Below are 144,179 nucleotides of genomic sequence, written 5' to 3'. Positions count from 1 at the left end.
GGCATTAGGGGGTAAGGGTTGGGAGAGGGGGATGGGACACTTTGCGGCCATCACCGATTGGATTCCTGGGAAGACAGACTTTGAGATTTGAGTGTAGGAAGTCCATTGGGAAGGGGTCTTAGGATCAACACCTGTGGGGGTGTGATGGGGCAGGAAGCAGGATTAGGAGGGGGTGGACTGTGATTGCAGATGCGGCAAAGGCCTCAGCCTACCCACTGGGGGACTCACGGTTGACTCAAGGTAGGAACTTTCATATCTTTTTTTTTTTTAAGTTTATTTATTTTTAACAGACACAGAGAGAGAGAGAGTGAGTGTGAGCCTGGGAGGGGCAGAGAGAGAGGGAGACACAGAATCCGAAGCAGGCTCCAGGCCAAGCTGTGAGCATGGAGCCCGACGCGGGGCTCGAACTCACGAACCGTGAGATCGTGCCCTGAGCCGAAGTCGGACATTCAACCGACTGAGCCACCCCAGGGGCCCCCGAAACTTTCATTACTTTACATCCTTGTAAATGGGTTGTCTGGGAAGGGGCACGACATTGGCCTAGGTGGCTCTCTCTCCCACCAAGGAAGAGATATTGGTAGTCACCAACTGGTCCAGCAGCTGAGAGGACAGATCCAAATCCTGCAGTGGGGACCCAGGGAGTGTATCACGGCATCCGCTACAGCAGCTAACCCTCTTGTCTTAATGAGTGAAGACCAGAGAGGAAACAGATGATGAGTCCTCGTGGGGCGTGTAGCTCGCAGGCTAAGAGACTGACAGCTGGTGCTCCCAAGAAAGTCAGCCTGACTTCCAATCTGGGCTCTGCTTCTTCGTGTCCAGTGATTTGGAGACGTTACTTAACCTCGCGGTGTCTCAGCTCCCTCATGTCTCAGTTGAGGGTCATGCTATCGATCCCTGAGAATTGTCGCAAGGATTGAATGGAGAGTAAATGCAGAATTCTTAGCACATCTGATGGGTCCCCTACCTGTTAGATGTTGTGGTGAATACTATTCTCACGATCTCATCCCTACATCATCCCTTTGACACAAACCCAAAGGTGTAAGGCGTGAGCTGGAAAAGAGAGGGAAGAATCCTATAATAATACTCATCACGACTTAACATACATGTCAGGAAAGCCAGCGTGGGGCAGGGATTGAGGGGGTAGAGGGTAGGAGGAGGGGCGTTAAAGGCAGACACCTGCAGGGTTGCTGCTTAAGCGAGCAGCACTAAACCAGCTGTTTGACGTTGCAGGGCCATTGTGAGAACTAAAAGACAGAGTGTCAGGAAGCTGCTGGCCACCATAGGCATGTTATGCTTTTGCGATTCTCATCCTTAAACTGTCATGTCCACAGAGGCAACACTGAGGGAAGAAGCCGTTGATTCAGACCTTACAGGTTTCCCAGGATGTGTAAAACACCGGGGAACGTACAAGTTGAATTCCTAAAGTTGGCTGCACACTGTTTCAACTGTTAGGAGGTTAGCCGTATACTAGCCTGGATTCCCAGGATTAAGCGTTGCATCATTTACAGTTGTAACAGGATGGTCAGAGGGGCTGGTGGTGTTTTCTTTGGTCTGAGGTGGGATTGGCTGGAGAAAAGAGCTTTGGGACCAAGGACTCCGGAGATCGGCTAAAGGAAGTGGTGTTCTTTGAGAATCGTGGGCCTCCCTGCAAGGTAACACAAGGTATCGTAAGGTAGGCTGCACTCTTTATGCATTTACAACCTTTTCTTCGTTCTTTCTTTCACCGGAGAAGTTAAAAACTTGAATTTCAAACATCTCAACCCTAATAAATCTGCCATGTTCTCTTGCATCAGATACTCCCCAATTTTTTTTTTTAATTTCTTTAAGTTTATTTATTTTTGAGAGAGAGAGAGAGCATGAGCATGAGTGGGGTAGGGGGAGGGGCAGAGAGAACGGGAGATACAGCATCCCAAACAGGCTCCCCACTGTCAGCACAGAGCCCAGTGCGGGGCTCGAACTCATGAACTGTGAGATTATGACCTGAGCCAAAATCAAGAGTTGGACGCTTCACAGACTGAGCCACCCAAGCCTCCCAGACACTCCCCCGTTTTCCTTCTCCCCAGCTGACACTTGTGCTGGGAGGGGTTGCAGACGATGGGAATGGTCAGGATGAAGTGGGGTTTGGAGGCAGAGAGACTGGGTTTACGAGAACATTCCCCACGCCGAGGGCCTGGGCTCCAGGCTCCAAGCCATCCTCCCCTTCCTCGTATCAAGTTGGAAAAAAAAAAAACACCAGATATTTACTTTGATTTATCTTTCAGTTGTGATTGATTTTCAAGCCCACCTTGCTGGGAATACCGGGCCAGGCTGGCTTGACTGAGTTCTTACCACATGGAGTAAAAAAATAAGCCGTGGGAATCCCAAGTCCCAGAGTAAGCCAGTCTGATGGACTTACTTAAACTTTCTCCAAGGCGAATTCCCCATTCCTTTTGTTTGGTTAAGAGTCACAGTGAAGTTTCTTCTGCAATTATGGTGTCAGATATTTTTTAAACAAGTAAGCAATAAAACAAACACATAAAATATCTTGAGAAGAGAGATAATCAGGCTGTTTGTATCTTTCAGAATCCCAAGAACTCCTAATGACCCAAGTTTTTGGCTTCAAGGGAGATATTTAGACAGGATCATGCCCTTGATTTTTATCTTTGTGGACTTAAAGGCGGGGCAACTCAGTTCACAGAGATGTCATTGCTAGGCCAGAATGGACCATCCGTTTCCTGCACTAGCTTTTCATATCAGAAAGCATAGTTGACTTTAAGCTTTTTTTATTTCTCGGAAGAAAATAAGAACAGGCCAACAGAGAGAGTCTTGGGACTTAAGGGGAGCCCCCTTAAACCAAATGTATCTGAAATCTGTGTCCTTCTGTGTCCAATGACACTATCTTAGGGCACTCAACCATTATCTCTAACAGAGACTGCTACTTACAATGGCCTCCTAATTGATCTCCCTGTGTCAGTGTTTACCCAACTTCTGTGAGTTTTTTGCGCACACAATGGCCATGGCGATTTTCAAAAAGTGTAAATCAGATCATGTCACTCCCCCAGCCAAAACTGTAGAGTAATTTCCCTTGCACTTAGAGTAAACTCGAAGTTCTTATTGAAGATACATGGCCTTGCTTTTTCCTCCAGGTTCAACCCCCTATCTGCTAGCCTCACTAGACTTCAGTTCTTTGAGTAAGCTCTTTCAAGCCGCAGGACCTTTGCACATGCCGTTTTCGCTATTTAGAAATCTTCACCCTACCCTCTCCTTTCAAGTGACTTTCTCTTCTCATTCTTCAGACCTCACCTTAAATGTTACTTCCTCAGGCAGAACTTCCCTGACTGTCTTCTCTAAACAAGGCTTCTCACTCTGGTCATTGGTCTCTATTTTATCATAGCCTTTATCACGATTTGTCATTATTTTTACTTATTATTACTAATTATTTTTCTTTTTTCCGATTTATTTACTGCTTCTGACACTTGACCATAGATGGCTAAAGCCATGTTTCTCTCATTCACCATTGCACCCTTTCTGTCCAGCAAGGCACTTGGCACAAAGTAGGGACCCCACAGACACCTGTTGAATGAAGAGATACTTTATACTGATAGGGGGTTTTAAACCTGGCTGCATTTTCCATGCAGTAGTTTGCTTTTAGAGTTTTAATCTTATTGAACTCTATATGATGTGCTAAAGTCTCTGATAAAATCACCTAATTCTAAATCCCACTGCGACTGTCTCCGTCATTCCATTTCTCACGTTTCATTGTCTTGTCCTTTATGAGTCCCACGAAGATGAATGTATGCTAGAATGTAAGCTTCCTTTTGTCTGTTTTGTTCACTGCTTGTATGGTCAACAGTGTTTGGCACGTAGTAGGCATTATATATGTACAGCTGTTACTTAAGAGCCATCCAGGCTGCAATCTATAAGCTGATTTAGCATTAAGACCATAAATCCACAGAGCAATGGTTCTTGTAATAGAGAATTTGCAAAGTGGCAATATATTAGCTAGAGGTGTCTTAGAGAAGCATATTCTTTGACTCAGATAGTATTTTAAATTCTTTTAAGCCAGTTGCCTATGTTTTGAAACTGGGATTTCATGTCAACATCCCAACGTCAACTTTTCTGGAAAAACCAGACGATCTAGCCACACAGGGGCTTTTTTGCCACATGGCATAGTGGGCAGAAGCTGCATAGCAGCTGCCTCTTATGGAGGTGCACATCCCCTCTGCCTGCTTTTTCTACCAGTTTGTGTTGATGCAAGGGTCCTGCCCCATTACCATTACCCTGAAAATAATAGTGGGGGGTTTTCAAAGTAGGTAAATACAGGGTTTCATCAGAAAGCCCACCGGAAACAAAGCCCCGACTTAGGGAATATTTGTGCAAGATCGCGATGGAGTTAGGCCTGATTAGTCCTTCAGAGATTTGTTCAAAGCTCTCTGTAAGTGGGGTAGTAGGTAGTGGCTGGCATAGAAATGATTTGCCCTTGAGATCTTCTATGTTGTTAAATTCTGGGCATGGAGTAAGAAGCTAAACTGGTTTCTTTATCTTAGGACCCAGCTAACTCAGTTCATAGAAATTATTCAAGGACGTCATGCCTCCAACCTGCATAGAAAGGAGGAAATGACTATAGGCATTATTTAAATCTGTTACTGGGCCACAGGCGTTGAAAACTGGCCAGCAGCTGGTGCCTGGAGAAGATAAGTCAAAGTGCATATTTTATCAATTGATGATGAGTTAGCAGCAGCAGAGTACTGACATCATCAGATCCTCACCAATGAAACCTGAGCGTTTATCTGGGCATTTGGAAACAAGCAAAGCCCCCATACAATACGAGCAACTGTTTGAACTCGCTATAAAGAGGCTCAAGTTACATTTCATCAGGAAACACTCAGGCTGTGCTGGCAATAAGGGTCAAAACAGCAAATGATTTTTGAGACCTAGGAAGGAGCAATTGGCTGAAGTCAATCTGGGCTGATTTTCCAAGTGATAATTAAGTTAATTATAAGCATTTTGTCTTTGGAATTTAATTTTTTGCCTCTATTCCCTTATCGTTTTGGTCACTCTGGGGGGAAAAAAAAAATAGGCCTGATGAGGGCAAAAACATCCAAGTACCATGGAGTTTGATTTAGTCTAGCAATTAGATAGATTTTTACAAGTGCTACTAATTGTCCCTTAAAATAAACTGGAATGCTATGAAAATGGATGTTGCAGTCTAAAATTACTCATCTATTTTGAAATCTAATTCACAGCTTCCACTCAAATGTTTACAGATTATGGTTTAAAAAAAAAAGAACTATTAAAATTATAAAATGTGTACGTATAATTTATGAGGAATCTATCATTTATGATTTAATTAAGTAGTTCATCACAGCTGTTCAGGTTCACGCTGGATTAAAAATATCTTGCATCCAGAAGTACTATTGAAAACCGAAAGTTTTACCACACCGAACTAGCTTTTCTTTTTCTTCCTAAAAGTGTGAGACACAAGAATCTAGGAAATTGGAAAAGAACGCTTTTTAAAACATGCAAGAGGGGTGCCTGGGTGGCTCAGTTGGTTAAGCATTTGACTTCGGCTCAGGTCATGATCTCACAGATCATGAGTTCGCGCCCCGCGTCGGGCTCTGTGCTGACAGCTCGGAGCCTGGAGGCTGCTTCTGATTCTGTGTCTCCCTCTTTCTCTGCCCCTCCCCCGCTCGTGCTCTGTCTCTGTCTTTCTCAAAAATAAATAAACGTTAAAACATGCAAGAAATGAGTGTGTAGTCATTCATTGAAAGAGTCACGCGGCTCAAGGGCTACAGGCTTGGAATGGGATTAATCTGGAATTCCTGGTCTGGTTCACAGTTGACTCCCCTCCTAGTGTGGCCAAGCTTTAGACTCCTGGAAAATCACCAATGGAGCTTAGTAAAGATATGCACGTCCCCAGAGCTTCTGATCACTCAGTTCTAGGAACCTGCAAATCTATCATTCTGAAGATTGATTCCCTGGGTCTATCTGATGGTCGGCCACATTAGGGAAGGGCTGGTCTAGTTCCAGAGGATTTGAGAGACAATAGAGGGGCCTGAAATCGATCAGTCATCCTGTTGTCTTTCAAACTGAGTGAATTCTGAGCCATGTTCTGAACCAGGCAAGAACCCTCCAGGCTGATTTGATCCTTACACTGCAATTGTCTCAGATTGAAGTGACTGATCAGAGGTGAATGATGTAGGGGGATTGACAATCAGAGGGCTGGGGTTCTAGTCATCCTTTCGCTCCCAACCAGCCGCGTGAAATTTCTCTCTCTTGTAGCATTACCGTCCGTAAAATGAGGGAGGTGGGCTCAATGGTCTCTCAGACGAGGATTGCCATCCGGGGGCCACAGGCCACATCTAGCCTGCAGACTGATTTTACTCTGACCTACGTGATGTTTGAAAATAAATTTCAGTTAGTTTCCCAATAGGGAGATTTCCCTCCAAATCTAGATTTTCAGCTTCTCTTGGAAAATTGGAAAATCTGGGCATCAAGGGGTCCCTTCATTCTTACCCAGCAGCTGTCACTGGGAAAAGTAGGGTTTGTTCCTTAAAATTTTTTTTTTCCATTTATTTTTTCAGAGACAGAGAGAGCACAAGTGGGGAGGGGCAGAGAGAAAAGGAGACAGAATCCCAAGCAGGCTCCAGGCTCTGAGCAGTCAGCACAGAGCCCAACGCGGGGCGTGAGCTCACAAACTGTGAGATCGTGACCTGAGCCGAAGTCGGACGCTTAAGCTTAACCGACTGAGCCACCCAGACGCCCCACGGTTTGTTCCTTTTAAAAGGGCCACCAGCTCTTGTATTCCTACAGTAGCCATGTTTCCTACTGACCAGCCTGCTCCTATATCGATGTTTCTGCCTGACACCCAGTGATGGTCTCACAGGTGGCTCTTGCAAAGGTCATTTGCATTACCTTTCATTACCTTTCATTACCATCCTTCGATTCTCTAGGTTACGTCGTAGGGGTGGATCCTTTATCCAGGCCTGTGCCTGCCTGACACCTCAGCAGCCGCTCACTCCCCCCTAATTTTTGAGTCAGGAAAGCAATTTCTGCTATTCCAGTTTTGGGGCACAGGGAGTCTTTAAGGAAGGAGCCAGGGAGTAGGAGCCTTGAAGGAATGTGGTGACTGCTTCTCCAGAAAGGATCCGGAGAGCTAAAATTTCTGTGTTTACAAATTCCTAAGTACAATATACCCAAGTGGGCCTTAATTTAGGCCAAATGTTTGTATCACTGGTTATGTGCAGTTCCAGCAAGAGTAAAGACATTGCTAAATTGCCAGGTTTTTGCAAATTGTAATGAAAATTGTATGGCACTGAGTCCAAAATCCTTGTATCGATATAATAATTACTGGAAAACTGGAATTACTGAAAGGAAGTGGCTTTTCTGGGAAAACACAAGTGGGAAAAATTCTTTTAGGTTTCACAGAAGCATCTTCAGCCTAAAGGTGGGCAGCTGGGATTGGGGGGGGTCTCAGCAGAGGCCTTTGAACGGAAATAAACGTGATTATGGATTACTCAGATCTCACGGTTATGGGAGGGACTGCCCTATTTGCTATGTGGTTTTCCCACCGCTTCTACCTAAATCCTTTCAAAATACACCAAATGTGAACAACGGCCAGTGTAGGGGCGCCTGGGTGGCTCAGGTAAGCATCTGGCTCTTGGTTTCCGTTCAGGTCAACATCTCATGGTTGGTGAGTTCAAGCCCCTGTGCTGACACAGCCTGCTTGGGATCCTTCCTGTTTCTCCCTCTCTGCCCTTCCCTCACTCGTTTTCTCTCTCTCTCTCTCTCTCAATAAATAAATACCCTTTTAAGAAAAAGAAAAAAAAAAAAGAGTGGCCGGTGTAGATCTCATTCTCAGCTTGCCAAGGCAAATTAGTGCCAAAAGCATACTGCCTATGGTCACTTGACTCAATTCACATTATGCACATGATTCTAGGTTACAAGGGATGCATCTCACTTAAACCGGGAAGCCGTTGTATGTTACAGGTAGCTGTGCAAGTGAGAAAAATTCCTGTTGGCTGTTTTAGAGGACTCTATTGCTGGGAAAAGAGCAACAGGGAGGAGGGCGGCATTTAGGTTCCGCCTCAGAGGATGGGTTGAGTTGGGTGGTGAAGGGACAAGGAACATTTAGGCAAAGGGCCTGTCAATAGGAACACGTGTCTGGGGAACCCCGGGGGGTCTGCTACGACCTACCTGAATGATGAGATAAAAAGACATGAGAACTGGCCGGAAATAAGGCTAGAAAGCTATAAGGCAGTCAGATCGAGAAGGGCATGCTGAAGCCTTGGATCATGATTTTTAGGTAATGGTGAAATGGTGAAAGCTTTCTGAGATGGGCATGGGAGGGATCATATGATCCCTTTTATTTTAGAAAAAAATAACTCTCTCTGCAGTGTGCAGCATGGATTGGAGGGGTTGGGGTTTGGGCCAGGGAGAGTCACAGTTATTTCGAGGGTGCTGAGTTGGGCTTGTTTCTATCTTCTGCCTTCAATCTAAAAGAGAAAACACGTATTAATTTACACTTGTTCAGTGCTGTGGCTTAATGTCAATTGAACGTTGTATTTGCATGAAAGCCCTAGCGAACTGAATTATTTTGTTCTAGGATACACGCATTATTTTGTTCCACTACACTCTTTCATGAAAAAGTAGTGTACGTGGAAAACAGAACTACAGTTCAGTTATTGAGAGTTATCCCTTCTTCTTCATGACTTTTCTAGGGTCTTTACCGCTTCCTCCTCTTTCCCCCCTCGCTGTGTTCTACTCAGTTTTGTGGTTTCTCTGGGGTAGTACAGCAAAGCCTGGGCACTGAAGCAGGGAGGGTCATGTTTCACATACAGTTTGGGTGTCTGAATGGCCCTCAGTGTCCCTGTTCTCGTTCGCCACAGAGAGGGGAGAGCATCATAAGGTGTATGGGATGGAAACTATCAAATCAAACGAGGTAGTGAGCCAATAAATAAGAAGTCAGATTATGACAAGAAGGAGGAATGAAAAAAAGGCATAGCCTGCTGAGAAGGGGAAAAACATAACACACATACTAATATTTCTAATACGTTTTATATTGGTCTATTATGTATGGAACCTGTTTCGGCCGCATGGAAAATGGATGATTTTCGGTGGAGTCCACCAAGGACAGGCCTTTGGGGGTTTTGAAGAGAAAAGGGAGCCCTCCCGTATAAAATACAATTACAACCGTGTGAAATACCTTATTGCTGGGTCTGGTATTATTACCCTGCACTAGTAGAGACATACTTTAATGTTCAATTCTCGTAAAATATGGAAAATGACAGCTGATAAGGACTATAAGGCCGTTTCATGAATTTCACATAACTTGGGACACATTCTGCCCACTGATATGCATGGCTGAAGAAAAATCCCATGGAATGAGGAAAGGCTGAATTTAATATTTCCGGGTTTTTTTTTTAAGTTTATTTATTTATTTTGAGAGAGCGAGAGAGCACATGGGAGGGGCAGAGAGAGAGAGAGAGAGAGGGAGAGAGAGAATCCCAAGCAGGCTCTGCACTGTCAGCACAGAGCCCTACATGGGGGCTCAAACCCACAAACTGTGAGATCACGACCTGAGCTGAAATCAAGCATCAGATGCTCAACCGACTGAGCACCCCCCCGCCCCCTGGCACCCTTGAATTTAATATTTCATTATTTTGCCAGCCCTTCCATTATTTTAGAGAACTATTCGCTTTCTTAATGTTTTTATTAACTAGCGTTATTACTAACGATAACTCATTATCTTAATAAAAAATAATACAATGTCAGAATGTTTCAGTCGAAAGATGGTAAAGAGAGTAAGTACACTCATAGAGTTCACATTTTGGGCCAAGAGAAGAGTTGGAGCTTCGGTGTTCCTAAGGAGCGTCAGTGATGGATCTGTTATGCAATCGTAAAATCCACAGCGAATCCGACATTTTCTGCTCCTTTCCCACCAATATACAGTGCCAAGGTGAGGTCCTCCAGAGTCGGACAGGCTTGGGCTGAACAGTCGCCCTGCTGCTTACAGAGCTGCGTGGCTAGAAAGAGCTACCTAACCTGTCCGTGCCTCAGTTTCCCCATCTGTAAAATGGAGACTGTACTGTCCTAGGGCCGTTTTTGAATGTTACATGAGATAACTCATCTAAAGCAGTTTATGAACAGTTTATTAACCTTAGCCCTATTGATATTTTGAGCTGGATAACGCTTTGTCATGGGAAGGTAGTCCTGTGCAGCGCGAGATGTTTAGCAGCATTCCTGACCTCCATCCACCAACTGCCGATATCACATCTCTTGCCCCCCCCTCCCTCGGTTGTGACAGTGAATATCTCCAGGCATTGCCAAATGTTCCCTGTTGGGCAGAACCACCCTCACCCCTCAACCAGTGATCTTGGTAAAGTACTTGACGCATGGCAAGGGCTCAAAAGACATTCTCTATTATTATTATTATCATTTTGTATTGCTTTTAAGGAGCAGCAACTTCGGCTTACAACATCTCTTTGTTTGTTTCTTTGGGCTCCGTGACAATGTGCAGAAAAACGGTCAAATGCAAGGAGTCGGAAAGGATGGGCTACAAACTATATAATCAGCTCCTGACAGTTTTGTTAAATGCAGTGATTTTCTTTTTTTTCTTTTTCTTTTTCTTTTCTTTTTTTTTTTTTTTTTCTGCCACTAAGGAGAAGAAGGTGACGGAACCCTCGGATCCTCCCTGATATTTTCCAGATTTTATCAGATGCTTGAGTAAAGAGAACGCTGTCACTTTACTAAGGCCTGCCGTATGAGAAAAGGGAAAAAGATAATATGGTTAAGTCACTAGCATGCTATTATATGAGTTGAGCTCTGGTGCTGTCCCCGAAAGTAATTTCCATATATTTCTTCACCTCTCGCCTTCCAGCGTCGCTATTACTTAACCCACTGACCCAGATAGCTGCTTATTAACATTTAATACATGTTGAAGTGTTAGTGGGCTTTGAACAAAACATGAAGAAGTTTCTGACTTGCTTTTAGCTCTTTGCCCTTGAACCGTTACATGAGTAATTCTTTAAAGCTCTGCTCTGCCATTGCTATAACGGTGGCATGGATTTTCTTTGAGATACAAATGAACAATTTATGAAAGTTTATCCCCCGGATGCATGCAAGCTTTCATCCGTTCAACGAATGTTGACGAGCCCCCCATGTGCCGACCACTGTGCGCGAGGGAGGGAGGGCTCACGAGCAGATGTGGTGGTTGTGTTCTTGTTCTTTATGGTGGTGAAGGCAGGGAGCGGAATGCTGGGAGACACAGGCAGGTATTCACAGAGAGTGAGAAGTGTGGGGACACAGACGTGTCACCGATGAAAGCACGTGTTGGGGCCCCGAACTTACTCTTCAGGGGTTAGAAATGTGGCCTCCATTTAAAAACATATGAAAAGGGGTGCCTGGGTGGTTCCGTCGGTTAAGTGTCCGACTTTGGCTCGGGTCATGATCTTGTGGTTCACGGGTTTGAGCCCCGCGTCGGGCTCTGTGCTGACAGCTCAGAGCCTGGAGCCTGCTTCCGATTCTGTCTCTCCCTCTCTCTCTGACCCTCCCCCCATTCATGCTCTGTCTCTCTCTGTCTCAAAAATAAAATAAACGTTAAAAACATATGAAAAGAAAATTATCCCCACTATCCTTTCCTCCTAAATGAAGTCACACCAGTGAGAAAAAGACAAAATTCAGTCAAGGCGGGAAAACTGGAAGTTTGTGACATCTGAAGGGTGCAGCCCTGATCTATGCAAAATCCAAAAATATTTGAGAATAGGAATGTTTACCGACATAATAAATATTTATGAATTCATAAATTCGTTCCAGAAGTTACTTGACGTAGCTAAATGTGGCCAAAAAACCCCCACCTTCTTTCATTTTTATTTTTTTTTAAATTTCATTTTATTTTTTTATGTTTATTTTTGAGAGAGAGAGAGAGAGAGAGAGCATGGGCAGGGAAGGGGCAGAGCAAGAGGGGGACAGAGGATCTGAAGTGAGCTCTGTGCGAACAGCCACAAGCCCGTGGTGGGTCTGGAACTCACCAACCGTGAGCTCATGACCTGAGCCAAAGTCACATGCTTAACGGACTGAGCCACGCAGGTGCCCCTTGTTTCATGTTTAACTTATAAAAGTAATACATGAGCATACTTGGAGAAAAGTCCCAGCGGCACGGAAACAAAAGGGAGGAGGGAGTGAACTCGCCCACTTACCCTCTCTCTTTCCCAAATCCACCCCCCCTTGCCAAAGACACTTGATGGTTTGGTGTGCATCCTTGAAGAGATAACAGTTATACGTATTATAAACCACGTGAAACCGCTGGTTTTACGGGTCACAATGGTCAAATGTGCACCACCTTTGTATGTTTCCACCTAATATTTGATGTGCTTTGAGGATCCCACACACATCATTCCGCGACTCCCTCTTTAACCCCAGATCTTTCCTCTCCACGTGCGCACGTGGAGATCGCTTTTACTTTTTTGGCACCTAACCTTTCTAAAAGCGTTAAGAAAATAATCTCGAGAAGATAAATTAAGGCCCCAGAGAAGTGGAGAGCTGCTGGAAAAATTACTCATCCTATGCTGTCGTTTGGAAAAGAAACTGGTCACTTCAGGTCAGCCTGCCCAGAAGGCTCGATTCTTTCCAAGGGGGGGTGTGTACATGGTGGCAAACAGAAGCTCCCTCGAGACCCCCCCCCCCAGCCCCCCGGGGTCCATTCACTGTGCTGCCTGACTCCTGCTGCTTCAATTTACCTCTCAGCCACCCAGCCTCTCCGACGGTCCTGTGCCGGGCTCCAGGCTGTCTGGGAGAAGCCGCTGGCTGGCTCCAAGACCCAGAGGCCGCGGGCTGCAACTCACACTAAGTTTCTGTGTTAACAATAAATGTTAACTTAGTTTCTGATGACTGCTGGAGTCTTCGGGTAGTACCTGATCCGCCCAGATTGTTGTTTAGTATAATTTTTCATAATTGCTATTTTTCATAATAATGGCCTCGGAGGGCAATTTGAAAAGCGGGGGAGCGGCGTTGGATTTACGGTCAGAAAACTTGCCTTTGTAAATGTCTGCTCCGTTGTTTATGAAAACCGAGGCGCTGACTAAATCACTTCTCCTCACTGGACCACAATTCGTTTTAATAGCTATAAAATTAAAATAATAAAGAATATCTTACCGTTTGTTGGGTGCTTACTATGTCCTGGGCACTGCTTTTAGCATTTTCCATATATTAACTCATGCAATTGTCATCGCAGCCCTAGGGGGTGACCCCATTCTTACCCCATTTTATAGGCGAGGAAACTGAGACGTTAAATGACTTCCCCAAAGTCACCCAGCTAGGGAGGAAGATGAATGGAAGCAAGAGGCACCATGCTTGAAGGTTAAAGAGGAATGAATGGTTTGGGCATCTCTGTGTGGCCACCAGGGCAAGAAGTTGGTGACTTTTTTTCCTTCCACTATTGCCTCCGAATCAGAGAATCTGTAAACATTTTGGAGCTGGAGCGGGACCTCAGAAATTGTCGAGGGCATGGGGCGCCTGGGTGGCTCAGTCAGTTAAGCGTCCGACTCTTGATTTTGGCTCAAGTCACGATCTCACAGTTCATGAGTTCGAGCCCCCGTGTCAGGCTCTGCATTGACAGCATGTAGCCTGCTTGGGATTCTCTCTCCCTCTCTCTCTGTCCCTACCCTGCTCACGCTTTCTCTCCCTCTCAAAATAAAGAAATAAAAACTTAAAAAAAAAATTTTTTTTTAATTGTCAAGGGCAAACTTTTCCTTTCAAGAGGGGAAGACATAGGCCCAGAGCATTTAAGGGAGTTGGGCAAAGTTCGAGCTAATGAGCACGAGGGGGCATAGATTTTGCCTACTGTCCTCAGTCATTCCCATGGTTTTCCCATTGGGTTAAATATTGCAAGCAAGTTTTAAAAACCATTTGCTGTGGATAAGGTTATACGTCAACAATAATGGAGGGGAACTCCTTGTCCCACATTCCAGCTTCAACAACAATCAACCACTCGGCCGATCTAGCTTTTTCTATATTCCTGCCCACTCCTTGCTTTCCAACCTCCTCTGGATAATTTTGAAGGGACTTAGAGGTATCATACTCAGTATAAATCTAAACTGTAAGGGCTCTCTTTTTAATATCAGCACGATACTATCGTCACATCTCAAAAATAACAATATTGCTTAATATCATCAAATAGCTTGGCAGTGTTTAAATTGCTCCCTTTACCACACACTTTGTTTTTATAGTTGGTCTGCAGCAAGCAAGCTTTGAACTTTTTTTCTTTTAAAGTTTATTTATTTTGAGAGAGAGAGAGCAGGGTAGGGGCGGAGAGAGAGGGAGAGAGAGGAATCCCAGGCAGGCTCTGTGCTGTCCAAGTAGGGCTCGAACTCACGAACCAGGAGACCATGACCTGAGCCAAAATGAAGAGGCAGATGCTCAACCTGACTGAGCCACCCAGGCACCCCAACCTTTGAACTTGTTAGCAAGTGCGAGACACTGTAGGGGACACAGGGATGGTTTAAAAAATGCCCACCCTTGGGGTCTGAATAGTCAGGAATGAATCTGAAAACCTACTAAGGGGGAACCAATGTGCACTGGGGTGTCAGAGAAAGCAGTACAGTATCGGCTGCCTGGGCCTAAGCCCACCTTCACCACCACTTCACCAGGTAAGGCACATGGCCTATCGATGCCCACCTCGCCTTACCTGTTAGATGGGGCTGATAATAGACCGACCTCAAAGCGCTGTTTGGAGAAGAAACGCAACTGTACAGGCAAATACTTACGTCAGCACATAAGACATCATAATTATGCACTAAACACTAGATATTATTATGATATCCCACCATGGTTATGATGCACTAGGTCTTAAAGGCACTTTGTAGTAGCAGCGTGGATAGTTTGGCAATTATGCCATGAATAATAATATGTAACAATAATTATTGTGGATGATGATGATGATGATGATGGTGATGATGATGATGATGGTGATGATGATGATTTTGGCCAGGATTTATTTTTTTAATGTGCAAGTCAATTAAAATTAATTGACTTTAACTGTCAATTACAAGTAATGTTCGAGTGTTTTTGCACTCATACTCCCTCTCTTTCTCTCGCTCTCTCTCTGTTCACACCTTCCTCCAAGTTGAGGTCGTAAGGTCCATCCCCGAAGCCCCATCTCCAAGGCATTTCTTCCCTAAAGGGCCTAAGGTATACAAAAGATCTGATTCCTAACTGGAATGGGGTAGCAGCAAAGAGGTTGCCATAATCCCTGTGGTCAGGATAACCATTCATCCTGGATTGCTTGGTTTGTGCCTGTTGTCCCCTTGCAGTCCCCAAACCGGCTCAGTTTGGATGATAAATTATACGATCACCCCACCTATACCTAAAGCAGAACATCAGGCGTGTTTTACAGAACATATGGTTTGAAGTCAACCTTCTCCTATTCACCTCCTTGCTCTCCGCCCCCGCCCCTGCCCAGTGCACCTGCCATCCCCACCCTGCCCTGCGTGTGTGCCCTGGTCTCCGCCGTCACCTTAACCCCTGGAGGCCTGTGGACAAGCTATGACCAGAGCAACTTTGTCCTATCACTGGGAATGGTTTGTGCTACAGTTTGGGGCCATGCTTCTGTTGCTATCCTTTCAATTATGGAAATAGTTTCTATCAACCAAGAATGAGGGGTGGGTCCCTATGAGGTCATTTAGTTGCAAATTTTAGGAGTCGCAAGCAGATTGAGAAAATTCTGTTTCCCCCCCCTTACCAATCAAGAGAATTGATTCAGATGTACTGTGTGTCAAGCACTTTTTTTACTCCTTGTATTTACTAAACCATTTAATGCTTTTAATCTTCATTTACTTTTATTTTTTATTTTCTTATTTATTTATTTATTTTTTTGAGAGAGGGAGAGAGAGCGCGAGCACCGGAGGGGCAGAGAGGGAGGGAGAGAAAGAATCCCAAGCAGGTGCTGTCAGCACAGAGCCCAAGCCGGGGCTCAAATTCAGAAACGCGTGAGATCATGACCTGAGCTGAAATCAAGAGTCTGATGCTTAACTGACTGAGCAATGCAGGCGCCCCTAATACTTTTAATCTTTCTCTTTAAAACACAATTTTTTAAATGTTTATTTATCCTGATACTTTTAATCTTAAAGCAAGTTTTTCTTACTCTGCAACTGGACTTCTTTATCAGATCCTTTGGAAAATGTAGAAAAGGTGAAAAGGTCATGGTACTCAGTATGAAGGTAAGGCACATTTGGATTTCCACATTTATGACAATAATAAGGTGTTTTTTTAGGGGCGCCTGGGTGGCGCAGTCGGTTAAGCGTCCGACTTCAGCCAGGTCACGATCTCGCGGTCCGTGAGTTCGAGCCCCGCGTCAGGTTCTGGGCTGATGGCTCCGAGCCTGGAGCCTGTTTCCGATTCTGTGTCTGCCCCTCCCCCGTTCATGCTCTGTCTCTCTCTGTCCCAAAAATAAATAAACGTTGAAAAAAAAAACTAAAAAAAAAAAAGGTGTTTTTTAAAGTTGAATTTCTTGGAACCAGAACAAATCCCGATAAAATAAAAATCATAGGAAAAAGCACCCAGGTGCATAATTTGTCAGTAATTCCATTTTGTAGACATGCAGTGTCTACTGTGTGCACCGTGGTTTTGCGTGGGGCAAGCCCTTCGGCGAGCTCCACAGTGGAATTGTCGCACGGTTCCTTAAAGAATGTGTTATCGAGTGGAGAGGCTGTGGCAGGGTTACAAATGATCCTGTTACAAAGCGATGAAAGATATATGACTTAAGAGTTGTCTGAACCGTGGGCTGGGGGGATTTATGGAATACAGACAGGACTCTGAAGTTTAGAAATACTCCTAATTCTGGGAAGTAGCATGGATTTAGATAAGAGGTCCTACCGTGTTGTTTTTCTGTTTCTTTATTTTTGTACAGTGGCCCAGGCCTAGGAAGTTCTCAGCAGTGGTTGTTGATAATTACAGTAAAGTAATCTTGTGGTGTCGTATTTTAAGTACTATATGTAGAGTCATATAAGTTATACCATACGTGTAATACATGTACATATAATATATATTATACATTCTGTATATGCATATATATATATACCTGTATATATAGTACATATAAGGTATTAGGTGCTATATAAATATACATACAGAAAACCTTGGATTGTGAGTAACTTGTTCTGTGAGCATTCTGCAAGACTGGCAAACATTTCTAGTATTAATTTTAACTTGATAAACGAGTGATGTCTTGAAATACCAGTAGTACAAGATGCTGAACGTCACATGATCATAACTGAGCCTATGGTTCTTCTTCCTCTCCTTCTCCCTCCCTCCCTCTCTCTCTCTGTGGGATTGTGGGTGATCATCTCCTATGCACGGATGCTCGGTGTTCGGCAGAAATCAGTGATGTTTCAGAACATTGGAAGGTGACTGCGACTGGCACTAGTGTATTTTTTGTCACTTCAGAGCACCTATGGACAGTCCTTTACTTTTCCATACAAGAGTAAGCTCAGGAATGTTCTACTTCCTTCTGGGTCATTGGATAGGTTCCTTGTTAAAGTTGCGCGAAAAGAAAAAGATTCCATTGAGCCAACAGATAGCAGTGATTCCGTTAGTGATAGTGGAAGTCGTCCTACCCAATAACCCTCCTCTCTCTTGTCTCCCTCACATCAGCCACCAAAGGTTTCAAAGGTAAGTGCAGGTTAATTTATTTTTCTTTATATTTAGTATTTTCTTGATTATTTTATATTATATTATAGCATTGTAATCATTTTTATATGAATATGTTTGGGTTGGGGAACGAATCATCTGAGTTTCCATGATTTCTTATGGGGAAATTCGCTTTGATATATAAGTGCTTTGTATTACAAGCATGTTTCCGGAACGAATTATGCTCGCAAACCAAGGTTTCACTGTGTGTGTGTGTGTGTGTGTGTGTGTGTGTGTATATATATATACACACACACCTATATATGTACATATATATATATATATATATACACACACACACACACACATACACACACCTCCTTGGCTTTAAATTGTTTCCACTTCTCTTTTCTTTTTTTTTTTTTAAATTTTTTTTCTTTTTTTTAAATTTTTTTTTTCAACGTTTATTTATTTTTGGCACAGAGAGAGACAGAGCATGAATGGGGGAGGGGCAGAGAGAGAGGGAGACACAGAATCGGAAACAGGCTCCAGGCTCTGAGCCATCAGCCCAGAGCCTGACGCGGGGCTCGAACTCACGGACCGCGAGATCGTGACCTGGCTGAAGTCGGATGCTTAACCGACTGTGCCACCCAGGCGCCCCTCCACTTCCCCTTTCTAATCATCCTCCCCTGCCAGCTGAATCTTCAATATCTTTCCCTTCTGGTGCTTTCGTCTCAGCCTAGGAACAGCTCCAGGCCCCCAGTCTCCCCTCAGTCTCTCACCCCATCCCCTCCTTTCTTATACCATTTCATTTCTATTGTTTTAGGTTAACTTATGTTGAGAGAGAGCACGCAGGCTTGCACTCACTCGTGGGGGTAAGAGAGGGAGAGAATCCCAAGCAGGCTCCCTGCTGTCAGTGCAAAGCCGGATGGGGGCTCAAAGTCAGGAACCTTGAGATCATGACCTGAGCCCAAACCAAGAGTCGTATGCTTAACCAACCGAGATACCCAAGCACCCCACCATTACATCCGCTTCTTTATTTCTATTTATTTATTTATTTATTTTTTTTTTTTAATTTTTTTTTTAACATTTATTAATTTTTGAGACAGAGACAGAGCATGAGTGGGGAAGGTCAGAGAGAGAGGGAGACACAGAATCCGAAGCAGGCCCCAGGCTCTGAGCCATCAGCCCAGAGCCCGACACGGGGCTCGAACTCACGGACCGCGAGATCATGACCTGAGCCGAAGTCGGACGTCCAACCGACTGAGCCACCCAGGCGCCCCGATGTTTATTTATTTTTGAGAGGGAAAGACAGAGACTGTGAGCAGGGGAGGGGCAGAGAAAGAGGGAGACACAGGATCCCAGGCAGGCTCCAGGCCCTGAGCTGTCAGCACAGAGCCTGACATGGGGCTTGAACTCACGATCCTCAGGGTTGATGTGGGGCTGAGCTCACAACCTGGAGATCGTGACCTGACCCAAAGTCGGATGCTCACCACTGAGCCACCCAGGCGCCCCTGCACCTCTTTACTTTAAATGAATTGCTCCATTCACTGCAGCCTGGATTCTGGCCCCACAAACTCCGTGTGTCTGTGAGTGCATGTGTGAGTGAGTGTGAGAGTATGTATTTAGTCACCAAAGACCTCTAGGTTAACCAGAAAAGTGAGTTATCACAGTGATTAAGCACAGGGACTATGGACTCAGCCAACCACGGGTTCAAATCCTGGTGCAAGTTATCTAACTTCCTTGTGCCTTGGTTTCCTCAACTGTATAGTGGGAAGGTCTTGTCTGGTAGAGTTACTGGGAAGATTAAGTGATTTAGTGTATACAAAGAATTCAGAACTGGCTAGGCATTGTCAGTTCCTATTATGGTTACAAACGCCACTGGAGACTTTTCTGTCCTTATCTTATTTGACCTCCCGAAGGGACAGATTACCACGGAATGCTCCTACTTTCCTGAAAATCTCCTTTTGCCACTGCCCTCTCTGTTCTGGCCTTTCCGACCCCTGCTTATCAGGTTCCTTTGTGGAATCCTTTTTCTGCCTGTCTCTTAAATGTGGGTGGTTCCCCAGGGGCTGACCTCAGCCCTCCGCTTTCCTGGTGGGGTGCACCGTCTAGGGGGGCTTCATCTAGTCCTTGGCTGCAGCCACCTCCCTACAGCCTGGTCCCGTCTGAGCTCCAGGCCTGCATCTCTAGCTTTCAGGAAGTCCGCAAGCACCTTGAACCCCACGGGCTCAACCACCAGACCTTCACCTGCCATTCAAACCTGCTTCCAGGAAGCACACTAGAGTTGTTGACACGGGAAACTGCACTCACTTTCCTTAGCACTCTGATGGGGTCTCTTACTTTCCTTCTCCCTTGTCCGTGTCCCCTCTCACATTCTCCCTTCCACAAATTTGATTCAGCTCACTTTATCGCGACTCTTCATAGTTCAGAGGATGAAGTTCACGTTTCTCGTTTCTCGTTTCTCGGCATGGATGGGTCTTTATCTCTTAAACAAGCTGTGCTGGGCTGCGTGACTTGGGGTTCTTCAGATTCCGGGTGCTCTTTCACACCTCCAGCCCCTTTCACACCTGTGCTTTCTACTGTTGGAAACTTCTCCCCTCTCTGCTTTGTCTTCCTCTCCTTCTGATGCCTCAGAATCCAAGTGCTACCTGGGCGCGTGGGTGGCTCAGTTGGTTCAGCCACGGACTCTTGATTTCAGGTCATGATCTCACGGCTGATGGCTTCAAGCCCCACATCGGGTTCTGCGTTGACGTGCGGAGCCTGCTTGGGATTCTCTGTCTTCCTCTGTCTCTGCCCCTCCCCCACTCATGTGCGCGTGCCCTCTCTCCGTCTCAAAAATGAATAAACATTTAAACATTAAAAAAAAAAAGGATCTAAGAGCTACCTCCTTGGGGGAGCCTCCCTCTACGACATGAGGTAGATGCTCATCTGTGTTCAAACATCACTCTGTGCATACCTCCCTTAGAGTACGAATAACGGTTAATCTTTGACCCCTTTACAGTGCATGTCCCTCCTTTCTCTCCAAGTCCCATGAGGGCCACATCCTGTGTCTTCTCTAACTTTGCATTCCTAGTGCCTCTGTAGCACATCTTGCATCCTGAGGGTGTTCAATAAATACTCAATGAAAGCTGAGCCAACAACATATATTATTTTCTTTAGGTTTCATAAACTACGGGGTGGTTACTGTTAGAATAGAGTTGGCCAAGGAGGATCGTATGTTCATTTCTTCCACTTTATGGACAAAAGACTTCTAAATAGTTACTGGAAAAGCAAGGGCTATTAAGTAGCAACCTCAAAAAGGATTATACCCCGTGGGTAGCAATTCCACATCTAGGAGTCCCTCCGAAATAGTCAGAGGCAGAAAAGCTTTATTTACCAAGATGCTCATCGCCAAGTAATCTATTTGTGACAGAAACAAAAAAATGGAAAAAAGAGACATAATGAAACACCCAGAATTGTGGTGGATAATACAATTAAAATTATACTGCCATTATACACTTTCCAAAGAATTTTTAATCATCTGGGACAGTGCTTATGTTATGATTAGTAAAAAAGATGGACAGAAAACTAACAAACATTGTAAAATCTTAAATTGCATAAAGGAAAAAAAAATTTATAAAGAACAGAGAAAAAAGACTTAAAGGAAACATACCAAAATGAACTCTTCAGTAATTATATATCAGGTGATTTTTGTTTTTTATGGTCTTTTGTATTTCCTAAATTTTCTTTTTAAAAAAAATTTTTTTAACTAATTTTTTTTAATGTTTATTTATTTTTGAGACAGAGAGAGACAGAGCATGAATGGGGGAGGGTCAGAGAGAGAGGGAGACACAGAATCCGAAGCAGGCTCCAGGCTCTGAGCTGTCAGCACAGAGCCTGACATGGGGCTCGAACCCACGGACCGTGAGATCATGACCTGAGTCGAAGTCTGACGCTTAACTGACTGAGCCACCCGGGTGCCCCTTAAAAAATTTTTTTTAATGTTTACTTATTTTTGAGAGACAGAGCATGAGAAGGGGAGGGGCAGAGAGAGAGAGAAGGAGACGCAGAATCTACAGCAGGCTCCAGGCTCTGAGCCGTCAGCTCAGAGCCCGACGCAGGGCTCGAACCCACAAACCATGAGATCATGACCTGAGCCGGATGCTCAACCGACTAAGCCACTCAGGCACCACTGGTATTTCCTAAATTTTCTAGGATAGACATCTTTACTTTTACAATCAGAAATATAAAAATTTTCAAGTTAGAGATTTTGACTGTGTGACTATAATAAACATCTTTTGTTCTATTTGTGCAGTGTTAGTACTTTTTCCCGTGAGACTAGCTCAGTTTTTCTTTGGGGACACATCCTTCTTCATTCTTAGACCTCATAATGTGGATGAAATCCACTTCCAACCCCTGGCTCCAGGGATGGGCATGTGATCCAGACCTGGCCAGTCATCATATTCTATTGGTCAGGCCTCAGCAACTGGTTCCAGATCGGCATGTGACTTAAATCGGGGCAGACCTTTCATAGGAGGGTTTCATGGGGGCAGAGAAGCTCTGCTCACAATGGAAATAATAAGCTGTAGGCCTGAGTGCACGGAAAGTACTGCTGAAGGATGGATACGGAGGAAAATGCATGTGTATGCACACACACGCACATACTCCACACCACTTTCAAGTTGATGACTCTGAATTCTTGACTCCAGCAAAGTCTAAGAAGCTATTGTCACTGGACTTTGCAGTTATAAGAACCATTAAGGTTTAGGTTTCTTTGTTTTTTTGCTTAGGTCAGTTTGAGTTGGGTTTCTACAAGTTGCAACCCAGAGTCCTCACTAATACAGTTATGAAAACAATAAAATATGTAAAGTATAATTTATAAGAGGCTCCAGGGCTGTCACAAAAAAAGAGTACAGAATTGGTCCTATGTATCCTACCTGACAAGGTTAAGCGTTTCCATTGCTGTGTTTCTACTGGACATGATCTAAGAAATACAGTTTATTCCCATTGCACATCACTTAGAGCACCTTCTACGTGCCTCCTTTTAGTAGGTAGCTAGCATGAGGTATCACTAAAAATAGGTAGTAACCCTGGAGGCACAGGGACTGGAGGCTCTTTACTATGCCCGACATTAAGCCTTTAGTTGCTGGATCTGAGGAGATTTGGGGGTATCTCAAGAAAGGAACTGGAGTGAAGGGGCACTTAGGTGTTTAGGGGAGTGGCTTTTTTTCCAATCAGTACAGAAGGATTTCAATATTCTATCAACCAGCATGGCCAACTTGACGTGTATTGGTTGAACACAAATCCTGTTAGTAAATATTAGAGTATCTTTTTGGGTATCTGCTTACCCTCTCAGACTGTGAATCCGCCTAGGCAAGGACTTCGTCTTTATGATTTTTGTAGGTCTTGTGCCTACCAAGGTGCTCAGCAGATATTTATTTGTTGGATCGTAAACATGACTGACAGTCCAGCATTATGGAATTCTCTATTCTGCCTTTTTTTTTTTTTAAGAAGTTTCCTGCCTAGAAAAATTGCAATATGGTCTCTTTTCACCCACTCTCCTGAAGACTTGTTATCCTCTCCAATATCAGTTGATTGAAGAAGAAAATTGTAAATTTTCTCCCAGGCATAATGTTGATATTTTAACTCACAGTGATTTTTTTTTCTTACTACAAAATGGATTTTAGAAATAAATCAAGATCCTAGAAACTTATGATTGCTCTGAGTGGTAGCTTTTATCTCTGTCATCCTAAGAAAAAGACATGGTCTGATGGCCCAGAGCACAGAGACCTTTGAATTTCAGTTTTCCCACAGCTATATGACTTGACACATTTCCTAGGACATTTGGGTGGGGGTTCCCACTTGACCATAAGGATTGTGGCAGGGCCCATATCTGTCTATTAGCAATGGTACTCCCAGTCCCTAGAGTAGATACTTAAATGCTTGTTGAATGAATACATAAATTTAAGGACAGTCAATCATACGTATTGATCTAAGTGACCGGCTTTAAAAATAATTTAAAAAACTAACTTAGGTCCTAATAGGTCAATATTAAACAGGGGAGCTTTCAATATTAAATAAAGCGGAGTGTCGGAGCTGATTAATTATAAATTTTGAATGCAATTTTAGAGAAGAGTCGAGGTGTATCTATATTATTCCACTGCTTTTTCTGATGGGCTCCTATTTATTTTCCACTCTTAAGCTCTCTGGTAAGGTGTTTTAGTGGTTTATTAGAATGCATAGGGAAAGGTCATCGTACCTGGAGTCAGTCTTAAAATGACTGGCTCTCCCCTCTATTTGCTGTGCTATCTTGGGCCACTTTTAAAACTCAAATAATACACATTAGGCTCTACCTACCGCACAAAGCTGCTGTTGTGAGCATGAAATAATATTCAGAGTAAGGAATAACTATAAAACCCTATACAGATACTGTTGTTACCTTGGATAAAGCACTTCCCAGGGAGTGGAACCTGGTTTAAGAGAATAATTTTCCTATTATTTTGCTCCTGGTACAGGCTAGGGCAGCTAAGAGGACGGCCGAGACCCTACAGCCTCCCGCCTCCCCCCCCGCCCCGCCCCCCCCCCCCCCCCCCCCCCCCGTAACTGTTCCCTGATACAGGGGAAGAGAAACCTTACAGGGGGTGGGGGCGGGTACGTTCCCAGAGGGCTTAGCACAACGATTCCGGCGCAAATGGGTTTTTTAAAAAACTCGAGCTCCCAGAGCAAACTTCACTAGGCTCTCTTCCCCACTCGAATGCCAAGCCCGGTTCTCCAGGAAAGTCTCAGCAGGAGCTTCTTTGGCGGAGACCACGCCGACCAATAGAAACCAATTGTGTTAAGAGCAGGTGGAGAAACTGAGCATAAAGAATTACCTACAGTCCGGCTCAGCATTTTACCATGGTGCCAGGCGCCTCTCTTGGGCCACTCTGATTAACAAAAATGGAGAATGTGGGGGCCTAATTTGTAATCCCCGCGCCCCAATTCCGGTGGGTTTCCGCACCACCTCCGCCACCAGCGGCGTCCCCTCTCTTCCCTCGGGAGCGTGCTCGAGGGCCTTGCGTTGGACCTTTATTGTCTGGGGAGCACCTGCCAGGTGGCGGGCTCGTGCCCTAATGTGCACTGGGTGCCGGGCTTCACAAAGCGCGCGGGCAGCACCTCCCTCGTCCGGGAACCGCCTCTGATCGCCAGACCACATCACAGGGGAGCAGGAGAGGTGGAGAGATGAAGGGGCTCCGGGGTCAGGAACTGGCGGCGAGGGCCAGCGTGCCCTCCTCCTCCCCGCCGGCTCAGCCCCCGGGGATTAGCACGTCGAAAGAGCAGAAGCCAGACGCCGCCAGGAGGGAGCGAGACCCAGGAGGGAGGGAAGGAGGGGAGGCAAGGAGGGGCGCGGAGAAGGGGCGTGGCCGGCGCGCAGGGGGAGGGCGCTGGGAGGAGGGGCCGCTGCTCCGCGCTCGCGGCTCCGGGGGCTCGGCTTTGCCGCGCTCCGTGCACTTGGGCGAGAGCAGGAACGTGGAAAGGACCTCCGATCCCAGCGCAGCCACCGCGATGAGAGGCGCTCGCGGCGCCTGGGATTTTCTCTGCGTCCTGCTCCTCCTGCTCCGCGTCCAGACAGGTGGGAGAGCGCCGCGGACAGTGGGGCCGCGCCCCCCCCACCCCCCGCCCCGGAGCAGCCTGTGCCCCCCAGGGCTCGAACCCGCAGGGGTTCGTCGGCAGAGGTGGCTGACGGCCCTCCGGTGCCCTTGCTTTTCAGCCTCCGGGAAGATTCGAGGCGTCCCCGGGACTCTCCTGCGCCCTGCCTCGCTCACCTGTGCAAGGAGCCCCTGCCGCTGGTGGCGGGGGCGCTGAGCTGGGGGTCTTCCGGGAAGGAGGACAGCTAGGGGGCTCAAGAGTGGGTGAGGTGCGGCCGCAGGCTGCGTTCGAGTTCGGGTTGCTTTTGTGCCGGGGGTGCGCGGGGGCACAGGCGGGCGGGTCCCGGGTCCGCACCCAGCGCGTTACCTCCGCGGTGCGAGGCGCGGCCACTGCTTCCTTTTGTTAAAAGTTGCGCGTGTGTGACCGGTGCACTGGAGGAGCAGCCCGCAGGTTCTCTGCCGCGCCGAGGGCAAAGTTGGAGAGCCTTTTCTTTGCTCTGTGGCTGCGGCTTTCCAAACCGCGGGCGCTCTTTGTGCCCCAGAGCTGGGGACCGACCCGCTGCCGCCTCTGCTCGCTGTGTCCTCGGGCCCTCCCGTTAGGCATTTTGCCTGGGAAACGCGCTGTGTGCGGCTCTGGAGCCGGACCCCGCGAACCTAGAGGTGGCGGCTACAGGGACAACTTGGGCTGGGCGTGTGGAAAGCAGCCGCTAGGTTGCAGACTTTTTGCTTTTGTAAATCCCATGCCAAAGGCTCGCCCCTTTCCGCCGCGGTGCCGTTTCTTTCCTGCCACGCGCCTCCGAGCGGCTGGTGGCCGCGTTTGCCGCCTGCACCGAGAGGAGGCAGGGACCGTGCGCTGGAACGCTCAGGTCTTCGACCTGGTCTCCTCCCGGGTCTGGCCAGAATGCCCAGACAGGCTGGCCGGCCTCTGCAAGCCGTTGGAATAGGTGTCTGCGACCCGTAATTGCGGGTCCCCGTTTTCTTTGGGAATTTTGAGATCTGCAACACCCCTTCCCACGTGATAGCTACACTACTTAAGGGCCGCCTGGGGCGGGGGTGGGAGATGGAGTGGAACTTTCTGCAAAATCTTACTTGGATCCCAAAGCTGTAGTGAAAATCCGGTTTTATCTGCGCGGGAACTTAGGTCTGAAGGTGGAGGAGGAGGATTTGCAGGCTCCTGAAAGCCCTCCGATTCCTGCCCCTTCTTCCCTTTTTTTTTTTTTTTCCTGGGTGTCGCTAGTGCGCGAGCGAGTGCAGATCGCCCAGGTAACCCCTGAAACCCTGCTCTCTCCCAGGTCATTTTTTAAAGACCTTCAAGGCTTACCTCGCTGATGCAGTGGGCAGAAAGTGAGTCTGAACTGGGATTCACGGGCTACAAAAGGAAGCATCGCTTTGTACTATTGTGGTACTATATTAACTACCGGTCAGTTTCCCATAAAGTCTCAAGGTGTAGCCTCTTCATTCACGGGCTTGAAAGGCTTTGTGAGGGCTTTCCGGTGGAGGAAGAGAAGGCTTGCATCTGGACCGGTGGGGGGGGGGGGCGGGAGAGAGATTATAAGTGAGTGCCCAGATTCCGTGGCGGATTTGACCGCTCTAAGCTCAAATGACACATTTGGTCCTTACGTCTTTGTGCCTTGGCATTTTTAATTTCAGTTATGCGTGTGGACCCGAATAGGGCACTAGAAAGACAAGGGCAGAATAGTTTCCCCGTTTTTAAAATTAAAAGAATCAGTTGCTTCCTTCCTCCTCCTAATTATCCGGCTTCCTCGAACAGATTTTTGGCAAAGGGAATTTAAAGGTCTGGCTCCTGGGGGGCAGTATGGTATAGTGACAAAACCTAGTGCTGCCCTTCTGGTTCTCCTTTTCCAGCCATTTATTAGCTGTGTGCCCTTGGCAGGTCGTTTCAATTCTGGAGATCCCAATTTCCTCAAGAGGACAGTGAAGCATCTGCATCAGGAACGACCCTTTGGGTCCCACATTCTCCTCTTCCAGTGTTCTGAGTGTAGACTACAATTTTTCTGAATTCCTTCCCCGATTCCTTTCTGTCTCCCTGAAATTCCTCTGCCTTTTCTGGTCACAGGGACCACGGGGGTAGCCTCCTGGTCCCCTGCCCCCGCTGAAGCTGGGAGGTGCGGTTTATCCTGAGTCTTCTTCAATCCACATGTGTGCCTGGTTTCCCTTTGAATTCAATCAAGGAGGTGCGGGCTCTGTAGGACCCCCCATCACTGCTCCCCTCAGTGTTTACAACACCTGTGCCCAGCAAGATAAGCCTGTAAGGAATAGTGAATCATACTTTCCCCTCGTTCCTGCAGGTGTGAGGCCAGAGTCAGAGCCAGAAGCTGGACACGGGACATTTTGGATGTGATCCTGTTGGGAATAACATGATGGTCTTGGAAAGGGATCCCAGAAAAGTCACATCCCCATTCTCGTCTTTCCCACTCATCCACACATTTTTTTCTTATGACTTGATAAATTATGTATGCTGTGTTATTACAACACATTTTTCTGACATGCCTTAACTTTCCCTTTATGTGTCTGTTGTACATAGTTGTTCTTTATTCAAAACTGGGCCAGGCCCATGCTGGGGCCTTTACATGGTGTTTCTGGTCCTCTCAACAAGCCCTAGAGGTAGTGCTGTTACCATTCCTACCATTTCATAGCCGGAGAAACTGGCTGAGGATGAGTCAGTTACCCAAATAGTCAGTGGTAAAGCCTGAGATTAGCCCCATATGCCCAACTGTATACCATTCACATGCCTTAACAGAATCAGTTGTGAGATTCATTGGAAACTATTTGATGAGCACATATTATATGCCAGTTATCGTTGGAGATTCTGGGAATACAGGATGGTCAGGGTCATTACCTAGAATTGCCTTTCTTAGGATGTGTGGGTGAAAGTGTTCTCAATTTGAGGGAAGTATTCACCGGGAAGGGGAGTCATTAAATGTAGCTTGTCTGGGGGGTATGCTGGCACTCGACCCTGGGCATGAGGGCTGTATGTGTTAGATGTGCCATTCCAGAAGCCCTCAGAAATGAAGATAAACTGTCTCTAAAATGATGGTGGAAAAGTCAGTTGAGATATTTTGCCATCCACCTTTCCAAAAAATAAAAATGGCCTTCGCATCATATACTTGGGGCATGCTTTGTGAAAGCGAAAACTCCCAGGAGTGAGTTAACGCCACTGGTCATTCACCCCGGATGGGCACCATGAGATAGAAGGGCAGTTTACCCCTTAGAGATTTACCACCCAGACAGATCGTCCTAAATGGGCCAAGTGTTTTTGTGGGCTCCCTTGTAGAGCATTTGCGTACAGGTGTTGTTTTGATGATGGATTTTGCTGCTGTTGTTGACAGCTACTAGAAGCTGCTCTTAGGATTTTGACTCATTTCCTCAAGTCTCCCCCAGCTGATTAAAGAAGGACACCAGGAAATGAGCTGCGGTGCCCTGAGCGGAATTCTTGGAACTGGCCTTGCAGGATGGGAACCCCTGAAAGGCTGTGGTCAAGGCTACAGCAGCATGATCCAGAATGAATTTAGGTTAACAGTTGACAGACTGGGACGTGGGAAGTGCTTTATTTTGCTGCATTCCTGTGTGTTAGCTTTCAAAACAAGGGATTGAAAGACATTTGAAGGGACCTTAAAGACACAAAATTTCATATGCAGTTTCTGTAACCTGAATAGAGAGCTTCAGGGGCTGCAAATCCAGAGTGAGGAAGGCCTACTGGGGAGTTAGCAGAGGTACAAGTGTGAATCCAGGGCAAAGCCAGTGTAAATCTTTGTTGAAAGTGAAGGGACCGAGTAAGCCTGGCCTGTAGTACCTCTGGTTTTGGACATTTTGGACATGAAACAGCCCATCTTTTGACCTCAGATTCTGAATAAGTAGAGCTTACAAGCTGATAATCCATGAACCTGTTTGGTACCCCCCCACCCCCAAGTGATGCTTTATTAAGGAAACATCAAGGCAATACTTAAGAATCTGGAGAATTTATGTCAAGAATTCGATTTCTCTGTTCTCTTGAACTGAGGGACCAGTCCTCTTTAGGAGGCACTAGGCAATACCACTCTCTGCTGCCCTTAGACATTTAGGCATTTAGCCTTAGGCCCTGGTGAGTGCAGATGGGACCATGTTGGTACCTAGCGGACAGAGCACAGGCCTGGGGAATGAAGACAGCCTTGTGTTAGTCTGCTGGCCCCATGGCTGACACATTTGGGACCTTGGAGCAAGTCGGCTGCCCTGCTGAACTTACTTTTTCATCCTCATTTCAGCTGTGTGACTTTGGCAAATTACTTAACCTCTCTGTGCCGGTATACGTGCTTCTACATAATAAATTTTTAGGATCGTGCTGCCTGGCACACTTTTAGTACAAACATAATACATGTCAGTCATAATTATTATCTGTAAAATAGGAATTACTGTTATTCCAGAAATGGAAATAATGCCTACTCTAATATGATTGTCCTAAAGATTAGGAAGAGATTCTTGTGCAGATGCGTGGCACAGGGTCTGGGATGGGACGGCACCTAATAAACGAGTAACCTCTGTGACTATGTAGAATTTGCCGGTTTCTCTCTGTAATCTTTGCAAGTAGGTACCAGTAAGTACTAACGTGACAGCTTTTAATGTGAAATAAACTTTAATTTTTGAGTTTTATATGGCTTTTGACCTAACAATTCGGAATCACTACTCAGGGACTGAACAGATCTTGGCCTTTTTTTTTTTTTTCTCCTTCCTCCCAGAAAGACAAACAACCCAGAGGATTTCTCCAATGAAAGCATTCACATCTGCTGATTTTTCCAATCACCTTATGCTTTAGCCTTAACATTTTGCTTACGACACACCGTTAGGTATCTCCAGTGCATATCTTTCTGACAGCTAGGTTTTTGACGCTTGCAAACTTGAAGCTAAATTGTTAGCCAGCACAGGTGGCATCGGAGTTAAGAGCTCGGGGTTCGAAAGGGACAACCTGGGTTTTTACGCATTTGGCCCCTTGCTGGCCGTGTGATCTGGGAAGAGACTCTTCACTTCTCCATAAGCTTCAGTTCTTTTTATGTGACTCAGAGATGATGGCATGGGCTCCCGAAGAGAGTGAGTGAGGTCACCCACATAACATGCCTAGTATGGTGTCCTTGATGGGGACAGCACAGGGACTTCACTATTAGGCTGATTTTATTGTTCCTCTTGCAGGTTTGTCTCTCAGGAAAAAAAAAAATTGGATATAGTTTAAAACCAGATTATGTAGAGGAGTTTTTATGGTATAAAGATGAAATGTATACATTTAATGTCTAGTTTTTGTTTGTTTTTTTAAGTCTACCATTAGTAAGCAATGCCTGCTTTCCTCCCTGGTTCTTTGTTTTGCCTTGTTCTTAGCCCGTTCCGGTGGATACAGATTAGATTTCTGGACGCGAGCTTAGGAGGGGAAAGCTCTGTAAAATGGCCATTTTCTCAAGGTGAGTAAGTAAGGGTAGCTCACATAGGGTCCATGAACCCTGTGTGATGCAGCATTGAAAGCACCTGAAGAGTGAGGGGCTTTTCTGTGACTGCCTTCCCTAAGAGTGAGGGACCCTGCTGAACTTGGCTGTTGCCCCAGGCTACACACACAGTGGTGCTCCTGGGTTTAATATCTCCGGTTCTCTAGCACTTATAGGGTGCGTTGAACATAAGAAATGCTCAATAAACATGTCAGACTCCGTTTAACAAAGATCTATGATTCCCTAGGCCTTGGTCCTTGCAGGGACTGTAGGTGTGGGCTAGAGGTGGGGGAGGGATGGAGTAAGAGCACAGCGTCTGACCAGAATCGCATTTGGTGTCCAAAGAAGTGCAAAGTGCTCAGGCAGGATTTCAAAAGAGAGACGTTTATGTCTTGGTGGGCAGATGATAGCGATCAGAGATCTTTCAAAGTGTCCATGTGGGAGATAATATTTGAGATTCATTTCTGCGCGTTAGAGGGTAGAGTGGCTGTAGGTGAGGCTTCGATTGGGAAAATGGGGGATGTGGAAATAGGGGATAAGACATTAAGATCTCATTTGAGGATTGTCAGTCCTTGCACTTGGTGTGATGGTTGCCGGGGGTGGGGGGGGAGGGGATAGAGAGGGGAAGAGGCTGGAAAGGTGGCCTCTTTGATTCGCCACAAGGAGCACTGTAGGGAGGGGATATTTAATGCTGCGTTTGGTCCAGATTCTGAAAAGAGCTTAGAGGTCAGGGCTAAGGTGGATCTGAGCCAGTAGTGGCTCTCTGGGCTTTGCTTACTAGGCCAGGACCGCTTGCTCCACCTTGCTCCAGTCCCCAACCTGCTCCGAAAAACTTGGGCCACCTTGCTTGTAGGTAATGAAGACTGAAGGAGGTGTGTGTGTGTTTACCCTTTAGTAAAAGACACACCTTAATATTTACTATCTGGATCATTTTTAGGTGTCCAGTTCAGCTGTGTTAAGTACATTCACATTGTTGTGGAACCCCATCCCCAGACCACTTTCCATCCTGCAAAACTGAAACTCTGCGCCCATGAAACACCAGCTCCCTGTTATCCCCTCCCCCAGCCCCTGGCAGCCATCATTCTATCTTCTGTATCTGTGAATTTGACTACGCTAGGGAATCATTTGGTATTTGTCTTTGTGACTGGCTGATTTCACTTAACATAATGTCGTCAAGGTTCATCCATGTTGTAACATATGTCAGAATTTCCTTCCTTCTTAAGGAGGGAAATGTATGTATATGTGTATGTATGTATGCATATGCATATGCACATGTATAATTTTCTGCCATATTTTGTTTCTCCATTCATCCACCAATGGACACTGGGTTGCTTCCGCCTCCTGGCTGTTCTGAATAATGCTGATATGAACACGGGTGTACAAATACCTCAAGGAGAGTTTCTCAGGGGCCTCTTCCAGGATGGTTCGTGTCATGGCTAAGCTTTGTGCTGATGGGGAGGGGAGCTGGATAGAGGGACAGTCAGGCTCTTTAGATGGCCTCTGGGTGAAGGGGTGAGGGCCTGGGTATTAGGGTGCGTGGTCTGGAAAGAAGGGAAAATACTTACGAGACACGAAGAAGATAAAGGTAGCCGACTGAATTCACTTGGCAAATTTATAGGCATCTTGGGTGTGTCAGACGTTGATGAGGTTGAGGCTAAGGGGAGCGGGAGTTATTATAGGCGTGGGTGACTGGGAGAACTGGTGGGACCATGGAATTGATGGAAATAAAGTCAGAGGAGGAGCATCCCGTTTGAGGGGAGAAATATGTTGGACACTGTTGTGTTTGTCTATTGACTATTTACAGGCTGCATGAACTTGAAACTCCATTTCCCAGACATGATGGTAGATACAAATGAGATTCTTCTTAGGCGGTCAGGTCCATGTGAGAGCAAAACTAAACCCCAAAAGTCAACAGAACTTAGCTGTGTAATATCAATCGTGGGATATGGGGATTATGAAGAATTGTGTGTTGTGTATCAGTCATATGATGAAAAGTAAATTTTCGTGAAAAGAAATATATAGCAGGAGGATAAGTCTGTATTCATTCTTTGGGTTACACCTTTATCAAAAAGTTTATTTTTGAGGGGCGCCTGGGTGGCGCAGTCGGTTAAGCGTCCGACTTCAGCCAGGTCACGATCTCGCGGTCCGTGGGTTCGAGCCCCGCATCAGGCTCTGGGCTGATGGCTCGGAGCCTGGAGCCTGTTTCGATTCTGTGTCTCCCTCTCTCTCTGCCCCTCCCCCGTTCATGCTCTGTTTCTCTCTGTCCCACAAATAATTAAACATTGAAAAAAAAATTAAAAAAAAAAAAAAGTTTATTTTTGAGAGAGAAACAATCACACAAGCGACAGATAGGGGGAGAGAGAGAGAATCCCAAGCAGGCTTTCCACCTTCAGCATGGAGCCAGATACAGGGCTAGAACCCACGAACCATGAGGTCATGATGTAAGCCAAAATCAAGTGTAAGATGCTTAACCGACTGAGCCACCCAGGTGTCCCGGCATTAAGCCATTTTTAAAGGATGTTTATTGGTTTTCTCAGAGAACAGAATGGACATTTTGGGCTTAGAAGAGGACACAGAGTTGATTAAAGCTTTGGGAAATTGGCCCTTTGAAGGCAACTTAAAGAAATTGGATTTATTAGGCCAGAGAAGATAAGGTGAAGAAGCTTTAGTGAATGACAGTCTTCAAATATTTGTAATATGTGAGTGAAGAATGGCACAATGAAAATAGTTTAAATTGCCCCAGAAGGAAATTGAGCTTTTTTTTTTTTTTTAAGGGAAAATTCTTTGATTGGGGTTTGGAAAATACTTTATTGCATTATCAGAGCTAGTCATAGGGTCTTGGCTGCAAATATGAGGAAAGCCAAATAATTGTCATTTTGAAATGGTTAGGCCCTGCCTGGAATCTTTTCTGAATAAAATAGCCGTTTTTCCTTCTTCACTGCTTTGGCTTTGCGTTGAGTCTTCCCTAAATTCTGGTTCGACTCAAACATGATCCACCACTCTTCACCAGTTTTGGCTATGCCGAAAATAGCCAATAAAGAGCTCGCAGCTTCAAAGCGGGTTGTTGATCTGTTGGGGGTTGGGGGTATCTAGCCACAGATGGATCGTGCGGCGAGATAACTTTAGCCGAGTGCCAAGGTAAGAGGAACGAAAGGAAGTTCGAGGTCTAGAGAAACTGGAATCGATCATAATTAACCTTCACCTAAGAATGAATTGCTATTTGATCTCCCAACTGACGGATACTTTTGAGAGAAAGCCAGCAGTGCTGCGTGTAGGCGGAGAGATCTGTAAGGATGAGGGGAGTCCTTCTCCCTTGATTACTCGGGGGTGGATTGTTGGCTCTGTGGTTTACCCACCAGCCGGACTTCCCTTCCCACCTGTCCTTTCCCTTTGGTCATTTCATGGTCATGGCTCGATGTACGTATCAGGTCAACCCACCGTCCGGTAGGGGAAGGCGGTAGAAATGAAATTGCAGTTCAGCAGCTTCCCGTTGATCACACCATTTCACTTGTCATGCCGAAATATGTGATGATGTCTGAGATGTGATCCCTGTGTTTAAGGAGCCTAGGAGCTGTGGGAAGATAAGGGCTGGGGTGGGTGCTAATGTAATACGATTTGTAATAAGATGTAAAGAACAGCCCTGGTCCGGAAGCCAGGATGCATATTCATTACCACTGGATTAGAGGAAGAGGCATCACTTCTGGGGGAGAGTGGCTGATGCAGAGGAAGATCTGGGGCCTGAGTTAAATCTTGGTTAAGGAACTGGTTAAGGTATGAATCCAAAAGGAAAGGGTTATAGTTAGCCAGAAGACTCCCATGGAAAGAATCCGCTGGAAGGTGAGATAGGGTAATTTCTTAGAATTTTTATTCTTCAGCAATTGCCGTATTTCCTATAATGCCGTATGTGATGAGATTTTTGTTAAGTGTAATCTGGTCAAGCAGTTACTTATTCAGAGACATTAACTTTCCAAAATGGAAAAGTACAGACCTCACTTCTGCATGTATTACACATACTGTGTATGTACAATGCAAATCCAGAGGAGGTCCACGGATATGTACTTTGAGTTGCTTTCAAGTCCGGGGCTGATTACCCTCCCTCCCCTGCCTGCCTCATCACCACCAGCGAGATTACAGATTTTGTAGGCTCAAATTCCAATAGTGGCCATAGATGATTTTTGGTTCTTTGCTTATTAGCAGATTTTAAATGTCGAGTAAGATGATAATCCAGGCTTGTAGCCGTCTGCATAAATTCATTTGTTTAAAAAAAAACAACAAAAAAAAAAACAAATCCAAAACAATAACAAGCAAAACCCCCAAGCCTTGATAAGGGTCCTGGGTGGTTTAGGACATGTTGAGATTCTGCCCTGGGTTCTACAGCCCTGCTTTATAGGGTAATTAGAAGGTAATTAGGGACACTGGTTACTACCCTTCCCAAAGCAATGAGCAGTTGGGGTGGGGGGAAGGTGGCTGTTTGTGGGAGGAAAAGTCAATCACTTAAGGAAAAGTTATATATGGGGCGCCTGGGTGGCTCAGTCAGTTGAGCGTCCGACTTCGGCTCAGGTCATGATCTCACGGTCTGGGAGCTCGAGCCCCGCGTCGGGCTCTGTGCTGACAGCTCAGAGCCTGGAGCCTGCTTCGGATTCTGTGTCTCCTTCTGTCTCTCCCCCTCCCCTGCTCATGCTTTGTCTCTGTCTCAAAAATAAATAAAAACATTAAAAAAATTTTTTTAAAAAGGAAAAGGTATATATGATGGCACCTGCCAGGGAATGTCTTGTTCCTAACCAAGCGGAAAAAAAAATAGGAAAAACTAAAAGAGGAGAAACCCTTACTCCTTTTCTTGTTATCTTAAAGTTCTTGAGTGAGGCAAAACACCTAGCTTCCTTTGGGTTTACCCCAGGTGACTCAGGTTATTTCAAAGGGTGTTAAAAAATTCTTCAAAAACAATCCCAGGCTGTCAGTAATTTAAATAGAATGACCTATGCAGGTTGGTCAGTAAGCAGAATTGCTTAGCAAGACTCAGAACAAAAGAGGGATTATCACAAAGAACTTTGGAAATTATTTGGTATTGTCTTTTTATTGGAAGGAAGTATTTATAGAAAGGAATCTAATATAGATTTGGCTTCTGGGGAAAACACTGGCGATTTTGGAAGTGCCAAGGGGAGTGGAGGGGAGGGGCATTGGCTCTCTGTTACTCTACTTGGCTAGTGCATGTTTAAAAGAAAACAAGACCGTGTTTAAAAAAATTGAGAATTATTCTACTTGGAAAGACTGTGGGTACTTTTAAAGTGACTCGGGATTTTAGTTTGTAAAATATTTTAAATGCATTTCCATTCTGACTTTCCCAGATTTCTTTTTCAATGGGTGATGTTGAGTCAGTGTACCTTGGGAGGATCTTCATTTTAAGAAAGGGCCTGGTAAGACCACACGGACTGGCCTTTAGGCTTCTTGTCATTGTTGAATTAAACCCGGATTCTTAATCCAAAAATATGTCACTGGAACAGCCACTTGAAAATGGTTAATTGGGAGGTTGAGATGTTTTTTCTACTTAATGATAATATTGTCAGGATATTTACTGCAGGGAAATAGTAGACACGTTCCCAGTTCAACCAAAATGCATCACTTTCATAAAAAAAAAAAAAAAAAGAACCCCCCTTCTGCTTTTTGAAATAAACTAGCATATGTAGAAGGTTTTATGAATTTTTTAGTAGATCTGAATGTGTAGCCTAATTTACATTTTTGCATTTTCAAGGGATATTATTTAAAATGATCACCTTAGTTTCAGAATGACTGCCTCCTGAAGAGAGGAGGGTATAACCGTGAACACACGGAGCAAAAATCCTTGTCGTGTTGGGGCTCCTGTTCCAGAGAATTCTTTTTGGTCTCCTGAGCCCAGGCCCACAAAGAACCCAGAAAGAAAAGTCTAGGGGTCTCTCATAGAAAGCTTAATTTAGATTTATTTAGATTTATTAATTTAGATTTCTTTTGGTTCCGCATTTTGGTCAATGAAGGAAGGAAGCAGAGACAGGTAAGCTTTCTCAGAGGGTCTGGGGGACTAAGTTCATGGGGAAGGAGGGACTGACTCAGGGAGAGCTTTTTATGGTATTAGTCCCTTGAGTCCCATCTGCCACAGGTCCTGCCTTCCGAAGCGCTGAGCTCTCACTTCTGTCCTAGCTTTTCTTCGCTAGAACAGAACAGTCTCCATAACTTCAGAGCCACTTGAGCAGTTCCTGGAAGGACTCACCGAAGGGGGCTGAACAAAGCATGTGAACACAGACAGGTGTCTTCACTTTCAGGACATCGTGGAGCCTTTCCTGTGCCAAAGTGCGTTGTTAGTCTGCAGGCTTGGAACCGTTTTTCTCAGAATGTACCAGAATGCTTTTTCACAGCTGAGAGAGATGCTTCAGGGGTCCAGGCTGAGCGCTCTTCAGTGTGTCTCCGGGGATTAGAGGCTCTTCACCTCCTTTTAAAAAAATTTTTTTTAACGTTTATTTATTTTTGAGACAGAGAGAGACAGAGCATGAACGGGGGAGGGTCAGAGAGAGAGGGAGACACAGAATCTGAAACAGGCTCCGGGCTCTGAGCTGTCAGCACAGAGCCTGACGCGGGGCTCAAACTCACGGACCGCGAGATCACGACCTGAGCCGAAGTCGACCGCTTAACCGACTGAGCCGCCCAGACGCCCTTCACCTCCTTTCTAAATTCTTTCATCGTTTTCTTGTTCAAATCTGGCTGCCTTTGGGTTTAATAATAAGTACGATCCACGGATGGCACTTTGGGTCTGACTCAGTGCCTTTCAGCCACTAACAGGTGTTCTGTGAGTCATGTGCCACTCTCCTGTTCCTGTAGGTGGCCTGGGTGAGGGGACAGCACGCTGGCTTCATCTGATTTTTTTGCATCTTAGCCTGAGAGTGGCCTTTCAGAGATCCATGGTATGATAAGCTCTCCGGTTTCAAATCAAGCACTGTCCCGGTGAGGTTTGACCCTGGTGAATTACTGAGGACCGTAAAGTTCTTCTGTCGATTCTTGGGCATCTGGTAGGACTCTTGTTGCCTTTGGCATTGTTAGTGTTGATCCTTAGGAAGGAATCCAGGATACAATCTGCCTAGCGATGGAAAGTGGTACTCCCTTGAGTTATAAGGGCAAGAAGGCATCCCCACTGACCACAGACAGCTTCGGTAGAAGCCCATAAGGATTCCTCAGGTGCTTAGTAGGATGTCACCTAACAATTTTGATGAAACACCCCTGCTTCAGGAATACCAGCGTGGGTACTTAAGTAATTAGGAGATCAGTTGCTGTAATATGCTTGCTCTAGGGTGACAAGACTAGTGTTTGCGAACCCAGTGTAGTCATCATTGGTTAGTACTGACTGTTCCGGGTGAGAATTTCAGGGCCTAGTTTATTTATTTATTTATTTATTTTTTAACGTTTATTTTTGAGACAGAGAGAGACAGAGCATGAACAGGGGAGGGGCAGAAAGAGAGGGAGACACAGAATCTGAAACAGGCTCCAGGCTCTGAGCTGTCAGCACAGAGCCCGATGCGGGGCTCGAACTCATGGATCATGAGGTCATGACCTGAGCCGAAGTCGGATGCTTAACCGACCAAGCCACCCAGGCGCTCCTTCAGGGCCTAGTTTAAATAGACCCTGTTTAAGTTTGCAATCAGTTAACTAGAGAAGGATTTAAAAAAAAAAAAAAAAAGCAGGGGCCTATGACTTAGATGAATTCCTTGGATTGTTTAAAAACCCAGTGGTAGCCATTTTAAGATGGAACAATCCAACCTCACGTTAACTTTAAAATAAGTATATATATGGGGCACCTGGGTGGCTCAGTCGGTTGGGCAGCCAACTTGGGCTCAGGTCATGATCTTGCGGTTAGTGAGTTCGAGCCCCACATCAGGCTCTGTGCTGACAGCTCAGAGCCTGGAGCCTGCTTTGGATTCTGTGTCTCCCTCTCTCTCTGCTCCTCCCCTGCTTGCACTCTGTCTCTCTCTCTCTCTCTAAAAAATAAATACACATTAAAAAAAATAAAAAATATATATATAAATAAATTATGGGGACATTTGAGACATAGCTAATAGTGTAACGAACTTTCATATGCCTGTCATCCAGCTTCAACAGCTGGATCAACAACTAGTCTTTTTGCTTTATCTTTGTCCATCTCATCCTGCCATTATTTTGAAGCATATCTCAGGCCTTGCGGAATTTCGCCTACAAATGTTTTCAGCATGTAGTTCTAAGGTACAAAGATTCCCTTCCCCTAAACGTAATGGTAATGCCAGTGTCACAGCCTTCCAAGTCAGTATAATTCCACAATGTTGTTGATGATCCAGCATTCACATTCCCCCCTACTGAAATATAATACATATAAAGATCTATGCAAATAACGTCAACGTTTGGTAGAATCCAAATAAGATTCACATATTGCAGTTGGTTGATGTGGCCTTTCAGTCATTTCTTATTTATTATAGATCCTAGTCCCCCATTTTTGTTGAAGAAACGGAGTGCTTACCCTATGCAATTTTTCAGTCTCTCATGTGGTCAACATGCTGTCTGTTCCCTGTATTTCCTGTAAATTTATGATATAGAGGTTTGATCATATTCATATCGAACCCACAAATCGTGAGATCATGACCTGAGCCGAAGTCGGATGCTTAACCAACTGAACCACCCAGGCACCCCTGTACTGATACCTTTCATATAATACCCTTGTTTTGCTCTTTCGGGTATGGGGCAGGGTGGAGGTTATTCTCTCTTGGTTTCCTGCTGTGAGTAACATTTAAATTATCTAGAAGCCTGTTCTTTCCTCTCCCTTTTCTCCCCCTAGCGTGGCATCTGAAGTAAGATTCTTTCACCCCGGTTACTATCTGTACAATCAGCAAGCCTATGCTACTTTTCAGATAGTTCTCCCTCCCCTAATTTTGCTGACAGCTGTACTGAAATTGCTTTATCATAATACATAGCAATCCTACCTTCTATTTCCTTTGTTACCACTCTTTGTTCTACTGGTAAATAAATGTGTGTTTGATCCTGGCCACTGGTCCTTATGTCCTGTCTTCCCTGGCACTTTGGTTTTCTGAAGCTCGTCTTTCACTAGATGCCTCAGGAAGCACTCCTGGGAAGTATTTCCTGAATTCTATGCTCATAACAGCTTGTCTGTCGCTTTTATACTTCAGAGTCAGGTTGGCTGATATAAAATCCTTGGCTCATCTTTCTTTGCTCAAGTATCTTTAATATTTTACGGTAGCGTCTTTTGCCATAAAGTGTTGTCAAAGTCTGCTGACAATCTGATTTTCTTTCCCTCATGTTTCACTTGGTATGTTTGCCGAGATATCCAAAGGAGTGTATTTTACTTTTGTTCTTTGAAGCCCAGAAGTATTTTACAGTGTTGGGTGCTTTGCATTGATTTTTCTAGGGACATGGTGCACCACTTAAATATGTACTTACCCAAGGAAGTTTTCTTGGGGCAAAGCTTTTGCTATTTATTCTATTCTTTTCCGTTGGCTTTAGGAACCCCCATTATGTGTATGTTAGATCTTCTTTGCCTGTCTTCTATGTTAATCACTTTCTCCTAAATCCTTTTAGTGTCTTCATGATTCATGTAAATGTAAGAATTTCGTTCCTCTCCATATTCTGGTTAAGGCAGTATTCATTTTATTTGTTCTTGTGCTTTTCCTTTTTTTAATTTACCCTTCTTTTTCTTTTTTTTTTCTTTTACTTCTAATTCTTTTCTTAGTTCTTTACCTCCAGTTTCAAATCTTCCATTTTCTCCAATCAAGTCATTTTGGGGTTTTAAAAATCCTGGTTTGTATGGTTCTTTATAGCTTCTTTGATTTCATGTATTTCAGCTTTGTTTGAAACTACTGGGTTATAGTTTTCATCTGTTCTCTTTCCTTCTGGCATGATTTTTATGGTCTATACTAGGGATGTCATTCTGTGCCTTGTTGTGTCTTTAACTATTTGGAATTCCGCTGTGGTTCTTTTCTGTTGTTCACCATGAGTTTTCCTGTATTTCCTGTAGCATTTCTGGCTTCACAATTCTAGAGTACCACTTACGCTGTTTTCAAGGAGTGGTCTACTTTTCTAAAGTCTAAGGTCTTACATTTTTGGTCCCCATTCCCACCTGCCCACCCCAACCTTTGCCCCTGTTTTGCTCATCTTAGATTCATCCCCAGCAGTTTCTCCTCTCTATGAAGCTTTCTCCTTTCTTGTTAATTCATAAGAATCAGATGTCCCCCACCCCAGAACATTCCAGGACATTAGACACTACGTGGGTCACAATTCCCTCTGCACTTACTGGTGAAATTGGACCTCGCAAAGCCCTTTGCCACTTTGTGTGGGTGTTCTCAGAATGGCTCTCTGAACATTCTAGTGAGCAACTAATGGCAATTCTTGAAGCTGTTGGTTGGTGGTCCTCACCTTCACGTATACAGGGAATACCTTGTCTCCTGCTTTTGTTGTCGATGCTGTCCCTAGGTTTCTGGTTCTGCTCTGTTTGTCTGTTTTTATGGTTAGTATGGGTGTGGGCGGGGGAGATTCAGTAATTATGCTGCTGTCACTGCAGCACCTTTGCCAGAATCTCCGTAGACTTTCTTTTTTTAAGTTTATTTATTTTTAGAGAGAGAGGGATGGTACAAGCAGGGGAGGGGCAGAGAGAGAGAGAGGGTGAGAGAGAGAATTCCAAGCAGGCTCTGTGCTGTCAGCAAGGAGCCTGATGTGGGGCTCGAACTCACAGACCGTAAAATTGTGACCTGAGCTGAAACCCAGAGTCAAATGCTTAACTGATTGAGCCCCCCAGGTGCCCCTCTCTGTAGACTTTTTTTTTTTTAACGTTTATTTATCTTTGAGACAGAGAGAGACAGAGCATGAATGGGGGAGGGTCAGAGAGAGAGGGAGACACAGAATCTGAAACAGGCTCCAGGCTCTGAGCAGTCAGCACAGAGCCCGACGTGGGGCTTGAACTCACGGACCGCGAGATCGTGACCTGAGCCAAAGTCGGCCGCTTAACTGACTGAGCCACCCAGGCGCCCCATCCGTAGACTTTTTAACATGAGATTTGGTAACCTTTCCGTCTACCAAACTGGGACCAAAGTAGCAAAGCCTTGAAATATTACATCATCGGTAGATGATGATTTATAAATCATCATTTATAAATCATTTATCATTTATAAATCATTTTCTTCCAAAATAAGTTACTAAAAATGTGTTGCAGAGAGAAAAGTTAGTGGTTGTAACTATCCGAAAGACTGGAACTGAACATTTTATGGTCTACCTAGCATTAGCTTTCTAAACTTATTGTTTATGACAAAATGTAATGGTTGAAGTTATCAGACTACCAGGAAGCTCGTATCTGAGCTATTGTTTCTGAGGAAAATGTATAAAAAGTGACAGACTCTGCCATTGTTTGCTGTAATATTCCTTGAGTTCTAAAAGAGATCATGCTATTTTATGGTTTTAAGAGCATTAGACCACATTTAAACTTTTAATATCGTCTAATAAAGATAAAATCATTAGTTAATTAGGTGCATTTTTCACTGTCGGCTTTTTTCCCCCCCATCAAAAATTTGCATATCTCTAATTATAGTCATTTGAAAAAAATGCTACCAGGACTTGACATAATATTAATTTAGATTTCCAGAAATACTAAATATCCTTCCTGCAATGTGAGTTTCCTTCAATTGGCTATTGATTTAAATGGTATGCTAAAAGGTGATGATTTCAGAATTGGCCTCTCCCTCCTCCCACCTTTTTAAAGGAGTCATTATTCTAAAGTCATATAAGGAAGAAGTAAAACTTTCTCAGTGGACGTGTTGGAAACTTAAAAAAAAAAATTCTGGAAAACGGGTGCCTGGGTTGGCTCAGTTGGTTAAGCGTCCAGCTCTTGGTTTCAGCTCAGGTCATGATCTCATGGTTTTTGAGTTCGAGCCCCACATCAGGCTCCATGCTGACAGTGTGGAGCTTGCTTGGGATTCCCTCTCCCTCTCTCTCTGCCCTTCCCCTGCTCGCTCTGTCTGTCTCTCTCAAGATAAATAAATAAACCTAAAACATTTTTTTTTTTTAATTCTGGAAAACAAAGTCATTTTCAGACATTTCCTCTAATTTTCTACAAAAAAGATTGAGAAGAAATCATTTTGAAAACAGAGCTGGTCAGTACAAATTTTTTGCAAAAGGATAGCAGGCCTAATGTATTGTTCTAAGTGAATGTTACCCAAGAAAAATTAAGGGAAAAGTGAACGCTCATTAAGCAAATTGACCAGCAAGTGTTCTGATGAATGTCGCAACAAATTTGAATACACTAATTTTGTCCATTACTGTGCTTTTAGACAGTGTGATTGTTTTGGTCTAATTATTTTTTATTTTGTTTATTCAAATGTAGAATGGCTGCAGAATTTTGCAGCGGTTTTCTGATTAGCAGTTTAGCAAATTGGTGAATGGTGTATGTGAGCTCCTCACCAAGCGACGTCTGTTCCGCGATAGGGCTGTGTGCAAGAACACTGATCGTCTTGGGGGAAGCCTGCACTGCTGTTTGCTCTGCTTTCCACCCCCCTGCAAATGGGAGCTCAGAGGCCTGCGCTGGATTAGCCTGGGCTGTGGGCTTGGGCTCCGGGCCCTCAGATGGAGTGCACCAGATTGAGGTCTGATGTGCTGCAGAAGTTGTATTTGCCACCCAGTGTCACTATTCTGGAGTCCCGTAGCTGTGACTGGTGAATTCTGCAACATTTCCCACTTCTAAAGCTTGGGGATTCGAGAAATCTGTGCCCGAGCGGCTGCCAAAGCTTGTCAGGGGGACCCAGCGTGAGGCCGATTTCTAGGTGTAAAAGCCAGGCAGATTTGCTCACTCAAGAAAATCTGTTTTTGTAGGTTTGCTTTGACTTCCAATATACAGATACTGGTAACATTTCTTTTCTTTTCTTTCTTTGTTTCTTTTCTTTTTTTCTTTTCTTTCTTTCTTTCTTTCTTTCTTTCTTTTCCTTTCTTTCTCTCTCTCTCTCTCTCTCTCTCTCTCTCTTTCTTTCATCTGCTGCATGAGTGCTATGAGTTTCTTCTGGTAGCTGACCGTCTTGTGGGGTTGGGGAGTAACTGCTTCTGTAAGTGTGGTCCCGGACCACAGCAGGGGCATCACCTGGGACTTCTCAGAAAGGCAGACTCCCCGCCCTGCCCCAGACTTGCTGAAAGGGGAAACTCAGAGCAGGGCCCCGCAGCCCATTTTCACAGCTTTCTAGGTGACGCTGGTATAAGCTGAGGTTTGCACACCAGTGGTCTAGTTCTCGGGCTTTGTCACAGTGTCAGGCAGTGATAATTGAAAAGTTAAAGCTCGTGTGGCCCCTTGAATGTCAGACCAGGGTGCAATTCTCCCTTCTCTTTCTGTTGCGCTTAAAAAGACAGATATGAATTTCGGTTAGTCCAGACAGGAAAACAGACAATTGCAGTGCCGTGGGCTGGGGCCTCAGTAGAGACTGCAAGGGGCCTTTAGAGCATGTGCATGTGCTGGGGGAGGGAACGGGAAGGCCCCTTTAGAGGTGGTATTTAACATTTTTTTTTTTATGTTTATTTATTTTAGATAGAGCATGAGTGAGCGAGCACACGGGGCAGGGGCAGAGAGAGAAGGGGACAGAGGATCTGAAGCGGCCTCTGAAGCGGCCTCTGAGCTGTCAGCACAGAGCCCGAAGCAGGGCTCGAACTCACGAACCAAGTGGGGAGATCATGACCTGAGCCCCTCAGACACTAACTGACTGAGACGCCTAGGCGCCCCTAGAGGTAGTGTTTGAAAAGTACTTACCCTTCTCTGATTAACTCAGGTAGATCCCACTCAGGGCATCCAGTGTCTCCTTTGGATCTCTGTTTTGCACACAGCACGTGCCTCATGCTTCACCCTAGTGCTTTTTTCACTCCTTACAGGTGTCCTGCTCCTTCGAGCTGTGGCTTCTGCAGGAGCCGCCCCTCTGCCCACTGCCAGGGAACCATGTTGCTCCCTGGTCTAGTGCACTTCAGGTCGCAACCGGCTTGTTTCTTTTGCAATCGTTTTCGACCCCCCAGGGTGGGTCAGGTCAGCTCCCACAGTACAGTGCGCTTCGTCATATTCATCACATTGTAATTATACAATTGTATAATTATTGGTTCATTGCTCATCGGTGGAGCTAAATATAAATGCCATGAGGGGTAAAGACCTTGCTTATTCCCTGCTGCCCAAGGTCCCAGAAGTAGCAAGCATTTAGTAAATATTTTTAGGTGAATGAATGAATGAATGAATGCATGCATGCATGCATGCATGAATAGTGGTGGGGGGGGGCGTCCCTTTTTATCCCTGGGTCATGGGGCTGGTTAATGTATGCATTTGGAGAGAGCTGTCACCAAAAAGTTTTATTCACGGGAGCAGTTGCCATCACCATCAAATCCTAGTGCCAGAAGGGCCAGTCCCTTGCACGGTGGCAGCAGAATCTCATAAGCTGATTCTCATTTGGGGGGTCTAGTTTTGGGGACACCCAAGAGAAGAGGTTCTTGAGAGTTATTAACCAGGCATATGGGAAAGGAGAGAAGTCCTCTGCTCTTGGACACATTCATAATACATGTGCCAGAAATCAGCAGCTGGAGTGGTCAAGGTGGCATCTGAGATGTTTTCAGGGAAATGGCTGTTGTCCCCACTCCCCTTAGAGTGTCCAAGAGGGGCTGCTTGCTTTGCTTACAGGATCTGATGCTGGGGCACTGTGTGTCTCCCACCCACTTCCAAATCCACTTAATAGAACAACAGAGGTGCCCTCCTTTGCCTTATTATTATTTTTTTAATTAAAAAAAAAATTTTTAACGTTTATTTATTTTTGAGACAGAGAGAGACAGAGCATGAATGGGAGAGGGTCAGAGAGAGAGAGGAAGACACAGAATCTGAAACAGGCTCCAGGCTCTGAGCGGTCGGCACAGAGCCCGACACGGGGCTCGAACTCACGGACCGCGAGATCATGACCTGAGCTGAAGTCGGACACCTAACCGACTGAGCCACCCAGGGGCCCCTTTTTTAAATTTTTAATGTTTATTTATTTTTGAGAGAGAGACAGGGTGCAAGAGAGAGAGAGAGAGGGAGACACAGAATCTGAAGCAGGCTCCAGCACAGAGCCTGACGCAGGGTTCAAACCCATGAACCACGAGATCATGACCTGAGCTGAAGTCGGACGCTCAACCGACGGAGCCACCCAGGCAATCCCCCCCTTTGCCTTATTTTAGCCTGTTTGTCTTGACCTGGATAAAGTAGAGTTTTTCATTTCTGTTCCAGAAGGAGAAAGCATGGCATTTACTTCCCAGAGGCAACAGCTTCAAGGTGGGGACATGTGTCTCAATTAAGACACTAAGTGAGCTGTGCTGATACTGTATAGGATTGCCAATAGCATGCACGTGTTTATAAAACTACATATATTGAGAATGAGGGCTCAGGGTTTTGTGAAGACACAGTTTTCAAGACGTAGCGGGTAAAGGTGCTGACATGCTTATGGGAATCTTTTAATAGAACTGATCTGTTGCCTATTTATAAATTAGTTGATTGCTGTGTTCTCTTCCTTTTCTTTCTTTCTTTCTCTTTCTTTCTTTCTTTCTTTCTTTCTTTCTTTCTTTCTTTCTTCACATTTGAGACACAACATACCCTCTCATACTTATTGTAAACCCCTTTTAGATTAAGTGAGTGTAATAAACGCAATATATTTTGGAACAAAAGTCATAAACACAAATGCCCGCTCAAATAGCTACAATCAGAAGAGCTATGATCTGTGGAGCTGGCCAGGACCGTGGATGGCGCACATGGCTGTAATTTTATGTTTTGGTGCCTGTGTCCTTTGTTTATCAGATGCCATTTTCCCTCATAACTGCAGTCCATCCATATCCCCCCCCCCCCCGCGCTTTCCTGCCCATCCTGGAGGGATGGATCCCAGCGTGGCTCTAATGCTTTCTTGGGTACTCCCTTATCCTCCTTCGCTGCTGTCATGCACAGTAATTGTAGCGGTAGTAAAAGCAAGACCATTTACTGCAGCAAGGTACATGCAGGATTTGGAGGTGAAAGAAGAATCCTGAAATATTGTACCCCCTGCTAGAGATGTGAAAACCGAGGCTTGGAAAGGTCAAGTAACCTCCCCCGAGTCTCACATAGCTTGGATTGCGATCCGTGGTTCTCTGCCTCCGAAACGAACACCTTTTTTCATTCCTGTTGCTTCACTTGCTCACCCAGGCTCAGAGAAGCACCACCATTTCCAGGCTCTGAGCTTGCTTCTAGACTTTAAAATATTGCTAAATAAAGTTACAGAAGTTGCAAGACTGGTACAAAGAGCCCCTGGATACCCTTTACCTAGACTCTCTGATTTGTTAACATTTCGACACTTTTATGTTGTGTATATACATACTATTGTTTCTGAACCGTTTGAGAGTAAGTTGCTACTATGCACCCCTTCCCCTCCCCTCCTTCCCCCCCCCCCCTCCCCCGCCAAACTCATCTGAAGGAGACCCTGCCTCCTGTATTTTATGAGAGCATAGAGGCCACCCAGAATGAATTCCTTCTTCTGCCCTCCACCCAAGTGTGATCTTTCCCCCTTTCCTCTAGGGTGGGACCCTGGGCCAGGGAGGGACACTCTGGGCTTTTGCCCTCAACCTTAGTCTGAGCTCTTCAAATTCAACTCAGACCCCACAACTCCTCTGCCTTCCCGGAAATTGGTTCTCTCTAGCACCTTAAAAAAAAAAAAAAAAAAAAAGGATCTCTTCTCGGCAAGGTAACACAAAGGCAAATAAAAGGGAGCTTTCTGAATGTTTCTACCTATTCTGTAAAAGGAGGAGAGAGGGGATTCCCCCTCTGCTTGTTATCCAAAGCTGCAGCTAATTCAAGTCTGTTTGCAAGACAGTTATCAATGCTGGTAACCTTTTTTTTCTGGTAACTGCCTCAGATAAAATTCCCTTTTTTAAAAAATTAATACTTTTGTTTTTACTTCCTTTGGTATAAACCAGCTCTGTGGCTATAAAGTGACATTTTGAAAGTGGAAACAGAAGGAGAAAAGGTTCTGTCTGCTCTGTGGATGGGATGGATGGGAAGGTACAATTTCCCTTATCTGATAGATCCATTAAAAGCAGGATTTACAGGGATGCCTGGGTGGCTCAGTCAGTTAAGCATCTGATTTCGGCTCAGGTCATGATCTCACGGTTCGTGAGTTCAAGCCCCACGTCCAGCTCTGTGTTGACAGCTCAGAGCCTGGAGCCTACTTCAGATTCTGTGTCTCCCTCTCCCTCTGCCCCTCCCTCCCTCACACTCTGTCTCTGTCTCTCTCAAGAATAAATATAAAAATTTTTTTTAAAAACAGGATTTAAAATTTATTCACTAGTCAAATGTATTGATTTACCCATTATGGTGAAAATTAGCTTAAATGTCTACTTAAGCCAAGCATAATGCCTAGCATTTTTTAGAACTAGAAAATCCGAGCGGTCTTTCAAAAAAGACCTTTGAAGGCAAGGTTTCAAAGATGCCTTAGGAAAACAACCCACATGTCAGGATGAATGGATATATACAGACGGCCTCTGTGCATACAATGGAATATTACTCAGTTTTCAAAAGGAGATTTTGACACATGCTACCACACGGAAGGAAGAGCCTTGGAGGCATTCTGCTGATATAAACATAAAAGGACCGATGTTTTATGGTTCCACATATATGAGGTTTCTAGAAGAGCCCATTCATAGAGACAGAGAGTAGAATGGTGGTCGCCAGGGGCTATGGGGCAAGTGGCGGTGGAAGGGGCAGTTTCCAGGGGCAGTTTCCGTTGAGTACAAAGTTTCAATGATAAAAAAAGTTCTGGAGGTGCCTCGTGGTGGTGTTTGCACAACATTGTAATGCCAATCAAGTGTAAAATGAAAAAAATGGTTAAAATGGTAGGTTTTATGTCCTGGATGTTTTGTCTCCATGAAAACCAAGTTGAAATGCCCCAGTTGGCGTAGATTTGTGTGTATATATAAATATGGACAAGCTGGCCCCTCACTTACTGGCATTTTATTTGATGTCATTAGAATTAGATGCTGTGGAAGTAGGACTAGCGCTTGTGGTTGGCATGTATTATTATTAAAGTTTTCATGTGCTGCGCGCACAACCTCATTTCCCCTCCTAAACCTGGGAGTTGGCATTTTGAGGAATTCTTAGTTCCCAGGAGGGGGAAATGGGATGGTGATTAGTTAGCATGGGTGCATCCTGGGTCCTCACAGGCACTGCCACAGCCGCGCAGGGCAACACTAATGTGAGGGTAGCTGATGCCCGACAGGTCCTTGTGCAAAATCTTGCAAGGATCCGGCCTCTGTCTCTGGAGCACGCAGCCTGAAGGTGAGCCACACAGGGCACTCTGCCTTGGTGCTTGGCAGGACTTGGGGTAACACCGGCCTCTGGCTAGTACGGCTGACCTTCCCCAAGCTCTTTTTGCTCTTTTCACTTTGTTCCCAATCCTTCTTTAAGTTAAGGAAGTTAAAGTTGAAAGAAGTCAAGAGCTCCTCCTCCCCCACCCCAAGCTTCACAGATGGTGAGGGTCTGGTGGTGGTTATTGTATTCAAATCCTTAATGCTTCTTATCAGGTTCAGATTGCAGTAAGTGCTTTCCAGAACTCAGAAACACGGAAATGTATGTATTTACAACAGGAGCTGTACTGGGCTGCTGGGGAAAACCCCCTGGAAATGAGAAAGTTCCTCTTTTGTGTTGCAGGGATGGATCCTAATATATTGTGCTTGTCAAATCCAGACCTTATCTGATTCCCCAAAGACCGACCTCATAATGGCGGAGAAGGGTTTCCTCTCCCTGTGTGTCTTTGTCTGAGATCAAAAGAGGAAGTCCTGCTTCCTCAAACATTGGGTTGTATTTTTCTTCGGGACGAGTGAGTAGGAAATCTATTAAGTAGTCCCATGACAGTTTCTGCTGCTGGTGAGGTATGCAAATCTAGAAGGAATCTTGCAAAATAATCAGCGGAGAAGGGTCCTTTCAGTGTTGAGTGATACTCACCTCTCCACACTTCTGTTCACATTATAAGAAGTTAAGAGCCAGGGATCAGATTCCACATTTAGGCCCTTATTCTATGTTCACACATGAGTTTTGGTTATTTATTTATTTATTTTATATTAAATATAATTTATTGTCAGAGTGGTTTCCATACAACACCCAGTGCTCATCCCAACACGTGCCCTCCTCAGTGCCCATCACCCACTTTCCCCTCTCCCCCCCACCCCCCCATCAACCCCCAGTTCACACAGGAGTTCTAAAACAAAGTGATTAGATATTATTTATATCCTAAGAGAATCATTGCTATTCATTCTTGCCACAATTAGTCGAGTACCTTTTATGTCCAGCCACTGGATCTTGACCCTTTTATGGCCTAAGTACTTGATTATGGATCCTAAACTTCGAGAGCTTTTGATGGCCTCTTTATAATTTTTCAGAAGAGGAAACTGAGGCCTAGAGAACCTAGGTGACTTGCCCAAGATTTCGAATCCAGAACTTCTGTATTCCCTACCATTACGTTTTTTTCTTCACACCCTTCCCTAACTGCTGAAGAGGAAAAAAAAAAAAAAAGGCAGTTATACATTTTATCTAAAGTATATAAATATTATTTATCTTAGCAGAAACCAAACAATTAATAATTTTGCTTATTTCCCCCAACCTGAGAAAAGCTTTGACAGCTGTCCTGTCTTTAAAAGGCATTTATTGGAAGCTTGAATCTTTGCTGCTCGGTCCTCTTTGTAAGTTTCCTGAGAAGAAAGCAGAATATTTAACACCTCCTTGATCTTGGGTCTGCTTTGCTCGAGGTCGGGGGTGTGTGTGGGGGGTGGTGGCGGGGGGGGCGGGGGGGGAGGTCTTCTCCTGCCACCAGATGGCATGCTTGTGAATCAAGAAGCAGTAGAATGAAGGAATTGAAGGTACAGGCACAGAGAAGCTCCCAGTTGTACCAGGTTGAGGAATCTGGGGAGGTGCTTTACAGCAGAGGATGAGATGTATGTTCTTTCACCAGGGATCCCAATAACAGCCATGAGAGCAGGAAATGCAAGGACTGCAGATAAGGTGTGATCAACACAGGTGATTCAGTAGTTCTGGGTTTGTCCAAGCACGCACCTTACTGGTTCTGTGGTTAAGGCAGAAAATGGAGGAGCTGACTTGGCCCCCAGGAGGAAACCACTCTCCGTGGCAGAGGCAGGAAGGGCCCAAACCACAGGTGAATCCACCTAGGCTGAAAGCCCACAGAAAGGTGGTGGGTGAGAAGGTAGAATGGGGGGGGGGGGTGGGAAATGCAGCCTGGCCCTGCCTTCCGAGAGATGAGCACCCCTGTGTATGGTGGGACATCCGTTTCTAGCACTGGGGAGCCTGATGAACCTCTCTTCCCTGGACGTCCATGAGAAGGCAGGACCCACATGTGGTACCACTGGCCCCTTTGTACCCCTTTCCTGGAAAGAGCAGGTCCAAAGAAAAAAGACCTGGAGGGGCGCCTGGGTGGCTCAGTGAAGTGTCCGACTCTTGATTTTGGCTCAGGTCATGATCTCATGGTTCGTGGGATTGAGCCCTGCATGGGGTTCTGTGCTGACAGCACGGAACCTGCTTGAGATTCATATTCTCTCTCTCTCTCTCTCTCTCTCTCTCTCTCCCTCCCTCCCCCTCCCTCCCTCCCTCCCCCTCCCTCCCCCTCCCTCCCCTTCCTTCCCTCTCCCTCTCCCTCCCTCTCCCTCTCTCCCATCCCCTCTCTGCTCTCTCCACCCCCCACCCCCAATAAACATTAAAAAAAAAAAAAAAAAAGAAAAGGACCTGGACAATAAGCGTTTTCACCTTGGCTTTGGTGCCATTGACCCCCACATGGGCTCCTGCACCTTATGGCCACATTCATCAGCCCCTGAGGTCAGGCAGCAACAGCCCAGGAGCCTGTGGCAGGTCTGTACTGACCTTCTCGGCCAATCACTCCTCTCTCTGTCCCTGTTTCCTTTTCTTTCCTTCTTTGTTCTCCCGCCTCTGTGGCTCCCCTTCCCCACATTCTAACTCAGCCCTCTAGGAGCCGCTGCCTCCCATGCTGTCGAGCTCCAAGAGTCCTCCTGCTCCCCCCCCCCCCCCCCCCCCCCCGTGGCCCCGAGGTTGCCGGCCTTCAACAGCACGTGCAGTCAAGGTTCCTCTTCTCCCACACCCACGACCATTGGAGATTCTGGTGCAAATTGGCGTAGGGCGGGACTGGGACGTTGGCGATTCTGGCGTGTGGCCAGCGTTGTAATGAGTGATATAGGCTAGGATGTGTCTGTTAGTGACCAGTCTTGTGTGCTGATAATTGAGGGGCTCGTTCTCTGTCCACTTCTGGTCCCCCACCGGCTGCATGCCCTCAGAGATTCTGGCATCCATCTAGAAGGTCCTCTACACCACCTTATCTGGAATTTCTTGGTTCTCCTTTACCAACCTAGCCATGCCATCTCTACCCTACTCTAGCCACCTTGTGTCTGTCATCTCCTTTTTGGCCCCTCTGTATTCTTCCTCCCTGGATGATTCTAGGGACCCAGCTGGTTAGCTCCCCCTCCCCCAGTCACTTGCTGTGTGCTGGTGAGTGTGTTTGTGGCCCTGACACAGCCCCCCCCCCCCCCCCCCAGCCCTCCGCCCAGCAAACTTCCCGGACATTCCAGTGCCACCCACTGGTCCAAATACTTCTAAATCTTCTTCCTCCTCCAGGCTGTCAGCACTGCGTCTCCCCATCACCTAAGCCAAACACAGGTGTCCTGTCTTCTTCCTCTCGCTTTTTCGCTGCTCAGATGCAGCCCACCCCAGGACCTTTACTCACCCATCAATACTATCCTTCACTGCTCCCTCTGAGGTCTGACCAGCACACATCAGTCGCTGCCCGTCAGGCTGGGCTCACCCCCTTCCTGTGACGAAGGGGGCCTGTGATGATCCCAAAGGGGGCCCTGTGATGATCCTGCCCCTCAGGACCTATGGCCTCACACCGTGATGTTGCACACACCTTCCTAGGTCTGCCATATTTGCTCTCGTGTTCCCTGCTCCTAATAGACCTTTCCCCTCCTCTACCCCGGGGCCTGGCCAGGTCACACAGCCAGGTCACACTCTTTATTCTGAGCTTTGGGAATCCTCTTCTTGCCCCGCCCCGTTTCCCTTCTGGCTCTGCTGGCTTCATTCTAAGGCTCTGTATTCTCCTGGGCCCCAGCCCCACCCAGGACAAATAGTAGGAGCTCTAGTACCATTTCATCAATGAAGACCCTTTCAGAAGTGCCTGCTTTGTTCCCATCCCTCGCTGCCACTAATGACTAAGGCTCCGGCTTTTGTTTTTCTGCCCATTAGTTCCCTTCTGTCAATTAGTTCATAATCTTTAGACCAACGTTGCAATATACTTAAGGAGCTGCTGTTTTCAAAAACTATGCTGCAGTGAAGTCTTTGTTATTTTACGATTTTAAACCGACTTTCAAACGGCTGATCGTTTTACAGTGGTGTATTGCTATGGCTGGAAACCGTAAACTGTCTCAAATACGGAAACAAATTTTGTATAATCACTGCAAATCCTGTGTCTGATGTAGTACCAAGGCTGGGCGTGCAGATAGAGAATTTCTGTCATTTTTAAGAACTAAGTACAAATGTGCACTGTGCCAAGGGATTGGTTTTGAGGCCACGGCCACAGGAATATCGCCGTGGAAGACCTAAGACAGTGAGATTGTGTCAATTACTTGTTATTTATCTTGTGTCTAACCTGAGTAGATTTTAATAATGAGCTCTATCCCGGTAAGTGCTTTAATCTCGGAATTACAAGGTGAAAGATACAGCTGAACTCTCTCTTACCCAGAGAGTGCTTTGGAAATAGCAGAGTTGTGAATCTGGCATCATGTGATCCATTAGGACCGTTCTCAAACTTGCCCATGGAGGTGCCGTTGAAGGTTGGGGGGAGTAGGGATTTCGATGGTATGTTTGGGAGTATGTCGTTGTAAGGTGGTTTGGTTTCTTTGAAGGCTCGTGATTTTTCCACCCGAAAAGTGAATTTATTTTACTTTCTATTTCATGATCTGTCATATAAAAGAATGTATAAAATTATCCATCACTGAAAGAAATTGACCTGCAGGAAGACTGGTTAAAAAGCACTCTAGATCAGAGACATGCCGCTGTGTAGGATGATGTCCCCAATTACCTTCCCTGTCCGGCACCTCCACATTTAATACATGTAGTGATCCCTTCACCGTGCATTTTTTGTCACCTTCTGTATTCCTGGTGCTCTGTGAGGCTTTGAGCACAGAGAGAGATACAGACTTTGCTTTGGGTTCTGAGAGCTTGTGTGGGAGTAAGGTAGGGGCGAGGTCCTTGTAGGATGAGCTTTTCCTGACTACCACACACACCTTCACACTCTGAGAACTTTGCCTTGCCTTTCCTTGAAACACACATATAAACAGCGACACGTGCCAATGGACAAGGTCTTACTGGCTCAGCCCTCATGGCCCCTTCCTCTGGAACTTTTTTCATGGTGCTTTTGGGGAGAACAGTAGCTGCTCCCTTGGAGTCCTGGGACATGTTTATCACCTTTCGGTATTTTTATTTCATTGGTGTTGGGTTTGTCCCTGAGGTCTCCATCAGCATCTACTTCACTACCATTGTAATAGTTATGCAGTGTTGAAGCAAAAGACTTGGGTACATATGGTAGCTTGAACCCAACAGTAAAGTGGGGGCCATGCTGGGATCCCCCGTGGCATGGCTTCCTTCAGTCTGGGTGATCCAGGATCGATTTACAGTCTCCCTGCCACTGGGCCAGAGCATTTTTATAAGGTTTGTTTGGTTTTCACTGAGCTCATGCTCCCCCTCCCTCCCGCTTTATTCTATTTCCAGTATCATCTACTTGTTTTTAAAGCCTCATGGGTGTTGCGGGCAATTACTAGGATCCTTCCAACTTGGTTTTCATCCAGTTTATTCCTGTGGGGATATAAAAGTATGTCAGAAAGAGTAGGATATACAAATCATTAGCCCCCCCCCCCTTTTTTTTATTACAAACTGTGGTTAAATAGTACTTGAACTAATGAGTAGTTAGACTACAATGAGGCTTTGAGCTTTGCCTTAGTAGCGACTCCTCCTGCCCTACTTCCTCAAAACTAGAATAGGCCTCTCTACGTGGGTTTTCCTCCCTGCCGTTATTTTACCTGGTTCCTTATATTTGTGTCCAAAGAAAAGGTTTTGAAATGACTTCCTTACTTTTAACCCCAGCTGTAAATCCAGGCTTTGCAGCTTAGACATCTGTGAAGGGTGCAAAGCCCTCGGGAGGATCTTTGAGAATAGGTTTGTAGCAATGGTGGGAGGGGTCCAGCCACTGCTGGCGGGCCTGGGGAGAACCTTGTGCTCAAGCAAGTGGCTCTAACTTACACTGATCATTGAGAACCTTCTCTAGTAGAAGTGCAACCTGGACTCTCAATTAGTATTTTGTTTTATTTTATCATTATTTTTTTGAGAGAGGGGGGCGCAAGTGAGTGAGGGGCAGAGAGAGAAGAGAGGAGAGGAGAGGAGGGGAGGAGAGGAGGAGGGGAGGGGAGGAGAGGAGAGGAGAGGGGAGGAGAGGAGAGGAGCGGAGCTCACGCGGGGCGGGGCTCAAGCTCACCGATGTGGGATTCGAACTCACAAACTGAGATCATGACCTGAGCCACCCAGGCACCCTCAATTAGTCTTTTAATTCAAGTATACCTTGAATATTTTTTTTTTTCACTTAAGAAAGATGGGCGACCGCATTCTTTTTGGTGGAGAAGCAGAACCTTGTCTTTGAGTTTTGGTTGACTTTGAGTTCGGGATGACTGGCGGGAGTTCTCCGCATACACCACACCCAAGATGCAAGCAAGGTCTGCGGTTTCTAACTTCAGTTTCCTTAAATGTAATGCTCGTGAAACTGTTAGGATGCAGATCCACCCCCCCCCAACCCTGTTTGTGACTTGGAGGCCCTCCTCCAATCGTCTCCTATTTTAGCCACATTGAATTTGACACTCCCTTTAGTTGAGCCGCCTTTAGAGTGTTTCTTAGTTATCAGAGAATCAACAGCCCTTCCCCCCGCCTCCGCCTCCACATACATTTCAATTTTCATAACATGCACTTAATTTATATATATAATACACCACAAGTCGAACTTCCGTAAACAGGTTTGAGAAGTAGACCAAGTGACTCTGATAGTGTGAGTAGGAGAGCAGAGGTGCAGAAAAGAACCTAATGGTCTGGAGTGCTCAGAGTCTCCTGGGTAGGAGTCCACATGGTTTTTTTAATTTTTTTATTTTTTTTAATGTTTACTTTTGAGAAAGAGACAGAGTGTGAGTAGGGGAGGAGCAGAGAGAGGAAGACACAGAATCCAAAGCAGGCTCCAGACTGAGCTGTCAGCACAGAGCCCGACGCGGGGCTCGAACTCAAAAGCTATGAGATCATGACCTGAGCCGAGATCAGGAGTCGGATGCTTAACCGACTGCACCACCCAGGCGCCCCAGGAGTCCGCATCATTTAAAACATACAGCCTATTCAACCCAGAAGGTTAAAAGACCTTTTATGAATGCCTGCTTTGTGTAAGGTCGTAGAGAGATGGTAGTCAAGATGCTATTCGGACCCTCAGGCACAACTGTGTGGAACGAGTAAAAATAATGACAACAATTAATTATTTTTTTTAATGATATGATTTAAAACAAAGTCAGGGGGCTCACAGAGGCTGATACCAGTGGTCAGCTAAGAAAGATCCAAGGTAGCTGAGAAGGTTTGAGGCTTCACCAGCCAGGGCCTTTAAAGAATTGTTTTTTTTTGTTTGTTTTTCTGTTTTTTTTTTTTTTTTTTTTAAATTTTAGACATTTTTCTTATTGTGGTAAAATACACATGATATAAAATGTACCATTTTTTTTAAGCGTCCAATTCAGTGCCGTTCACATTCACGATGTTGCGCAACCATCACCACTATCCGTGTCCAGAACTTTTTTTTTCTTTTTTTATCATTCCAAATGGAAATTCTGTACCCATTAAACCCATTAATGCTCCATTCCCCATCCCCCGGCCCTTGGTAGTCTGTATTCTACTTTCTGTCTCTGAATTTGCCTACTGTGTAGGTACGTCATGTAATGGAATCATACAACATTTATCCTTTTGTTTCTGGCTTGTCTCACATAGCATGATGTTTGTGAAGTTCATCGATGTGGTAACAGGTGTCAGAATTTCCTTTTCATGGCTGAATAATAGTCCCTTGTATGCACATACTATATTTTGTCTATCTGTTGATGGGCACTTGGGTTGTTTCTACGTCTTGGCTGTTGTAAGTAATGCTGCTGTGAACGTGTGTTTGCAAGTATCTGTTTGTATCCCTGCTTTCAATTCTTTTGGGTATGGTTGAATTTTACACTAGTGAAAGGTTATTGAAGGTATGTTGCCATTTATCTTTTTTTTTTTTTTTTGGCATTTATCTTGATATTGTTAAAGTCTTGCAACATTATTGACTATGATGGCCCAGAGCCATCAGTCCCTCTAATAGTTGGTCCCCACAATGGTAGGATTTGCCATTTCTTTTTTTTTGGCTCATTAATTAACATGTGTTCAGGGAATAGAAAACAACTCATAAATTAGCCTTAGCCAAACACAATTAAGGAAGCACATTTTCTAATGCAAAGAGTCTGATGTAGATAAAACCCAATTCAACAAACATTTGTTGAGAACTTGCTATGTGCCAAACACTTTCCATAATGTGTGATTTCAGAACAATTTCAAAGCTCAGTTGGAATACCTTATTGGTCTTGAATTTAAAATATAATAAAGGCAGGTAGATGTGTATATACACTTTTTTTGAAGTTTATTATTATTATTTTTTTAGTAATCTCTACACCCGACATGGGGCTCGAACTCATAGCCCTGGGATCAAGAGACGCACGTTCTTCCAACTTGTCAGGTGTCCCTTGCAAACCTTTAACATGTATCTCTGGTTTTTTTTCTATTGTGAGAACATTATAATAACATTCAAGGTAGTTTGGAAAAAAGAGAATAAATGATACACAGAGTCCCACTGTAATATAAGCTCTATTTTCCTTTTACAGGGTGAGTTAGAGGGTTGAACTTACAAATAATGTATTTTGAAAATAAAATCCTTAATGCTTCTGGTGGCAATTATTTTAAAATTTGTTTTTTAAATCTCTAGAAGGAAAGCCTACACCCGTGATCTCAAATTTGGAGGCTTCTTTCTTGGAGGTATCTGTAGCAGTTTAATGGATGAGTGGAGCCACTCCCTTAGTGGAGCCGCAGAAATGACATCTGTCCTCTTTTGGGGATAGATCGGTGGGCTGTTGACACCTGTTACAGGGGCTGGGTGTTTAGGAACCTGTCCTTCCTCCGATCTTTCACATGTTCAGGGATCGAAGGGAATGTTTTCATGACTGTGCCAGGGGAAAAACACAATTTAGGATTAGGAGGAGGTAAGACGTAGACGTGGACCACGTGTAAGCATCAGTACAAACCAAATGGGTGATGGGGCTGGACATGTTGGATGGATTTAGTGAGGACAGGTGATCATGGTGAGGGACTAACACCCATGAAAACAGGGCTTTCCACGTGGCATGAAGGTGAATTGTGGAGTTGGTGTGTTCTGGGGACATGGGCGGAAAGATGGGCCGAGCAAGGAATAGAGCGGTTTACAGGCTCCTTAGCCAGCCAGCCTAAGGATCTGTCTTATTGGAGAGGCAGGTAAAGGTCCAGAGGAAGCAGCTATAAATTAGTCCCATGAAAAGTGCTTGGCAACCCATACATGATGTCAGAGTTAGCTGCTGCGGCCTCTGTTAGGGTTTTTGAGGCTGGGAGTGGGGTTGTTGAGAGGTGGTGCCTTAGGCTGATAGATCTCAGGGTTATGAGGTTTGAGGAGCTGTGAGTGGGGTGGCCAGAGCCATGGAGATCTTTTAGGAGAGGAGGCCATCTCTCTGTGAGATAATAAGTGGCCAGTCTGGGGGCGGGACAGCAGGTGTGGAAAGACAGACAAGGAGGAGTGGCAGAAAGATTGCTAGGATTTGCTGCCAAGGAGGCAGAAGTCAGGCAGGAACCTGTTTGGGAAATGACGGAACCGTTTACATTCATAGAAAGTGAGTAAGTCAGGACCGATTGGAGGAGTGATAAGAGGTTCTGTTTTTTTTTTGTTGTTGTTTTTAATTTTTTTTTTTTTTTTTTTTTTTCGTGTTTATTTCTGAGACAGAGAGAGAGCATGAGTCAGGGAGGGGCGAAGAGAGAGGGAGACACAGAATCAGAAGCAGGCTCCAGGCTCTGAGCTGTCAGCACAGAGCCTGACGCGGGGCTCGAACTCAGACTGCGAGATCATGACCTGAGCTGAAGTCGGAAGCTCAACCGACTGAGCCACCCAGGCACCCCAAAAGGTTCTGTTTTTAGAATAATCGTGTCCAATATTTACTAGTATTGTCTAGGTGCCCCCAGACGGTTCTGAGGGCTTTATATAATGGCCTTATGAAATAGGTTCTGTTACTGTCCCTCCTTTGCAAATGAGCAAACTGAGACCCAGTTGATGAGGAACCGGCCTAAGGATCACACACTGACTAATGGCAGAGCCAGGATGGACATTTAGACTGTTTTCAGTCCAAGGTCTTACCAAGTATACTTTACGGCTTTGCTGTAATAGCCAATGTTTATTAAAGGTGCCCAGTCCTGTGTTAAGCTCCTTACATGTATTTGCCGCATTTGATTCCCATAAGAACTCTGAGATGAGGGTATTTTTTTTTTTTTTTTATCTTTTTCCAGATGTGGAAACTTGGGCACAGAGAAGTTGAGTGGTCTGCCTTAGGTCGCACAGTGAGGCTTAGCATACATTGGCGTGGTAGGTCTCTGGAAGTCAGCAATATTTATTCAACTGGATTGTAATATCTACATATACCCTTAAGATCCACTCCCGAGAAAACTGAATTGATCGAAATATATAGCAATACAAATTCTTTAAGAATTTTTGGATTAAATTTACTGTCCACGTCACTGCTATTTACTTGGAACTACTCCCTTTTCACCAGGGGATAAATAAGTGAAGTGATAGTGTCTTCATTTATTGTTGTGCCCGTTTTCATTATTTAGTGTGCTGTATAACTTTAAAAATAATCCCAAGCACTTTGTTTTTATATCCCGTCTCCTCCATCTAGATGCTGAGGCCAGCAGGTATAGGTGGTCTTGGCCTATAGCACTTCTTATGTTGTTGGTGCTTAATAACATTTGATGATTATAATTGACCTTGTTATTACCGTCTGCGAATCCAAGTTGCTGAGCGTCTTTAATCTGGGGTGTACTTGGCATGATCTCGTGGAGCTGCAATTGAAGCCATGGTTGAAAGGTGCCCGGATGAGATCGTTTGTCTGGATGACAAATTGGAATCGAGACTGGTCATCTATGTGCACCTGCAGCAGACAGTTTGAGTGCTTCTTCGGAGCATCTTTGGTCCGTGCCTCTCCACAGACTCTCTTCCTTCTATGCTCACATGTTAAGGGATCCCTTCTGTAACTTTTAGCCTCGTTTGACTACAGATCTATTTCTCTGCCTTCTCTTGCTGTAGCTCCTCAGCAAGAGGTCTACACTTAGACTTTAACCTTGGAGCACACAGACACTCCCACTCACCTGAAATTGTACTCTCAGATTTCCTGTGATCTCTTTCCCACCAAATGCAGGGACTTTTGTTCATGCCCTTGACCTTGCTCAGCACCTGCCTTAGGACCCACCACCTTTTCTTTGAAACCGTCTGATGTGTTGCCTTCCCTCCCCTCTTTAGCAACTCCCCTTCCTTTCTGGTTGTGCCTTTTTGTTGTTTTTGTTGTTTGTTTGAGTTTTAAATCTTAGCTGGGAGGGCTCTCCAAGATTCGCACTGTGTGTTCCTCTTTTTTCCACAATCTCTTCCCCTTGACTGTCTGATCCCGTCTTTTAACCCCACATGTTATTGCAGGGCTCTCGCCCCTCCTGTCCCCATCCCTTTATGATTCTGTCCCCATCTCCCCACCCCCGATCATGCCAAACGTGTAGAGAGTTTCCTGGTGTGGGGTAGGTATCCCATTTCGCCCATGACCTTGCAGAAGTCATTGAAAGCACCCCAGGGAGTTCTGCTCCCCTGATGCTCTAGCCCACCTCGTCCAGGGACTCTTTCTTCCATCTCCCTCACCCAGGCTGTAGGTGAGTCTATCTTTGTAGCTTTCATTGCACTATAACCATTGATGTGTTTTTCCTCTGGCGTACGCGGCATCCTTAGTCTCAAATCCTTACTGTAAGTCTTATCGCTTCTGCCTACCTGAGAACCAGGGCTTTTCACTGATTTCCTTGACTCCGATTGATCTCTAGTATCTTACTCTGCATGTCACCTTTCTACTGAAAACCGTATGGTGCCTCTGCGCGTGGTCTCTGTGGTATATGTCCATGGCACGTGTCTCGTCTTTGGCCTTTTCTGGCCCAGCCCACCTCCTACTTCTTCAGCTTAAAGCTAAAACTCGGAGCTATGTTTCACTTATTCTGACATGGAAGCAGTGTGTTCTGTAAACTCTGGAGTGTGTGTAAGAACCACGTGTTGCACTTCACGTGGACTTTTGCAGATCACAATTAATGCATTTATGCCCAAAGCTTTTGCAGATCGTAATTCATGCATTTATGCGACAGATGGATGAATGAGTTGACTGCTGCGAATTTTCTAAGGTTCAAGTTTCATATTCAGAGTCTAAAGTTTGCATCTTTTAAACTAGGACGCCTGTCTAGGCATTAGTTTGACTAGGCTGCAACCCGACAAATGTCGTGAAACCTCTCATGGTCTGATCTTTCAAATGGGATTTTCATTTTCTGCCCTATTGCTTGGAACTCATAAATAGTTCTCCTTTTGATGAACATCACCATGTAAGGAGCACTGCGTACAAATAACAGTTCACAGCCAAGCTGTGTCATGATCATGTACGTTTTGCCACGAGAGTAACAGGTCAGGAGTTTTTGTGTGTGTGTTTTGATAGTGCGAGGTTTTGTTTTTGTTGTTTCTAGGCTGGGTGTCAGTAAGTCAGTACCACGGCGACGGCCCCTATTCAGAGTGGAAACTTGACCCAGCTGGGGTGTTTAGCCCAGAGAAGGCCATGGCATCCAGTGAGTTGGTTGCATACCAAGTGCGACCCTCTAGTTGAGAGTTGCAGAAAATAATTCAGTAGATGAACTTAAACTTTAAACAGAACTCTTTCTAACTATAAATAGCCGGGCAGCTCTGTCCTATTTTTATTGTAGAGCACACAGAAGATGGAAATCAATATCGGAAGAAATGCTTTATTTCGCCAAGGAAAAAGATCATACTCAACACGATTCTGACTTTTCTTGGCAGGCTCTTCTCAACCATCTGCGAGTCCGGGGGAATGGTCTCTACCCTCCATCCATCCAGCAACGTCAGAGTTAATAGTCAGTGTTGGCGACGAGATTAGGCTGTTGTGCACCGATCCAGGGTTTGTCAAATGGACTTTTGAGACCCTGGGCCAGTCGAGTGAGATCACACACAATGAATGGATCACGGAGAAAGCAGAGGCCACCAACACGGGCAATTACACGTGCACCAACGGAGGCGGCTTAAGCAGTTCCATTTACGTGTTTGTTAGAGGTAAACGTGTGGCTTTCTTTCATGCAATGCTTTGGAGAACTTAAGATCTTGTTCTTAATTATGGATGACATATACATGGCCAGCCAGAGATAAAATGTTACTGGCTGGGTCTAGAAAACCTAAAACAAATTATTCTTAGTTAGTTCCCCCCCACCCCCCCATCTTCTGACGCATGGTGGCTGTGGTTATGACTCCAGCTGAAGGTCTGCAAGGCTGTGATGCTCTTCCTAATGAGGTTACAATATGGTGAGCCCATTTGTTCTGGAAGCTCCGAGTAAACCCTGAGAATAAATTGGGCCCTTTGGGAAAGCTACATTTTAATGCCTTGAGATCCTAGATACTCCCACTTAGTAAAAACACTTCAGGGAACTAAAGGCCTCTAAAGGCCTAAACAGGCCAACACTTCAAAAGAATTGATCCACTTTTAGGGAGCAAATTCCGGAAAAATCACCCAGTCAGCTAATCAACCCCTGTCCTCTTAGGTTCTTAATAGTTGTCAGTGGATTCATGTAAAAAAACAAACCCAAAACCCGAAGAACAGATAAAACAAACAAACTGTGACCTCTTAGAAGAAAAATATGATGGTTGGATTTCTGTACCTCATTTCCCATGACAACCTCCATGATTCATCTGTATTTGTGCTTTTCACCTCCTTCTCAAGAGGAGGTTTGCTGAAGGGGGGGTAGGCAGGAGAATCTTCTCGTTGATGTAAAAACAAGTACTTAAAGCTTAAGAGATATACCCAGGTTCTAGCAGGACAAAGAGAGTCCCAGTTCTGGTCCTGCATCTGTACCTAGACTGGGCTACCATTGAAAGAGGCTGTGTAGGAGGCCTCACCCGTGGTTATTGTGGAGGAATAATGAGTAAATTTGTCCTAGATCGTAGATCTGGGCAACCTCAAGAGCTTCAGGTTTTCATTGCAACCTTCAGATAAGATCACCTGCTCTGTCGTCCTGATGTAATTGTCTTTGAGGAGACCGCATTGTGCAAATTCTAGCTCTATCAAGGGTTAATACAGTTGACTCACCTAGTGTTCACTGTAGAGAAGGTTGCCATGAAATTCACTCTGCCTCTCCTTAGTTTATCTGTTATTCTTTCCTAGGTGGGTAGCTGAAAAATACACAGTGATAAGGCGCAGCTTAGCCTCTGGGTATGATTCCGTAATTGTCGAGCTAACCTGTGTGCTGTTCTTTGACATTCAGGAAGGTACTCTTTAATTTTCAGGTGCTAATGAAGTATCATTCTGCACATTAACGCAATGGGTAAACCACTGAATAAATGGGGACGACTGAATTCGCCAGGTCGGTCTGGCAGACTTCATGGTTTTCTTTAAAGGGAAAGTCTTCCCTAGTAACTTAGCCCTATGCTGAATTATTACTGATTTAAGATGTTTGGATACTTAAGTGATTCATGTTACAGCAATGAAAGAAATTGGGGCGTTGTAGGAGCTAGACTAAGCCACTGAGCAAGAGTAGATGTACAAAAAATAAACCAAGCAAAACAGCTATGGCCTCAGACCATAGTTCAGCCATCATGAAGTACTTTATTCATAGAACTCGTTAGTAAGGCTGGGAGGTGCATAATTCGTTCTGGAAAATTACCTTTCAAAATTGGTCAGTATATATTTCAATGATGCCAAGTTGATTTTTGTGGAACACCTGAATTCCAGGTAGAAAGGACAAGTAAGAAACATTTTAAACATAATCTGTTGGCCCAACCGTGTATCTGTATTCTCTTTACACAGGAGAGGTGGCAGTGTATTGTGTATACAGAATGAGGTTTGTCTTTGCTTATATGAGGTCCCAGTCTGCCTGAGGCTTTTCCAGTCCACACCTGGTGTCCTGGCGTAATTGTTAATAGCACTCCCCTTCACTCACAAGCGTCCTGGTTTGGATGATAAAGTGTTTGCCACCGCATTCCTGAAACTCATGAGCTCCCCTTGGGAATATGGCTTCAGTTGATTTCCACAAGTTTGTATTAATATGCGTCTTTCAAGAGAGTATGGATAGAGCGGGACCCACGTGACATTCGTATGGGGTGGCCTGCTAATAGTTTTCGCAGATTCTATGCAGAAGCCAAAAGATTCTGGAGATTGGGGACTCTGGAAGGGGGTCCCCACAGGACAGTTAAGAGGAAGAATACCTCTCCTCTCTGATCCTGATAGGTAATATCAGACCGGCTTAGTCTTGGCTCATGCTCCTTAGAGTATCCTCTGTTGTGGAAAAAGAGTAAGTTTTGTAATAAAATATCCCCAGATTTTTAAGAGCCCAAGTTGTGCTATCAGTCGGACTGCAGTTCGAGTTCCGCCCAGCCGTTTCTGGACCATGTCACTTTAGGAGAGTCCCTTTAAAAAAAAAATAATTTTTTTTTAATGTTTATTTGAGAGAGAGACAGACAGAGTGCAAAGGAGATGGGGGAGTAAAGAGAGAGGGAGACACAGAATCTAAAGCAGGCTCTAGGCTCCGAGCTGTCAGCACAGACAGCTTTCACCCACGGACCACAAGATCATGACCTGAGCCGAAGTCGGACGCCTAACCGACTGAGCCTCCCAGGCGCCCCTAGGAGAGTCACTTTTTTGAGACTTCAGTTTCTTCATGTATAAAAGGGTGATGATGATAGTGCCCTTCACTGAGGGCTGGTTTTTTTTTTTTTAATTTTTTTTTTTAACGTTTTTATTTATTTTTGAGACAGAGCATGAACGGGGGAGGGGCAGAGAGAGAGGGAGACACAGAATCGGAAGCAGGCTCCAGGCTCCGAGCCATCAGCCCAGAGCCCGACGCGGGGCTCGAACTCACGGACCGCGAGATCGTGACCTGAGCCGAAGTCAGACGCTTAACCGACTGAGCCACCCAGGCGCCCCCACTGAGGGCTGTTTTGAGGGTTAAATGAGAGAAAGCGTAATGGTCCAAGCTTGGTGTCTGACACATGGAAAGGGACAAATGTTAACTGTTACTTAATTAGCAGTGTTTGGGTAAATTCTACTTTTGCTCGCAAAGAGAAACGTCGGAGTCATTTCAGATTTTTCAAAAATGCTTTCAACCATTCAAACTACTGATTTTTGACACGCTATAGATCCCGCAAAGCTTTTCCTCGTTGACCTTCCCTTGTATGGGAAAGAAGACCATGATACGCTGGTCCGCTGTCCTCTGACAGACCCAGAGGTGACCAATTACTCCCTCCGGGGGTGCGAGGGGAAGCCTCTTCCTAAGGACTTGACTTTCGTCACCGATCCCAAGGCTGGCATCACAATCAGGAACGTGAAGCGCGAGTACCATCGGCTGTGCCTGCATTGCTCTGCGGACCGGAAGGGCAAGTCCGTGCTGTCGAAGAAATTCACCCTGAAAGTGAGGGCAGGTAAGGGGGGGCCCTTCTCGCTTTCTTCTGGGAGGCGGAGCAGTTGTTGATGTTGATTGGTACACGACTTCTCTCTTCTCGCTGGTCCATCTTTCGATCGGCCATCAGGCAGCTGGCTCTTCCTCACTCCCCCCCCAGCTTCAGACTACTGTCAGCTGCTTGTGAACTCTTTGTTGCATAGTCCCCACCCCACACAACCGCCCACGACTGCCTCCAGCGGGGCGCGTTGACCAACGACTGGCATTTAGACCATACAGGGGGCAGTAGGAGGAGGGGACCACCGTGAAACCAACAACATCGGGGCACCCCAAGTTTTGTAACCGCACGAGGTGTTCCTTCCAAGAGAAACTCACTGGGAAGCTTCAGTTACACTATTTGAAAAGATTAGCATACACATTATTCACTCCTTGATTTAGTATTGACAGAGGGATTGACTTTCTCCTCGGCTGTTTAATTTTCATGCATTCCCAAACTCTTCACAATCTGAGGAGGCAAGTACCAACTGAGTACAGACTTTGTTGTTATCCTGGCGTTATGTAGATTATTTTGGTAGCTGGAAGATGTCTAGATTTTGTATCTCAGATCATCAAATTCGACACCAGTTGACATTCAGCAACTGGGGGGCTTTTTTTAAGGCTTTTGAAAAAGTGTGCTCATTGGCGTTAAGGAAAGTCTGGTTATTTCAAATGGGGGTTTTCAGAGACGGACAACGTATTATTTTTATGGCCTACGGGAAAGATGCCTGTTCGGTTAAAAGAATTTAACTAGGTGCGGGTCACGTCCTCATGAAACCATCAAGGTTGTGTGAGGTAAAGATTAATGCCAGGCCTGCCCGTTTCAAAACAGCATTGTCAAGGAACGTTATAATCTCAAAGCAGACGGTCCTATCTTTTTCACCTGGTATTAATGAATTTGCTTGAAGGATACAAGATTTAATTGCTGATGCCTGCTGATGTGCAAGTACTACAGAGCAGTCAGTAGCATACCTGATATTTTATTTAACAGACCACCGAGTAAGTTGTGCGCATTTGAGGAAAAGTGGCAAGTGAAAATGGCATATAATAGAACAGATTATTTGAGGGTCCCATTTCTTTTTATTCTAGCCATCAGAGCTGTCCCAGTTGTGTCTGTGTCCAAAGCAAGCCATCTTCTTAGGGAAGGGGAAGAATTCTCCGTGATGTGCTTGATAAAAGATGTGTCTAGTTCCGTGGACTCGATGTGGATCAAGGAAAACAGCCCGGTAAGTGGCTTGTTCTCTTCCCCCCCCCCCCCCCCCCAATCGATAGTTTTCTCTTTGTGGGAGATTTTAAGGGTTTTTTTTTTTTTTTTTCCTTAAAAGGGTCTATTAATTGTCCTGGGGAGGCTCAGCTGGTATGTCTGTCTGAGGTGGGACTGTCTGGGCGTGAGTCGAGATGCAGATTTCCCCCTTTCGTGACACCATATGTGGGTGTGTATCTTCATTATTAGTGACACATGCATGTCATTTGGTGAATTTACATTGAGAAAATCAAAGAGAGGACTTGAGACTCCTTTTGTTACTGTACGCTGTTTCTTTGACTTTCCTGGGGAAATTTTAAGAAAACTAATGATTGCGTATGCACCTTGATGTTTTTCAGACTATTATCAAAGCTATCCAGGGCAGATTATTTAAAATATTGGGAAAAGTTGTCAATGGTTTTTTTTTCCTTTCACGTTGAAAAAGAGTAAATGGTCTCAGATGCTAACCAGAGAGCTCTTCGCTTTCCCACACAGTGGCCTATCCATTTGAGAGCTGGGTTTCTTTTTTGTATTGATCTGACTCTCCCCTCTGAGGCTGGTTACCTGAGATCAAGTTGCTAATGGTTTTCTGTTTGTTTTAGTCACTATTAATAAAATGGTTATCTTTAATCTGAAACATTTGGACATGTTTAAGTTCTCATTCATTTAACAAATGCGTATTGAATGTCTACTATATGTCAGGTACTGTGTTAGGCATATCTTAAGTAAATTTTAGCCAGTTATAGGAAGTTTTTTTGTTTTTTGTTTTTTTCCTCTCTAAATACTCCTTAATAGCAAGGTCTTTAAAATGTCTAAATTCCCAAATATTTTGTTTTCAAATTCCCGTCGACTGAAGTTTCAGTAATTTTTATTTGCATAATGTTGGCCATCTAGTTAACTAGCTTTTACGGTGGTTTTTCTTCGTATACATATATGCATTACATTGGAGGAAAGATATAATATAGTTTCCTTCTCCTCTTCCTGTCCTCCCTCCCCTTGCTCTGTATTCAACATTGGTGATTTCATGCCTGTTTAAAGAATGCTTTGCTAGATAAGTAACCATGGTGATTAGCGTAATGCAAAGTAGTATGATGGTATTCACATAGACTTGTGATGGATGATCCCTTGCTGGTGAAGCCTATCACCACTGACTAGGAGAATGGATTGTACTAGACTTGTTCTTTCAAACCAATGGCTCAGAGAAACAAGTTTTCGTTTCCGTATCATAGAATTTAATAAAAACGATAGTTTATGTATGGATTTTTGACTGACCTTATAGAACGCAATCCTATATAAATTGGCTTTCTATAATCCTTGATTTCAGATGAGAGAACAGTTTATACCATGTGTATATTTGAGCCTCCGTATAACTTGAAAATTAGCTTTTTTTTCTATGAGGAATTATATTGTCCCAGGCAGTTTTGTTCTGAACCGTTTTTCCCTGGAGTCCTACATGCCATTCCCAATTAATCCACTGGCATTGGAAGATAAGCCTTTGGTATTGGGAGCTCTTTGGGGAAATCCCAGTGTGCATCTCAAGGGTTAAGGAAAACCAAATCACATGCAAACAATATGTAATATGTGACTTGCAGATGGGGCTCATGGCTCTCTGCCAAGGTTCATCCATGAATCTTTTGTTGATATCCTTTGGCTTAATTTGAAATACTTAGCACTGTTAGCACTATCAAATTATTTTAAAAATCCATGGTATTTGACTCTGACCCTTTGGAATAACTAACTCACAATGAAATCTAGGATAAGATGACTGTCCTAGAGTTTTTGCTGTTGTGTGTTTTAAAACGTAAGAGAGTCTTGGCATTTATTCAACACTTGTGAATCTTGGTTAGCTTTTCTGATGCTTTTAAACCCTTGTATTTTTTACTTTTAATTAGGATATTTGACAGTGTCCTAAAAATGGTCTTCGGGTTTGGGTGTTGGGTCTGCATCACTACTGAGGTCCAAGCTTTTCCTTCCCACATTGACATGTTCATTGTTCAGGTTTAACTCCCTGTTAGAAGACCTTTGGCCTCTTGGGAGAACTAGAAGGAAGAGATACCATAAATCTAGAATGTGTGATGTTACCTGTCCATCGTCACTCTGCCTTTGCAGAGAAGTCTATGACATGATGGACCAGGAGAGGACAGAACAATGTCACCTCACCTTGCTATTGCATCTTCTTGATTGATCTTCTGCAGCAAAATGGCAGATTTCTGCCAATTACTAGAAGAATCCTCTGGGAAGGGAGTATCTTCAAATCTGCCTGATGCTTCAAATTGGAAAGGCGTTTCAAGACCTTTCTTTAAAGACCTTCTCTCCTTCCCTTTCAGAAACAAAAGCTGGGTGGGACGCCTGGGTGGCTCAGTTGGTTAAGCGTCCCACTTCTGCTCGGGTCATGATCTCACGGTCTGTGACTTCGAGCCCCGCGTCGGGCTCTGTGCTGACAGCTCGGAGCCTGGAGCCTGCTTCGGATTCTGTGTCTCCCTCTCTGACCCTCCCCCGTTCATGCTCTGTCTCTCTCTGTCTTAAAAAAAAAAAAAAGAAAGAAAGAAACAAAAGCTATGACTGCTCGTATCCTTGACTTGCTCAAGATCTCACAGTTAGTTAACAAAGCAGGTTTCTCTTCTTTTTATTTCAAAACATTCAGCTTTGGCAGTCTGCTCTTATGTATGCTCATTTTAATGTAAAGTTTTTTTTTTTCCAAAAATATAATAACATGAGGAAAAAAAGAGAAACATATAATTCTACCACTGCATGTAGCAGTGCTATGCAGTGGAAATCTAATGTGAACCTCCTATGTAATTTAAAATTGTCTAGTAGGCACATGACAGAGAGTAAAAAAAGTAAAATTGATTGTAATATATTTTATTTAACCTTGTATAGCTAACATATTACCATGTAATTAACAAAAAGTATCAATGGGTTATTTTACATTACTTTTTTGATATTAAGTCTTCCAAATCGGGGACATATTTTATATTTACAACCCAACTCAGTTTGGACCTCAAGCATTTCAAGAGCTCCAGTAGTGTTTATGTTGGCTGGTTTTTTTGTTTGAAATTTATTTTTATTTATTTATTTTAATTGAGAGAGAGCATGTGGGCAGTGGAGGGGGTGGGGGTGGGGAGAGAGGGAGAGAGGGAGGGAGGAAGAGAGGAATCTTAAGCAGTCTCTACACTCCCTGCGGAGCCCAATGTGGAGCTCAATCCCATGATCCAGGGATCATGACCTGAGTTGAAATCAGAAGTTGGATGCTGAACCGACTGTGTGACTGGTCTTTATAAACACTATATAGCCCACTTTTTTTTTTTTTTTCATATTTCTTTTCTCTCTGCCCCCATGCATCTGTATTATCACATGGTTGCCGTTCTAAGGTACACTCGATTTAGGTGTTTTAAGTAATATAAACATTTTTCTTATTTTCACGTTCATGATTTTGATCCTTGGTAGACATTTAGGTCATCTCTGAGATTTCACTGCAGTAAATATTTTTGAGCTTTTTTTTTTTTTTTTAATTGAGTTATTTCCTTGAGATAAATTTGCTGAAATCGATCAGGGGATATGAACATACTGCCAAGCTGCTTTCCACAAGGATTGTTCTGATTTACAATGCCGTCAGAATGGTTTAATGCTAATAGGCTCACCATGGCCTGGCCAGCAAAAACCCTTGATCTCGCTCCATGTCAGTATCAGCTCCTTTATTTTCTTTTTTCAGTTGTTATTTTTTCAATTGGAATGTGTTCATATTACAGAAAATTTGGAAGATGAAGAAAGCTCTTTGGTACTCCTTTTAATCTTTTCAGAGAGGAGCTATAGTTTATATTTTACTTTATTCCCATGATATTTTCCATACCAGAAATGTCTCCATGTGTGAATGGTGATATCACAAGAGTAAATTTGTAACTTTTTCTCTTCAGCTCATGCTTAAGTAATTTGGGTTTGGTCTTACATGTTTTACATACTTTGGGACCCCTCCTTTTTTTTTTTTTTTTTTAACGTTTATTTATTTTTGAGACAGAGACAGAGCATGAACGGGGGAGGGTCAGAGAGAGGGAGACACAGAATCCGAAACAGGCTCCAGGCTCTGAGCTGTCAGCACAGAGCCCGACGCGGGGCTCGAACTCACGGACCGTGAGATCATGACCTGAACCGAAGTCAGCTGCTTAACCGACTGAGCCACCCAGGCGCCCCAATGGGACCCCTTTTAATAGTTGCCAAAATTCTGCTGGGTAAGAACTGTAGGATGAATTTCCAAGCTAGCTTTAGACATTGGGATTCTACTTTTATTCATGAAAATAGTATAAATATTAATAGAACGTGATTATTAGAGATGTGTTTTCTTGCAATCGCTAGGATATAAAATTTTAAAAAAATACATGTAACAGGAAATACTGATATGATCTAACTATGCTGACTCATTGTAAAATAGAGTAAAATATCAGCATTGTAAAATGTGGTATTTCTTATATAGTAACTTCTAAAATTTGGCACTGTTAAACAAATATTTAGTGCTGCAGAGAATTTGGAATCAGGTATGCCATGGTTATTAAAAAATGAATTTTCATGTTTTTTCTAATAGTGACTATCTTTCAATATAATCCAGGAATATGAAGTGTTCCAATGACAGACTTGTCATGATGCTTTATTATTCTTACTTAAGTAGTGTATAATGAATGTTAATATGGAGAAGTTAATTGCTGCTATTTTTAATTTATCTAGCTAGGAAAGATCCTGAATATAAATTTTATGGTAATCTTTGATTTTTTTTTTTTCCTCTCCTTCTGTAACCAGCAAACTAACGCACAGCCACAGAGTAATAGCTGGCACCAAGGTGACTTCAATTTTGTACGTCAGGAAAGGTTGACGATCAGCTCAGCAAGAGTTAACGATTCTGGAGTGTTCATGTGTTATGCCAATAATACTTTTGGATCGGCAAATGTCACAACAACCTTGGAAGTCGTAGGTAAATATCTCTATGCGAACGTATAAATTACCGGCAGTAGTGAAAGAAGACGTTGCTAGAGAGTTTCCTTTTTATGTTAATAGAATCTTGAAGTGATTCTTAGAAATTTTATGATCATGGAATGAATGAATGAATGAAAATGATCACGGTAGCCTTTTTCCAACTAGAGCCCAAGAGCAGATCCTACCAGTTTAATAGAGGGGAAGAGGAAAGATGTAACTGAAGTTGTTTCAGTGGGCCATTTTCTGCCATCCGCCCTCCCCTCCCCACCACACAAAGTGTGAACTGGAGCTTTTTCAAAACTTCTGGTCCTTGCTGAATGACTTGAGTTTGGAAGTGGGTGTAGACTTTCTCTATGGAGGAGAGCAAGTGCTGAGAGCCTACAGTATTTCTCTGCATCTTTTAGGGAGGCGCCTCAGTCTTTGGTTTATCTTTTTTACTGCCCAGGGGTCTGGTTTATTTGTTGCAGGAAGGGCTGAATTGGGCTTTTTCTTCCTAGTATGCCCCTCACTTCACCCTGTCTTGTAGCCTCGTAGGCCGTAGCATAAACCTTCAGGAAGGAACCCCACTGGGGTTAGTTAGGTCCTTGGTTCTACCTAGCATAAACTGGATCATGGTACCTATGGTCCTAAGCGCATCTAGCTAGTACATACTATGTAAAGGTTTAACCTTTTCTTCCCTCCTCTGGAAATCTCACCAAATCTTTATTTTCCAAGATCTACTTAATGAGAGCAGAATGCAGTGAAGTACTGTTCTTGATTTCCTGGAAATAATAATAATTTTTAAATTACTTTATTTACACTTTTTTTTTCTTTGGTCTTTTGAATATTGTTCGAATTTAATCTATTTTCTTGTCTTTTTAGTGCAGTTATGTTCTTAGTGCTTGACTTTGATTAAGTACTTGCATGGTGGTGAAACTTCCTCATGAGCAATAATAAAACGATGTGATATTTGTTTTCATTTCTCCTCTTTCCCCCCTGTTTCTTCAATAATTTATGAAGCAATGTTAGAGGTCTGTGATTTATTCTACAATAATCTCATATAATTTTGGTGTTTCTGCCCATGCTGTAATGGAAAGCATTACACACTAATGTGGAAAAGACCCTTTACTTGCAATATAGAGTCAGTGTGCAGAAAGAGTATTATTACTTTTTCCCTAAACGTGATTGTGAACCATTTATTAATTTGAATAGAAAGCTATGCTTTAAAATATTAACTCCATAAGTGCTAATTTGCTAAGTTGATTAGGGAGCATGTTGATATATCAGCTTCAGCTCCAGAAAGCAATTAGTAAGGATGTTTTGAGCATATTATTGTATGTAATCAGATTTTTAAAATCCATTCATCAATTTCCAAGAATATAACTGTATAACTGGAAGGGCTTGTGGCTGTGAAATCTGAATCCGGTTTTGTATTGTTTCGGGATGGGTTGGGATGGGACAAGAAAGAGGGAGACAAAGAGAAAAGTCATTTCTTTGGGGCTGGAGGTCAGATTTGAATATGAGGTGGATCCCTTCTTGGCCTTTCAGCTAAGATCAAGTGTGCATATGACGTGCAGTGGCTTTGGGATAGTCCCCACCTGGTTTTGAACTGGAGCTGTGCCACCTGACTTTTGAATGCACCCTACTTTACCTCTGCCTGCATTTCCTCTTCTGAGAAACACAGCCTCCAACTCCAAAGGCTGCAGAGAGGAGAAAAGGCAATAGATTTTTATAGAAGTGCCTGGCATAGAGTTTGCACTTGACGAAACGTTAATGCGTCACCAACTTCTTAATGCAGAAGTACCTGAAAAAAATCATACTTTCTGTTCAAACAACGCCGATGGAGATCTTTGATTCTAATAACTCTTATACTTCATGAATTTGAAGCTCTATTCCACTATAGGACATAAAACTATATTGAGCCTGTAAAGAACTCTAGAAAACTCAGGAAAACTTTGGTAGTATATATATGTGGTGATAATGAGACAACTCACTTCAGTGCAATTATTGTCTGGAATATTTGAGTGTTTTGCTTTGGGTGTGTTTGAATGGATGACCTTAAGAACTGGAAACTGTAACATAGCATTTAGATGAAACATTTGTTCCCTCAGAATTAACCTAAATTTGCTTTAAAAATGACAGGAGGTTTTAATTTATGATTTAGGTATTAGAACAAGATGGTGGTTTCCATCTCCAACTTTGACTTGGATGAGTTTTTATTCTCACCTATGACAGATCCTTTTCCATTACTGCAAAGGAGAGTTGGACTCCACTTTTTCTTCTGAATCTATAGGAAAACCAAGAGGCAGCCAATGCTGTAATGACAACTCCTGGGAGACCTTAATATATGTAGCCAAATAGTGCCAACAATAATGAAAAATGTATTTAAAAGTTTATAATTACTAAATTTGGAAAAAGAATTAGAAGAATAAAATGAAAGCTCTTCCATAATCCCACTAAATGTGACATAACCATTTTTAAGATTTGGTATATTGCTTGTATTTTTGTATGCAGCAGGGTTTCAGTGATGCATACAAGCTTATTCTCTCTCTCTAACTGGAAGTATTATATGGAGAATCTAGGGATATGTTACAGTGAGAAAAGCCAAGCCTGACGTCTCACAAACCTGTATTCAAGTCTGGGCTCTGCCCTTGGGCAGCTAGCTCTTAAGCTTTCCAGGACTGGATATCTTTCATCTATACATTAGGAGTTATAAGCTTTCTCCCCTAGTATTGTTATGGAATTAAATATTTGTCATAATTGTTAATTAAAATGTAATGCCAAGCTACTTAAGGCAGTTCTTGGCACATAGCAAGCATTCCATAAATGGTGGCTATAAAAATAATATTGGCAATTATTTAATTACGTGTTTTTCAAGCTCTTTCTTATGTGATTGTCATAGAACCATTTCTAACCAGTGCCCTGATTTTTAAAATTATTATATCCAAGGTAGAGGGCCGTTCTTTTTGCATGTAGCTGCCCACTAAGAAGAGTTCTCCAACGGAAATTACAGGGTTAAATTGGAGAATAGATAATTATAGAAAATCTATATTGCTAAATGCTTTCTGAAAGAGTTGTGCCAATTTACAGTGTGTAATTCAGCACGCTACTTTTACCACACTTGCAGAATTATTGAGTTTCTTTCAAATTAGTTTTGCTATTTTTCCATAGGATGGATAGACTTTATTTTTTAACAGCTTTATTGAAGTTTTGCTATTTTTAAGAAGTGAAAAGTGATGCCTTATTTTTAATTACCAGTTTAGGGGTGCCTGGGTGGCTTAGTCGGTTGAGTGTCCAACTCTTCTTGATTTTGGCTCGGGTTGTGAGATTGAGCCCCATGTTGGGCTCCATGCTGAGTGTGGAGACTGCTTGGGATCCTCTCTCTCTCTCTCTCTCTCCCTCCCTCCCTCCCTCCCTCCCTCCCTCCCTCTCCCTCTCCCTCTCCCTTCCCCCCCTCCCTATTGGGCTCTTTCTCAAATTAAAAATTGATTTACTAGTTTAAATATTTTCCATCTATTGATTTTCATGTTCTTTTTCCTATTACCTTAATTTTACAGTATAGACATTTAAAAATGCTATGTATTCAGATTCTTAGGACTTTAATGATTTGATTTTGTTTCTTCTGTTGTTTCTTTTTTTTTTCTTTTTTTTTTTAATGTTAATTTATTTCTGAGGGAGAGAGACAGAGCGTGAGCAGGGGAGGGGCAGAGAGAGAGCGAGACAAAGAATCCAAAGCAGGCTCCAGGCTCTGAGCTGTTAGCACAGAGCCCAATGGAGCTCGAACTCAGGAACCATGAGATCATGACCTGAGCTGAAGTTGGATGTTTAACCGACTGAGCCACCCAGGCTCCCCTCTTCTGTTGTTTCTAAAACGTCTAGAAAACTGCCCCCTCTGTAGAAGTTTGATAGGAGTTAATTCTGTTGTCAGTTAAAGATACAGTTTGATTATTAAAATGCTGTACTTGGGGCGCCTGGGTGGCTCAGTCGGTTAAGCGTCCGACGTCAGCTCAGGTCATGATCTCACGGTCCGTGAGTTCGAGCCCCGCGTCGGGCTCTGTGCTGCCAGCTCAGAGCCTGGAGCCTGCTTCACATTCTGTGTCTCCCTCTCTCTCTGGCCCTCCCCCGTTCATGCTCTGTCTCTCTCTGTCTCAAAAATAAATAAACATTGGGGCGCCTGGGTGGCGCAGTCGGTTAAGCGTCCGACTTCAGCCAGGTCACGATCTCGCGGTCCGTGAGTTCGAGCCCCGCGTCGGGCTCTGGGCTGATGGCTCAGAGCCTGGAGCCTGTTTCCGATTCTGTGTCTCCCTCTCTCTCTGCCCCTCCCCCGTTCATGCTCTGTCTCTCTCTGTCCCAAAAATAAATAAACGTTGAAAAAAAAAAAATTAAAAAAAAAAATAAATAAACATTAAAAAAAATTTTTTTTTGAAAATGCTGTACTTGATTTCCTCTGTGATATATTACATGATGAGGAGGTAACAGGTTTATTTTTCTTCAAATACTAAATGGCGTTCTTTCAACACCTTTATTGGCAATTTGAGCTCTCGTCCCCCTCTTGACTTTTGACACCTTCTTATCACATATACAATTGTACTGGGTCTGGGTGTGGGCTAACCATTTAGTCCCAACACTTTCTAACCTAAGAAGTAGTTCTAGAAGACTTACAGGGTGGTGCTAGCTCTTGAAGAGAGTTCCTTAAGAGACAGAGAAGGAGGAATAAACATTTCAAGCGCGTCCTTTCTGAAACCAGCCAGTTATTTTTGTAAGCCGAAGGTGAAGTAGGGTTTTCCGTTGGATGGCTGTGATTAATAGTTTCTTCCTGTTCTATTTTGTTATAATCAGCTAAAGGATTCATTAACATCTTCCCTATGATGAATACCACAATATTCGTGAATGATGGAGAGAATGTGGATCTGATTGTCGAATATGAGGCATATCCCAAGCCTGAGCACCAACGGTGGGTGTATATGAACAGAACCCTCACTGATAAATGGGAAGATTATCCCAAGTCTGACAACGAAAGTAATATCAGGTAAGCAAAGAGCCTTACGCTGAGGATCGGATGTTTTCCCCGTCTCTCCTTGGCTTACCAGGGCCTGTGTCTGTGACCCATAGATGTATGAGAAGACACCAGGTGTGGAAAGAAGTTTGGGCCTGCTTCCTGAGTCTTTAGACCAGTATTTCCTTTCGCTTTGTGATTAGAGCACGCACGGAAGTCCGTGCCTCAGTTTTCTCATTTGTGAAATGGAAGATCGTTTGCTCCCAGAGTTCTAAGGCTAGTTCCGAGCAGTGACTGGCATGTGCTAGAGACACATTGAAATCTTTTTTTTTTTTTTCCACAGAAAGAGGAGAGTTAGTGCCTTGAATCCTTTTTTTAAAAATGTAAGGTAACTAAAGCCTCATTCGGTAGCTCTGGGCCAGGTAGTGAACCCAAGTTCTGTCATAACACACACCCCTCTCATTTGATCCTCAACAGATTTATGATGAAAATAGAAGCAATCATAAAATAGTAACAAGTAAAAGAAAACTAGTAAAGAAAAGTAAATCCAATAAAAGTGATTTTAAAAATTAAAAGAGTAAACTAGGCAAAGTAGCTTCCTTCTTGTAAGCTGCAGGTGCTTTTGACAGTGCTGCACTAAGTACCTGACGTATAGTGAGTCAATAATTTTAGTCCTCCACAAGCCCCATGATCAGGCACTCTTATTTTCATCATTTCTGTAGAAGAGGAAACAGACACAAATGAGTTAAGTAACTTGACCAAGATCAAAATGGCTACCAGAGGTAGATGCCCACTTAGACTTTGTATTTTTTTCCAGTCAGAAACTATGGGCTGTAACAGCAATGTGGGTGAGAGATGATGTTGTCCTGGGCCAAGATGGAAGGGTGGGAAGGAAGGGAATGGATTTGGGAGGCATCCAGGCCACCTCCACAGGAATACTCAGTGGTTGAGGGGGTGGGAGAGAGAGGTAGCTGCTGAAGATGTCCCTTCGGATCCTGTGTCCATCAGTCACGTTGGATGGCGAGGGGTGATGCCATTCAAGGAGGAGGAAAGGTTGGCAGGGGCACATACTGTGAGTTCGGCTTGGTGTTTGTTGAAATTGAGGTTGACCGTGGGCTCTCAAGTAGAGGTGTTCAGGTAGGAAGTATCCTAGGTCAGGTTCCCTCGAAGCAGAGCCTGAGACAGGGATTCTGGGTCAAGGGCTTCATTAAGGGGAAGAGAGACCTTCCAGGGAGTAGGAGAGCAGGGCGGGGAGGATAAAGGAGGAAAAAAAGGATATGGGTGAGCAGTAGGCTGATCTCAGGGGTCCTCTGGAGCTGGCTTTTTGTCCCTCTCCATGGGCGGTCACTCATTGCTGTAGACCTGGATCGGCAGTCAACTTCCAAGTGGGCCTAAGTGTCCAAGGGCAAGTCTTGGGAGGACGTCACAGGTGTGAGTCATCATTAGCTGTACCCACAGGGCAGGGGTTGGGGGCTTGAAAATAGCTCTGTAGAGGAGGCGTAGGACTGAGAGGTCTGAACTGGAGGTAAAGATTTGGAAGTTGTGAGCAAACAGCGGGTAGTTCGGTGCGAGAGTAGATTGCTCAGGGTCACGTCCAGACGGTTGTGTCCAGGGCTTCTGGCAGAACTCCACACTCTTGTCTACATAGCCATATCTGCCGGCCCTGTCATGAAAGAGAAGCTTCAATGGCAAGTACTGCGAAGGACTCTAGGAAGAGGTGCTGGGCATGGGAGGAAAACCAGGAGATTATGGAGTTGCAAAGAAGGAAGGTGAGGGCCCACGGTGTCGACTTTGCTCTCTGCATGGAGAACGACTCCGTGCAGATGCCTGCCAGGCTTGGGTCCTTCCAGGTGAGTGTTGTGAAAGCACAGCGGGGCAGGTGAGCTCAGGACACCGGTGGGGAGGAGACTGAGTGAAGGACCGTGGGCAGAGAGGGACCACGGACAAGAGGCCAGCCAGGGACCGGGAGGAGGCTGCATTGCCTCTCCCCACTCAGCACCCTCACTGGGCAGCCATTTTGTCCCAAGGTAAATATAGGTGTATATGTTTATATTTGCTAATGTGGATCTTGTTAATAACTGAGTTAAGCGAGTCTTATTTTTCCTCAAACAGGTGTGTATTTCCAGACAGAAATGGTGGATAAGACACTCACTTGAGGCAGGCCCTTCACAAGTGATTGATTTATTGCCTTTTTTTTTCCCCTGTGTGTGTGTGTGTGTAGATATGTGAGTGAACTTCATCTAACCAGATTAAAAGGGAACGAAGGAGGCACTTACACGTTTCAAGTGTCCAATTCCGATGTCAATTCTTCCGTGACATTGAATGTTTACGTGAACAGTGAGTAAAACAAATGGGTTCCTTATCTTTTGATTTTTTATTATTTTAAGTTGTGGCTCGTGTTGTAACAGCTGCAGAACTGAGCTCATTGTGTGCTGTGTAAATAATGTTTCATGATAATTTTGACCTTAACAAAGACCCCGTGGTTTGGTGGTTGGAAGAATGTGTACGAAAGCCAATTCCTTGTCCTACATCTCGCTGACCGCACGACCTTGTGGAGGGCGCTCAGATTCTGGGTTCCGCCTTTGAGGCAAACAGAGGAGCCCTAGAAGTTAAAAATAACTGTCGTTTGAGGGAAAACGTATTATTATTGATTGTTGAAATGGGGGAGGCAGAGGTTGAATGAGACCTGGATTATGGTGTTAGTTTAGGTAAGAGATGCTATCAAGCTCTGACATGATTTCTTTGTGACAGTGCTTTCTTTTGCGGGTTGTGAGATTATTTGTGTTTTGATTGTTCTCCTACTAAGACGAAGGCAATATCGATCCAGCTCCATAGGACTCTCCTGCGTAGCACATGGGTACTAAGGAGAGGAAGCAGGTGGTTAGGATGGGAGGCTGGCTTTGGACATGGGAACCAGAACACCTGAGTCCTGCCCCTCTGTGGCCCCCACAACATCTTGGAGAAATGCCTTTGCCCCAGAGGTTGAGGCCAAGGGAGCATGCTCACCAGCTGGGGCTTCTGCTGTGTGCTGGGCTTTTCCCCTGGCTCTACTCTGGGGGCCTAGCTGCATTTCCAAGGAAGGATAGCAGGTGCCTGCCATACCGCACCAGCCAGGGCACCAGGGCACAGGAGGGCTCCAAAGACACAGAATTCCAAGGAATGGCCAACAAAATGACCCATCGGAATTAGCCGTCCTGGGTGTGTGTTGGTGGGGTGGGGGGTGCGGGGGGGATAAGGAGACAACCCGGAACATTCCCTAGGAGGACAACTTAGTCACTGTGCTGGGCACTTCCTGTATTGCTGGTGAGAACAAAGAATGGGCGCCTGTTTCTTGTCCTGAAGGAGCTTGCCTGCTCAGAAGTGAGTTTACAAGTTCATTGATGCTGAAGCTCCATGGTATGCGGCAGGTAGCATGATCCATTTCAAGGGTAGACAGGAAACAGCTAGTAATTCCCATTTAGGGCAGGTTTCTGATTGCTCTTCTGGAGTCTTTTAACTAGACCTTCATTTCCAAGCACAAGATGTTCTTAACGTGTTTACATCAAGGGCGTCACGTCTGTGGAGCTAAACAAGTTTCTGAACTACAGGCCTTCTCAGGATCCTTACTGTGCTGGTGTGTGTTATGCCTCCCCAGGAGGGCGGGTAGATGCTGTGTGCAGCCCAAGCTTGTTTGACCACAGAACTTGCCTCTTTTTTGGAGGAAATCATGTTAACATCTCAGTTCCTCTGAACAGCTTTGATTATATGGTATCTCATTGGCCTGCATTCCAGACATCTCTAGATTAATTCAGGTGTTAATCAGAGGAGTTTAGCATATTACACATGGGCAAAATGATCTGCTTCTGCAAAATCTCAATATTCGAGTAATTTAAGAGACGGTTGCAGGTAAATCAATATCCTTACAGGCTAATATGCACATTGTCCACACAAAACTCAATTTTTGGGTGTTCTGGTGCAGTGTTTCCCAAATATCTGTGGTAAAGGACCTTTCCTTTTTTTTTTTCCAGTTTATTCTGGCCCGGTACTTTCTATAAAATACAGTAAGAGCCAGGATGCCTGGGTGGCTCAGTCGGTTCAGCATCCGACTTCGGCTCAGGTCATGATCTCATGGTTCATGGATTTGAGCCCCGTGTAGGGCTCTCTGCTGCCAGGTGCAGAGCCATTTCGGATCCTCTGTCCCTCCTCTCTCTCTCTCTGCTCCTCCCCTGCTGGTTTGTTCTCTCTCTCTCTCTCTCTCTCTCTCAAAATAAAGAAACTTAAAAAAATATGGTAAGAGCCAGTCACTAGGAAAGTGAAATGAAAAAGAAACAGACATATGCAAAACCACGTTTGATTTTTTAAATTGTGAGATTCAATAGATAGAAAATTACTCTGTCAGATTGCTCCTTGTAAATGCCTTATTATCAGGTTGTGTACTTAACTCTCGTTGACCAGGAACAGCGGATCATGGCCATGGCCGCCCCACAGACCTCACTTTGAGAAGCTCAGTAGTTGGGAATTTTATAAAATGAAGGCGTTTTGCGTCTCTCCCTGGCTTTCAAGGTCAAGGAGACATTGAGATCTGTCTCTTTCCCCTTTTTCATGCTTCCATTGCTAGTCTGGTCTGCCGGTTAGCCGTGAGTCATTGACCTTAGAAAGATGTCCCCGAAGTCACCCTTACTTTTCTCTGGTGACAAAATTGCTGCCATTTTTACTTACCAGGCTAATTTGTCATCCAGCAGGATCAGTGTTAGTCACCTCTGCTGGTGAACTCATGCTTGTTTTGAAACTGGATAAGAACGGCATTAAGCTTCGCAATGAATTTTTTCTCGGATTCCCCGTTGGTGTAGAAGGCCTTTTGTTTCCTGCTGGGGCCTGGGTCACAGACATGCACCTAACATTTCCTGAGCTTCTGCTTCATGACACTGGGCACACAGATAAGAGTGTTGTCTGACCCCGTGGGTTAAGGTCTTCAAGAAATCTTTCATTGATTTCAGTTCATTACAAACACGTAGCTACAGTAGCCATTTCTTTTCACTGACCTTCCACATTGGATTTCCTTATCTCCCAGTTCTTTGACAGAGGTAGTATTTGTTTTAAGTTTATTTATTTTGAGAGAGAGAGAGTGTGTGTGTGAGCAGGGGATGGGGCCAAGAGAGAGGGAGAGAGAGAGAGATCCCAAGCAAGTCCCACACTGTCAGCAGGGCTCGATCCCACAAACTGCCAGATTACGACCTGAGCCAAAATCAAGAGTCGGGCGCTTAACCAACCGAGCCACTCAACTGCCCCTGACAGAGGTAGTATCTTTGTGTGCAACTCAAAAAACATCAGACCTCTGGTGAAGTATGTTCGGTTGCTGTTCACAGATCAAGTTAGCTAATTTCTTTGTTGATTTTTTTTTCTTCTTTGAAAAAGATTTTTTTAATGTGAAATTTTAAAGGCAAACCGCTAAAAATAGTTTTGAAAGTTTAAATTGGAGAGTTGTGTCCATTTTGACATAACACTTTAGCTGAGCCAAATCCATATGAAGATCTACTGTGTGATTTATTCTGTAAATAAGCTTAGCCCAGGATGGAAGGAATTGTGCTCTGCAGAAATTAGAATTGATAGAAATCAGAATAATAATGCATGATATTAGTGCAGAAATTCAGTGACGTTTACTCAGTGGCATTAATGCATAATTGCGTAATAGATTCAGCTGAAATGCTTATGAAAATCCATGATTTTGAATGGTTCAATGTTTGATGGTTGAAAAATTCACTTGTTTTAAAAACTCCACATGTAGATTTGAGTACCCTGAGTGTGTGCATGTGTGTATGTTTTAATTGCTTATGTGGGAGGCTTTAAAAAATACCATGTTCTGTCAGTTTGTGTTAGAGAAAAATATGTCGCATATTAAATTTGAAAATGTTTTAAGTCTGTTTTTAACTTCTCTAACCAAGCCATGATTACATGGGTCTGTTCTGTTGACTGTTGGCTCTGTGGTATTAAAAGTGGTTTATAAAGGGCCAGGCAAGAGCTATAACATGTTTGCCATTTTTGAGCAGAACTTCCAGTGGAAACTGATGGGAGTTTTCGCTAAGACACAACAGAAGAGGGGCGCCTGGGTGGCTCAGTCAGTTAAGCGTCTGACTTCGGTTCAGGTCCTGATCTCGCCTTTTGTGAGCTCAGGCCCCACATCAGGCTCTGCAGAACAGGGTCTGCTTGGGATTCTGTCTTTCCCTCTCTCTGCCCCTTCCCACTTGTGCGCTCTCTCTCTGTCTCTCTCAAAATAAATAATAAACTTAAACACACACACACACACACACACACACACACAAGAAAGGCCCCGTGACTCTTTGCATTGAATTTGCATTACTATAATCACCCTTTAACTGCTTATTGAAGATGCATACAGAAATCAGATTCTAGTTCTCTAAAGAAGTTTGATATCTTGGGTGAGTTAAATGTCCGTTTGTTTCCTTTGTCGATTAAAATTGGGAGGAAAGTAGCATTCTAAAATGTATAGAACTATCCAAATGTGTTTTCTTAAATATATACGTATATGTATATATACATACATATACGTGTACGTATATGTATGTATATATACGTGTATGTATATATATATATGAAGAGAAAGCACATATATATACATATAAAAAAGAGAAAGTACTTTATTATATCATTGTATTCAGATACAATGATATAATAAAGTGCTTTCCTCTTTTTTTTAAGTTTATTTATTTGAGAGAGAGAGGAGAGAGCGGGGGTGTCGGGGAGAGAGGAGAGAGAGAGAGAGAGAGAGAGAGAGAATGAATCCCAAGCAGGCTCCGTGCTGTCAGTGCAGAGCCCAACACGGGACTTGATCTCACGAACCACGAGATCATGACCTGAGCCAAACCAAGAGTGGATGCTTAACTGACTGAACCACCCAGGTGCCCCAAATGATTTCTTATTTTTTTTAAATTTTTTCAACATTATTTATTTTTGAGAGAGAGAGAGAGAGTGTGTGTGTGAGCAGGAGGGGTAGAAAGAGAGGAAGACACAGAATCTGAAGCAGTCTCCAGGCTCTGCGCTGTCAGCACAGAGCCGGATGTGGGGCTCGAACTCACGGACTGAGCCGAGGTCGGATGCTTAACCACTGAGCCACCAAGGTGCCCCCAAAAGTGCTTTCTTTTTTTTTTTTTTTAATTTTTTTTTTCCAACGTTTATTTATTTTTGGGACAGAGAGAGACAGAGCATGAACGGGGGAGGGGCAGAGAGAGAGGGAGACACAGAATCGGAAACAGGCTCCAGGCTCCGAGCCATCAGCCCAGAGCCCGACGCGGGGCTCGAACTCACGGGCCGCGAGATCGTGACCTGGCTGAAGTCGGACGCTTAACCCGACTGCGCCACCCAGGCGCCCAAAAGTGCTTTCTTAATAGGTACTACTCTTTCCAAAATTCCTGGAGGTATAAGAAAGATGACACCACTGAGATTCTATACATGGCCTGTGATACTCCATTGGAAACTTCTGGTCTCCTTGCCTACAATAAATGTCACACGGTAAGGTTTTTACCAGATCCAGCACAAATAAAAGGCCAAATGTACATTTAACTCTAAATGATCCACTTCTCTTTTCCGTCACCACTCAATATTCTTGAATATTCGAACCTTATAGCAGACTTAAGTGTTAATCAGTAATGTACATATTTTTTACGTTTATTTTGGCATACACTTTCAAATATCCCAAGTGAGTCCTGAAGTAACCTACACAAATGTGGAAAGAAGTATGATTGATATGATCATCAGTTATGATATATATCAGTTATAATATCAGTTATGATATGATCATATGATCAGCAGTTGGTTTTCAAACCTCTGGAATGATTTTAAGAAGGTCCAGTAACTTTTTTTCCAGCTTTATTGAGGCATCATTGACAAAACTGTAAGATATTCAAAGTGTATATATGATGATTTTGATGGAATGGAAACATTTTGAGAAGATTCCCCTATGCACTTAATTAACATATCATCCCCTTACATATTTACCCTTTTTATTTTCGGTTTTCTGGATTTTGGGGGTGGGGGGAGGGTAATTTGTTTTGTTTTTTGGTGAGAACATTGAAGTTCTGCTTTCTGACAAATTTGATTATATAATATGGTGTTGTCAACTATGATCACCATTAACTCGTTAGATTCTCAGACCTTATTCATCTTATACCTCACCCTTTGTACTCTTTAATACTTCTTCCTAATTCCTTCATCCCTTAGGCCCTGACAACCCTTTTGCTACTCTTTTTTGATGAACTTCATTTTGTTTAAAGACTCCATTTAAGTGATCCTGTGCAATATTTGTCTTTCCATGTCTGACTTATTTCATATAATATAATTGCCCTCTGGGTTTATCCATGTTGTCACAGATGGCAGGATTTCCTTCTTTTTTAAGGTTGAGTAATATTCCTGTGTGTGGGGTACACATTTTATTTATCCATTTATCCACTGGCGTGGATCCACTGAGCACTGGAGTGCAGATATCTCTTGAAGGTAATGGTTTTGTTCTTTGGGATATATACCAAGAAGTGGGATTGCTGGATCTTACGGTAGTTCTATTTTTTTTGGTTTTTTTTTTGTTTTTTTTTTAATTTTTTTTTTGTTTTTAATTTTTATTTGTGAGAGACAGACAGAGCTCAAGGTGGGGGAGGGGCATAGAGAGAGGGAGACACAGAATCGGAAGCAGGCTCCAGGCTCTGAGCCATCAGCACAGAGCCTGATACGGGGCTCCAACCCACGAACAGTGAGATCATGACCTGAGCCAAAGTCGGACACCCAACCGGACTGCGCCACCCAGGCACCCCTGGTAGTTCTATTTTTAATGTCTTAGGGAACCTCCATGCTGTTTTCCAGAGGGCTGCACCAGTTTGCATTCCTACCAGCAGTGTGTGAGGCTTCCCTTGTCTCCATGCCCTTGTCAACATTTGTTATCTCTTCTCTTTTTGACAATAGATGTGCTAACCGTTTGAGTGAGACTTTCATTTTGGTTTTGATATGTCAGTAACCTTCAAATGCCTCTTAACACATTATCTGATGACATTTCCGGACCAGCTTATGATTCTAAAATGTGTGGTAAATGATATCTAGAGGCCATAAATAGATCTCTCTCCAGTCTTAAAGGTCTCCCCTTTCAGGACAAACCTAGCCAGTGGAGTCAGAGTACTGTCGTACTCAGGTGGAGGTAAAGTAAGGCAGACAGGACAAGTGAGATATGGAGAACTCTGGGGCTTGCCCTTCACCAGTGGGGCATACGTGGAACACGTGGAAAGTTAAGCTAGATTGGCTATCCAAATGACCGCCAAACTGTACCAAGTCAACTCTCAAAGTTTCAACTCTACATTATTTACAACAGAGTGTTAACGGGGCTTGAAACAATTTAAGGAAATGCTAAATAATGCATTATTTTCCACATCACCGTATCATGTAATAACATCCTGTCTGGCATGAGCAATTATTTATAGATCATACAGTGTACCTGTATCAGTCAAAGTAGTAAATCATCTGGAATAAGGCCTCTTGAAGAGAAAGTTTCTCTTTGACCACATTTGCAAATCTGGGCTGCCTTTTATGTGTTTTTGGTTATAGTTTTTAAATTTTTTTTTAATGTTTTATTTATTTTTGAGACGTAGAGTGTGAGTGAGGGAGGGGCAGAGAGAGAGGGAGACACAGAATCCAAAGCAGGCTCCAGGCTCTGAGCTGTCAGCACAGAGCCCGATGCGGGGCTCGAACTCCTGAACCGCGAGATCGTGACCTGAGCCTAAGTTGGACGCTCAACCAAACTGAACCACCCAGGCACCCCTGGTTATGGTTAAGTCTACTTATGAATGGCTAAACTATCCTTCTTCTAGGGGAAGCCACTCTAAGGGTAACTACCCTGCAAACAAGGTACATGCCAGCACGTCGCCAAAGGGGAGGGCAGACCTGTCAAGTTGGCCATGTAGATAGATGGCTTAGACTGCCTGCCAGCAAGACCTCTGGGTCACCCACCCAGTGGGAGTTCTCAAGAACTTTCCCCCAGGATGAAATGGTAATATGGGCCTTCAAGGATTGCTCGTTTGGGGGACTTTGGGTCTGTTGCCTTTCAAGATCCCCAGGAGATGAGCAGTTACTAGAACTTTGCCTCTTTGGAAGGTGGAAATGTTTTTCTGCCTTCTAAACTGTCAGCCATTTTTTAAGGATTGAGATGACCTTCCAAACATTTGGGTGTCCAGGCCATACTTATGTTAGAGGCTAACCATTTTAAGGCAAGCCTTGAGCGGCTTTGGTCTTTAGTGTTTTGTTTGTTCTGTTTTGTTTTTCCTATTAGATAGATTCTATTAGGTCTTCTATTAGAATTCTTCTTTTAAATTTTTTTTTTTAACCATTTATTTATTTTTGAGACAGAGAGAGAGCATGAACGGGGGAGGGTCAGAGAGAGAGGGAGACACAGAATTTGAAATAGGCTCCAGGCTCTGAGCTGTCAGCACAGAGCCCGACGCGGGGCTCGAACTCACGGACCGCGAGATCGTGACCTGAGCCGAAGTCGGACGCTTAACCGACTGAGCCACCCAGGCGCCCCCTAAATTATTAGAATTCTTAAACATTAAATAAAGCCAGTGCTGAATAGAAGTCTTTCTTGATTTATTTATTGCTTTTGAGGATTTGCTGTAAGGCTATCCCAGTAACCAGAAATGTAGCATGGCTCGTGCAGACATTTGTGTATGTGTGTTTTGAATTAAAACAATTTTTTTAATTATAAAATATTGTGTGAAGCATAGTTCTAGAAAAACTAGAAAATGTGAATAAGCAAAAATAAGAAGCACGTTTTAATTATACCTTTTAAAGTTCATTACTTACCATTGCTAATATATCCCTTACTGTGGTATATGTTCTTCGTGACCATTTTTTTAGACTTTTTTTTTTTTTTTTTTTAAATAAAACTGAGGTCCTCCTGCTTCGTAAGTTTGTGTTTTGGTGCTGAATAGTGAATGCATTGTACACATCTTTCCACGTCATGGGATACTCTTCCGCAACCTTATTTGGTATCTCATTGCATGGATAGTGCGTAATTTTTTTTAACTCATGTCTATGTCTGGTGCGATTTGAGACTTTGTGTAGAATGGGGATGGGACACGGATGATGTGACTGGGGTTTTAAAGAAACCCATCAAATGGTTATTTAAGGTTTATAATTATCTTGTTTAATCTCAAATGAACGACCTTGCCTAAGTGCCTGGGAGTAAATAGGTTATCATCTGTCATTATCTTTCATGCTCCCATGTCTTAAACATATGTCACGGAAGATGCACTGTGCTGGCTTTTGGGACAGTTCTAAATTAAGGAATAATTTTCAGATCTTCTTAGCGTGGTTGCTAATCCGTGTAAAAACAGTCGCTTGTCTTTTTACATTAATCTTTTATAGGTAGTGTGTATCATTTGCAATATCTGATGGTGTCTGAGCCCTGTTTTATTTTCTCTTTCCGAATTTGAAATGAGTTTTTGTTGTAAATTGCTTGGGAGTTACGAGTGTTGTTTTTGATGTGACACTTTAATATCTCCTTTTCCCAATTAAGAGGATCTCTGTGGCTTCAAGAATTGCTAGAGACACTTAAGTGGAAAGAAAAAGGAATATCATGGCAACCTCCTTTAAAGTAGAATTGGAGGGGCGCCTGGGTGGCTCAGTCGGTAAGCGTCCGACTTCAGCTCAGGTCACGATCTCCGCGGTCCGTGAGTTCGAGCCCCACGTCGGGCTCTGGGCTGACAGCTCAGAGCCTGGAGCCTGCTTCCGATTCTGTGTCTCCCTCTCTCTCTGCCCCTCCCCCGTTCATACTCTGTCTCTCTCTGTCTCAAAAATAAATAAAACATTAAAAAAAATTAAAAAAATAAATAAAGTAGAATTGGATTCTCTTATATTCTAAAAAAATTTAGGATATGCGTTGGTATCATTTTTCCTTCATGTCATATAAGAAAGTTGGTCTGGTGGGGTGTGTTGCTAATTTGGGGGATCTAGTAAACACAGCCTGCTTGAGAACAGGCAACCTTCTAGACTGTTAAGGCCCTTTGTTCATACGATCTGGCCATTCTTCATGTTTATGGTAGAAAAGCAGGAGAAACAGGTTTAAGTTATGTAACCATGTCAACTGCCAGAATTGACCCTGAACTTGGGGCACACTATTCTACAAACAGCATGAATTCCTCTTCATATTAGTGGAACTTCTCTTCTATGGAAACTTCCTTTCCAGTTGAGCCAGGGATGTTTTTACATCAAAATTAGCCGCCTTCAGTTATACATGTATTTACAGGTTCACCTATAGCTTAGTGTAAATTTAAGCAAACCCACGAAGAGGTGCATATTTTTCCCATGAGTTAGATGTCAGTAACCGTTCTCCTCCACTTCTGAATTATGTGGCAAATGAATTCAATGCTTGTACTAACAATTTTACACATGCCTGCACTCCACGCGTGTGTCAACATCCTCCTGCCCCATGTCTGGGTCACATGGCAGTGATACCCCTGTAAATTGAGCCTGGGGGTTCTGGTTGAGGAAGGCTTTCTGCAGTCAGTTTTATTACTTTTTAATTATTTTAACTTAATCTTTGTTAATCCCAGTCTCAGGATTGGGAGATCTTTAATGGCTGTTTAGAACACAGATTGGCAGACTATAAGACCTGGGGCCAGATTCAGTCTGCAGCCTATTTTTTGAAGGGCCATACACTAAGACTTTTTTTTTTTTTTTTTTTTTTGAATGGTAGAAAAAAAATCCGAGCCTAAAGTATTTATTGCCTCCCCCTTCATTGAAAGTTAGCTTACCCCTAGTGTAGAACATCACTTTGTTAGGAGGGTGTTTTTGCTTGTTGTTTTGATTCTGTTTTTAATTTTATTATTTTGTTTGAGAGAGAGAGAGAGTGTTAAGGAGGGGCAGAGAGAGAGAGAGAGGGAGAGAGAATCCCAAGCAGTTTCTTCATTGTCAGTGCAGAGCCCGACACGGGGCTCAAATTCATGAACTGTGAGAGCATGACCTGAGCCAAAACAAGAGCTGGAAGCTTAACCGACTGAGCCACCCGGGTGCCACTGTGTGTGTGTGTGTGTGTGTGTGTGGTGTGTGTGTGTGTGTGTAGTGTGTGTTAATGGTAGATACTCTGTTAAAGATACCTGGATACAGGCACCTATAGTTGAAGTTTTATTTCATTTGCTAAACAAACTTCTATCAAAGTGCCCATCTGCCAGTTTCCGGCGATCTTTAAGAATGTGTAAAACAAAGTTATATTTTAATATACCTATTCTGGGGATATTTTTAAGCAGAAGTAAAAGTTAACTGAATTGTTTTCTACTCCTATTTTAGCTGACTTAAGTTCCTTTATCGTAACAGTGTGATGGCAGGAATATAGATTTGACCCAGGCACAAATAGTGACAGATTGCTACAAAGCATTGCTGTGTTGCCATTAAATACCAGCAGACCTACAGTCATAAAAACAAAATGCATCCTTATGAACCCTCTTCATTTAGTTTCTTTATTGTTTGGGGACCTAAGTTCATGTTCTTTGCTGATCATAGAGCGTGGGTAAATGTGCATGCGTAGCAGGAGCCGGTCGAGGTGGTCGGGGGGGCGAGAGGAGTTCAACTCCAAAATGCTTCTGCACCGGTTACTTGTGTGTCTCCTTTCACCCCACCCCAGCTCCTATTATCTGTGCTGTGTCTTAAAAATTTGTTTTGTTCTTGCTTTCCGTATGGGCCTGATGGTGGTAACAAGGAATATTTTTCAAGATCACATATTTCTGGGGTAAATCAGCAAATGGTTAGGATTTTTAATTGCATGAGCCATAAATTCTCAGTAGAGTCATTAAGCACTCTGAAATCAGCCTACAAGCTGATCAGTGTTGTTGGAGACACTGGAATGACTCAGGTCCATGAAGCTTTGAAAGGAGAAAGGCTATTTTCTTAATCTCCGCAGGAAATACATAACTCATACACCTCTTAGGCTTATCTAAACCTCCAACTTGGGAGGAATTAGGGAATGTGTCATTTGGTATACTGCTGATTGCCGAATATCTCAGAAACCACAGCTCAGATTTAACCTGGAGAATTGCAGAGTTATGTATCTTTAAAAGCAAAATGCATATTTAATGCCTTACACAGTGCATCGAGGCACTTACAAATGCAGATGAGCCCAGATTTTCATTTTTAGGAATCAGATTTATACCTAGCTCATTCTTTATGCATTAAACATTTTCATAGTGCAACTTGCCATGTAGAGCTGAAACTGTACTCATGTAATTTAGCCTTTTCAAAATGAGGTCTGTCATCACCAATGTTAGGACAGGGCTGGGATTAGGGTGAGGCGCCTTGGGTGCAAAATTTAAGGAGGTGCTCGCTGACTGTGCCAGCCCTATATTTACAAACCTTGAGGAGGGTGAGTGCCTTCTTAAATCCACACCCTATGTGTTTTTCTGGCCTCACCCTAGTCCCGGCCCTGATCAGGGTCTTTTGTAGGTACTTTAAGAAGGCACATTGCTGGGTCAGATCCTCAACTTACTGAATCTCTGGGATTGGGTGGGGGGGTGGGGGTGGGGGCAGGAATCTACATTTAACTTCTTAGTGCTTCAAACGCACATTGAAGTTTGGAGGCCTTCTGAGCTTGGTTGGCCAGGCTAAGGACCAGCTGGATAAAAGCTCCCTGTTAGCCTTAGGTTACAACTGGCCTGAGACAGTAACTTAGAAATCTGCCCAATTAACCAGCACACAAGAACAAGTAGGCCAGCCGGACCGTGCCACTTGCCAGGCCTGGCCGTTGTGTAACTGCTACCAGGTGTCACGCTGGAAGGCTTGGATCTTGATTGTAGCCAGAGCTAATGTAACTGATTATGTAATTTTGAGCTGTTCCAATTTTTTTAATTAAAAAATGGTTTATTGGTTCATTATTATCTCCATGTTCATTGTAAAAAAAAAAAAAATGAGAAGGTAAGTCAAAGAATGAAATTGAAACTCTCCGTAACCCAGGGATAACCATTGTTAACATCTGAAGTATCCTTTCAGGGTTTTTTTTCCCCCTCTACTGGATTTATATTTAATTCTACTGAAAGAATCAATCGTGTGGCATTCGGAAGGATGGGTGACAAAAAGAATGTTGGTATAAGGGCATCTGTCTTAGAATGTTGATTCCCGTTCTAAGTCCTATCCAGTTATCTTTCCCATCTCTGTGTAGACCCTCCCCCCCTCACCTTGAATCTCTGCGCTAAACAAAAATTCACATGAACAGGTATATGTGTGGCTATCTACGGCCCGCTATTGCAAAATAGTGGAAATGGTGCCCCCCACACAGGGAAGTCACCATTAGTCTCTTCTTCTAGGTCCCTTCTTGTGATTCTAATCGAATTCCTTTGACTCTGGGGACCTTGTTCTTTTGGAGGGGAATTAATTGTCCACGCAGCTCTGTCCCTGCTCCACATCCGAGGTACAGTCAGTAAGACATGGTTCTGCCCTTGAGTACGTAGAGTCTGATGGAAGAGGCAGACCAGGATGTCGTATAAGAGTGTCAGGTACCCTAACGTGCTGCAGGAACAGGGAGGAGAGACCAACCAACTTGGCTTTGGAGAGTTGAGCATGGCTTGAAAAAGGAGATGACACTTGAATGGAGTCCAGAGAGACCTGCCGTATGGCGCCTCCCGTCTCCAGCAAATAGCATTCTCCCTAAAGTTCCACTGTTTTTTTGTGTTCTGTCCTACTTTTCAGCCCAATCACACAGTTGCCCATGATAATTAAATGAGACTTGCCAGATGGATGCTTTTGCAAGACGATGGCTCGTCTTCTTGCTCTATTTGTGAAAGCTGGCATTGGATCCAAACTCTCAAGGAGGCCCCTACCTTGAGATCGCTTTGGAGTGCCGCTCTTTCGTGCATATTAGCCAAATGGCCTGCCCATCCGCGGGGCCAGGCTGAGTGGCAGGTGGGTGTGCCATGCATGCGGACACTCTGATCCCTGCCAAGCTGTTTTGCCTGCAGGAGGTGAGGTGCCGAGAGGTGGTTCTATAACATTCCCTTCCTTTGAGGGAGTTAGCTCCTAAGCTTCCAATCTGTCCGTCTTAACCTTCTTACCACGTGTATTTTCCCAGTCAGTTGCAACATACTCGATGTCAGATTCCCAGTGCGTTGAGTTACAACACATACACGTTATCACGTTATCTCAAGCAATTCGTACGTCACTGAAGAGAGTATTTAGAGTGGCAAATACAGTTAAATTAGGCGGTGGCAAACTTGATTCACCAAGGAGGGTAGGTGCTCTGAATCGAAAACGATAACTGAATCATTAACAAACTAATAACAAATAAATCTATTTCATTTCTGTGCATATCATTCTTCCTTCTTGGTGTGCTCTATCTCATTTAATTGTCATAGCATCGCTGTGAAAGGGGTACGGTCATTATTCCCACATTACGCACCAGGAGGCCTGATAGGGGGCGGGTTCCTGGTAAGTGTGGGCGCCCTTCTGCAGGCCCGGCCGCCACGTGTGCGGCCTTCCATAGTTCTGTGCCTGATGCTGTGCTAAGGATTCAGGGTGAGCATCCCCTCGTCCCTGCTGTCGGATGCTCACAGTCTGGCCTGCTCGTTCTCAAAGGGTTAGCAGTCTTCCAATGTATCTCCAGGAGAACAACCGAACGTAATAAGTTCATTTTCCTTTCACTTTAGAAATAATCTCAAGAATTTGCAGTGCTTTAGGGCACTCTTGATTGAATACCAGTTGATTATTGTAGTTACCCAGAAATGTCAAATTAGAGCATGCCTGCTGATACAATTTACTTTTTCAGTGATTGTACACAGGTTTAGGTGTATGTATGAATAAAACTCTCGGGCTGGCTTCCTGTCACAATTTTCTGTCCATATTTTGCATTTGAAATAAAACTTCGGAGTTCAAAGCCCGTATTGTATTCTACTCTTCTGTTTGGGTTTCTCTGTAAATAGTATGATTCCGTTCTTTCATTCGCACCCATTCCCTTCTGTCCCAACCCCCCCTCCCCTCACCCCAAAAGAGGACCTTCCTGAGATGGGCAGAGGGGACTTCTTTCCTGGGACTCCTGTTAATTTCATCCATTCCAGTCCATGCCATAACTGGAAATTCCTATGGCAGGTTCAGTGATGTGAAATTCTGGTGGCAGGAATCTTAAACCCGATTTCCACCTTCCCAACAGTCTGGCATCCTAACGTTCGGATTAGAAGCCGTCTTTCCGATTGCCCCTCACAGGACACAGAAACCCTGCCAGGTGGTCCTGCAAACCCCACTTCAGTCATCCCCGAACGGGGAGCTCTCGGGGACCCCCACGTCCGCAGTGTGGACAGTCCACGCTGGGGCTGGCAGCTCTTTGTAAGCCCCTCCTGGTCTGATCCTCACTTCTGCCTCCCTCCCTGCTTCAGATTCTCCCCTTTGAATGTGTTCCCTCTGGGTCCTCTTCAAACCTCAAGAAAGTTCTAAGGACTTGAAAGCAAGGGAGGGAGGAAGCCTTGGTGAGGTTTTCCAGCAGTCTGACGTATGACCGTCTCTCTTTTCCTGCAGCAAAACCAGAAATCCTGACTCATGAAAGTCTCGTGAGTGGCATACTACAGTGTTTGGTAGCTGGATTCCCGGAGCCCACAGTAGATTGGTATTTTTGTCCAGGAACTGAGCAGAGGTGAGGTGATGATTTTGGGTACCGCTTGACATGCGTAAGGGAAGGACTGTAATTTAGTTGAATTTCAGATATGTTTTCAGATTTTTTTTTTTTTTTGGAAGCTTTGTTTATTTTGTTCTTCTCTCCACGTGGCTTTGTAGGGGGCACAATTGCTATATTTTTCGTGGGAGACATTAATTTTGTTTGCTGAAAATGATTACTGAGCGACCTTCTCTATTTTGGTGGTTATCTTTTGGATTTATCACGCAATTTCTAGCCTGCAGGTAGATAAAGCAATTTTCCAGGACAGAGTAATTAGATTTCCATTCTCTACACAGGAGGTAATGTGTGTGGAAACGTGGCTGCAGTTACCATGAAAAAAATTACCTCAGAAGTTAATTGCCAAGTTACCAAAAAGTAATGATCGTGCAGTTACAACATACATATGGCATTTGTAAGCTGCGTGTTTTTAAAAGGTTTTCTCCTTGATTAGGTGCCCAGCCCCCTGAGCAGAGCACATCTGGCATTGTGTTTTCCTCTCCCTCGCAATCTGCACTTAAGCCTTAAATTGTCCTTTCACATTACCTGAAGATGAAATGGGGTCAACGTTGCTGTTTTTATCCATCAAACGCTATTTTGTGCTCAGGCTTTAAAAGCCCAGTGTAACATCACCATTGAATAGTCAGGATAATAATAGGAATTTTATTTTTCACAGAATAGACCTCTTTATCACGACGAGTTGGAAGAGGTTACGTAGGATTGTTGTTTTCAGCGGAGTTTTAGTGGAATGTTTTCTTTGGGGAACAATAAGGAGGGCTCGAAACCCCTGGAAATGCCCCGGCAGTGGCAGTAACCCCAGCAGTTACTGTGATGTGTGCAGCAAATGTTTCTGGAGGGCAGCTGTATGCTAGATGCCGGTCTGGTGAGCAAAACACACCTGAGTCCCAGCTTTGTGAGTTTATGTCTAATGGGTAGAGGTCCGCGAAAGATGAAATGAACAGCTACCGTAATCGGGTGTTAAGTGCTAAGGGGAAAAATAAAAGGGGTTAGGAATAGAAAGGTATTGGGCGTATGGAGGACATAATTTAAAATAGGGTCGTCTGGGTCTAGCCCCTGATGGGCTTTGCTGCCTGGAGTACGAGCCGATGGTACAGCTTCTGTCTCCCTACCTGAAACCTGGAGCTGCAGGGTCTCAGCCGCTGGGGATTTGGGGGCCGCCCTGTCTTCATCCTTGTAGACTTTAACTCTTTCCTCCTCTAGGCTCTTCTTTTTCAACGCTCATGTGCCGTTGAAACCGGTCATGAAACCGCTCAACGGAATAGGTGTTTGAATCGGGATTCGAACTCCTGTCTCACTCCTGGATCTTCTTGTCCACCATGCTGTTCTTTCTCACTGTTGCCGGGAACCTAGTGCCCATCTGTCCTCCCGCTGTTGGTTGTAAAAGGAAATTCCTGATTATGACCTGCTAACTTAGTTTGAAAAGTATGCCAAACCCATTGTATTTCATGATGGTTGATCTTTCTGGAGTAAATCGGGTTGTTATTTTTCTTCCCTCTAGATGTCCTGTTCCTGTTGGGCCACTGGATGTGCAGATGCAAAACTCATCTGTATCACCGTCTGGAAAACTAGTGGTTCAAAGTTCCATCGATTACAGTGCTTTCAAACACAATGGCACAGTCGAGTGTAGGGCTTCCAACAATGTGGGCAAGACTTCTGCCTTTTTTAACTTTGCATTTAAAGGTAACAGCAAAGGTATATTTCTTTTTAATCCAATTTAAGGGGATGTTTAGGCTCTGCCTGCCATATCAATCATGATTTTCAGTCCATTCCACCAATGGCCATGTCATTTCTGGTAATTTCTACATTGTACCATGCTGTCATCAAACTCACTTAGTTTCATTCTGCACTGTTTGTTAATAACACGTATGTAGTGATTTTAACTGCACACTTTATATTTACGTGTGTCTGTGCACATATGTATGCATGCATGCACGTGTGTGTGTGTGTATAAAATGAATTGCATATTTCCAATCATTTCCATTTAAAGGGGGGTAGAGAAAAAATAGGGGAGTATATTTACCATATAGCCAAACATAACCAGAATTAGAGCAATTTAGAAATTTAAATTTAATTTAAAATTTTAGTTATTTAAAATCACATTTTAATAATTTTTTTTCTCCATTTTATTTATTTTTGGGACAGAGAGAGACAGAGCATGAACGGGGGAGGGGCAGAGAGAGAGGGAGACACAGAATCGAAACAGGCTCCAGGCTCCGAGCCATCAGCCCAGAGCCTGATGCGGGGCTCGAACTCACGGACCACGAGATCGTGACCTGGCTGAAGTCGGACGCCCAACCGACTGTGCCACCCAGGCGCCCCTAAAATCACATTTTAATACATCGCCAGGCACTATATCAGAAAGCTAACACTGCCTTTTATGAAATCACATCAGTGAACTATTTCTTTAATGTCTGCAAAATTTGAATCATGAGTGACTACCTCTGCTAACATAAGTTAAATGATCCTTGTGGACAAATTGATGAATTGGTATGAAGTTAGAAGACAAAGAAACCGGGCGCCTACATTCTTAGGGCTTAGTTTTTGTTTTCTTGAGTTGGCACAGATGTGTGCCAAAAAGTCGTGTGTTTTCAGTTTTGAGTAATGAAGGAAGAATCTTCCATGTTCTTCATCATAGATTTTTTTTTTTTTTTTTTTTTTACTCAGGCAATGAAAGAACATTTTAAAAATGTTTTCTTACAATGTTTCTTGGTTGTAAAAGAAATTCTTGCTCAATGTAGAAAATTTGGAAAATGCAGGGAAGCATAAAGAGGAAAGTTTAGACCCTCCAGAAAGGAAACTTCTTAAAGCTGTCCAAAGCAGGAATTTGGTTGAAGTACAAAACTCATCGTATGTTGTTTTTTGTTGACAGCGGCATAAAATTATTCTTGTGCTACAGAAATCTCAACCTCCACAGGAGCCTGGTTTAAGTTGTTATTTGAAAAGATTCCTTTGAATAACAAGAGTAAGATAATAAGCGAGGCAAGGAGTGGAGAATGCCCATGGCTTTGAACCCTGCCATGGGCTGTAAAATGGGAGATGGGCGAGTTTGGGGTCAGGTGGTTGTGGTAAAGATCCGTCCCTGCTAATAGATGGTGATTCCACATTCCCCTTTCATTTTAGAACAAATGCATCCTCACACCCTGTTCACACCTTTGCTGATTGGTTTTGTGATCGCAGCTGGTATGATGTGTATTATCGTGATGATACTTACCTACAAATATTTACAGGTAATCCTTCCTTTGCTCTCTCCCCTAATAAGCGCTGTAATGATTGAAATGTTCATCATTAAAAGACGATATACCTTTCCCTTTCTCCCCCGACCAGAAACCCATGTATGAAGTGCAGTGGAAGGTTGTCGAGGAGATAAATGGAAACAATTATGTTTACATAGACCCAACACAGCTTCCTTACGATCACAAATGGGAGTTTCCCAGAAACAGGCTGAGTTTTGGTCAGTATGAAGCCGGGGCTTTCCGTGTAACCTCTTTGGGTGCGCATAACAAAGACTTTAGGGAACCCCGGTAACTTCCTTTGTTCTGTTGCACCTGAAACCGCGTTTTCTGTGAAATGTCACCACCTTTGATAGAGTTGGCCTACTGCACATTATAGGGAGATGTCATGGACAGATTTGTCCTTACTTCCGTAACAGTTCCTTAATTGTTGAGTTTGAGATTACGCAGGTGGTCCGTTGGCCCCAACACCACCACGTGCTCTCTTCTCTTCCTTTCTGCAGGGAAAACCTTGGGTTGCCGGTGCCTTCGGGAAGGTGGTTGAGGCCACTGCATATGGCCTGATTAAGTCGGATGCGGCCATGACCGTTGCTGTTAAGATGCTCAAACGTAAGCTTTTCTCCTGTAGGCTGCTGCATGCCCTCAACATTGGCTTGCCAGATGTACTTTTTGCTAAAATGAGATCTCTCTAATTTTAGCAAGTGCCCATTTAACCGAACGAGAAGCCCTCATGTCTGAGCTCAAAGTCTTGAGTTACCTCGGCAATCACATGAATATTGTGAATCTTCTCGGAGCATGCACCGTTGGAGGTAAAGCCATGACCAAATTACCTTTTATTATCTTTCAATGATCAAAAAGGGGAACTTTTAATACAATTTCGACAATGCTCGATTACAAGCTTCTTGCAAGATTTTTGCCCAGGTTGTTACCTCTTGCTCGATTTCACGCCTCTGCTCCCAAAAGTGTGTTCTTCAGAGTGTGTATTTGAGTTTTATCGTCATGGGTGGGACAGCCCAGGACATACCCTAGTTACTGTCACATATGTTGCCTCGACATTGACCTCCTGAGTATCTTGAGAATGTCTCCTCTCATCCAGCACGTCTCCTGATCTTGCAGGCTTTATACTTTGCTGGACATTTGTAGTCACTAAAGGGTTAACATTCATTTGCACGTCATAATTAAAGATAGACTTCGAAGCCTGCCAGTTCTCAAATAATGCACCAAATGAGGCAGGCACTTCACTTCTGCAAGAAAATAAATTTCCAGTCTGAAGCAGTTCTGACGTAGAGCCTTCCATCAAGGATTTCTGTGATGTTTCCAGAAAACATGTTGGTCCAAAGGACCAGATGAGCCATCTCCCTCAAGATGTACAGAGATTCGCTGTCAAGTTGACGGCCCTCCATAATTTCTTAAAACAGCCCCCGTGAAGGTGGCATCACATCATGCATGGTTCGCCAACATGCCTGCCCAAGTGAATTAGTTGCCTGTTAATAACTTCAGGGCTGCAGTTGTAGGCACGGTCACATATCAGCTGGCTGTTCCGTTGTGGTTGCTTTTTTCTTATTATGCAGTTTGTTTCTGCATCATTTCCACAATAACGGTGGGAGAGGGTGTGGAGCCCCTGCAAACAGAAGTGAATCAAAGGATTCATGGAGGAAATTTGATAGTCGTACAACATTGAAAGCGGTAACTTTTTGTAAAGCCAGCAGTCATGCCTGGCTCCAAGCACTGACATGCTGACATCACTTAGAAAGTCTGGTAAAGGGGGCTTGCTTGTTCAGTTTGACCCCACAGAATGCTATTTTTTTGCCAGCGGTTGTCAATAGGTAGGATTGTATTGGTACTAAGTGGGCTTATCAAACGAACCTGAATGTTAATGGTTATGATCACTCCTGAGTGTAATTATGGGGGGGGGGCAGCATTGTCTATATATCTCATCTCTCTTTATTTAACCTTCTCTTATATGCCTGTAGGGCCCACCCTGGTCATTACTGAGTATTGTTGCTATGGTGATCTTTTGAATTTTTTGAGAAGAAAACGTGATTCATTTATTTGCTCAAAGCAGGAAGATCATGCAGAAGTGGCACTTTATAAGAACCTTCTGCAGTCAAAGGAGTCTTCCTGGTAAGGCTGATTTACATAAATAGCCTGTTGACAGGCAGTTCGAGGGGTCATAAGGGTTTGCAATCAAGGCCGATTGTTAAAAAAAAAAACAAACTGAACAGAGATACTTCGAGGCACAAAATCAGAATTATTAAATCATTTAGATGTCACCAGCAATTTAGAAAGTTCGAATGGTGTTTGTAAAGATTTGAATAGTGTTAAACTTAGATTTCCGTTGAGTTTTTAAAATGCATCTTTAGTTTGCTTCAAGGCATTGGTTCCGTTCAGTTGAATGAACTCTGTACCTGTTTCTCTTAAGACTCTGTTCTTGTGTGTCATTTCATTCACCCTGTCGGGCTTGCTACTGTATTGTTGAGTTGGCTCAGTAAACTTCTTGAAACCTTTAACAGAGTGGCAGAGAGTTCTGAACGTATCTCTGCATGTAGGTTTCTCACCAATCTACCTCTGAATTATTTCTGTATACCTTGCCCTTTTTGAAAAAACTCATCATGCTATAAAAAGGCACAAAGACTAGCACATTTTTAAAAGTTCTATACCTTATTTTCATCTGTTTTATACTTAATATAGTTCTGAATTTGAATGATGTGTAAGGAGCTTCAAATTCCTTTAAGGAGGATGAATGTGGCTTACCAACCAGAATAGGATTCTTCTCTGCCATACCTTGCCCGTTCTTTCCAAAGGTTGAGATCCACCATTTATGAAGGTTTCCTAGATTCACCCAGAGGCCAGCAGAAATCATACTCCTCCCTTATGCTTTATATTTCTGAAATTGTGTATTGGATTTCTCCTCTGCCTTTTATTCACTCTGTCCCCCTGCATTTTGAGATGGCAAGACGTTGTCTTTCGAACTTGACTCCAGGCCCTCAAGAAGAGCAAATATTATTGGTGGACGGTTACCTCTTAAAGCCCTTTTCTGTACCTGCCGTGGCTAAAGTTTTAAACCCCAGGCGAAGGCTTTTTGTTTTATTTTTTTTTTTAGCCCAGTAAATTTGGGTAGTGTCAGGTGGTAGTAAAATACAGTACAAACCACCTTTGGTTAGTTTCTCCAGAACATATGCTCTTTGTATAAATAAATGAGCCACTTTGCCTTATTTCTAAAAACCTTGGCCCCATAGATATTTTTCAACTTTCTGAAATAATGGCCTAAATTGTTCAATCCGATGTGGTGTTCTTTGTGCACTGGGATCCCATATGGGACTGGAACCACCAGCATAATCTGAAGGAGATTGTTGTCACAGTGTTTCTATGCTAATCAGAAGCAGGAAGTACTAGAAATCTTGAAGACTTTCCAGCCAAATGTTGCAGATTCAAGAGGTCCAGATGGTTCAGAAAATCATCCAAATTATTGGTGTTTATCTGAACTAAACTTGGTTTTTTTAAAACCTTCTTCCATCAGTCGCTATATGTTAACGATCCCTGCCTTCCCCCCATAACACATCTCAGAAGTTCTTGCCCTTTGTGTCTTGTCTCTTTCATCTTGTCTCTTGGGGCTAATTTAGAGAGTTTAAGGGGATGGGGGTTAATTTTTTTTTACTCTGTTTCCCCATTAAATCCCTGGTGTCAAGAGATGGGGAATTTCTAATCCAAATCCCATCTACGATTGAACACAAAACATGCCGTCTCATTCCTGGGGATTGGACCCTAATGTTGAATATTAAAATCTCCTATTTTATGGACAAGATTTTCTTCACTCAGACTTGGCAGTACTTTCTTTGAACAAAATCAGCCTGTTCTGTAAAGAAGGGAATGAGGGGATAGAGCCTGCCCCGTGGGTACTCCCCTTTTTCCCATTTTGTCCAGTCATGATTTGATGGATGGATATTTCCTCTCTCCCAGCAACGATAGTACGAATGAATACATGGACATGAAACCCGGAGTTTCTTATGTTGTGCCAACCAAGGCAGACAAAAGGAGATCTGCCAGAATAGGTGGGTACCTTTTTCATTTCGAGAGGATTTCTCATACTGCTATGAAATATAATACCATGCCCCATGGTGGCTGGTTCCCCGTTACAGTAGCCCCCAGTAACAGTGCCAATGTTGAATGGCAGTTAAGGGTTCCAAGTGGGTATTGGGGTCAGAGCATTTGTTACTGTGTATGCGCATCTTACTGCATGTATGAAATATATGTGTATCAAATATGTACTTTGCATGTCAAAATGTATCAGATACATGTTTTACATATCAAAAACAGGAGATTTTTGTATTAATTCACGATCCTGCTCCCCTGAGGCCCCAGGTGATGCATATTAACTTTGTGCTTGAGCACTTCCGTTTCCTCAGCACCGGGGAGATGACCTGCCTGCACGTTCACATCAGTCCCTTCGTTACCAGCCCTTTGGTATCCCTGTTGTCACCATCTTCTGTTTTCCTTGCTTTGAGGTTTAATTGCTAACAAAGTCCTTCTCCTCCTAACAGGCTCATACATAGAAAGAGATGTGACTCCCGCCATCATGGAGGACGATGAGTTGGCTCTAGACCTGGAGGACTTGCTGAGCTTCTCGTACCAGGTGGCCAAGGGCATGGCATTCCTCGCCTCGAAGAATGTGAGTGGGCGTGGTTCCCGGGAAAGCACTCCCACACCAACCCCCCCCCCCCCAGCCCCAAGCCCCACTTTGGAGCCATAGTTCGAATGCACAGTGTCATTTTAAAGTGCAGTAACCAAAAACAGAGGAGATTTCGTTTCTTCATATTCCAACTGCTGTCTTTTTGGAATTCCTGGTCTCATTTATAAGCTTTAAAGTGCAAGCCTGTCTAAATGAGCTTTCTATGAATATTTTTTTTTTATGCATTGAATTCATTTAAAAACTTTGGCTTTTAGGATACGGGAGCTGCTCTTAGAAAATAGAGAGAATGATTTCATCAGCAAAAGGAAGGGGTACCTCATGCAGTTGCAATGCTTGGTGAAGCACATACTTGGGCTTTATTGAAGTTGGACCTCAAATATTGTATGGTTTATGAAGTGTGGGGGAATAAAGGAGTCAGAATGATAAGCATTTGGGGAAAAGATGGGGATGGGAAGAGAATGATAGGATCAAAACAAGGAACAGAGTCTCTGGATGGGTGAGGGGGTGCCCTAGCAAATGGGACTGCAGACTAGGAGGAGGTAACAGATCCTCCCCGTAAGTGTCACTGGTGACATTTCCAAACAATTACCAAACTAAAAGAGGATGTAGGATGGCTGAAATAAAGAGCCTCTTCCCTGTGTCCTTGGGAGACATCAAATTGAAGTTGCAAACACATTTCAGAAACTCTATAAAAGGACATTCAAAAAGAAGCATGCAAAATGAGTTTTCAGTTTAAAAAGTATGATGTGACTATTTATAATGTATTTTCCTGTGAATGAAAGCAGTCCTAAGAGGAAGAAAATGTATTCGAGTTGGTTTTGAAAGCGATTGTAGTAATTAAGGTCCTAACGATGCGAAACACACATCATTCAGAGCGTAATTTAGATGTTTATTTTTGGTGCACCGAATAGTTTCAGTGCGAAGCCAAGTTACTGGACCTGTGTGACAGAAGCAGCATCCTAACGTGGCACGTAGTTTTCATTCTTGAGGAGTTTAAAATAAATGTAAATGGTTTTCTTTTCTCTCCCACTCTCCTAATAGTGTATTCACAGAGACTTGGCTGCTAGAAATATCCTCCTTACTCATGGTCGAATCACAAAGATTTGTGATTTTGGTCTAGCCAGAGACATCAAGAATGATTCTAATTATGTGGTCAAAGGAAACGTAAGTACCCGCTCTCTGCTTGACAGTCCAATGAAGGATGTTAGTCTCAAGTTTTTCTAAGAATTGCTTTTTATGAGTTTCGTAATGCAAATCCTACCTTTGAGATAGCATGCATTTTAGCAGTCAAATTAAGTGTCCTTCAGCAAAATTTGCATGGTATGCTGAACATTACTACAACTAACATTCCGATAATAGAATTCCTAATTCTAATTGTGTAATTATGGGGCATGTGAAGGAAACAGAAATAGCCTTAATTTTCATTATAGCCTGAGAATAGCAATGAACTCTGTTTTGTTCAAGTGAAACAAATGTGGGCCTGAAGGTCACAGCGGGGGAATTTTATCTGGAGATTGACATGCTATGTGAAAAGATTAAAATCTAAGGTTATGTTCAGAATTAGGTATGTAGAATGTTGGATCTTATAACCAATAGAGAGCATATTAAATAGTTTCGTAAGTAATCATGGGCTTATAGAACATAGTGATTTTACTTCAGAGTGCTTTATTTCGTTGCCAATTTTCATTGTATCCTGAGAACAACCCCTGGGTGTTAGAATGCAATGTCTTCACTCTTTCAGAGTTGGAGAAACTAAAGCTCAGTATGTTTTATATGTTTTAGTAATAAGCATCACTGATTCTGAGATGACACAGGTCGGTTAAAGGCTGAATCCAGAGCCCATGATCTACAAAGCAGCATCCCGTTAGTGTGGGAAGCCATATAGTCCCGTGTATATATTCTTCTGCATCTCTTTCCTAGGCCTGTTTCCCCAGTCCAGATTTATTCCTGATGGTAGCTGTGTGTGTGCCTTAGGATAATGAAATATTTTGTCCTGCGTTACTGTGGCCGTCTCTATGGGTAGGCTGTACTTGGCTTGGCTTTACAGAAGTGTTTCTGGCTTTCCTTCCTGATCAAGGCATGTATTTCTAATAAATCTCTTCTGATGCTGCACTTCATTATTACGAGGGTTAATGAAACCAAGTTCTCTCCATCCCGGTGCATGCACTACTGGAAGAAAGAATGAGAGGTAGTCCCCGATCCAGGCCTTGGAATGTTGACAGAAGGGCAAGAGGAGGAAGACGGCAGTTTCTGGACTGCCGTTGCCGAGCTCGAATCTGGTTCCATCATTTAATGGCTCTGTGATGTTTGGCAAGAATTACCCGGGGCCTCTCAACCTTGCATCTTTTTCTCTTCTTGGGAAATGATACTGTCACCTGACTCATCAAATTGTTAGGAGGGTTAAATGAGTGAATCTAGGTGAAGTGCTTAGAACTTTACAGAATTCAGGTGCGTTGCAGCCAATATGCACGTGGCGCTCGTTCTTCTGTCTGTTCTTTATAGATGTCTTATGTGGGATATAAATAATCATGACAGTGGTTATGCTGCAGCTTCTTAATAGCTTGTGATTGGTTCGCGACCTGTAACGAACAAGGATGGGTTAGGTCCCACCAGGCTTCTAGATTGTGGGCTCCAGCTCAAGTCTGTTGCACGAACCAATTACAGATCTCTCTTCACCAGGCAAGGAGGATTTATGGGACAAGTTAAAAGCAGGGAAACTCCCACAACATGTTACTGCCTCAGATTTGCTACATCATAGTCATGTGACATCTCCCCGTGTCAGCTTCTCAGCAAGTTCTTCCATTCCTCGTAGGTTCTTCGTCATATTTCTGCGGGTGAAGCCAGCAGATACCTTGTCAGAACATTGTCTTAAATGCATAAAATAAAACCTATAGGATTACCAAGAAAAGCAGTTAAATTGGAATATAGTTATCAAAGTATTAAAAAAGGATATTTTTTGACATCAGTACGCGTGTTTCTTTGTTACACAGAATAACCTGTTCTAGCCGTGGGTCTAAAAACTGATTTCAAAGTGGTGATGAATGTAAACACTAATCATGATGGAGGTGTCTGCAGTGACTGTTGGTGATGGAATCACAGGACCTGCTGACATTACTGGGCTTTATTGCTTTCATCCAGAACTTAAGGAAATGCTAAACTTCATTTAGAAGTTAGTGAAAATAAGAATGTGGGCATTTTTTTCCCCTTCCAAGTCCACAGGCCCCTGAGTTCAGGACACCTTCAATCTCAGGTTAAAGCTCCCTGTAGGAACTTAGGTATAAAATCTGGGAGGGGATACTGGAAGGTGTCCTTCCTTCCTCCCTTCCATCCTTCCTTCCCTTTCTTTCTTTTTCTCTGTCTCTTTTTCTGTCTCTTTTTTCTCTTTTTCTCTCTTTTTCTCTCTTCCTTTCTTCCTCTTCTTTCCTTCTTCCTTCCCTTCCTTTTTCTTTCTCTTTCTTCTTCTTCTTCTTCCTTTTTTTTTTTTTCTTTTCTTTTCTTTTTTCTTTTCTTTTTTTTTCTTTTCTTCTCCTTTCCTTTCCTTTATTGATTCGTCATTAATTTTCTTGTCTTTTTGTCTTTTCTTTTCTTTTAGTTGTAGGTCTTTCTTTTTCTTTCGGTTAGTTTCTTTCTTTTCTTTTCTTTGTCTTTTCTTACTTGTCTTGTTCTTTCTCATTCCTGCTGGCTAAAATAACACTAGAAAAACAAAATTGTCTTCCCAGTTTCAATCCTGAATGGATTAAGAGAAGGACTGAGTTAGCTTTTTGTGGTAGATTAAGATCCAGGAATCCAGAATGTCTGTAAGAGCAATAGTCCCAGCAAGTCTGACTCGATTTTAGCAGAGAGAGTTCAGGATGTGAAGTTCAGCTGTTGAATGTAAAGACCAATCTGCCTCTTGCCACCTTGGAATAGTCCTAGTCACCATGAGCCACCCCTATTTATTGTGTGCTCGCTTGTGCAAGGCAATCGTTTAGAGATTGGTCTGTCGGCAGTACTGTGGGAAGCACGTTTGCCTACGTGATCTCATTTAACCCACCAAACACCTCGTGAAATATGAAGTATTATTTTTGCTTTCTAGCAGACTATATTGAGATTGTCTTTTTAAATTTTTTTTTAACGTTTATTTATTTTTGAGATAGAGACAGAGCATGAACAGGGGAGGGGCAGAGAGAGAGGGAGACACAGAATCTGAAACGGGCTCCAGGCTCTGAGCTGTCAGCACAGAGCCCGACGCGGGGCTTGAACTCACGGACCGCGAGATCATGACCTGAGCCGAAGTTGGACGCCTGACCGACTGAGCCACCCAAGGCGCCCCGAGATTGTCTTTTAATTACAGATACTTGTGACCTTCCCAGTGTATTCATGAAGGATGGTTTGGGTTTCATAGGACAGAAAACCCAAAAGAAAAGTAAAAGAAGTGTAGTAGCAGCAGGCCACGGCTGGTGTAGAGGTTCTGTGAAGCACTCAGGACCAAATCCTTTTACCCTTCCATTTTCTTACATCTCTGGTGTAGCCCTCCTGTTCTTGGCCCAAGGTGGCCACTGGATAGCCAGCCACCACAGTCGGAAGGCAGGGTGGAGGAGGGATGAGAAGGGAAAGAGCAAAGGGCACATGCCAGCCATCTTTTAAGAAGGTCTTCCTATAGTTGCCGTATCATACCTACAACCTGGTGTCCAAACTTGAGTCGCATGGCTACACCAAGCTGCAAAGGAGCTGGGAAATGTCATTTCTATTGTGGGAGGCCATGTTTCTCTTATCGGGGAAAAGGGAAAACACATTCAGTGGTAACTCACAGACCTCTGTTACTCAAGGCCAGTGGCGGAGCCAGGATTTGAACCCATGTGTCTGCCTCTCACGGCTGTGCTCTTAACCACCATGCTGTATTGACTCAATGTCCCGCTTTTGAAAATGGGGATAGGATCGTGTGAGCCCCCAGTTTCAGAGGTAGTAGGAGTCATCTGAGGTCCTAGGGGAAAAGGCTTTTGTGAGATGGCCGGCAGTCAACTTCTCACCCTCACCCTCTCAGCAGGAGCAATGTCTACAGGAATTTTTTTTTTTTTTTTTAGCTTCTTAATTAACCTGGCCGAATCTGTTGTGCTTCCATTACAGGCTCGGCTACCTGTGAAGTGGATGGCACCTGAAAGCATTTTCAACTGTGTGTACACATTTGAAAGTGATGTCTGGTCCTATGGGATTTTTCTGTGGGAGCTGTTCTCTTTAGGTAAAATGCCTTGCCAAAGGCACCTTGGTTAGACTCAGCATCTTCTTTAAGGTTTGTCAGTGTCCTGCTTGCTTATTAGTAACGCTGATTTGCAAATTGTTTGTGCCTCAGGAAGCAGCCCCTACCCTGGAATGCCAGTCGACTCTAAGTTCTACAAGATGATCAAGGAAGGGTTCCGAATGCTCAGCCCTGAGCACGCACCTGCTGAAATGTAAGGGCCGACACGTTTTCCTTCAGATAGTGCTTCCCCTTTTATTTTCCTTTACGAAGATAGAAACCCAGATGTTAAGGGTTTTCACTGGTACGGTTTGAAATGTCAATGTCACCTGGTTCCCTTTTATGACATCTTGATCAAATGTCATTTTTGCAGCTTATTTTCATAATCTCTTGTCACCAAATATGCGGAAAGTTTCCGCCACCCTTCCAACATACGGTGTTTTATTTCATCACGCATGTGCCATTCAGTATGTCCGTTTGCACGGCCCTGGAATTTGAGATTGTTACATGGCATACGCCGTGAGAAGCCAGGTTAACGGCATTGGGGGGTGATAGAAAATGGCTTTCTGCTTTGCAGGTATGACATAATGAAGACTTGCTGGGATGCTGATCCCCTCAAAAGGCCAACATTCAAGCAGATCGTGCAGCTAATCGAGAAGCAGATTTCAGATAGCACCAATCACGTGAGTTCCCTCTGGCCAGGCGTAGAACCTCCTTCCTTTCTCTTGGTTCCAGATGCACCCTTCTGAGGCTCTGGGGGTGAAGACCTTTATTCATCCCTTCTCTCCTTGGCTTAGGTGGCAAACTGGGCTTTGGGCAGCCACGTAAAGCAATGGAGACAGTTCTTTCTGCCCGGCTCCCCTTTCTGAGCCTAAACACATGAGATGAGAAGGAAAAAGAGTGGAGGGCTTGGCATGCAGAAATGTGAAAGCGGAACGTTCCATAAGGATGCGCCGTGTTTCCTCCCCCACCCCCAGTGCCGGTCATGGGGTCGGCGTGTTCTCTGTGTCACGTGTCATGGCCCTTCAGCCTTTGGACAGTGGGGGTAATGTGAACTAGAATGAAGGCATAGAAAAGACAGCTTGTTACTGCAGTGAAATAGACCTTCTGCTCAAACAAGCATAGCCAGAAAATGGTAGCTAGCTGTCATGCCCACAAGCCATATAGAATGAAGAGCTGTTTGAAGTTGGGAGATCCCTCCCAGTGATTTGGGGAGGGGGGGGCATTCAAAACTCAAATCCATTATTTCTTCTCCTGCTCTTAAGGAAGAATTCGTGATCCTTACTATAACTCGGATTTATTTAAGCTGCTTTTTTTTAATGGATCGTGGCTCGGAGCTACCTTTTCTAAGAGCACACCACTGATATTTTTGGGTTAAAGCTTGCTTTTCCGGGTGTCCGAGCAGATTTCAAATACAACAGCATTTCCCACCCCTGGAAGGGCCACCGATTTCCCAGCAAATGACATCAGCCATTGGGTTCATCATTGGCCGCAGAGGTTTATAAAGCTTTTTAATAGGTTAGATGATAACTTGTTCCCAGATGCGTCCCAGCACATTTTTTTGCCATCACTTTTTATGTATCAGACCTGGGGGGAAATGAGGGCTAAAACAAAGCTTGTGTTTCCTTTTGTCAATAGGATTGGGGTTTTGGCTGTGAAAGTCTTGTAAGTCTCCTCCCTTTAAAAGGCCTTGTAAGTTATTTGCGATCCCGAAGCCCAAATGGGCCCCTTTGTCGTTGTGTTCGTGGTGTAGGGACTGGCATGTTAACTGTGGGCTTGTTTTCCTCAGATTTATTCCAACTTAGCAAACTGCAGCCCGAACCGGGAGCGCCCCACAGCGGTGGACCATTGTGTGCGGATCAATTCTGTGGGCAGCAGCACATCTTCTACCCAACCTCTGCTGGTCCACGAGGATGCCTGAAGCAGGAGGAGCGCCGGGGTCTCCCCAGCGAGAACGATCCCTCTTCTTTTGGTTCCTATCCTGGTTATTTCGTTCCCCTTCAACTCGCATCCTGTTCCAGGGTAGAGGACACCCCGCTGTAATCCCGTCTTTACAAGCACACTTTAGTGGCCAATGATTTTTGTCATCAGCCACCACGCTGTCGTAAGGGTTCGAACTGCACATATCCCCGATAACGAGGCAGCCCCCATTAACGAAAACAAAACAAAACAAAAACAAAATGCAGACTTGGAGCCAGGGAGGGTGGGATGGGCCACACACCCTGGGGCTTTCCAAGGCTTCTCCACTTTCTGTTTGAAGAGCAGAGTTGATAGTTTATTTGAATAAACGGCAGTAGTCGCCTTTGGGCCTCATAACCATCCATAATGATACGATGACGCAGCAAGATTAGAAGCTGAAACCTGATCTCTTGATGTGGAAAATGGAACGTTATTAGAACAAAGGGCAGAAGTCTATGAATATCTGGGCTTAAGAAATCTAGGATTTCGTGCTGAGGAATGAGACATAGGCCATGGAAAAATGCTCCCCGAGCAGGAACATAAGACTCGCTGCTGGGCATGAGCCTTTGTACTACTGACCTGGTCTGTAAATAGAGTTCGCTATTAGGGCGCTGAATCAGAGAGAAGGCCTCCCCAGCCAGCATTTGTATATACTCATCTATAAATTGTACATGTTCATATATTGAGGAGAGAAAACCCACAAGATGTAGTTTCTGGATATGACCCTGGCTCAAGTCTGCTGTGTGTAGAAATAGATTAAGGGCCAGACAAATTTGAAGGAAACAGTGCTTTTTTTTTTTTTAAGAAAAAAAAAAAAAAAACCATAATTGCCAAGCACAATCTTAACAAAGATCTCCTTTTGTAGCCTATGAACTTGCTCTGCAGATGCTCCAGAACAAGCCTACCAGCTTCAGAATGGCATTGTGCTCAATGGATTGGATGCCATTTGAGAAAGTGACTGACTGACTGCATGACTCCCTCGGGAGTGACAAAACAGTGCTGTTTTAGTTTGGATCCTTCTGTAGCCAGACATTAAGTTTAGATTCAGCCTCCTCTGCAGGCATATCCTGGACGCCGGGCCAGTACCTATATGAGTGTGTGTGTGTGTGTGTGTGTGTGTGTGTGTGTGCGTGTGTGTATGCTTGTAGACAAATATTTTGGGGGGTATTCTTGCCTTGAGCCCAAGAGGGTCCTTCAACACTCAAGAAGCAGCTTGGCCTTCATCATCAGTACTGCTCTTGCTTCTCTTCACCCAGCTGTCCAGAGGAGCTTCCCGAAAGCTTACATAGCAGCCATGTAGGAAGCAGAGTGCTTGAGTACTTATTTATTTGCAATCCACCAACACTTAAAGCACTCTTGATGTTTATATACTCAACATACTGTATCTGTTCCTTAGACGTAAGGCTACTCTCCCGCTGAAACATATTTAAATTGTACCCTTTGGGCTGTACCCTGGATATTATTCTTAGAGTTGACTTTTTTTTTTTTTAATAACTCCCTGCCCAACCGTCAGAGGTCCATGTGTATGCGGCCATGTTTGTTTGTTGTCTCGCGAGATTCAGGTATGCCGCCTTCACGGTTCCCCCTCCTGGGTCCCTTAGACTACATTTAGAGAACTGTGGTCGTTTAGCTGGAAGTAACCATTTGCACTGGAGTTCTATACTCTCGCACCTTTCCAAAGGTAACAGATTTTGGGGTTTTGTTATCACGTAAGAGATTGTCGCTATTTGCCATACTTTGTCAGAGAATTTCCTTTGTGTTTCTATTGACTTTGATCATAGTAAGATAAGTGGCTGTTGATTGTGGGTGTCTAGGTACTTCAGGGGCACTTCACTGAGAGTTTTGTCTTGGATATTCTTGAAAGTTTATATTTTTATAGTTTTTTTTTTTTTTTTTCCACATTGGATGTTTCTTTGCAGTGGCTTAATGTTTGAAATTATTTTATGGCTTTTTTTTTTTTGTAAATATTGAAATGTAGCAATAATGTCTTTTGAATAATTCCCCAGCCCATGAGTCCTTGAAAATATTTTTTATATATACAGTAACTTTATGTGTAAATATGTGCGCGGTGCAAGTTTAAAGGATGTTGATGTTCCATGTGTTTTTTTCCTGGTGTATTGTCCAACTATTGACAGTTCTGAAGAATTCTAATAAAAATGTACATATATAAATCAAGTGGAACTTTTTTTTATTATTTTTTCAAGCTTAGTGAAACTCAGCTTCAAAGTGTTAGAGGGCATTCAGCCTGACGTTAGAAAATTTGTACCTAGGGGTGCCTGGGTGGCCCGGTCGGTTAAGCATCTGACTCTTGATTTTGGTTCAGGTCACAATCTCACGGTTCATGGGATCAAGCTCTGTGTTGGGTTCTGTGATTCTCTCTCTCTCCCTCTCTCTCTCTGCCCCTCTCTCATGCTTGATCTCTCTCTCAAAATAAACATTAAAAAAAAGTTTATACCTAGTGTGTGTAAGATACAACCAAGACCATCAGATCACTGGGGTTTATATACTTGAAGATTCCACAAACACTTATTAAGAATTTAGTATGTGCTATATTTTCTCATTTTATTTTTACAACCCAAGGTCCCCATTTATTTTATTTTATTTTATTTTATTTTATTTTATTTTATTTTATTTTATTTTATTTTATTTTATTTTATCTTATCTTATTTTTATTTTATTTATATTTTAATTTACATCCAAGTTAGCATATAGTGCAATCATGATTTCAGGAGTAGATTCCAGTGATTCATCCCCTATGTATAACACCCAGTGCTCCTCTCAACAAGTGTCTCCCTTAATGCCCCTTACCCATTTAGCCCATCCCCCCCACCCATAACCCCTCCAGCAACCCTCAGTGTGTTCTCTGTATTTAAGAGTCTCTTATGTTTTGTCCCCCTACTTGTTTTTATATTATTTTTGCTTCCCTTCCCTTATGTTCATCTGTTTTGTATCTTAAGTGAAGTCCTATGATATTTGTCTTTCTCTGACTAATTCTGCTTAGCATTATGCCCTCCAGTTCCATCCACGTAGTTGCAAATGGCAAGATTTCCTTCTTTTTGATTGCTGAGTAGTACTCCATTGTCTATATATACCACATCTTCTTTATCCATTCATCTGCCGATGGACATTTGGGCTCTTTCCATATTTTGGTTGTTGTCAGCACTGCTACCTGCATTTGCACTACTAGGTATATATCCAAGGGATACAGGTGTGCTGTTTCAAAGGGGCACATACACCCCACGGTCTCCATTTAAATTGAAAAATACGTATATGAAACATTTTGAGAATACTACACATTGCTACAATTATTATTAGGTTGCCTTGTGTGAAATGACCAATTTTGTAGGCAAAATGATGGTGAAACAGCGACAGTGTTGTGTGGTCCAGTCTAATATAACTGGCCTGTTTCCTCCTAAAAGAGATTGTCGAAAAATTAACGTGAACTGTAAAGTAATTCACAGGGCTGACATGAGGCATCCCAAGAAAGTGGTTTGTGTTCTTGTTGGCTTGGATTTTGAAGAGAGGTTATTCCGTTGTGAGATGTTCATGCTCCTCCCTTCGACCTTATTCTCACTTGCTTCTGGAACATTAAGTTCTGTCACTTGCTTGGAGGAAGCTGATTTGTGCCAGGTGGTTGGGTACTGTCTTGTGGCCAGAACATCCTTTGTGATCAGGAAGTTCCGTCCAGAACCTCCACAGGGCCCGAGAGTCCTCCCAGCCTGAAACAAAGAACAACCACTAACCACGCGATCTTACTAAAAATGGGTTAGGCACATAAAAGATCATCAGTTTTGATTTTCTTTATTGACACGGCATCTATACCTATAGTAGAACCTCCAGAAAGGAAAGGGGAGAGGGCTGAAAGGTGACTGTAAAGAAGAGGAATCCTCTTAAAATCAGGGGGGAATTGTGTGGCTAGGACACATCAATAGTCTGAAATACAGACCCACATTTCTGTCCAGCATTTTCCACTATTACAGGAATGAAAGCTGGTTGACCACACAACAAAGGAGTCCTTTCTTTCTGAATGTTTTCAGTGTCACTTAGACTTTTTCATGTGTGTGAAATCTTGAGTTAAAAGCAGTCAGTGGCAAGGGAACCTAGATGGCTCAGTCGGTTAAGCATCCGACTTGGTTTTGGCTCAGGTCATGACCTCACAGTTTCATGAGTTCGAGCCCCACGACATGCTCTGCGTTGACAGCATGGAGCCTGCTTGGGATTCTTTCCCTCTCTCTCTCTCTTTCTCTCTGCCCCTCCCCGGCTCACACTGTCTCTGTCTCTCTCAAAGTAAATAAGTAAACTTTTAAAAAAAGAAAAAAAAAGCTGTCAAAGGCTCCTGTATTACTAGCCTCTAGTTATTCCCTCTTATTCCCTCACTGGCCCAGCTTTTAGTCACAAAGTAAGTATCAGGTGTTTGTCCAGGCTCAAACTACGTTCAAATCCTGGTTCCAGCCTTGTCTCAACTACTTACTGATGTGTGATATCGGGCAGATTGGCTCTGGAAATCTGTTTCCATAATAGTGGGATCTGTCTCAATATACTAATATGAAGCTATCAAGACCACATTCATATGCCTAATACATAAATGGTCCTCACAAATGGTAACGTTTGTCATGGCTAGTTTGACTCACTAGGAACGAAGAAGATGCCCCTGTAACCAGCATAACCCAGCTGGTGTCCCATGTAGATTTTTGCCAGGAATGCAGGTTCCCTGATCAAGCCTTCCTTCCCAGCTTCTCTCATATTACCACAGACCCATGAACACACCCCATTCTTTCTGCCTTCACCCATTCAGACTTCATATGGTCTCTTCCCTTCCAATCAGCTCCCACCTTTCAAGACCAAGGAAACGATCTTAATTGGAAGTTGCCTCTCAATTCCCATGGCAATCTGTACCTGTACTTCTTACTGCTCTTAAAATCTATTCTGCTTTATGCTGTAATTATTTTGGTTCTTACGTCTGCTCCCCACACCCCCTTTCTCCTGTCTTAAAATCGATTAGCATAAACTACCTGTATGTGCTAGGATCGCTAGTTTTATTGGTTATCATCTACTTGTCAAAATATTTACCCAAACATTCAGGGGTTAAATTGCTCAGAAGGTCGTGAGAGGTTGAGACTTGCCTAAGTTCACTTAGTACAACATGGAGCCAGAATTTGAATCCACATCGGAGTCTCTGTACTTCCGTGGTGGCAAATATCATGGGTCATCCCATGCTGGCGTCCCCCATTCCATGTCCACATGGACATCACTCATCTATCTATCATTCCTTCTCACAGAGCCACAATGCCTTAGAAGTCCCGATCTTCTCCAGGAAGCCCATACAAATCCACTGGAGTTAGCCTCAGGCGAGACTTACCCATCACCCTTAGATGATTACCACGGTTCATATTAACACACAAGTGGTCTCTGTCTCACATACTCCTGAAGCTTCTAGCACAGTGCCCATGAGTGATTAATTAATATCTTTTAATGAATACTTAAACATTCCATCAGCATGGACCAAGGAAGAGTCATCTGGGAAGAAATGGGTCCAGGAAAGACAGGAAATATAAGACAACACAACTTTTACCCAGAATGGGGCCTGGGTAGGCAGCTTCATTTTACACTCACTGGGGGTGAGGCTTGGGGGAGAAGGGGAAAGGGGAACTAGGAAAGTTCTTTTGGGCAGCCTTGTTGAGGCATGCACACCTGCTTTGTGGGAAGGAGGACACGAGAAGTAGACAAAAGGGGTGAATCGGAAGGGTAGGGAGGAAGGGAAAGTGACAGAACTTCTCTTCCTTAGTCGGAGTGGGGAGAGACACTAAAGTTGCCAGTAGGTCCCTGGGCTGGAAGTATAGAAATTGCAGACAGGAGACCTCTCCCAATCAAGGCTTGATCTTGGGAGCAGGTTGTTGAGGGCAGCATCTGCATGGAGAGTCACCCCCCCTCCCAGGAGGGGACCTGGGGCTACCTGGGCTGTATCTGGAAGTACCAGCTGGTCAGCCTTCTAGGGAAGTTTTGTGAAGCAAAGTACTAGTCCACTGGGGCTGTTGGAACAAAGCACTGAGCACTGGGAGCGGGGATGGGCGTAAACAACAGAGATGCGTTGTCTCACTGTTCTGGAGGTCAGCTGTCTGAGAACAACTGTGTTGGCAGGGTTGGTTCCTTCCGAGGGCTGCTGAGAGAATTTGTTTCATGCCTCTCTCCCAGCTTTGGGTGGTTTGCTGGCAGTCTTTGGCATTCGTTGGCTTGTAGATCTCTGCCTTCTTCACATGGTGTTCTCCTTCTGTGTGTATGTCTGTGTCCAAATCCCCTCTTTTTATAAGGATACCGGTCATGTCAGATTAAGGGTCTACCCTACTCCAGTATGACCTCACCTTAACTGATTGCATCTACAATGACTTTATTTCCAAATAAGGTCACTTTCTGAGGTAGTGAGAGTTGGTTACCATTATGACTTCCATATGAATTTGGTGAGATGTAATTCAATCCATAACAGAAGGGATTGTATTGTAGCAGGTGGCCTGGTCGTCACTAGAGTAGGAAAAATGGCTCTCTAAAAGCTTTAAGAATGTGATCACCAAAGTAAAAATTTCAAAGCATCCTTTTCCATTTTTCTATTGCTTATAACAGTGTCTAGAACAGTACCTGGTCTGTAGCAGACACTCAATACTCGTGGAATGAATGCAGCTTCATGCAATGGGAAACCTCCTCGTTGCAACTTACCTTCTGGCCTGCCCTCCCTGGTCCACCTGTTTTCCTTCATCACCCTTTAAAGTCTGGAATGCTGGGTCTGGTCCTTATTTGTCTGTTTTCATTTGACATGCTCTCCCCAAGCTCTGGTCTATCTCATCCAGTCCCTGGGATGTGGATGTCACCTACCAGCTGACAATTTCCAACAATATCTCTGACATCTCTCCCCTCAGATAGACTGTGGTGGCCAGGTAAAACAGATGACACCCAGTTACATGTTCTGTGTGCCATTTGGGACTCACAGATACTAAATATTATTTACCTTAAATGCAAATTAAATTGGGTATCCTGTATTCTGTTTGCTAAATCTAATCACCCTGGTCTAGATTTGGGGCATCTTGAAGTTAGGGACTGCACCTAATTAATTGTTGACTATTTAAGGCCCAACCCATGGAAGAAATGTAGAATTTCAGTGATCTCTCTCTCTCTCTCTCTCTCTCACAAACACACACACACACACACACACCAACAACCCAAAAACCAAAAGCCAAAAAAAAAACCCAAAAACCAGGAAGAATTTGATTTTCAGGAATGTCTGCAGGTGGCAAGCCTTAAGGGGATTATTTCACCTTTATTCTTGAACAGTGTTTTCACTGGAAATAAAATTCAAGGACAGCAATTCTATTTGGTTCATTCATTTCAGCACATTTATTTCCACTCTTTTCTGATTTCCATCATTGACGTTGAGAAGTCAGATCAGTCTGTTCTTTTGAAGATAGTTATTTGTCTTTCTTTGTTGATTCTAACATTGTCTCTTTGTCTTTGGTCTTTGTAGTTTCACTATGATATGTCTAAGCTCAAATTATTTTTATTTATCTTATTAGGGATTCTTTGACTTCTAGAATCTGTGGATTTGTGTCTTTCATCAATATTGGAACATTCTTAGCCCTTTTTAAATTGCCTCTGTCCATTGTGTTTCTCTTCTCCTTCTAGGATTCCGATTCAGTGCACCATAGAGACTCTCACTCTGCCCTTGTGTCTTTTAATCCAGCTTTCATATTTTCATCTTTTTGTCTTTCCATGCTACATGCAAGGTAGTTTCTGTTCTTCCTGTTTTCTGAATTCCCCTTCAGCTCCTGTCCATGGAGAATATTTTTCAGCAATTTTATTGAGGTACAATTAACATATCATAAAACCCATTCCCTGTACGTGTATAATTCAGTTATTTTGTTAACTTTATAGAGTTGCACATCCATCCCTTTGATATAGTTTTAGAACATTGCTATCATCCCCCAAATTTCTCTCATACCTGTTTATAGTTAATAGATATTCAGATAATTTTGATGAGTTACTTTTCAATATTCTTCCCTTGTAAGATGACACCACATATCTGACTCTCTGAGAGTGTACACATGCTCACTGAGTCTGACTGTCTCTGGGATCTTTCTAGATGTTTTGGTCATATAACTAATAGGTTACCTTATTTGGATAATTATCAGTGATGATGGTGGTGATAACGATGATGGTGATAACTATCATTTATTGAATGTCTACTATGTACCTGGATGTATATTGGCTATTTTACACTTATTTCCTTATTTGAGCCTCAAGATAACACCAGGAGGTAGATATTACCTATCTCCATTTGAAGATGAAAAAACTTTACCTCTCAGGCTCACTGTCTTGCCCTCAATCTCATGTTTAAGAGCAGTGGAGCTGAAACGCACACACTAGTTTGTTTGACCCCTGAATCCTAGGATTTTAAACAGTAATGTCACTGTTCTAGTTGGTACATGGGCAAGCCCTTTATTGTCCTTTTCTGGGCTTTGGATGATATTTTAGCCATTTTATTCACCTTCAAAAATGGAAGAAAAGGAAAAGAAATCAAATCAACCACTTTGCTACTTATTACCAACGCTACTAAATTTGGGTGAGGATGATGGTTGAAGTAAAAATTAATAATGAAGTTCCAGAATTATCTATCGCTCTCACAGCTTCGTGATCTGTCCGCCTCCTTATATGCCATGTGAATTTCCCCGTGTCCTCCAGGAACGTTTCCCCTTTTCCCTCTGTGTTTCAAAGAACAGTCTTGTTCATCTGAGCCTCGTGAGAAAAATAAAACAAAATGTTGGGTTTGCAGAGGGAGTGGGGTCTGAAATGCAGAGAAGAGCATCAGAGAGAGGGCAAATCCAAGGATTTCGGTTCAGTGAGAGTGGGGGTGAACACAACACTTTGCCTTTGCTTCAACAGTTGTTATTGTTGGTTATAAATTAACAAGCTGTTACCCATATGTCTCCTTCACTGTTGATTCCACTTTTGTTGGTTAAATGCAGCTTTTATGATGTGGGTTCTTCTATGAGGGGTTTAACCTCACAAGGGCTGGGTCCTCAGGGTAAATGTTCCTAGTTGAAATAAACATTCTCGAGCGGCTTGCCTATGTGTCTCCGTCCATGGTTGGCTTTGAAGTGTGCGTGCTTTTTCAAGCACATCAGCAGGACTGTGGTGTAGTTTATGAGACTGACCTTTTTCTTTGTGGTCTGTGGCTTAGCAGCCGCTCTTATTCTATAGCAAATGAAGAACGAAGACAGGCAAAGAGGACGTTTTCATGGCTGCTTGCCTCAGGATGTGAATAAGCATTCTGGGGCAGCTGAAAACATTTGCGTCCACACAACAGGCTGCCCGGCCCGAGTGTCCAATCCCCCTCGTATGGCATCGTTTGCCCCTAATCAGAACACATTTTACTTTGGGGGAGGGACTGGTACGGGTGACCTGACTGTCTCTACTGCTTACTGCTAAATATTCCAGTCGACGTTACAATACGACGTGAAGGTAGTTTTCCTTTGGCGAGCTGATCAATTCACAACTACGTGAAGTGGCTTTGTTCAGAAAAATACAGAGACCTCAAACAGATTCAGTGAAAAATACTGCTGTCACTGACTTATGGCTGTAGGGACATGGGTACGAGAAATGGAGCGTGTGTGCTAATTCTTCCAGATTACACTTACATAGCTCTTATGTTCTCAGTGCTCACATACATTAACTAATCTCATCCTCTCAACAACCATATGCAGTAGTTATTATTTTATGGATCAGGAAACTAAGGCACGGAGAGGTCAGGTAGCTCGACCAAGGTCAGGCAGCTGGTAAGTGGCAGAGGCAGGGTTTGAATCCAGGGAGTCTGGCTTCAGAGTTTGGGTTCTGAGCACTATGTCAAACTGCCTCGCTGTGTATTTATTATCCTGTCTTCATCAAGACAGACTACCTGGGTCAGTAAAGGCCTTGTGTTTTGTCCTGGTCTAGGATGAAAGAAGGAGTCTTTCCCATAACGTTCACTAGACATGAGTGAGCTTCATGTCCTGTTGGCCTTCTTTCCTCCTAGGCTGATGAGCAATTAGGTTGGAACCTTGCAAAATGAGACAGCTTTTTTATTTTTTTATTTTTTATTTTTTTTTTATTTTTAAAAAAAAATTTTTTTTTCAACGTTTATTTATTTGTGGGACAGAGAGAGACAGAGCATGAACGGGGGAGGGGCAGAGAGAGAGGGAGACACAGAATCGGAAACAGGCTCCAGGCTCTGAGCCATCAGCCCAGAGCCCGACGCGGGGCTCGAACTCACGGACCGCGAGATCGTGACCTGGCTGAAGTCGGACGCTCAACCGACTGCGCCACCCAGGCGCCCCGAGACAGCTTTTTTAAATAGGGGAAGAGGAAGTCCCCAGGATGAATAGGTGCTCAGAGCACATGCTGGTGACCATTTACCCCAGGTCTCTGAAATGCTTAATGTCTAAAGGTGACAGGGAAAATTGAAGACAATGGTCTAGTAGAAGGCATTCCAAGCCCGCCATTGCCCTGTGCCTCTATTTACCATGTGGCTGACTCCCTTTTTTTTCCCCTTTAAGTGACCACGTATTCAATACTAAGTGCCTAACTGCGTTATTTCATCTTATGCTCATAACAGTCCTAGAAGGTCTAAATTTATCTGCGTTACACAAATGAGGAAGCTATGTAAGAGCGAGATTAAGTAAATTGTGTTTGACTCCAAAGTCCCTCTCAATGGAATTGGAAATTCTCGACTTCTTTTGTTGCTGTCACTGCTGCAGCCCAAGGTACACGAGAATCCCAATAAGCAAACCTGTGGCAAGGGGGTCCCAGAAGTCCACCTGCCAGGCTCTCATCCCCCATCCCATGGCTATCCCCAAGACTCTCTAGTCTTTCACAGACCGCATTTGGAAGCACTGAAAGTCCCCTGCATTTCAGCAACTTAAAATCCCATCCCGCCTGCTGTGGTTGGCTATGGCTCATGCCTTCTCTTGCTGGAAGACTTCCTGGCCTGAAGCACTTTGGGGGCAGTCCCCAGCCACTTAACCACAGACTCCCCTTTTGACTTAACAGGGAAATAAGGAAGGAAGTACACCTTCCTTGTCTGCAGGTTTTCCAGTCTTCTCCAGCACCAATTTGTTTCCAATTTTCTTTTTAATTTGTAGGTAATATACTACCATTTTGAAAAGATTTGTTTAACTGTTACTCCTCCTTCGGTAATAAGTTTGGTATGGTTCCTCCCATGCCTTTCTACTTGTCTATCCACCTATTTCTGTTATTTAAAGAAATGGGAATATTATTGGAACTGCAACTTACATTTTTAAATTCTCATGTATTGTGATGATCATTCCAGAGCATCACACATAAACTGAACTTAGGATTTCCTATAGTATGGACATACCAAAAACCTGATGTTTTCAGATAAGAACTTATCACATTGGCTACTGGGAGTCTAAGACCTAACATTTCTGGTCCACTCATAACAAATGTAGAGGGTGGCATGCATTTGTTTGTTAGAGTTTGAAGCTAAATCAAGGGGAGGTAAGTGATAATAGATCTTAGTCAGTGTATTAAATAAAGATGATCCATCGGAGAGGGTACAGAGCAGTGCTGGGCAGGTACATGTGTTCATTAAAGGTTAATGAAGTCTGAAAGTATAATATACTTCAGTAAGTTAAAAAAGGACTAAGAAAGTAGAAGGAATATTAATTGGTCTGGATTGGTTTTTAGTCAATGTATTTTAATTTTCTTTATGTTTATTTTTGAGAGAGAGACACACAGAGCATGAGCAGGGGAGGGGCACAGAGAGAGAGGGAGACACAGAATCCAGAGCAGGCTCCAGGCTCCGAGCCATCAATGCAGAACCCAACGTGGGGCTCGAACCCAAGGACTGCAAGATCATGACCTGAGCCAAAGTCGGACGCTCAACTGAGTGAGCCACCCAGGCATCTCAATATATTTTAGAAGATTATTAGCTTTTCTTAGATGTCTAAAGGAAATTGGAAGAAAGGAGTTATTTCTCAATCATACACATTTCTATAGCTCAGTTGCCTATGATTAAAATAAAGGCAAATCACGCCAGTGTCACATTAGATACGAACTGTTCAGACTATAAAATAGGCTGTCACTTTCTCTTCGGACTGCTGTCCAATGATTACAACTCCCCTACCCCCAAGAATGTCAATCCTTACCCCTCTTTGGGCTGATTAGTAAAGCTTTAGCCTGCTCTTACCCAATGATGAAAATAGCTGCACTCCGGGTACTTGTCAGGCAGTATAACCTCCAACTCCCTGACATTCAGAATCCATTGAAAACCTCGTTGATAGAAACCATGCTTATGCACAATTGTCTAAAGAATAATTAGTTCATCTCGCCTCTTGTTTGAAACTCAAGTTCTATCCATGAACAGAAGAAAGCTGTGTGCACAGACTAGGTTGATACTATATCATAACCCCCAGAAATGCTTTTGCTGAATTCTACTTTGGGGTATCCCATCAGTTTCCACTTTAGATTAGGGATATTGTAAAAAGACCATTATTGTGGCTAATGTTTCGAGTTAAGAAGACTCTAGTTTTAATCTCAGCCCTGCCATCAATTAACTATAAGATTTTAGTCCAGTCATGTAATTTCTCTGAGCCTCAGCTACCTCATCTATTAAGTAGAAGTAAGAAGAGCTCCTAGCTCATAGGCTGTTCATAGAATTAAATGAGATAATCCGTTTTAAGTTCTGGCAGTACGGTACTCAATTCTGGTGTTACTTGACATGACTTTCACCAGAGTGCTCTAGACCCTCTGTGGATTGTAGAGACTGATGTCCAGACCCACTGGGCACTCTGACTCAATAGGGCTATTCTCCAGTCTGTCTGCCCTCTTGTGCTCATGCCAGCCAAGTTGTCTTGTTGCAAACATATTTATGTCAGTTGAACTCATAATAGTAGTATATTTTGATATTTATATTCACTACCCCAAAAAAGTATGACTGGAGTTATTTCAATAAAAATCAAGGGAAATATTTGGAAAAACTTCATAAAGGTGAGTGGCCAAGAAAAATTGCTCTCAAAGTAGATAAGGGTATAATAACCACTACAAAAAAAAAAAGGGAGAAAACCTATAAAAAACTTAGAAGAAATACATACTCACAATGTTTCACAATTTGTTTAATTTCACACTCCAATTTAACTTCAAATCATAGATGATATATTGTGGATGTGATTTATAGAAGAGAGAAATGGCAGCATAACTCAAATCAGGTTTTAGAATCAAAGAAAGAGCATTGCCCTACCAAAAGATTGGGGAATTAACTCATATTCATAGGATTAATTTAAATAAAAGGTGTCAGATGTGCCTGCATCATGATGTTTTTGTAAATAATTGCAACCACTTTAACCAGTGTTGGCTTTTTTTTTGTTTTTAAATCAATTAGTGAGTTACTGTGCCCAGATCACCTCTACTATATTATTATCATTCACAGCATTTTTAAGACCCATGAGGGAAATTTCTTTCTCATCCTGGAACACGTGGTGCTTTTCCATGAAACGGAATGTTTTGGCTTAATGGATTTTGTAAGTCAAATATTTGTTTTTCCTCTTTGTAGTCACCCTTAGAAAGGTTAGAAACCAAATTAGTGATCTACCCTCTGCAAATGGAGACACTTTGATGATACACACTTTGTACCAATATCATGGCTTGTTTCCCTCTCATTTCATTTTCCAGGACGTTTTTGCAAGGTTTATGTGATTTTACGGAACTTTATGTATCATTCAAGGTACTGATACAAAACCTATAACTATTCTATTTCAAGCAGAGAGGGATTTAATACAGGGGATTCGGCGCTTATGCATGGAAGATGGGCTCTAGACTCATCCTACAAATATGCCTCCTGTAAAACACTACCGAACTGACCCACCAAAGGAGCTGCGGTCTCTGGAGCAGCCAGGAAATGAAACTCAGGAGGCTACCACTGGAATTGTTGACTTCAAAAGCTCATCTCAGAGCTGCAGTGCAGGGATGAGGAGATGGCTATTGCTGGATTGCTGCTACTGACTTTCACACCCATGCCGCTAGAGGCTAGACAAGGACACTACAGCAGAGAAACATGGTCCTGTACCCATGTTAGTCAACAGCAGCAGCCAAAGCAGGAGGGAAAAGGTGGCCCTGCTCACTTCCACCTTCTCAACCTCACATCAGTACTTCAAACAGGTGGAACCGAATTCCCAGCCAGAACCCTAGCTTCAAGAGAGCCTAGGAAATACTTTTAGCCAAGTACTCTGCAGGGCTGCAAATCACTGAAGAAGGTTGCAATGAATGCAGAGGGCCAATTCCCGACACTGCACTTTAAATATTTTTGTGAGTCACCATACATCCTTCCCGGTACAAGCTTGAGGGAATCTAATTAGAAAAATACTCCCACCCCTTTCCTTTCTTAAAAATAAGACTAGCAGTTTCTCCCATGACATCGTATCCGATATGCCTTCTCTTTCTGAGACAATCTTGGAAGTGCTACTCAAAGGAAAAAAGAAGACTCCAAGCTCCCCCTCTTTATTTTTTTTTAATTTTTTTTTATGTAAAAAAAATTTTTTTTAACGTTTATTTATTTTTGAGACAGAGAGAGACACAGCATGAACAGGGGAGGGGCAGAGAGAGAGGGAGACACAGAATCGGAAGCAGGCTCCAGGCTCTGAGCCATCAGCCCAGAGCCGGAAGCGGGGCTCGAACCCGCGGACCGCGAGACTGCGACCTGAGCTGAAGTCGGACGCTTAACCGACTGAGCCACCCAGGCGCCCCTAAGCTCCCCCTCTTAATAGCTGTGGGACACTAAACCACCCCGAGAGCCAGTTTTCCTCTTGAGAAAATGAGAATAGGAACAACATGCGCTCTAATTACCCTACGTGACAGTGCGGAGATCAAAGAAGATAATGCGTGAAGCATATTTGTCCTCCTCAAGTTTGTCTACGACAAGGATCTTTTTGTCTCTAAAACACAGGTCACAATGAACTTTTCTAAATCAAATTTTATCTGCTCCCCACCCCTATCCTACCAAGCTGGCGAGGGATTAATCTTAAGTGTTCTCACCAAAAAAAAAAAAAAAAAAAAAAGGGAAAGGGCCTATGTGAGGTGATAGATGTGTTAATTAGTTCAATAGTGAGAATCCTTTCACAATATATACCTATATCAAATCGTCGCCTTGTACACTTCAAATATAGTACAATTTTATTTGTAAATTATACCTCGGGAGAGCTGGGGAAAGAAAGTCACGCACGGTCCCCTGGAAGCCAGGCATTCTCGCTGCTTTGGTGCCCACTGGGGGACTGACCTTTGCCTTGGGTCTGGCTCTCATGTCCGTTGAGGACTTGCCTCCTCTCGGGAGTCTGTGGTGCTGTTGAGCACGAGTCCTAGCTACGTGCCGTCCCACAAAGCTGCTAGGCCCTGCGAGTCCCAGAGAGCCTCCCTAAATACCCCTAGCTCCCCTACACATCCCAGCCCCTGCCTCACCCCTTCTGGGCAAACCTGCGTAATGCCTTCTGCCTTCCGTGAACCCGGCCTTTAGAAAACAAGAGACAAAAGGGAGGGGGTGCTGATGCTGTCTTCTGGCAACATTTGCCTGTCACACAACTTACTCTTTCAACAAATTATGCCGCCACATCCGAAAAAGTTTTCTGTCAAGTGCTACACAAGTGCACGGAATAGAAGTCAGGGCTTCCCCGTTTGTCTAGTCTGGCTGTAGGCTGGTTGTAACAAGCAGCAGCGTGCCAGGCTTCAGAGAGTGGCCTGAAAACGACATACTAGAAAATACAGAGCACCGTTTTCATCACTGTTTTTTTTTTTCTTTTTTCTTTTTTAATGTTTGTTTTTGAGAGAGAGAGAGAGAAAGAGAAAGAGACAGCGTGAGCAGGGGAGGGGCAGAGAGAGAGGGAGACACAGAATCCGAAGCAGGCTCCAGGCTCTGAGCTGTCAGCACAGAGCCCGACGCGGGGCTCAAACTCACTGACCGTGAGATCTTGACCTGAGCTAAAGTCGGATGCTTAACCGACTGAGCCAGCCGGGTGCCCCTTCATCACTATTTTTAGTGGATTTGTATTTATTAGAAAAGAAGCAGAGGGACAAAATGGGGGAAACTCTTTTTCAGATCTGGTGAATCCTACCTCGAAGCTACACAGCACCTAGGTCACTTCCTATGGGTCACGTAAGCTCTGTGGGGGTGGAATTCACCAGCTTTCTTTGAAATGAGCGGGTCATGAGATCTCAGTGGTTTTCAGAATGCTCAGTGATGTGAAGATAGGAGTGGGTGGGATTCTGAGTCTTTACCCTTTGCTTTAACCGGAGCTACCTGACGTTTATCTGGTGCATATATCTGGTTAGAAGAGAGTCCCACTACTCATAGCAAGAAAGAGGTGTTACAAACCACCGAACTGGCTGATCTCTGGGGTCTGTGATTCTGTGAATGCCGCCGGATCTGCTGAGAACAGAGGAACCTTTCTCTTGCATGTCGCCCCCACCAGGCCCTCTCTTAGACGTGAGCAAACGACAGCTGAAGCCCCCGCTAACGGCTCGCAACCCAGAGACGCATTGTCAGCACTGAACCGTCCCGGGAGGTGCTCAGCTCCTGCCGATGCGATGCCTCCCGCCCCAGCTTTGGTGATTTTCTCCCTTGCTTCCCCCACCCCGCCCCAGTCTCGCCTTGGGCTGCGCAAGTTTGAGGTAAATGAATCAGGACACAGACGGGCAATTGCACACTGCCTTTCGGACGCCTTGGCCGCTGCTTTGGCATTTTCCATACCAGCCGAGGGAAGCCTGCAGCTCTAGGATCTGAGGCAGTACCTCCAAACTCACAGCAGATACCATCAATAAATCAATCACTTACTCCTTATTATCCAACATTTTCTGAGGACCCTGCTCTGTACGAGGCCCAGGACTGGGTGCCACGCACCACAGTGAGGAAGAAGGTCTAACGAGTGCCCTCAAGCAATGTCAGGGCTCCTGAGGGAGGCAGATCACACAGGTACAATTTATTACCGCGGGACCCGGGGAATACCCAACACCTCGGGAGCACAGGGAATGGGGTAATTAGCTGTGCCTGGGGAGGTGGAAGGGAGGTGAGGGTGCCTAGAATAGAGTAGCTCCTCACTATTGAATGAAGGGATGGTTGAGAAAGATAGACTCTGGAGCTAGACTGCTTGGAATTGAACCCCAGCTCCTCAGATCATCAGATGTGTGACTTCTGGCAAGCTACTCACCTCTCTGGGTCTCAGTTTTCCCATCTGAAATATGGGGCCTCTAGCACTGGCCTTCCATCTTTGGGTGGTTGCAAGGATTAAGAGTTACTCAGGGAAGAGCACCCGGGTGGCTCAGCGGGTTAAGCGTATGACTTGATTTTGGCTCAGGTCACGATCTCACAGTTCATGGGTTCGAGCCCCACACTGGGGGCTCGGCAGCGCGGAGCCTGCTTGGGATTCCCTTTCTCTGCCCCTCCTGTGCTCTCTCTCTCTCAAAATAAATAAACTTGAAAAAACAAGTTACTACTTGAACTTGGAGGTGGTCCTTCAAGCAGCGTTTGGTGCGCATAAATGCACTCTCTGGGCTGGCTCTTCACCGTGGGGGTTGGACAGGAGTCTGTAGGGGAGAGAAAGGAGGGAAACACAGTGCACAGGATCCAGAGTAACCACACGGGAGTTGCTTCCAGTAACTCGCTGAGGGAAATTGCTCTTACTGGAATTTAAAAAAAAAAAAAAAAAAAAAAAAAAAAAGGGCGACGTGAAACCCAGTTTTCTGTACCTGTCCCACCCTTTGGTCTCAAGCTCTCTTCCTCCTCCCACCATCTCTTCCTTCCCTTTCTGCTCTTCTCCTTTCCCTCCCTCCATCTTCTGTCTGCTCTCTGTTGCATTTATCCCTTCGCTCCAGTTCTGCCCTCTGCGATCTGCTCTTTCTCTCCTCTCTCACTCCCCTCCTGATTTCCTTGTATCTGTGTTCCTCCTCCCCGTGCCCACCCCAAACAGGCCGGCCCTGTAAATATTCCTCCAAAAGCCTGAAAAACCAGATCCCCCTCTTCCCCTTTCTCCAGCAAGAAACATACTAATAGGATTAGGACAGACCAGAGCAAAGAAATAAATCTTTTTTGTTACTGTTGCTTCTCAATGGAAAGTACCAGTGGGTGCCCTTTGTTGCCAGCACACCCAGGGCTCTCTTGGTGCCATTGGTAGCTAGGGGTGGCCGGGGGGCGGGGGGGGGGGGTTTGGCTTTCTAACTTTTCCCTGTCAGACACGCCGGCACTTTTCCGAGTTTAAATGGCAGTAATCGACGTGGACAGAAGCACCCCTGCTGGCACCCCGAGGGGGGGATAAAGCCTAGATCCTCAGAAAGAAAAAATTCACGAGTTGCCTACACTCAGAAATTAATGCTCCAGCATGAAGAGTGAGCCCTGGAGCAGGGCAGAGGGCCTTTGGGGAGTCTGGCCCGGGTGCTTCCTATTGGAGGGGACTTCACTGTTTTCTATTCTGCAAATGATTCCTGCACACCATGAGTCAGACACCATTCGAGGTTCTGGGGGTGCGGCATTGACAAGGCAGAAAAGGTCCCTGCTCTCCCGGGATCACTTCTGATGGGAGAGGTAGACCATAACCGTGTAAAAATGTGAACAAGGCACTTTTAGATAGTGACAAGTGCTGTGAAGAAAATAAAATGACTAATGAAGGTCTCTCGGTGGAGAAGGGATTGCTTTAAGTCACACAGTAGGAAGAAAGTCCTTCCTGAAAGGAGCCCTTTGAGCTGAATCCTCAACGACAAGAAGGAGCCATCATGTAAAGACCCAAGAAAGGCCAGGTGCCCAAGACCCAGGTGACAAGAGTTTGGAGAAGAAAGGTCCAGAGAGGTGGAGTGTAGGGACCAGGGGGGGGAAGGGTAAATGTGATGAAACTGGGCAAGGAGGTAGGGTTTATGAGGCTTATCAGCCACCTTTACAAGTCCCTTAGTACGTCACAGAGACTAATTGGATGATCATATCAGAAAAAGAATTTATTGAAAGGCGTTTAGGTACTATTGCCAGGGACAGATGTGGAAGAATGACAAGAGAAAGGGGGTGGCATCCAGATGCGGTGAATGCTGCCTCTCCTGCCAGCACTGGTCACCGGACACTTCCCTGGATGTCAACGAAGCTGCTTCAACCCACCCCCAGGACAATTCTCCCAAGTCGCCAAACCCAGATTCAAGTGTTGGGGGTATTAGGGTCCTTCAGAGAAACCGAACCAGTAGGATGTTATGCTTTATTGCGAGTTAAGTTGTTTCCCTTCAAAAACATATGTGGAATAGCTATTCTGTGCTACCTGTGAAGGTGACCTTACTTGGAAAATAGGATCTTTGTTGATGTAATCAAATCAAGATGAAGTCATGCTGAATTAAGGTGCCCTCTACCCCAGTGCCTAGGGTTTTTAGAAGAGAAAGGAGAGGGAGATTGAACACAGGGAGACAGAGACTTGGAGACATGCAGAAAGGGGGAAAGACAATGAGCTTGATGTCAGAGGCAGAGCCTGGAGTGAGGGAACTGCAGGACAAGGAATGCCACGGGTTGCCTGCAACCACCAGAGGCCGGGAAGAGGCAAGGAGGAATTCTTCCCTAGAGCCTTCAGAGGAAGGCTGGCCAGCCTTGCCTACATCTCTACCTTTAACTTCTAGCTTCCAGAAGTTTCCAGCCACCCCGTTTGTGGTATTTCATTATGGCAGCCCTAGGAAACTAATGTAGCCCTGTTTTGTAACTGAGGATGCCAGAGCTCAAAGATGTACAACTAGCTCAAGTTCACCCAGCTAGTCATTAGCAGAACCGTAAGTCAAAGCAAAGCTGAGTGGCTCCAAGGCCCATCCTGCCAATTTCTCTCTCCAACCTTGACTTCTCTCCTACATCATACCTGCAATACCCGAATGTCTGCTTTGTAGTGTGACTGGATGACTAATCGGCACCTCTTTCCACGTCAAAATTAACATGTCAGAAATGAACTCCTGTTTCCCCTCTTTTTCCCCCCCGACTCCCCATCCCGATAACTTAGGTCACCATCCACCCAATTTTTTCATTGAAAAACTAGAGTCACCCCTGACCAGCCCCATTCCTTAATCCCTTACATCTAGTCTGTCACCAAGTCCCGCTCATTTCACCACCAAACCGAATCCTCGGTCTAACCGTGTCTCGTTACTGCGACCGAACTGGTCCAGGCCGACATTACTCCAGCAGTAGCCTCCCGCTTTCCCTCTTGCCCCTTACAATCTGTCTCTACCTAGCAGTCGGGGTGACCTTTGAAAAGTATAAATCAGATCACATCACTTCCTGGTTGAGGTCCTCCAGTGACTTCCCATGGTGCTCAAATAAAAAGCCAACTCTTGCCCTGGTAGAGGGGACATCTGTCATTTCTTTGGTGACTCAGAATCCTAACCCACTTCCTACATTTGGGAAATTCCCTGCTTTCTGAGTTTTGATGGGTGGAAAAGTCTACTTCCCACTCAAGAATACTTCAGAGACTCGTATGCCCGGCTACTTTGTCCCCAAGACGTGGGCAAGCGACCACTCAGCTAATGGGCTGCACTTGCTCACGATGATGATTAACTTTGTGTGTCAACTTGCCTGGGCCAGGGAGTGCCCAAATACGTGGTTAGATGTTCTTCTGGGTGTTTCTGGCTGAGATAAGCACTTGAATCGGTAGACTCAGTAAAGCAGGTGCTCTCCCCAGTGCGGTTGGGCCTCACTCAATCACTGAAGGCCTGAACAGGACACAAGGCTGAGGGAGGCAGAATTAGCTCTCTGCCTGAGTGTCTTTGAGCTGAGATGTTAAGCTTTTTCCCTGCCTTCAAACTGGGACTCAGGGACTGGGACTCACACCATTGGCTCTCCTGGGTCTCTAGAATGCCAACTGCAAATCTTGGCACTTCTCAATCTCCATAATCATGGGAGCCAATTCCTTATAAGAAATCTCTTTATCTATCTATACACGCATATGCATATACGTCCAACATCTTAAGTGTCTGGTACGCAATAATCTCGCCATAGATGAGGATTGTTTTAATTCCTTTTGTTCTCTTTGGTACGGACCCCATGGGCAGCTGTTGTGGTAGGCGACTCTGAATGTATTCGTAGAAGGCAACAACACACTTCCTTCCTTAGCTCAGTAATTCTGGATTCTTGAACATTAAGTAGACAGACTTTTTATAGCTCTATTGTTTTTGTATTTAGTTGTCTTTTGAAAACTTTTGCGTTGTGTTGAAATCCAGTCAATAAGCATTTGCAAAATAAATATTGCTTGGATTATATTGTTCTTCTCTTGCTACCTTCTTACGTTCCCTTTTGGAGTTCAGGTAGCATGTATGTTCTCTACCTTTTAGCCTTACCCTCAGTGCCCTAAAACAGAGCCTGGCACATAGTAGGTGCTCAGTGATCGAACTGATAAATGACAAGAAAAGTTATGCAGGCATCACAGACATTATACTTTCCCAGATGTAAGGGATATTAAAAATGACTCGTAAGTCATTGCTAATTCTACTGGGGCCACCCTGGTCATTAAACCAGGCTGGGCGGCTGGGATTGGAGTACTTCTCAGTAATCACATACAGCAGGCTGTACAAGCTATCCAACCATTTATTCAGTTGTTGGTAACACTTATAAACTCAGAAACCACGTCAACTAGTGTCGGTACAACGAAGGTAGCCAATAAGCCACTGGAATTTTGAAAGCTTTGTGTTTTGAAATAACTCTTAACTTGGAGAAAATATGCTGGCGTAAGAATAGTACATAAAACACAGCGAATATCCTTACCCAGATTTACCAGTTAAGTGCATCCGTATGTGTGTATGTAAAATATTTTTTCTGAACTATCTGAGAATAATTTACATTCATCATGGCCCTTTATGCCTAAATATTATCGTGTAGATTTAACAAAAATACTGCTGTTTTCCAGTTAGATCTTTTGATCTATTCTATTCCTTTTGCACAGAATGCACAAGTATGGCATTTTGCCGTTATGTCCCCTTAGTTTCCTTTGATCTGGGGTGTTTCCATAGCCCTTCTTTGTCTTGCACGATACTGACACTTTTAAAATGGATTGTTCCAGGGGCGCCTGGGTGGCGCAGTCGGTTAAGCGTCCGACTTCAGCCAGGTCACGATCTCGCGGTCCGTGAGTTCGAGCCCCGCGTCAGGCTCTGGGCTGATGGCTCAGAGCCTGGAGCCTGTTTCCCATTCTGTGTCTCCCTCTCTCTCTGCCCCTCCCCCGTTCATGCTCTGTTTCTCTCTGTCCCAAAAATAAATAAACGTTGAAAAAAAAAATTAAAAAAAAAAATAAAATGGATTGTTCCTGCTGGGGCGCCTGGGCAGCTCAGCGGGGTTAAGCTTCAGACTCTTGATTTCGCCTCAGGTCAGGATCTCAAGGTTCCTGAGATCAAGCCCCACCCCTGACTGGCTCCTCACTGGGCCTGGAAACTGCTTGGGATTCTCTCTCTGCCTTGCCACTCCCCCCGCCCCTCCCCCTGCCCCCACTCCCAAGCACTTGCCGTCTCCCTCTCTTTGTCTCTCAAAATAAATAAACATTAAACAAAAATAAATAAATAAATAAATAAATAAATAAATAAATAAAATAGATTGTTCTTCATTTGGGGTTTGAGAGGTGCCGCCAGGGTTAGATTCAGATTTCGCTTTCCAACTTACACCAGCAATGTGCTCTTCTCGAGACTCACGTCTGAAAGCAAAGGAGGGCCGCCTGTCCCACGTTGGCAAAGTAATTGTTTAATAAAAATTCTTATGGAAGTATAATATACATGCAGAAATGGGCACAAATAGTAAATCGCCATTCTGTTAGTAATCTCAAAGTGATCACAGCCATATAATCTCCACCCAGATGGTAACAGATTAGTCGCAGCCCCCACAGCCCACACTGTGATACTCGCAGTTGCTCCTTCCTCTCTCCCCTTCCCTGAAGCTAATCTCTAATCTGGCCTCTAATATCATAGAGCAATTTTGCCTATTTTCGAATTTTTAGAAACAGAGTCCTACATATGTTTTGGTGCATTTTGCTCCTTTATCTCAATATTATGGTTGTAAGATTCATCCATACTGTTGACGCAGTGGTAGTTCATTCATTCCCTCTGCTCTGTATACTATTCCATTAAAAAAATACAGCACGATATGTCCATTTCACAATTGAGTGACGTTTGAGTTGGTAATTCGGGGCTACTAAGAATAGTACTGCTATCAACAGATTTGTACATGTGCTTTGTTGAACACGTGTATGCAGTTCTATTGGATATATTCCTAGGGGGACAGTTTCTGGGTCAGAGGCTAGGTATATGTTCGATTTTAATAGGTATTGCCAAATAGTTTTGCAAAGTGGTTATGTTAATTTTTCCTCACGCGAGCAGGTGAATATGGGAGATGCTTTTGCTTCATGTGTCTCTAGCAGGTTGTAATTCACTGACTTTTTAAGATTTAGCCAATCTGGTGCACATGTAACACAATCTCCTTGTTGTTCCAATATGTATTTCCCCTACTGAAGACTTTTTACTAGGCATATTGGCCATGTGGTGATCCACTTTTGTAAAGTTTCTGTTCAAGTCTTATGTATTGTTCCGTTGGCTTTTCTGAGATTTTCTTACTGACTTGTATGCGGTCTTTGGATATTGTAGATTGGATCTTTTGTTGGTTTTCAACATTGCAGATATCTTCTCTTCTGTTGCTTGCCTCTTCACTTTCTGGATGGTATCTTTTGATGAATCAGATATTTAATATAATCCAACATATTGTTTTCTTTATGATTATTACTCTTTGTGTTCTTTTTTAAAATTTTTTAAATGTTTTATTTATTTTTAAGACAGAGAGACAGAGCATGAGAGGAGAGGGGCAGAGAGAGAGGGAGACGCAGAATCCGAAGCAGGCTCCAGGCTCTCAGCTGTCAGCACAGAGACCGATGCAGGGCTCGAACTCATGAACTGTGAGATCATGACCTGAGCCGAAGTTGGACGCTTAGCCAACTGAGCCACCCAGGCGCCCCCTCTTTATGTTCTGTTTAAGAAGTATTTTCCTCTTTCAAGGCCATGAAGGCATTTCCATATTTTATATTCTAGAAGCTTTAGTGTTTTACCTGTCACATGAGAACTTGAATCCACCTGGAATTGATTTTTGTACGTGGGGTGAGGTTAAGAGTCAAGGAGCATGTTTTCCTATGTGGATGTTCCAATGGCATGGCTACATTTACTGAAAAGAGCATGCCTTCTTCTCTGGTTAATACCTTGCCACTTTTATTGTCAATAAAAGTGTCCATGTGTGTATAGATCGATTTCTGTGCTCTCTGTTATGTTCCTTTGGTGTATTTGTATATCCTTGTGCAAACATCACACTCTCTTTATTACCAGGGCTTTATAATCAAGACTGGATGTCTGGTCGTCTAAATTCTCTAAATCAGAGCTTCTTCACAGTTTAGGTGGTGGGTGGGGCTATTCTTAACCCTTTGTACTTTCATATGAAATTTAGAACTCCCTTGTCAATTTTTAGCAAAATTACCTGTTGCGATTTTGATTAGAATTGCATTAAATCTGTAGATTAACTTGAGGAGATGGACCTCTTTATGCTATTGATCTCTGCGCCATGAAAATTGCCATATCCTTCAATCCATTTAGGATTTCCTTTTTCTTTTTCTCTTTCTGTTGTTGTCGTCACCATCATCGGCATCATCGTCTCCCCCCCCTCCTTCTCCTCCTCCTTTTTCTTCTTCTTCTTCTTCTTCTTCTTCTTCTTCTTCTTCTTCTTCTTCTTTCTTCTTCTTTCTTCTTATCTAATTGGCTTTATTAAGGGACTTGTGAATTGGGCAGCATCCAGTTTAGGAAGCAAAGGGGAGTTCCCTACCTAGGATTTCTTTACTTTCTCCTGGTAACATTTTATAATTTTCAGTACATAGATCTTAACAGCTTTCATTGTATTTAATCCTATATATTTTGTTGTTTTAATGCTATTGTAAATGATATTAGAGAAATATGTTATTTATTAACTATGACTGGTATATAAAAATACAAATAATCTTTTATGTTGATGCTTAAGAAATCACTACACACATTAGAGGGTTAAAACAACAACAATTTGTTATTTTTTTGTGATTCTGTGGGCTAATGTGGCAGTTTTTCTGTTTCACATACAGTGTCAACTGTGACTATAGTCATGGTGGGAGTCAATGGACTGAAATCCCCAAGCTTGGTTTGCTCCCACTTCTGGGACCTTGGTGGGCATGGCAGGGAGACTGGGTTTCACTAGTTGCTGGAGTCACTGGGCTATTCTCTCACGCTCCATGTAATCCCAAGGACTTCTCCTTCTGCACACAGACTTTCCAGCGGGGTAGCTGGACTTCTTACATCTGGCTCAAGTGCAAACGGCACTTTCTTTCCCATGGCCCACAGATGCCCTCTGACAGCTTTATTGGGTTCCGAGTCTTTTGGCCATCAACGAAGAAGGCAACAGGAGAGAAAACCGCGGTCAGCTTTTCTAACCTCCGGGGATTAATTTGGCAGTGTCTAGAAGATTACCAGGGATGTTCTTGGTCCCTCTCAGTTGAAACATATTCTACAAGTATTTCCACTTTCTAAAAGTGAGTGAGCAAAGGATGAGAAGGAAGGAAAAACAAGAATCTGTTCAAATGAATTCGTTTGCGACTCTAAGAAAAGTTTTGGTTATGTAGGCTATTAACTCAACGATGTTTTGGTATTTTGTCTGTGTTTAGAAGTACCCTTATATGCCTATTTAGGTGTTGTCTTTAAACTAGTGAAACACTTTATCTTTAGCCTTTGACATCCCCCAAAGGATAAAGATGTTTTCGTTTTCATTTTATACATCTAGTAGAAGATGAAGGCAAGCTAAATCCTCAGTATCATTCAAGTAATAAAACAAGCCATCTATCTATCTAGTCATGAATTAATTTTCAAAATTCAATAACAAAAACCTTAAAATTTTAGAAATGTATTGATTCTTTCAACATACACTGACACATATTTGTAGATTACCGCTATTCATCAATTGCCAATTTCAATGTATATTTCCTGATTACTCGGGTCCTGGATATCTAGTAGTAAGAGGCCATTCATGAAGCTTATATTCTAGGAGATGAGCAGAAATTAATCAAATAATCACACATATTCAAATCTGGTTATGACATGTAACACATAAAAGGAACCACGAATGCAAATTGCAGACATACATGATCTTCCTCAGGGGGTCGGAAAAGCTTTTCTGAGAAATGACTCTGTGCTAGACGTTAAGCAGATGGAAAACTGGAAGACTGTCCAGACAGAAGGTAGGTTGGGTATAAGGTCCCACTCTGCACCTTTAACAAGTGGAGTGAAACACAGCGTGGCTGGAGGTTCAATAGACAAGGGAGTCATGGACGCAGCTTAGGGGCAGAAGGAAGTCACCGTGGGGGTCTATGAGGTCACACTCATGTGCTGTATGACCTTAGTCATATCTGACCCCTTAGTCTTTCTAAGTCTCCATTTTCCTGAAACGGGGATACTTTTCAGCATGCTAAAGCTCCAGCCCTGACCTCTCCTCTGAGCTCTGTCCTTCAGTGCCAATCTGACACATTCATTTCGATGCCCAACAAGCAGACCCAACTCATTTTCAACATAGATCTACTGATCCCTGTGATTCCATCTCCCATTACTTCTTCCTCGTCTATCTTCCCCTATTTCCGTGACCACCTCCATCATTCACCCAATAGGTCAACATCTCAGGAGTTAGCCTCCACTTATCACTTTCCTTCATTCTCCATATGAAGTAAGTCTTGTGGGCTCTGATGGCAAAATTAGATTCCAAACCCGACCATTTCTCGCCATCATCTCCCTTGCTGTCACTGTAATCTAAGCCTATGTTTTGTTTTGTTTTTTTCCTCGTCTGGATTATTACAGTAGCCTCCCTCTCTACTCATGCTTTCCTGTGCTCCATTATCCACTCAGCAGACAGAATGTTCTTCTTTTAAATGTGTATTTTCAGGTCATCCCTCTACTCGAGCAGCCCTACGATTTCCCGTCGCACTTAAAATGAAGCACAGAATCCTTACCGTGACAACTCCCCCAGATGCTCTGGTCCCCTGCCTGCCTCTCTGATGCTGTTTTGTAACCACGCTGCTCATGTGCTCCAGCCGTGTTGGCCTTCTGTTTGTTTTCCACACATGGCAAGCTCACTGCTGAGGTTTCTGTTCCTGGGTCCTTCTCATCAGTCTTCAGCTAAAGAATCACATTCTCAGAGACACCTTCTATTCCATCTAAGTCAGCCCCTCTCCAGCCTCCTACTGGAGAGTCACTATCCCCTCATCTCTTTGCAGTTTCTCAATAGCAACCCATTCTCTGAAATTATCTTATCCATTTACTCATTTCTTGCCGACATCCAAATACAAGCTCAGTGGGGACAGGACCTTGTCAATCTAATGTTCCCTGTGTAGCGAAGGTCTGGCAGAGGCTAGGAATATAGTATGAGTATTTGTTGGCCAAATGAACACACGCGTGGATGAAACCACCTTATAAGCATCTCGTTCGGCCCAAGAGTCAGGATGCTCTGGTTTCGTGGCTGAGGCACACCAAAGTTGCCAGTTCTTGAATTAAGACGGGCATTTTATTCTTGTAGACTCAGTTTCAATTTTCCAGGCCCAAATCCAATGTCTTTAGTACAATTTAGGAATTGTTCCCAACATCATAGTCTGCATCTATAAACTCATCAGAATTCAGATATTGCATCTTGATGTGCGAGTTTCCTAACAGCCGGTAGCTTGTACCCATGATCACATTTTTATGTATATTTCAGTTTAAAAACAAACATGAAAGGCTTCAGGAAAACCATCTCCCACGGAAGTGCATAAACTTTCAAGTAATGGCTTAAGACAGCTATTGATTGCCCAGTGGATGATTTGTAATTACAGATTACACATTTGGTTAATAGGTCTTTGTGGGCCCTTTGAAATTTGTTTTATTGGGTTAACAGATAATTAGGGGCTTTTATGTAGACGCACTATAACCATTCCTTTGGAGCAATTAAAGTTTGCTGAATGGATCCCCAGCTCTGCTGTTTCTTTGATGCATCCCTCCAGCTCCTATTATAGCTCTTCAGAGGAACAGGGAGAGGCCCAACCTGGTGTTTAAGGACGGAAGTGTTTTGTGTTCACGGTAGATCCCAACAGCTATAGCCTGGGTGGAGGGAGGGCGGGGAAGTTCGTCCTACACTCCTTGGAGCTCCCCCAGCTGGCCTAGGGCACAGTGAAAAAACTACTGCTGCTTTCCCACCAGGTGTGCACCACCCACCACAGCTGGATCAGCTCAGCCCATTTCTTCTCCAGGCAGGACGCAGATTTCTGTTCCAATATCTGTTCCCAAGCTGGTGCCATGTCAACGCCACCCTCTCTTTTTGCTTTATGACTCCTACTTTGAGAAGTACTTTTGAATGCTCACCCCAGAGTTCTACTCATTGTTCCAACTCAGGAGAAACACCCTGGATTAGGGCCTGACAATTCTTGGGGCGCCTGGTGGCTCAGTCGGTTAAGCGTCTGACCTCAGCTCAGGTCACGATCTCGCGGTCCGTGAGTTCGAGCCCCGTGTCGGGCTCTGGGCTGATGGCTCAGAGCCTGGGGCCTGCTTCTGATTCTGTGTCTCCCTCTCTCTCTGCCCCTCCCCCGTTCATGCTCTGTCTGTCTCTGTCTCAAAAATAAGAAAATGTTAAAAAAAAAAAAAAAAAAAAAAAAAGGACCCGACAATTCTGGGTTTGAATCTGGGCAAACAACCAACATAGCTACAACCATTCTCTACCTGTACAACCATTTTGGTTTTCAGTTTCAGTCCAGTATTCAATAAATCACGCAAACTAGTCAACACTTTATTATAAAATAGGCTTTGCGTTAGACGATTTTGCCCAGCTGTAGGCTACTGTGAGTGTTCTGAGCACGTTTCAAAGCAAGCCTGGTTAGGTTAACGATGCTCAGTAGGTAAAGTGTATTAAGTGCACTTTCACTTTCTACTTAGGATATTTCCAGCACACAATGGATTCATCAGGATGTAAGCCATCCTCAGTCAAGGAAGATCTGTAGTCTGCTCTGAGATACTCTGTTTACCTCAAGACGCTAGAGAGGATTAGAGAATTTCCAAGGCTGGTCCCATAGATGCTGGTACCCCTGTCACTAGTGTGCCCCCTGATGAGAAGAAAAAAGTCAAAGGAAAATGTGTATGTTAGACCTTGGTGTCCAAGGTGACCTCTTCCCCTAGCAGGCGACCTCTATTCATCCTGACCTTTCCCCTACTAGAGTTGCGGACACTACTGTTTTTTGAGGTCCAGATCAGCAAGAAGGAAGAAGACTTTCGTCAAAACGTCTTGGGGAAAGTCTTAGTCTGAATCGGACGCAGCCCTTCCTTCCAAACATCTATAAGCAGTTAAGAGAGTGATGTCTACTTTGAGTACAGATAAGAGCCCTGTGTTTCAGGTGTCTGCAGAACCTTTCCTTCATTTTGTCGCTTAAAATACTCACAAGTCACCCTGACCCTCCAAGGACATGTGCTCTGTTGATACACATGCCCTTGTGGGTTTCCCTTTGGCTTTGTGCTTTGGGGGAGAAGTCAGTTAGGAAAGAGGGCGAAGGGCCAATAGGAGGTAGCTGAGTCTATGAAGCCTAAATAAGCAACGCGAGCATGTGGCTCAGTTGAGGGGCCAGTGCACGCCTCAGGGGACAAGTTGGGCCTGTTTCACCCCTTTCTGAGCCTCTGAGGGCCCTGGAGCCCAGTTCCAAGCCTTGTGAAAACTGCCCACGTGTTGTCCAAAATCAGCGCCTCCTGCAAGCTGAGTTCAGCACTTTGCAGTTAGCAAAGTGCTCTTTTTGCTTTGGAGGGGTGAAGCTGAATCTGAAATTTGCAATTTTACATCCAAGGTTTAGTAACTTATGAAGCTTTTATGTACGTATCATATACATTATCGTATAGATTCCGTGACACAGTTATTGCAAGTTCCATTAGACGGATGAAAAGACAGAGACTTAAAGAAGTTGAATAGATTTCCAAAGCAATTAGCAATTAGGTGGTTGATAAGGATTCAAACTGAAAGCCACTCAGCTTATCAAATGTTTCACTGGTACCCAGCATGGCCGGGCAATGTCTCAGGCACTGGGAGTCCAACGGTGATGAAAGGGATAAGGAATTTTCTCTCGTGGCGCTCAGTAGACGAGTACTCAAAAAATAGAAAATAAATATGGATAAGCGCTATGAAGGAAAGACACAGGCCATTAGGAGAAAATGTAGCAAGGAGAGAATTTGTGCATGTGTGTGTGTGTGTGTGAGAGAGAGAGAGAGAGAGAGAGAGAGAGAGAGAGAGACTGAAGACCGAGTATAATATTTGAGACCTGAGACTAGGGGAAGGAACGGAGAAACTAGGGGTAAGAGGTTTCAGCAGAAGGTGACAGCATCTATAAACACCCTCGGGCAGAGCGAGCGTGGTGTGTTTGATGATCTGTAAAGGTCGAGTGAGACAGCCTGGAAAGGACTGGGCCAGGAAAAGTGGCATAAGATGGGAGCAGGTTATTGGTAGACTTGGTTAGATCACGTAAAGCATTCAACTGTGGGTTTTATTGTAAATATGATGGCAAAGCAATGGGAGATTTTAAGCAGGGACTTAACTTGGTTTCATGATTATTCTAAATGCTCAATCAATATGAGATTGTAGGGGACAAGGGTAGGAGCAGGGGGACCAATTAAGAGGGGGATATCGCAACAATCCAGGGGAAAGATGATGGCCCTATAGCTTCCAATACTGGAATTTTTGGCTACGCTACGTGCTGTAGTTGTAATTCTAGAGAACTGGCCGACAGCTGAGAAGGGTTCTCATTTGCTATATTTTCAAAATCACCCTGGAGTTTTCTCTACTTACTAAGGTGTCAAGGGACAACAGAGCTACCCCTTAGCACACTGAAGAATTGGCAAAGATTTCAGCCACACAGTTCCAGGATTAAGAAGTCCCTCTCCTCATGATCTAAGAGGCTGCATAAAATGCCATGCAGATGACAGTTGGAGAAGTAACTGATCACCAGAAATTTAACTGACTGGTCCTCACTCAATAAGGGACACAATCACTTTTAGCAGATGTGTGACAATGGACAAGTTACTTAACCTTCTGAACCTACTATACATCATCTGTGAAGAAAGAATAAAAGCAGTACTTTTCTCAAAGAATCATAGTAGGATGAGATTTAGATTAGATTCACAGGAAGGTTAAATAAGCTAATACATGCAAAGCACTTGATACAACTAACAGAATAAGCATTCTGCTTTCAATAAATAATAGCTTTCATAATTATTAAGAGTGATGCTTTTATGGTGCAAGTGGAATAAAATTAGATATACCGACATCGCTGGCATAGCATAAGTAATTTGTGGCCCCAGGCAAAGTATCGGCATATGTAACATCACTTATGAAACATTACATTTCCTATCACCCCAAACGATTTTAAAATGCTTTGAAATTCTTGGATAAAAGAAATGATAAAAACATAAAATATTGTTATTCCAAAGAGTAAGTTTATCCTACAGAGCTAGACTTCCCTAATGACTCTGAGTCATCTTTAGAGTAGCTTATTTTATTGTCACACAGAACAGTTGGAAGTATGGAGCACAATTACAGATTCTGTTTTAAAAACCAAACATTAATTGGATTTCTGAATGCCATTCGAACTACGGAGAGAGACAATTTTTCTCGTCCGCACAGCGCTGGAGTTTCCCGTCTCCAGTAGTCTCCTCATGGCTTCAGGTAAGCCTGGAACTAAAGCATTCATTTCTCAGAAGAGGAAGGATATATCAAAGATCAGATGCCTAGGGATGCCACTTCATGTCTTTCCGATTCTGCGAAAATGAGTGCCCTTTGAAAAAATCTGCCTGATGAGAGAGTATCGTAGGGGAAATTCCCGTGATTATAAACTTGTAATAAAGTTTATAAATAAATTCCCGTGATATAAACTTGGTCTCACACTCAGTATTTATCACATTAGTTTGATCTGTCTCTCTGACTTTTTTTTCCATAACCTCCAAACTGTGATTTTTTTTTTTTTTTCCTTTGCCCGTTATCCAGTTCTGTGTTACGGATGTCAAGGGATTCAACTCGACAGGCTAAATCTCCACAGGGAACAAAAATGTCCCATTCTAATAAGGGCTTGATATTTGGTCCTTTGATCTGCTGAATATCATGCTGGCCTTTAATGTGCCGTGGGTGTGGGGGGTCATTAGGTTCGTTGTTGATTGTATTTGGTCCCAGTTTGGACATAGTCCCCTTGCCCTCTGTGGGGAGGAATTGAAATGGGACAGGCAAGGAAGAGCAGAAGGGAAATGTGAGTGAGGCTGGCCGTGTGGAAGCTTGGAAATATGGAAAATAGTATCTGCCATCAGCTGAGGTGCTGAGGAAGGAAAAACGGAGAGGAGAGAAAGAATGAGGATGGGGCGCCTGGGTGGCGCAGTCGGTTAAGCGTCTGACTTCAGCCAGGTCACGATCTCGCGGTCCGGGAGTTCGAGCCCCGCGTCGGGCTCTGGGCTGATGGCCTGCTTCCGATTCTGTGTCTCCCTCTCTCTCTGCCCCTCCCCCGTTCATGCTCTGTCTCTCTCTTTCCCTAAAATAAATAAACGTTGAAAAAAAAAAAAAAGAATGAGGAGAGAGAAGGGATGATAGAGAAAACTGTAGAGGGTCCCAGTGAGTGGGACAAGAAAGGGAGAAGGAATAAAGTACAGAGAGAGGTGAGGGACCCTTCCAGAAGAATCTATAGTCAGCAACTTGACTGCTTCTGGCAGTGGTTTCTTGATTCATGGTCCAGGGAATGGGAAAGATTGCAGCAGGATATGTGATGTGCCAGGAGCAGGTTTCTGATAGGAAACTTGGGACAGTGACCAAAAATGGCTCCTGGCTATGAATAGCTGAATGAGCCTCCCAGGAGTGTGGTCCCAGATAACGCAAAGGTATGACATACTTCTCTGGTATCCACACCCACGTTATTATGCCTTAGAAACATGCCAAGGGCTCGGCCCCAGCTCCAGAGCCATCCAAGCCCAGAACATCTGCTTCTGTGACTGAGCTAATAGAGATCAAGCTGACGTTTACTCAGAAGTGGCTTCTCGTTCCAAAGTAGGTCAAGACTCCATGACTGACATTTTTGAATAGATTGTCTGCCTTTTTTTTTTTTTTTTTTTTAATTTGGAAGAAACCTTGGGGATTGTAACAGGAAAACTTCCTTCCTCTACAAATGAGAAAATAAGGGACAGAGTGATGACTCTCAAACAAAAAAATTCACTTCTGAGGTTTCCTACTTCCGGAAGAAGTAGAAATGAACTCTGGTGCCTCAAGATTAATTAACAGAACAGCACTAACAGTGAACGACAGGGAGCACGGCCTTTCCATTTCCATGATGCCTTTCAATCCTCAGAACAAGACAGTGATAAGTCGGCAGACCCATTTCACAGGTGAGGAAACTGAGGCCAGACCATTTAAAATGCACACGCACTAGGGAGGGAACCTTCTTGCTTCGGACACGATATTCTGGGTGAAATGCTTTGCCATGAAAACAGACTGCCTCCTTCTTACTTGCGTGAAGGGAACTTCGTTCCAACCCCCGTGGGGCTACTGAAGTTGAACAGTTCAACGTAGAGCCACTTTGACTCGCTGACGCTTGGTTTTAATATTGACAACGAAGACTCCTTCACAGTGCTCACCATCAGTGGAATCCCTCAAAAAAGGGGAATTGCACAGCACAGAGAGACCATTCAAGAGTCAGAGAGGGGGTGAGGGTAGAATTAGGACTAGGAAAAGCACCTTTCTTCCTACTGGGCTGTCCCCTGCCTCCGACTTTGCTGGCTTCTTCCCCTGTCCTTCCGTGCCCCCGCTTTAGTGGGAGCATCAGGAGGAAGTTGCCGCAGTGTGGTGGTACCCACGCGTTGTCTCGCCACTGGCCAATGGGCCCCCAAATAGGGCGGGGCAGAGAGCTTCCTCCCCACCACCTTACCTTCCACTGCAGATCCCTCTTTAGCACGCACTGCCTAAATACCTCAAACACTCCCCTGCCCAGGAAGCCTCCAGAGGCGTCTGGTTTACGTCTCCTGTGATAACGTTTTCTGCACATATGATAGAGCAAAAGTCTTGATAATACAGAAATATTCCCAGTATCTCTCTTAGCTCTACCCTCCACCGGTCAAGGGGCGGCTGTCTTTGGCAGCTTAGTGGTTTCCCCCTGAAGCCCGCCTCTGGGGCTTCCGCTTTATCAGGGACTGCCCAACACGGCATTTAAATATTGTCCTTCCTCAGGGGCACCTGGGTGGCTCAGTCGTTAAGCGACCGACATCGGCTCAGGTCACGATCTTGCGGTCTGTGAGTTCGAGCCCCGCATCGGGCTCTGTGCTGACAGCTCAGAGCCTGGAGCCTGCTTCGGATTCTGTGTCTCCCTCTCTCTCTGCCCCTCCCGGCGTGTGCTCTGTCTCTCTCTCTCTCTCAAAAATAAATAACTGTTAAAATAAATAAACAAACGAACAAATATTGTCCTTCCTCAACTCCCTCCATGACCTGCTTCTCCCAAACACCCTACTTTCCGCTCCAACTTATCCATTTTCTCCCCCATTAA

The 144,179-nt window shown here is 43.9% G+C and overlaps 1 protein-coding gene across 1 annotated transcript; it reads left to right on the top strand.

Moving 5' to 3' along the window:
• Positions 1 to 25,069: 25,069 nt before the first annotated feature.
• On the top strand, positions 25,070 to 111,740 carry KIT (KIT proto-oncogene, receptor tyrosine kinase). The gene is given in 22 exon segments (XM_030313854.1): positions 25,070 to 25,195; positions 61,987 to 62,256; positions 65,329 to 65,610; positions 66,714 to 66,850; positions 71,656 to 71,827; positions 76,648 to 76,837; positions 79,026 to 79,141; positions 94,322 to 94,436; positions 95,974 to 96,155; positions 97,596 to 97,702; positions 97,800 to 97,926; positions 98,209 to 98,222; positions 98,224 to 98,314; positions 98,404 to 98,514; positions 99,679 to 99,829; positions 101,666 to 101,757; positions 102,247 to 102,374; positions 103,437 to 103,559; positions 107,502 to 107,613; positions 107,725 to 107,824; positions 108,188 to 108,293; positions 109,400 to 111,740. Coding segments are annotated over 22 exon segments (2,925 nt in total). The 5' UTR covers positions 25,070 to 25,128; the 3' UTR covers positions 109,532 to 111,740.
• The last annotated feature ends 32,439 nt before the right edge of the window (positions 111,741 to 144,179 follow it).

This window comes from Lynx canadensis, chromosome B1 (genome assembly GCF_007474595.2).
Source record: "Lynx canadensis isolate LIC74 chromosome B1, mLynCan4.pri.v2, whole genome shotgun sequence".
In the NCBI taxonomy this organism is placed as follows: domain Eukaryota; kingdom Metazoa; phylum Chordata; class Mammalia; order Carnivora; family Felidae; genus Lynx; species Lynx canadensis.
Note: the sequence above shows the minus strand (reverse complement) of the source record. Positions and strands in the feature narration are given on the sequence as shown.